The following is a 144,179-nucleotide window of genomic DNA, read 5'->3' as shown; positions in this document are numbered from 1 at the left end:
TGCAGTGAAGTTTGAAATCAGGAAATGATAAATACCTATATTAAGGTCTTCCTTCATTGTAAAGACCTGATTTCACATAGTGGAGTGGCCTACAAAATAAGGTATGGTTTAAAGTTAAGAGGCGCTGTTATCTCTACTTTGATTCTTCGTAACTTAATCCATAGCACTGTCCTTTCAAAATTCCTGTATTAAGCCAGGGCAATTCAAAAGATTCAGAATCCTTATAAAATACCAGATAGGTCTCATCTCTTACTCAACATTATTCCTTGTGTTATGTACCAATAGCTAACTATTGCCCTGTTCAGGGACTTCGATCTTATTTCCAGTTAGCTTCAGCTTCCAGCCATCTGAACATGTTAGGTCTTTAATCATTAGGCAAACGATACAATACTTTTTATGCAGGTACTTATAGACCATTATCTAGCCACCTCTTATCCTTCTTTAGACCGTCCTTAGGAGTTATCTGCTCAGTTTGTCACTATAAAACATTTTCCATTCCTCAGATCGTTTTATAGCTTGCAGTGAGACAGCTGGACTAAACGCCTGGATGGAGTATGGTACTTGAAATGAACATAGACAGTGAACACAGTTTAAACAAACTTCTGGGTCTGCTGAAGTTGCATCTCTTTTCAATAAACTCGATTCAGATGTGGTACAATGAGATTTTTCTCCTATAGTGTCATAGTAACAGAGTAAATAAATATGCAGAAATACTCTATTATTTCTGGAAACTTCTTTCATTTCATATTATTTTAGATGTTACTTGAAATGATAGTGGGAGATGCAGCTAGGAATTTTATGTAGGAATTATATTTTGAAGATGTCTTTTGAGATACAAAATATCAGTATTCCTTCCCTGGAGATATTCAAAACCCGTCTGGATGCGATCCTGGGAAATATGCTCTAGAGGACCCTGCTTGAGCAGGGGGGTTGGACTAGATGATCTCCAGAGGTCCCTTCCAACCTCAACCATTCTGTTCCGTGATTCTGTATTTCAGTAGTAAAAGGTTTTATATCTAATTAAAGATTTTGGTTCCACTTCAGTTTTATTTTTGTCAGACTGATGGATGAATAATTGGGGTTCTGGGAGCCATACCTCTCTGTTCTGGAGTGGATCACTCAGCCTTTTGTTGTGTTTTTGTAGAAGGAGAAGGAGATGCACAAAGAAATCCAAGTGAGCAAACTGGGGAAACCCAAGGGGAGGCGGCAAAGCAAGAAAGCTGACATCCGACTTTGACCGACTGGAACAGCTGCTGGATGTTTTCAGAGTACAAGAGCATGCTGGAACAAATTTGTTTCCATGAGCAAGCCTGTGGAAAAGAAAGTGTATGTGTCTTCACTGCTGGAACCCACTCAACACAATGTTAGAAATGGGGGTACAAGCTGTGGCAGAAGACAGAATTTTCTCTACCTCTGTCATTAGCAATGGTTGAACGTGTATTGATTTTTGGGATAGCCTCATCAGATGGATCCCTTCGCAATGACTACTTGATGGGAACGCTTTTAGAAAGTAGAACAAGCAGATAAATCTTGTAGCAAATGGCCTTTGAAGCGTCAGAGGATCAGATTGCGTATCTTAAGCAAAGGCTTGTGTGATCCTCAGAGTTTAAAATTCTTTGGCCAAAGTGTTCACCCATTAAGAGAACTGTAAAGAAAGCACTGTTTTTAGAACTCTGCGTCTGTGTTTTACAGCTCTGTTATTTACAATGGTTTTTGTATTGTACAAGTTAGATGCTCCACACTGCCCCTTCTCAACTGCTTATGAAGAATATTTCTGTTACTGTGAATTTTTCTACCACTCGTTTTGAAAGGGCTGTTTTTTTGCATAATGTGGTGATGTGCTCATGATAGATTTAAAATGTCAACAGCTAAACTAATTACGCCTAAACATAAATGACTCAGCAAAACTCTAATTTGTTACTAGATGAACCTTCAAAACGATTCATTAATGTGAATATTTTGGTGTGTTTTGTGTCCTTGGTACAGTTTTGCCACTTGCCTGTAGTTTGTTGCATATCAAAGAATTAAACTGAATCTTTTACATTATTCTTCCCCATTTTTTCTAATTTTACTCCCAATTTATTAATCTTTCTCCAAACTATTTTTTTAAAATGGTAGTCCAATTATTTTATTATAATGGTAATTTTAAGAATACATTTATAACCTTATGTGGTTTAAAATTCAAACAAATTCCATGGTGCTGGAGATTTTTCTGGTTCACATTGTTAAAGATGGGCCTTGTTTACACATGAGAAAATAACCAGCATAGTTATTGCCAAACATCTATTCTAGAATGATTTGTAGATTGCACGGTAGTTCAACTAGCGGATCATGGCCTGTATCCAGCCAGTGGGACTCTTTGCTCTGTTCCTTGCCTTTACCTCTGTTGATCAGACTTCTGGGGCACAGCCAGCAGCTGGTTACTGATGCACCATGCACAACCAGGTGCCAAGTGCTAGAAGCTGCCACAGCAACCTTGTGGCCAGGATGGGACAGAGAAGTGAGAGACTTGGCATCTAGCACCCAAAAGACTGAGTTTTTCCCATTTCAGCTGTACTGAAATGACAGTCCAAACTGGACACTCATTAAAGTCCCGGGAGGGCTTGTCTATCCAGAGGATTACCTAAAATACCTATAAACTAATAAACTATTCTGCAGTAGCTGTGCTGGTTGACTTCCCCTCTCCTCCTCCTGTGTAGACGAGGCCCAACATGAGGCTGAATACTGCAAAATGGGGCAGGTGTGCCTCTCCATGACTAAGGTGAGTATAGAGTGGCTAACAGATAAACCATGGCAATCACATAAGCACCAACTGGAGTCAGAAGATTTTCTTTTTCTTGTTATTAACAGGAGGTGATGTCACCTTCTTTATATATATTATATATATTATATATATTTTTCTGTTGGTGGTGGTTTCAAATGTTATGCACTTTTTAATGTTTGTAAACTTTTACTAATTAATAGTGTGGTTGCTTCTTGAATAGATTAATCATCAGTTAACAAAACATCTTTATGGCCACAGCTGTTTCTACCATATGTATCATAGTACTTGTCTCTTGGAATTCTTTTGTGAGATGTGTTTAAAAGAAAAACAAACAAACCTCTGATCAGTATTATGAGCTCATTTATTAGTGTTAATAAATAACAGACCAGCAGTATGCTTGTGGTTCATTAGTGTAATGTTAACTCTTTCACCTTTTATTGTTTGGAAATTAAATGCCTTGCTGTCATGCTAGCTGACAAATGCCCCCTCTTCTTTGTGACAGAAGTAGTCCATTTGCTTTGAAAATACTATTGCCCTTAAACTAATTAGTTGTTCATTTGTTTCTCTTGGTGTTCCTCTCAAAGTTAACATTTTTTTTTTCCATTGCTCCTTTATCAGTCCTTCGACTTAAGCAAAAACTGTTTTCCCCTTTGTATTGGACTAGTTAATTTCATTCTAGCACTAACAGCAGAAAGAAATAAGATTGTGAGGCCTTTTATATAGTGTTACTGTATTGACAATCCACAAAACACCATCACTAAAATATAGCAGTAAAAAGTAATAGTGGAATAAGTAATTACAGTACATTGAAGTGTTGGTTTCCTTGTTTTCCTTCAATGCTTTTATTTCAATACCTTTTCTTTCTTCCTAAATATTCTGTTGTGAAATAAAATACTTTTCAACCTTTCACCTCTATTTCATAGTTGTTTCTTCCCTCCATTTCTCTTCTTGCTTTCTTTTGTTTTTAAAGCAAACTTGGAGCCTTTTTGGCTTTTGAAGTATGTCTCCTTGATGGGAAATAGCACTATTAATTTTAGTTCAGTAAAAGGCTATTTATCTTTCCCAAAAGTATATGAATGTTGATTTCATCATTTGGACTCTGCTCACTTTCTTTATCTAGGGTATTTCTGTAGCAGCTATAAGCAGGCTTAGCTTTATTTTAACCAGTTCTAATAAAAACTACGTACAAACAGCAATGTGGAGAGATGTATGGCCATCATAGCTATATACTTTTGCACAGTTCTAGGGAATGTTCTTAGCCACTAGAACTCATTTGTTTATACCCCTGAAGTATTAGCATGCTCTCTGGCATGTGTTTGGCTCATGCTAGCTGAAATTTTCAGGGCTAGGGACCATTCATAAGCTCCATAAGGTTCTCAGACGGCAGCTAGCATATGTGATCATGCAGTTTTGGAGATGGATTTTGATTATATAGATACGAATTTTTTTTTGGTATCTGTTCTCAGTGCTAGAGAACAAATCCGAGGCATTTCATTTACTAGTATAGACACAGGCTGGATATCCTTCAAAGCCTGTGAGTATTAAACATGTGGTTAGTCTGCACCAAATCATACTACTGCATCTTCACTGCTATTATTGTCCAGGCATTTATAAAAGAGCTAGTTCAAGCATAGACGCACCTTCACTGTAGTGTAGTTGCACCATCTTTTCCTATATAACAGCAACACTGATGGCAGAATCATGCCTTAATTGCTTTTTTTTTCCTTTTGCGGGTTATCTTTTCAGTAAGCCTGATGCTCTGGCTTCTATTCCTGTATTTTCTCCATATTTTATTGTTCTCATGGTAGGTAAAATGTTAAAATGTTTAATTAATCCAGGATTATTTTAAAGCAATCACTCCAAAATCTAAAACTCAACTGAAAATTATGTCTGGACTGTCAGCTTGGTAGAATACTTTCTGCAGATTTTTCTCCCCTTTTAGCTATCTCTTTAGGGATATCATTTTAGTGCTTCCTCCCCCTGCCACCCACATCGCGCCAAAAAGAGTCTCTGTAACCCTATTCTTATTGCCCATTGCAAGTTTTATGACTGATTGCAAATACTGCACTTGTAGGGTTGTATTCTCCATCCACATCCACAAACAAGAAGAACATAGAACTAGAATTCTATGATATTGGCATTTCTCACTTTCACTTATTGCCATTAATGTTGTTGGTGTGCTTCACAAAACTTCGATTTTTAAAAGGCATCAGCAAGCATCTATATACATATATTTCATCAAGCTCATTTGAATCCAAAATTTCACCATAACTTTCCATACAATGATTAGGAAACCAACATCAAAAAGGCAGCAGAGCTGCTACTTGTGCCATTTGCAGCTATTGCTCTTGTCATTTTTTTCTGAGATTCTAAAGTTTCAGGTGGAAGAAGGACATCTTGGTATGAGTCATAGGTTCCAAGGTGTTAGATTTCGTGCAAAGGGCAAATGAAATTATCCCATGCCTGGGGAAGGGGGCAGCTACCAAAAGTGGTTACGCTGGAACTCCTACAGTAGCAACTCCTTCCTGAGCTACACATAATGAAGAATTCCAGGTGTGCTTAATATTTATGTTTTAGAGATATCAAGGACATTTTACAAAGGGAAATACTGAAAGCTGCTGAGAGTGAGCTCAGTAACCTCACCTTTGTCAAGGTTTAATGCCTTACCTCAGCAGTACTCCCATGTTAAATGTTTGCCCTGACATGTTCCTTTGTTTTGCTCTGCTTCTCCTCCTGGCTGGTTTCTTTTCTGTACTGTGTTTTACATATGTCTCTGTAAAATAATGCTCCAAAAATATATGGAGTACCTTAGCGGATTTGCTGCATATTTAACTGATGGAATTCTTGTAGTGGAAAGGGTGTTTCCCTTCATCCTTTTGGTCACTGCAGAGGGGGACCTTCTTCAAAACTCTAAACAGTTGAAGAAGCAAAAGAGCCAGGAGGGGAACATGAAGTCAACAAGATAGGCCAGCAATATCAGGAGGCTATCTCATCTTAATGGTAAGGCATTCGGAGCCAAATGCAGAAAATAAGCTTCCTGTGTGGAATGATGGACAGTCAGGATGGGCTGCTTTTAGCTGAAGAGAAATTACACAACTTGGGTGTGTGTTGATTTCAGAACCAACTCCAGATTTTCAGCTGTGTCCTAGAGCAGAAGCAGATACAGTTTGGTGCCCTAAACATTGATACATCACAAACAAATGAAAATCATCAGATGCTAGTCAGAAAAGAAAGGAATTTCTAGATCATTTAGAATATGGGGTATCTTTGAAAGGCAGAAACGTTTAACAGCTAGGAAAATGACAGAAATCTAGGTTGTAGCAGGAACCTTCTCACTGTTCCCTGAAGGCTTACAGGCTGAACTCTGTTCTTTATTACTTTTTCATCATAATCCAGGTTTCTGTACTCGAAGAGAAAAGAAAAATTAAGTACAGGAATGGTCAATATGGATGTTTAGTGCATTTCCACTAACACTTTATTTACCTTATGTACTGCAAAAATCTGGCTGTAAGATACGTAAGATCTGGCAGAGCAAATAATGGTCAAACAGAATAGTCTGGAAAAATAAGATGATATGATAGTTCATATTGTTGTATGTGACTAGTAAGTCTAACTCTGAGTTAACAAAATATGAACAAATGCTAAAACAAAGAATAAAGCTAAACATAAATACAGTGCAGTGTACTCATTGTGCTTCTGAGAAGCATGCTGCTCTTCTGAAAGCAGCAGGCTTCATGTTTTACCCTTACATTACTCTTACATTATGGGTTGGAGCTGCTAATTTTCAGGGATGGAAAGCGGGTAACATTTTTTCACCTCATTACATGTGTGCATATGCAAATACTCTCTTGGTGTTTTCAGGCAACACATTTATGCTTCAGTACCCTGAGACCAAGTATATATAAAAGACCTATGCTAATGACATCTAGCTCATGAGCTCTTATGTAAGCTTTGTCAATTAGCTGTCAGTATACTTTTTCAATCCCATTTGCCATTAAGAAATTGTCTGATGTTGATCCATGAGTATACTGTAAGAGATGATAGCCTGATACATTCTTGACCAAGGTAGTTCCTTTTGAGTGCTACGAAAATGCTTGAGATAAAAATGCCTAAAAAAATCCACACTATCTTCTTGCATTTGCAATGACAGATGATGTTGCTTTGCATCTGTTAAATAATAAATCGACTGTATCATAGTTCATCAGTTAATGCTTGAATGGAATTCATTATGAGAAGTGCAAAATCTATTCCCATGAAAAAACAAACTTACCAAAAAATCAATCATTTTTAACAAAAAGAAAGGAGAGAGGTAAAATAAAAAAGTAAATCAGTATTATTTTATAGCAGGTAATGTCATATAATCTGAAAGATGGAAGGGAGATTGCTGTAGGGAGATCAAATCTTTGACAGCCCAGCAAATCAGTATCAGGGCATCAAATCTACCTGCCATTCAGTTAGTAATTCGTGTGGTCAGAGTAATGTGTGTATTAGCTGGTGAGCATTCTGCATCTGTGGAGTTGCTTTTGCATGTAAATTAACTCTCATTGCATCCATCAAATATGGATATTGCAAACAGATTCACAGAACCAGTTTTTAAGCATGAACAGATAAATAGTGGGTTCCAAGGCAACAAGGGAGAAAACAAGAATTTTCACCATCTAGCATACTGACAGATGTTTCATTACTAGTATCCTGCCATTCTTACGTGAGTTGTTCCACTGAAAAAAAAAAATAGGTATGATTGCATGGGAGTCTGTTTTATGATTCATTTTCTGTGGGATTTCAGCGTGTTTTCTACTAGTTCAGTTAGCTCACTTGCCTGTAAGATGATTTCTGCTGTCTACGTTCTTTTCTGTTTCAGTTCTTTAATTTGCTGGGTACTGAAGTGAGAACATGTGCTCTGGAAGTTAACAGCTCACATACAGTAATGTTATCTATCTGCTGCTTAAATGCATATGGATAGAACAGGACATATCTAAGTCATTGGGGTCAGGAACTACTCAAAAACATTCTGGGACCACCATCTCTAGCAGACATCCAATAACCATTCCTGGATGAAGCCATTCAAAGCTGTTGGGTGAAGAATGTTGAAGCTACAGAGAAATAGGGAAGACCAAGAATATGGGAAAAGTGTGGGGAGGGGCACCAGGGGAAGGAGTATTAAGTGTAATTTAAAAGACAGTCAAGTCCAGCTTGCAGTTTTATACAGGTAGCCTGAAAACAATAACCTCAGTGAAATGTGACTACTAAATTAGATTTGACTAGCTCATAAAACCTCTTACATTTTAAGAAGTTTGACCAAAACCCATACAGCATACCACAACATATATTTGGAAATCTTTCTCAACCTAATGATGTCTCCTTAACAAGAATGGCATACACTTGGTCAAAATACATGTTGATTGAAAAGTGCAATAGAAAGCAGCAGTAGCCAATCTGACTGCGCAGCCATGAAAAAAAGTGCCACTCCTACACGTCTGCCTCATATGCAGCATCTCCAGGTAGCACTTATAGCTGTAGTAACACAATGAATATTAACCTCTTGTTAGAACAGGAATTTTCAAGGGAGTCTGTCAAATAGATCTGAACCTCTGGCAATACATATTATGTCATCGCGCAGGACTGATCATATTTTATCATTAACTAGTTATTTCTTCCTATGTGATGTTCAAAGGGCATAGTCACTTACTATTCACTCTAAAATATGCTTTTGAATGTCCATGTGTTAATAAATATCACCACTGCTTTAGACAGGCTGTAGTGTAATAGGATGTTTTGTAGTTGTAATATCCCATAGATCTGTACAAATTTTATGTCTATATTTAAATTGAAAATACACTAGATATTTTCCAGCTCAACATCACAGACCAAATGAGGTACACAATGCCTCAATATATATGGTCAATAATAATGTGATACGTAGCTTTTCACACTCATCTCTTTTTATTGATCCTGGAAGTTACAAGTGCAAATAAGACACAACTTACGTGTTTCAATAAGATCTCTATTTCCACAGCCTCATCTTTGATCCTGCAATGCAGTCAAAATGTAGGTGTGTAACATCTCATTATAGTCATCATTTCCCTAGCAACAGACTGATATTCTCGATATATTATAAAGTATACTTCAAAGAACAGTGCATGCTGTAAGAAAAAAGGATGGATCAGATGACTTAATAGGTCTTTTTCATGTACAATTCGTCTCATCCAAGAAAAGAATTCTGAACTCTCTCTAGACCCGGACACGTTTGTCTGGAAGTGCAAACACCGGTGTTATATAGTAACAGTGATCCTACAGAAACCACTACCAGTGTGTCTTTGTTATGGAGCAAGCAAAAATGCAAACGCCTCAGGAACTAACTGATAAATAGCACACCGGCACCTCCTGGTGGCTATGAGTAGTATTTTAAAGAGGAGGAGGATTAGAAGCAAAAACAAACCTCGAGAAACAGAGGACAAAACAGCCATGTTGGATTGGGGGAGATTAATGTGCCGAGAAAATTCTTTGCAAATCATGCGAGAAAAGTATCATAACGTCATCTTTTACAGGATTGAATTACAGACTTGGTTTTTGTCCTGAATACCTTAAACCATATGTTCTGTTTCAGAGTTTTCCCAGCATCTGCAGCCATATCCCACACGGAAAATCTCCATAACTCCTAAAAATAACACTGCATTTTAAAGTAGGTCTTGCAACTACTTCTAGTAGATGAACTGAAATCAGAAATACGTCGTTCTCTTGTCTTCACACAAACTCTGAGTACCAAAAGGACAAACCACAGAATCCAATCCTGGATTCACAAAACTGACAACACACTCAGAACGGTATCAGTAGGAGTCCTTTCCTGCTTCTCAGCTCTTTGTTGTTTACCTTCCTGATGACCGTTACTGTAAAGAAATTATCAATCTGAATATTTCAAATAGGCTTTAAATTAAAATAATTCATCAGAGTAATAACAAGGAATACTTTTCTGACATTTGTGGTAAGTTTGTACTTATTGGAATTCCTGAAAAAAGACAGAAACGTCATCAAGGCACATGCAGAAGAATAAGAAGGGATGTTTCAAAGCATGGCTGGTCGCTTATGATAGCGCTCTCTTTTCTGGTGCTAATCCAGATCAGGATCAGGACCAAGAAACTAGACAGTAAAGAGGTCAATAATGAGTGGCTACAGTGGCTATTACCATATGTAGCCCAAGATTTTTCACAGAGAAAAGGAACACGAGAGCAGCTTTTTGGTGCAGAAAAGTCGAAAAGCTCATATGGAAAGGTAGAGTGAGAAGCCATTTCATTCTAATAATCTTTTAAAAAAGGCTGCCATTTCCTCACAAAGAAGCTTAGTGTTAGAGGATATTAAAAGACACAACGTGCTACTAAACTATGCCATTTATTCCAGGCATGATACCATGAAAGACTAGTAGTACATACTCACTTGTTGCTGTGCTATATCAATGCAGAAGTCTCAGAAAGCTTCTTTTCTCAAGATTAACTAACAATATAATACAGCAATTAGCTTAAACAGGGTCTTACCACCTTTTCCATCTCACCTGCCAAATTGTATTGTTACTAACAGATAGTCCGACATCTATATTTCTGTTTTGTCTTTCTACAGAGAAGAAGATATAATTTTTAACATGTTTTTACAAAAGACTTGAAGAGCCCTGAGACAGGATGTCAATCTCAAATGCCTAGAACAGACCAGCCACTTAAAAAGTTTCAGAGAGAAGCTTTTTCGCTCCATCAGCCCTGGCGCATGTTTACACACATACAGCTGAGAAGAAGGAAACCCTCTGCTGGCTCCAGCCCAGAATGGTTCTCTAGGGGATGATCCTTCAACCATGATATTCTGTTACTGCTTCTCTCCTTGTTTCAGTGTTAATTCCATCATATTTCAGTAAAATGTTGGCAGGTGTTAGCAGCTCTGGAAAAGTCCACTATCTAAAATAATTACCTCTGTAGATAATTTGCCAGTGAAAGGAGTGTCCAGTCCCCTCAATCATGTATTTTTTGCTTATGATAATGTTACCAATATTGCCACAATTCTGGTGGGTAAACCGGGTTGCTACCCTCTTTTCTGATGCCCCAAAAATGCCAAAGTACTGCAGTGGGTCCTACGTTAGTGTTAGTGTAAGCAATTCCATTTTATATCAATACATTTTTCATTATACTATCCATAACATGGTCCTTTTTCAAAATCAACTTTTTAGGCCACTATATTTTTAGGATTATGAAATATTTCTGCATGAGACAAAACCACACTAATCATACAGAAATTATATCCCCTTCAAAGCAGCCTATGTATGCTTTCACATTCATGATCCCCAGAACATTGTAATATTATCAGTTATGCTAGTGATGGCAAGTTCTTTTACAATGGTACTCCCAAACACAGCAAAATACTATGCTTGCATCACTTAAAAAAATAGAAATCCCTATTTAACTAGTCCCAAAACAGATTCCAGTTCTTCCATGTGCACAGCTTTATACAATGGAGTTATATATACCCAAATGTATGTAGCCACCTGTAAGCCTTACCAGTTGTGGATCCTGATTCTTTTGTCTGGGAACACATTCTTCCCTAAAACTTTCTTGTTTTTGAAAGCCGAAAACAATTAACCTGCATGGTGAAAACCATATATCTTCCTGATGTACATATAAGAATATTCAAGGACTGGAAAAAATAGACAGTCATGCTGCCCTTCAGCTGTGTTTGACACACATTACCCTCCTGCGAGAGCCAAAGAAAAACAAGCTGCACTAATTACTAAAGAAAAATCCCTTCCCTTTAGTAAACAGCTACCTTCTACCAAATTTTGGCCATAAAATACCTGGCATAAATGTCTGCTGCTTGTGTTGACTCAGCTACCACTGCATTTCAGAGTTACTGTCATTTCAGAAGACAAATGCCTTATTTATTCTTCCATAGCGGTTTTACCATCAATTATGTTGATGCAAAGCTTGTGTACAGGTACATCCCAACATGCTATTTCTATCTGTGTTTGACCTGCAGGAGACCTGCTTTCCTGTCAGCCACCCTCAAGGGCAGTCAGCATCTTCCTAAGAGCTCATCACCTCTTTCAGTCCCTCCCTGCTGTCTCCCATGAAATATTCAGGCACTGCTCTCTGAAGCATTATTCTGTTTCTCTGAAATACTTCAGTGCTTGTAATTCAAGTGTTGTCAAATCAGGAAATGTTTAAAACTCACTAATTTCATCTCCCATGTTAAAGCTGATCACTGAGGGGTTTTTTTTTCCTTTTTTTTTTTTTTAAATTGCTTTAGGGTAACTGAGGTGATTAAATAGATATTCCAGTTTGCTAAAACACATTCACAGAAGCATTGGACATAAGTGAATGAAAAGAACCGACCAGTTAATTTCAAGCTGGAAAAGAGATGAATAACTTCTTTAGGGTTTACACAGGACTGCAAATACATAAATAATACGAAGACTATGCTCAATACATCCTACAAAAATAATGCAATTAAAAAAGGGGGATCTGATTTATACAGATCTTAGAACAATTTCATAAAAAATCCCTTCACTGAGGACAATAGACTTACACTAATATAAAACTCATGTGGGATGGGGAAGAACACTGTGACTACCAGAAGCAGATTCAGCTGACACATCTTTGGTGCGGAGGGTTTCAATCACAAGAAGAGTTAACGGAGCTAATTTTTTCCCCTGAGATTTCATTAAACAAAATTGCCCTGATTTAAAGCCAATGATTCCTACCCCTCTGCTGCACTCATCTAACCAGGGCAGGTGCACAGTCAATATAGAGACAACCTTCTCCAGAGGACTATCAAAAAACAGAGCCTAATTTAGGTTCTCTGAATTGCCCTCTGCAGAAAGCGTTTAGGGGAACTAACCTGGCTCGGCTACCCAGCCAATTAATTCCCCTTCAGTTGTTGGCATGAATATTCCCTCACACCTACACAGTGGAGAATTAGGACTCACAGACTCCCATTTCCAACTCAGTTTTGTATATTAGTCCTTTTCACGCAATAGGATAGCAAGGGCTCATCTAAAGTGGATCAGCTAAGCCAGTAGTGATGTCTGGGACTTAATTTGGTGTTCAGTATGAGGGTACAATATAATCATATATAATATACTATTACCATTTGTCAATCCATGTTTTATACATATTAATAAACTAATTTTCTTTTTTACTGGTTGTCTACCATTTCTCTCTGCTGTCCCCAAGGTATTAAAAAAGGTGCCTTGATCTGTTCCTGCTATGGTTTATACAGAAACCTATAACAAACATGGGATATATAAATGGTTCTCTGTGCTGTACATTGACCTGTATTGTCAATTACAATTTTTTTGTCATTGTTCCTATTTGTTTGTCATTGTGCCACCTGTACTTCTATCCCTGATGTGATCCTCCCAAATGACTAAATGTTCTTACTCAATGTAAATGATTTTCTGCCATTTTTCTGCTATTATTTTCTCTTTTCCCAAATCATGAAACAGAAAGTAGAACACCCCTTTTCTCACTACAGACATTGCAGTGACTTTATTTTTAACCTCATTATGTTCAGTACCAACTATGTGATACGGCGCTTGTTATGATGTATAGTTTGGCCACAGACAGTTTCTGTGTTCAGAAGAAATTGAAAGGGAACTTCTGGCAAGACAGAAATATTTTAGCACAAGCTAGGATTTAGTCTTTAGTTTACTTCATTATACAGTACTAGTTTCAAGGTTCCTTGAAAACCTTGCTTATGTCTCATATAGTATTACTTTGTTTGGTAGATTGTGATTTTTGTGTTGATGCTCCTAGCGCAGCCTGGTAGGTTGCAATAAAATGTTTTCCTTGTTTTTTTCGAATAGTGCATCTCTCTTCAGACATCTGATTTCTGAAACAGTTCATCTTTACTCGAAAACTGCAGATCTTTTCCCAGTACCTTCTTCGGTGAAGATTTACACACACACACACACACACACACACACACACACACACACAAATCATACCATTCCTTTATAAGGTCTTTAATTTTTCTTTAAAACTCAGAAGTTCATGAATAATTTAAAGACCTCCCCTTTTTTTATTACAGTTCAAATTCAATTGCAATCTATATTCTAGATTCATTTTAATTACTATATGTCCTTTTATTTAAAAGATTTCTGTTGGGCTCAAAGATCTGCTCAGTTAAGTCTCTTAAATAAGGGAAGGGGAAGTTGTAGTTTTCCTTCTTGAACTTCTTAAAGGGAAATTTTGGCCTTTTGACTTTGTTTTGCATCTTTCTGAAGATGGAATACATTGCTTGTTTGAGTCAAAACCATCTATTTTTAATACGTTGAAGTTTTAACTTCAATACTTTAATACTTTTGAAGCTTAGTTTAATACTTTTAAAGCTTAGCATATTTTAGCTTCCAGTTAAAACAAAAAAATAAAAGCTTTTCCAAACATTCTCTTTACATAACAAAAAAACATAGCGTCGAATTCAAAGCCATTTGCGCTCACAGCTTTGAGATGAGAGTTCACGTTTTGTTACCCTGGCTGTTGTTTCAATCTACTAAACTGAGAACGCTTAGGAAGGATTTCAGAAAGATCCTGGTGACTTTTTTTCACAATGTGGAAGCTTACCTACTACAAAAATCAACCTCTTCCACTTCCCAGCCAGAAGTAATAGATTTTGCCCAGTCAAGATGCAGATAAGGTCAGACCAGTGAAAGGCTCCCTTTCTTGCTGCTGGTTTCTTAAACCGTGCAGTCTATCAAGAAAATAGCTCTTTCTATATATTATATACTACTTGTCTCTGTAATGGGTAGAGCAGTACAGTTTGTCCAACTAGAAAAATTGACTGACTTACCAACTAAAATCACATGGTAATTCAATTATTATTTCTTCAGTTTCAGCAATAGGAAAAAGAAAGCTCATTTCTGCTGACCATTACAGTGCTTAACTGGTCCAGGTGGGCTGAGACTGCTTTTGTCTTCATTGAAATAAGTGAAGTATTTAATTCAAAGGTGCATGCTTGTACATTATGGAGATGTAATGGTATTGTTAATATTGTACAGTAGAGAAATTATACCAAGCCTATTGCAGATATATTACAGGAAAGCAAGCAGTTTTGTCTTAAAAGCTTTCATGCTGTAATTTGACAGCTTGGACTAAGGACTCTGCAATTTCTATGAACCATTCTGTCAGGCTGCACCACTAGGAAATAAAAATGCTTTGTACATGAAGTGAAGATATAGCATATAACCCTGAAGCTTCACACGTAAAACAGGAGGTTAATCCTTTCAGTCATCACCCTTTTTTTGCCATCCTCACTCATCATTGCCAGAAATTTGAAAAGAAAAAGCAGGAGACAATCTCTTCTCCCAATAGATTGCTTTTGGTTAAGCTCATTTAGTAGCTCTGAGTATCAGAACCACGGAGTATGAAACTACTGAGGCAAGAACTACATCTAAAACCTTAATTCTTCCAAAACGTTGTGTTCCTTCCCTCTTAGACATCAGTTATTGATGACAAAAATCACTCTTGCCAACTATCTTTTAAAGTCAAAAGAGAAAGCCTTAAATAAAGGAACTAAGTAAAACTAAAGGTCTAGATTCTGTGTCCCATTGAGGTTAAGGTGAAATATCTTTCCAGAAGGTTGAAAGCCACCGAGGCCTTGGGGCACTTTAGTCTTCGAAGAATGTACCTCAAGCGTACTTGCAGTAAAACAAGGAAGCGTACTTGCAGTAAAACAAGGACCAAATGATTATGATAGTATGCAGCGTCTTTGTCCAACATTCAGTAGTACTGGTCTTCATAGAACACCATTTTATCAAAGGAAACAGCAGTTGTGCCTGTTTCCCCATTCCTTTCCCTTAAAGCTTCAACCTGTGACATCAAAGACTCAGAATAAATCCCATTCTTTGCCTGAGGATTTGAATCTCCATCATCTACCTTCTAGACAAGAAAGTATTCTGGTGCAGAGACTCTCAAGCCTTCCTTTTGAAGTTTTTCCGCATTATATAAAAAGAAATGAAAGTCCTTACCTTTTCCCAGGTGAAAGCCCTAACCATTAGACTACTTGATAATGGGTCCAAAACTACACTGATTGTTTTCTTCAAAAAAAAGAATAGGAACAACAAGCCCGTCTTCAAAGGGAAGTATTCAAAGAGATTTACCTGCTTAATAAAAGCAGTAAAGCTAGAGAAAGGCAGCCCCAGTCCCAGAGGGAGAGATTTACATCCCTGACAAGCAGGTTTAAATAACACCTTGTACTACTCTCTACAAGCTTATGTAGCTCTGTCCTCAGCATGTGACTTTTGTAAATCCCATTTCTATGCATATATAAATAGGGTTAGTCCAGGCATCATCAGAGGACAAAGAATGGTAATAGTCGCGTCCTTCTGGTCAAAACAGTCCATCATTTATTCTCATCAGCTCTCAAAGGAGAGATCAGAACAAACCTCTGCTGATCTGAAATGTAGATATAACAAACGTTTTTCTTCCAGTAACAACAATAATAAAATTCCCTTGAAGTACAACTATTCAACCAATCCCAAAAGCAGGAGCAGTTTTCATGCTGGTATCAATATTCCAGGCTGGTTTTAGGAGAGGCTAATAAAGAACAGCAGTTGGTGAAGCTGTCCGTTAACCGTTGCTTCCCCAACCTATGGTCTCTGGCTTTTAAACTCTACCATTCCTTTCTATGTACCATGTTCCTAGTTCATAATAAGCACAAAGCATTCTTTATCAAGAGAAACACATACACCTGGATGAATATAAAGGTGAGAAAGAAAAAAAAAAAATAGAGGAAAAAAATCTGCAAAATAATTGGAGTTAATCCTTTCCTGGACTGGGGAGTTGCTTTTTAGTATTCTGAACATATATTTTGCCAAGATTTTTTTGTTCAAACAAAGATCTATTCTTCACTAAGAAAATATACCTCAAAGAAAGGGAAAAAAACAATAGAGCTTATGCAGTTGACCATGTTTAACAGAAAGGTATATCTGTTATGCTAGGAATAGGACTGCAAATGATAGAAAGGCATACTGTAAAGCTATGATTATTGGTCGAGAAATTGATGATCTCAGACGTTAAATTTGAAGGGAATTTCACATGAGAGTTTTCCCTCATCTCCACCTCTCCATAGTACATTGTCCCTGAGTAGATAGGAGAACTGCTGGGGCAAATTCAGCTTTCAGTTCCTACTATGTAAATCCAGAGTAACAGTGCTGAATATTATACTTATTTGTAGGCTTTGAGAGCAGGGTTCAGCTGTACCCTGTAATTTCTGCATTAAGCTCTTTACCTATGCTGTAAATCAGCTTCATATTTTAGCAAGATTTAAATCGGTGTATAGATACAGATGTATTTATTCCTAGGAAGTGTTTGTTGCATAGCTGCTACTTCAGGTCCACCAGGGGGGTTCAAACATTGGACTAGAGTTACTGTTAGGCGAAATGTCTTTATTTTAAAAAATTATCCTTAATAGAACCCTGAAAAGATATTTCAGAGCTCAGTTCTTTTGCTGAACTTATGAATACAATATTGTTACTGGTTTCAATGTGAGAACTGTACAGCAGTATCTGAAAATTGTATACTGTTCCTAAAGTTCAGAAGACCAAACAATAAATTGGAAACAAAAATGAAAAACAACCCTTCAGTCAAAATCCAGACTATATTTGTATTCCCCTCACATTTCTTTGCTATGCAGGCTTTAGACATTATTTGAGGAGTCATGAGAAAGGAATAAAATCACTGTTATAATAGTAAAATACTGAGTTCCTTTTTTTTGTCATAGCCTGGCTCTGCAAGATTTCTCACAAAACAGTCACTTAAACAGAGCCACTGTAAAAATTAAAATCACTGTAGGTGTATATTTAATGTATAATGGTACACACCAGCAAGAGACATCTTATACATGCCTCCAAGTTCTATCCTTAGTATATAGCCAGCCTGGTGGTTCTCAGTGGATATAGATGGGCTGACATACCCATGAACCAGGATAATGCCTCCTTTCCATTTCATCTTCACTTATTTTTATTGGGAATGGAAAAAGGGAAGGTCTCATACGCCAAATCCTCTTTATCTGAAACATGGCACTTCTTGGAACTTACTGCCTACATACCTCAGATCAAGTACTGTCTGCAGGACACCTGATTTCCTTATTGCCCAGAATAGAGGCCTTTTAGCCCTTTGTAGGCCAGCAGATGCAATTTTCTTCTATTGGAAAGCACTGTGCAGCAAGGTGAGTAAGAGCAGTGAGATAGCGTACACACAATTTTTCGCTCCCTGTGATGCTGAGGGACACAAAGGGCACAAATCTGGGTCCTCCAATTTAGACATAGATGTGTGGTGCTGTGATCTATGAGTTTGTCCCACATTTCCTAGACCCTACAGAGCAGATTCATTCTAAGAAATATTATCTGGAGCATTGCGAAACATTTTTTCTTCACTCAAAGTCTGTAAAGTGGAAGGCAGCCTTGCCAATCGCTTCTCAATTACATATGGCTACAGTAGTTTGTGTGAGATGTGTTGGAGAAATTCTTTGTGGTTTGAATGCTCATATCAGGGAGATGACAGAGGGCATTTAGAAATTAAGATGTACAAGGCCAGAGAAAGTAGCAGACAGTAAGAGAGCATGCACAGCTTGTGGAAAACTTGATGCACGCCGTGCTTCTGCTTCAACTTCAGGCTTACAGCTGTATTTTTAGAGTAGAGTAGAGCAGTCAGATTTTTTTGTAAGGACATAATCAGCAGGGATAAGGTACTTTCACAAAGCAATGAGAAGAACTGTCTCCTTTATGGGCTTCCTCCCCATACAGGCGGCACTATAGAAAAATGGGTGTTAAGTGTTATCAGGATAATGGCTTTATTACATTGCTATAATCTGTAGTTAACCAGTCAGGTGTTTGCTGAAGATATGTGCGTTTGTGATAACACTGTAAAGTCATTTACCTGAATGTTATTTATTCTCATCAGGGACATGCTTGAAAATAATATCTGGCTTTCAGAACATAGGGTTCCTACATATTGCTGGCAGTAGTTTGCTACCCTGCAAGAGCTGGTAAACATATTTATTGCAGAGGTTGTTGTTCCTCTGTCCTTCAGGAACACCAAAGTAGAAAACAGGGACATAATCCTTTACTGATGTATGGTTTTGAGGAAATCTGAAGTATTCAGAAGAAATCAGGTACTCCAATTCTTGGAGAAAGCTGGAAAAGTATTTCCTCTGAACAGTATGATCAGAAATACAGTGCATGTGTCCCTCAGAAATTTGAAGAGTATGTTTTTCTTTCCCTTCACGTACACAGACCAGACAGGCCACACCAGAACTGAGTATCTATTTTCAGCAGTCACAGAAAGGTGGTGAGCTGTGCTTGGAAGGTGTGAAGCAAAGCATCACTGCTTTCAAAGTACACAGGACCCTCTCTGCCAAACCCCAAGGGAGTGTGCCCTTCACAGCGTTGCAGCCCAGCAGCTCCTCCTCTTGAAGATGATGGTGCTGTGGCACTGTGCAGAGGGAAGCTGGAAGAAAAATGCCTGGCAAAGAAGCACTGTATGAAAAAATTAGAGTAGCAATGGTGTGAGTGCTGGATACACCTCAGAGTGCTCTGAATAAGGTCAGGTCTTTGAGAGACACCCAAACATGGTGTTGGCCTAGGAAGTCTGAATGCTCAATCTTGTTCACCACTTCTGTGAACACCTTTCCTCAGAATTCCCAGCTTGGTTCTTCTTGTTGAAAAGCATCTCTGGTTAGCAAGCCCAGCTCTAGAAATCTTGAGTTTTATCTCTGATGGTGTTCTTCCCCTTCCTATAGCAGGTCAAGGAATGTGTTATCTCTCTACTCCCCCTGGGACCAGACCTCACCAACAGCACACAGGCGTTTGGCTTTCTGTTGCAGCACCTTGATAGGTATGAAGCAACCAGATATACCAGCTTGACGTATCTGTCAAGAATTATACAAATAGTCAAGTTGAAATTCTCTTTTCCTGAAAAATCATAAATGAATTCCCCCTCTTGTACACTTCACCTAATCCCATTTCATATTTTAAGTCCTGCAAGGCTAAGTTAAGAGTAAGGTACTTTTATAACATTTTTAGAAAGCCATTTTTAGTCATCTTTTAAACTGAGACATAGCAGATAGATACTTACTAAGGCAACCACAGATCACATCACAATACTCTCTTCCTCCTACTCTTATTTTAAAAAAAAAAAAAAAACAAGTATGTATTTTCAAGGCTTATAGCTGTAATATGAATATGAAGCATTTTGCTTGACTATATTGCACTAAGGATAAAATATTTGCCTCTGCATATATTACAGGTTCTGCTGTAAGCCAGCGCTCTATATCTTCTTTCAAACTGCCCAAAATGACAGAGACCTAAACCTTCAGGGATCTGTGAGCAGAAAGGAGAGGTAGCATTGCTGGTCAGGAAGAACGTGCTTTCAAAGCATAGGAGTTTCAGAAATCAGAAGACTTCACAGGCGCTATGGTGGCACAGGCATTACTGTTCTCACTTTTGTAAGTTTTCATTTGGAAGCAGCTACTCCTGTGTGAGGTCTGTTCTCTTAACATTTCCTGATCAATTAGCAGGCTAGCGAATTTGGAAGGATTGACCAAGCCTCTTTAAAAACCTATAATAAATAATTACAGCTATGAGATTATTTATAAGTGGTGATATACGCTTTTCAGCACCTTTTAGTGAGGTTTAGTGAGGTTTTCATGCAGAACGATAAACCTTACTAACTAATTAAACCTTACTAATTAATTAAACCACTTGGAAACAGGACAAGACTATGTAGTAATCCCTTCATGCACTACTAAAAACCTATGGGAGCAAATGCCTTTGTTGTTTAATATAATATTATAATAGCTCTCACAAGAAGGAAAAGGAGTACTTTATCAGGGTCAGGCTAGAAGTTTAGGAGAGTTGTTAGGTAGCCAGCATTACTATTTTGGAAGGGGCAGTTGACTAGAGCACTGTGGTTTGTTCTCTACTCCTACTTTTGAGTTTCCTACCTGAACTGAACCTTCAAATCTTTAGGAATTCATCTTTGATTAAAGCGTAGCAGCATTCCTGCACAATTCCTTTGGGTAAAATCTTTGAGATGAAGGAGAGGTTTGCATAGTAAATACAAGAAGAAAGAATAAGGTAAGAAATTGTAAGAATATGAGGTCAAATCTTAGGCTGAAGGTTTTGGAAGCATATACTGAACCCAGGAAGGGATAAAAGAGAGTTTTAGCATTTAATTCTGCCAATAAAAAAGGATGACTTTTTTATATCAGCTATGTGGGTGTGACCTCCATTAGCCAGAAAGTCAAGTACTGAGGTCAACACCTTTTAAAAACAAATTACCACTCTTTCTGTTATTACTAAGCAAAAAATCACATCTTGCACGATGAAAGGCATATATGTATTTAGGTATAAATATATTTGGTTCTTTTGTATAGAGCTAACACAAGACCATTAAAACAAAGAGCTAACTGTAGGGAAAAAAAGGATCTCAGTCTATGATTTTCTATCTGCCTTGTAACCAAAAAATCAAAAGAGGAAGATCAAAACATATAAAACTGATACCTCTCACCTACTCTGAAGCCTTGAAAAAAAAAAAAACCCACATACTCTTAGTACTAATATTCCTGAAATTACAGTGTTGCTGTGAGAAAAAGGCATAACAAACTCATTTTATTGTTCTGATATTCAGTAGCAGTGCGTGCCCATATTGAATCACCTAGTGTTGTTTCATGGTTGGACAGTACTTTGCAGTCTTTATTATTTAGCATCCAGCTGGACCAGGACGTTTATTACACCTTTAAATATGTGCTCCCATTTGCAAGAGGACTTTTTGATTTTCCAATGTTCATTTAGAAGAATTGTAGCTAAAAATGAGTACTAGAAAAGGAAGAATCCGTCTTTCTGAAAAGGAAGCCAAAATACTGTCCTTGCCAAATCCGACAATCAGATCCTCTGGCAAGGTGTCTTATACCTGTAGAAAGTCTTGTTTCTGACAATATCACTCCCCAAAGAATTACTGATACCAGGATAAGGACATTAGTCATCTGTACCACTGCAGAGCAGTTGTTCAGCCTCTCTACTGTTTTCACAGTGCTTTAATGATCCATAGGAGTAATGTGGATGTTTCATAACTAAACAGTGTTTTCTATTAAAGTGATGTTTCCTCAAACTGGGGACAGCTGGAGTTCTGAAGCTGCAAACGCAAGGCTTGGTGAGGGGAGCTGTAAAGAAATACATTCTCTTAAGCAAACAAAAAGCAGAAGAATTCTGCCTTGAAGAGTATGCATATGCCATTGCAGTAAATACAGGTGCCCAAAGTCACAATGTGAATAGGAACAACGCAAAGCTCCTGAAAATTACTGTATAAAATAGAATACTGCATGCTGACCTGCCAGGATCCATACTCCCACAGACATGAGACAGGAACTTCAGTCCTTCCACTAGAACTGAGAAATCCATGCTTTATATAAAAATGGTTACACAGTAATTGTACATTAAATAGCAAGTAAAATCCAATTACCTCAAAGAATATCAGTGGCAGTATCCGGTCCTAATTTTTGTTTCTGCTTTAGCCCCCTCCCCCAAAATTGTTAGTAATTACCAGATGTTTATTCAGAAAGCATATCTATCCATTCTGAATTACAAATTAAAGCAGTATTTTCATCTGCACCTCAGTGTAACTGAACTGGCATACAAACAACCAGAGGACAAAATACACAAAAGATGACTGATTAAGATAATGGATGATTAAACGCATCAGCTGATGGAAAGGACATTGGGGTGTCCATGGAGGGAAGCACAGGACAGGGAAGAGCTAAGATGTTGGACTATAACTGGAATAGACTTGGGATCTGAATGCAGACAAACTGGATGACTTGAGAAAAATCTATTCAACCGTAATGCATTGCTGTTGTAATATTGAAAGTATTAGTGCAAGGGCATGTTCAGACTCTTTGCCAGACACTGCAATGGACTTGTCTATTTGGAATGAATGCACCAGCCCTTGAGCTAACTTGATATTGCATGGCTGGTCAGCAGGGAGGCTATGTCTACATTCAAGTATGGGCCAAAGGCTAGCTTCAGCAGGTATGCAGACTGACGACTTGTAAGAACACAAACCGGGCCTAGTTCAGAGTGAGTCAGCCACTATGCCCTAAGCAAAACTCTGCATATATGTCTGCATATGCATTTTAAAGCCCATTTAGTCACATATTTATCTGAAGTGCAAATAGTACTAGTTCACAGAGGCTGGCTGAACAGCATCCATGTATCCCAATTGCATATGGTGACTTTATGTGTCTGATACTGGACAGAAATGACACCTTGAGATACTTTCTGAAGTGCCCTGAATCTCCTTTTACAAGGTCAAATCACATTGCCAGGCAGTTTGAGGTATGAGTTAGCTAGCAGGACAAAGTGGGTACAGGCAGTTAGGTGGCCAACCTCTCCCAGATTTTGCTTATGATGTATAAAATATACACAAGGGACAATGTAGACGTAGTCTAAGCCATCTAAGAAAGATCAGAGATGCAAATAAGGACTTGTGTCGTTTGGTTCTGCTTGAAATACAGTAATCAGTGATGGGAATGATAGACAGAGAGAAGTGATAACCAGGAAGAGAAAGGGAGATGGAAGGAGCAAGTCTTTATGTGAGCAAAGGCTTGGAAAGAAAAACTTGAACACCTGGACAGAGGGCACAGGAAGTAGCATGATCTGAAAGATTCAGAGAAAATCAAGTCAAGAAAGAAGCACATGACAGACTGCTTTCAAGATATTCAAAGGAATCGTAGAATTCAGTGGTGTTTCTAGCAGAACAGCAGGTTGCAAGATATTGTTCAGCAGTGCTTTTCTATTGATCGTGAATTTAGTTCCACATAAAGCAAGAATTTCACACTGGTGGCAAGTGGACCAAGTGGTCCCTAGAACCAGAGAGACAGTCAGATCTGCATGAAAGAGAATCTTGTATTTTGATTTTTTTAGAAGCTGTATCAGGTCAGTATCCTAGAGCTGTAAAAATTCTGGGTTGGCTTAGTGGCAGTTACATGTATACAAAAACTGTATTCAAAGACGCAAATTTGGAGCTGAAGGTCGGTATCATTTCCTTGTTTCTGCTCTTACATTTTAAATAGACCTTTCAAAGAATCAGTTCTGCAAAATATAAGTCTGTAAGGAAAAATCAAAGGAAAAAATCAATGAGGGTGGGGGGGGAAAGCAGCAGACTGCCAGCAAAACACCAATTTTTCCTCTCATTTCTGATGAGAACTGACCTCTGAGTAACTCATCAGCATTTTTAGTGATGGTACTTGGCACCATCTCGTATGTTTTAGATAAACGGCCTTCGGAAATGGACATAAAAATCTAGCTGAACAGAGTACTTAAAACATGCGGGTGGGTTTGAGACTAACAAAAGGCATATGAAAGAGATATGAACGTACATACAGGAAAAACAATATATGTTTATTAGAGGGATTTTGCCCTGCTTCTTTTACTATGTCCTCATTTTATATATTATCTTTTGAAAAAATAAAATTGAAGCCTATTTAACATTAACAGTGTCCCTAAGATGAACATAGTATAAGGGGAAAAAAAAGTCCCATACTGCAATCACAAAGAGCATTACAATCAACATGTAAGATCATCTTCTCAAATGTCCTTTGGTACTTTGTATTAAATGAATTACCAGAAATCAAATGTTTAAAATTTTTATTTCATGCCAATTGTTTAGCTTTCTTCATGCAAAAAGGATGATGATGTCAGTACACAGACTGTGTCAGGAGTCAGGGTATATGATTTCAGCCCTTGATTCTGTTTGGATTTTTTGTGTGATTACATTTGTCTCCATGTCTTATACCACCAGCTTCAGTAATAGAGATCAAAAGTTCTCCTTAGTTGCCAGCCATTATTTTTCTACGTAAAAGCTTCTGTATCCAGACACTTTTTAGACTGAATATATTACAGCACAAAACAGTTAATCTTCAAGTTCTGAGTTCAAAGGGTGGTTTATGACAAAGGATAAAAACAGAGTGTAAGCAATGTGTAGATATGTAAGAATGCTCCTGATTCTTCAATCCTGAAACCTCAGCTTTTCAGTACTGGGTTTATGGATGCCACAAACATATCTTAGATGGCAGAAGAAGAAAGCTGTTATCCTAATTGGAGGACACTGACACAATATTCTGAATTGTACTTGTGGACACTAAGGATTTGGTCTTGCTCTCTGCTGGAGCTCTGATTTGCCCACTCTGCTCCAGGAAGTAGAGGGTACTCTAAGGAGTGGAAAAAGGCTGAGAGGAGAATGCATCTGGCAGAAGTGTAATTAACTTGGGAAACCTACTTCTCCAGAAGTTTTTACAGTTCTAACAATTTAGCACTTTCCACAGCTGTTATTTGGCCTCCGTCTCCAACTATCCATCTGTCCAGGGGAGCAAAATGCCAAGATTTATTGAAAACACAAGAAAGAAGAAAAGGTAATCCACAACAATTCACATTTAAGCCAGACTGAGATGCAAGAAGCAAGAGCTTATTTAAAAAAAAAAAAAATAGAACACCTATGAGACTTTTATAATGGACTTAGAACAGCATGACCCAATTCAATCCAGTATACATAATGCTGTATTTTAAGTACTGGGGTTTTTGTGCTTCTGGATCAGAAAAAGATGAGGCGTCTTAATAGGGAAGTTTGTTTTTTTTTTTGAAAAGTAAAATCAAAAATCAGGAAGGATATTTAACATGAGAGGAAGACCTTGTAGTCTTTTTCCAAATCCTCAGGTCTACCACTGGAGAGAAGCCTCCATATTTTGTCACTGTTTCCAACAGACAGAGCTGAAGTAACTCAACATTTATTTTTTTCTTTAAACCAACATAAACTGTCACTGCCACACCAGCATCAGTTCTGTGCTCCCCACAGACTCTGGCTACCTATTCTGGTTATCAGGCACATGCTCTTCCTTGTGCCAGCACAGCTCTCCACATAGCCACGCAGAGAAATGTAGGCAGAGAAATGTACATGGATTTTTAATGGGGTAAGTCCCCAAGCCACCTCAACACATGAACATTTGGGCCAGCACAAGCAGATCAGAATGAACAGTTGAGAAGTCATGGCCATCAGAGAAGGACAACCTTCTGGTGGTAGTACTGTTTTACTCATCACAACGGTATGCCACTATGCCAGCAGTAGAGTGTCTGATGGAAAAATAATAGTTTTTCTTTTGTTGTTTGTCATCCAACTGAAGAATAACAGCTTCAAATAAAGTCGCAGTCCCTGGCATCCACCCATTATTGGCTACTTGGCCTGACAAAATATATCTAACATCATGGCATCCTGGAGTTTGAACTATTTTTTATTTCTGTTTTGGGCATTATTGCTTCTCAGTTGCTCTAATACTTCCAGTTTAGACTCTGCTTTATAATCATGTTCACAGAGAGCAAAAACTCTTCACTCTAGCGATGCTGCCAATTTTCATTGAGCTTCCTGGTCTACTGTCCTGTTTGGGAGTCTCAAAGAAAACAAAACTATAGAAGCGTATTGAGAAAAAAATGAGATTGAGAGAGAGATTGATAAAGAGGTTGATAGCAAAATCACAATACTCCAATCCTGAATATAAATCAAGACTATAACCCACAAAAGAAGAACAAAAGGCACTCTTGTAGTAATTTGATGGAAGAACTATTTTAGTAGGAGAGTAATCATTCTTGTCTGTAGTCCTCAATTAGCGTTAATTGTAAGAAAAAGCTTATTATGAATATTTAAATTGTAAAGTCCCCCTGCACCAGCATATCCACATTCCCAGAAGCTAGCTTTATTGCAAAATGTATTAATTAAAATGCCACTTTGGGAAACCCTTCCTTATCCAATGTTCATTATTAACATAAAAGACAGTGAATAGGGTTCGATTTTTTTAATAAAGATTTTAGTCATTGTGACAAGGATCCAAAGGGTGAAGAAGAGCATTTGAAATGTTAATGAAATTCTGATCATTTTTACAGGACTTAGTTCTTTTATGACACGTATGCCCCAAATGAAGGATTTGCACAGATTTGCAAAGATCTAAGACAATGTATTGTCAATCACTGGATTCCAGGGGTTACACATTTTAAAGTGACTAATGAGTTTGAGTGCTTCAGTTTGGAGGTTTCTATACTGAGATATAAAGTAGGCTGCATTTATTCCACAGCTCATACTGGCCTGTCTGAACTCTTCGTAAGACTTGTAGCCTACTTCCTTCAGCCTTCCTTTCCTGAGATGACTGTAGGCCATATGAACTGGTTTAAGGGCTGAAATCCTATTCTCATTGCACATTATTAAGCATATCCTGTGATCAGTCATTTCAGATGATCAAAATCCAGGTATCTCTACCACAAGAGATTAAATAGGGCTTTGCACATAGGAACTGACTAGAGTTCCTTGTGAGACCAATCATGTACTGCTCCATGAGCATCATCTCCAGGGAAAGAGACATCATGTATCAGTAACATACCTGGAACCTCTGCAGATGGTCCTCTATGTCTTCTACAAGAGGCCTTGACACACACTGGCAGAAAAATTTGGTATTACTGCTTCCCTGCACTTTGAAATTCAGGGCCCTCTCAAACCATAGACCAAAATTTCAAATCTCTTGTAATTTTTGAAAATGGTGGCATATGCAGCCAAAGATTCAAACTAAGGTGTAATTTCTATCTATGTCCATAAAAGGAAGGGAAGACGGGACTTCACAATTATCACAAACTATATGCCCACTCATAACTTATCCTTGTGGACAGGCCCCTCTTTTCTACCAACAGCAATTAAGAAAGTGTCTCATTACAAGTCTGCTGAAAGAAATCTGAGTCTTTCTGGAAACTCAGTCTGAATCTAACGTGGCACTGCTACACTCCTGCTTCATAAGTGAGCTTACTGCAAAAAATAAACATTTTCACCTCTCTTTTTGGAAGAAAGGAATTTGGTCATGGATAGTTGTATCTATTTTGGCGTTTACACTTATATTTCCTTTCTTCAATTAGGTGTGAGTGAGGAAGATGTGGCTTTCGCCTTTAGGGCCATATTTACCAGATCCTTCCTAGAAGCCTCTGAACAGAGGGTGTGCAGAATGTATTATTCTTCAGAGGTCAAAATTCCTATTATGTTGCCTATTCAAAGTAATTCATATGGAAAAGGAGCTAAACACATACAGGGTGCCTACATAGCAAACGCAACCTAAGATCCATAAGTAGATATGTTCCCAGCAGAGGTGAAGAACTCCAAGTGATACAGTAAGATCTCCTCTCTTGGAGAGTTTAGAATTCTGATCACATATGAGATAGGAACTAATGTGGAATGCGTGCAGATGAAGGGTACCATGATGATTATGGAAATGGTGAGAATAGTTTATGAGGGTAGTCTGAAAGAGCTTTAATTAGTTTAGGCTGGCAAACCAAGCACTAAAACAGCATGTATGCTAATTGTCAAAAATAGATCAATAGATTGTCAAAGAGATAAACACAGAGGGAAAATATTTAAGTCAGAAATCAGTGTTGGCATAAGAATAAATGGTGCAAACCAGCAATTTATAAATATAGCACAAAATTTGGTAAAAAATCCTAAATATTATAGGAATATGGTTGTAGAACACACTTACATTTACCCCAGTGGGTCCGAAGCAAAATAATACAGGCTTTGGGTTTTTCCAGTATGGAGCTAAGATAAATCCTGGCTAAACTAACACATAAAAAAGAAGCATACAAGAGGTGGAAGAGGAGACAGGTGACCCAGGAGGAAGATAGAGGCATGGTCTGATTATGCAGGGATGGGGTTAGAAATGCCAAAGCCCACCTGGAGCCCATCTGGTGAGAGAGGTAAGCGGCAACAAGAAAGGCATCTCTAAGTATGCAAGCAGCAAAAGGAAGGCGAGGGGGAATGTGGGTCCGCAGCTAAAAGGGGAAGGGGCCCTGGTGAAGGACGTGAAAAAGACCAAGGTACCAATGCTTTCTACACTTTAGTCTTTACTGGTAAGATTGGTCTTCAGGAATCCCAACTCCCTGAGAGCAGAGGGGTAGTCTGGAGCAATGAATGCTTACCCTTGGTAGAGGAGGAGCAGGTTAGGGAACATTTACACAAACTGGACATGTCCCTGGGACCTGATGGAATGCGCCCATGAGTGCTGAGGGAGCTTGCCAATGTCATTGATAGGTCACTCTCAATTATCCTTGAAAGGTCATGTTGATTGTCAGAGGTTCTTGAGAACTGGAAAGAAACATATGTCACTCAATCTTCAAGAAGAGCAAGGAGGATCCTAGAAACTACAGGCCAGTAAGCCTCACCTCAGTCCCTAGGAAGGTGATGAAGCAACTAATGCCATTTCCAAATACACAAAGGACAAGAAGGTGATTGGGAGTAATCAGCATGAATTTAAAAAGGGGAAATCATGCTTACTCAACCTGATAGCCTTCCAAGATAAGATGACTGGCTTGGTGAGTGAGGAGACAGCAGTGGATGTTGATTACCTTGAATTTAGTAGGACTTTTGACACTATCTCCCATAACATCCTCATTGACAAGCTGATGAAGTACAGGCTAGATAGATAGGTGATCAGTGAGGTGGACTGGAAACTAGCTGAACTGCCAAGGTCAGAGGGTTGTGATCAGTGGCACAAAGTCCAACTGGAGGCCGGTCACCAGTGGTATCCTCCCGGGGTTGTTGCTGGGTCCAGTACTGTTTAATATCTTCATTAATGGCCTGGATGATGGGACAAATGTACCCTCAGCAAGTCTGCAAATAATGCAAAACCAGGAGGAGTGGCTGATACACCAGATGGTTGCACCATCAGAGAGACCTCAACAGCTTCTCAATCTCAACCTCTGAAGAGATGGGCAGAGAGGAACCTCATGAAGTTCAGCAAAGGGAAGTGTGAAAGCCTGCACCTGGGAAGGAATAACCCCACGTACCAGGACAGGCTGTGGGCCAATCAGGTGGAGAGCAACTTTGCAGACAAGGACCTGGGGTCCGTGTGAACAACACGTTGAACGTGCACCAGCACAGTGCCCTTGCAGCAAAGGCTATGGTATCTTGGGGTACATTAGGAAGAGCGTTGTTAGCAGGTTGAGGGAGGTGATCCTTCCCCTCCACTCAGCCCTGGGGAGGCCGCATCTGGAGTACTGGGTCCAGTTCTGGGCTCCCCAGTTCAAGAGAGACATGGAGCTTCTGGAGCAAGTTCAGAGAAGGGCTACTAGGATGATTAAGGAACTGGAGCATCTCTCATACAAGAAAAAGCTGAGGGAGCTGGGCCTGTTCAACCTGGAGAAGAGAAGACTGAGAGGTGATCTGATCAATGTGTATAAGTATCTGAAGGGAAGGTGTCAAGAGGATGGGGCCAGACTCTTCTCAGTGGTGCCTAGTGATAGAACAAGTGTCATGGAAGGTTTAGTCTAGGGGAAAAGTTAGGAAAATGCGTTTTATAGACAATTGGCATAAGGTGTCAATCACCCTATCCTTTCTGTGACCTCAGTTAGCCCACGGAAATCTTCCCCTGCCATAATTTAAAATCATTGGTAGAGGGCTAACACGGGCTTTAAAAGTCCACATCTGTCACTCAAGCAGGAATCCCATATCTGTCACTCAAGCAGGAATGTTTCAGAAGGAAGGTGGGTCTGCACAGTAGGCTGCACACAGATCCGCATTATACTTAGGGATTGAAAACAGACCAATAAGAGCAGAGGTCCAGACAAATTCCACCAACTGTCAAACAATAGTTGCCTGCAGGCCCAAAGTAGGATGTGTATACAAGGGGAACATGCCTGAACAGCAGGGGCTTCTCTGTGATGGCGATGGCTGGGGAGAGCAGAAAAACAGCTGAATCCACCGAAGTCCAGTGACTCAAGCAGAAGAAGCCTCGGCAACCTTTGTGAAGGCTTGGAGACGCCAGGTAGCCTTTCTCAAGGCCTTCCCCTGGGGAAGATCTCCTCTCCAGCAGGCTGCAGGACAGACAGCACCGCTGTGCCGCCTGACCTGGGACGCTGGGTCAGGCAGCTAGGGATCCCCCCCACCACCACTACCATCAGGCGGACGCATGAGTATACCCGCCCCAAGAGTGCGAAGGGGTGCATACTAGTGTGCGCCCTGCCTATTAGTAATGGAGGTGGCACACCGGCTCGAGTGTGGCCTGCTGTCCTCGGGGGCACGCAGGGCGGCGGCACACCATGCCCGGTGCAGCATGCCTAGGAACCCTCAGGCTTGAAGCAGTGCCCCTCGCTCCGGGCGCGACCTGCTTGTCCCTTCCCCTCCCCACACCTCCCAGCATAACCACCAGGCACCTTTCCCTTACATCATCAGTCGGCAACATCATACCCGGGAGTGAACCAGTTGGAGCTCGTGTATACACATATATGTACTTGCAAATATCGTAACCAGTTCTGTTGCATGTTACATGTGGAGTTTGAATGTATAGTTGTTGATTAATTAACTGTATATTATTATTATTGTTGTTGTTATTGCTAGTTCTCAACTGCTATTACTACTGGTGACACATATTAAACTTTGTTATTTGTTCTGAGCTGTTATTTGTGAACCCATTCACAAGTGACAGGGACACCTATACTGCCACCCCAAACTTTTCCTGTAGCATGGAGGGCTGTGGGGACCAAAGTGTCAAGATGCTCCGTGGTTGGCTCAGCTGCCAACCGTGACAGCAAGAGGCAATAGGCACAAACTGAAACACAGGAAAATGAACACGTGAAAAAAATGTTTTACTGTGAGGGTGACTGAGCACTGGAACAGGCTGCCTAGAGAAGTTGTGGAGTCTTCATCCTTGGAAGAACTCAAAACCCAACTGGGCACGATCCTGGGCAATGTGCTTTAGGTGACCCTGCTTGAGCAGGGGGTTGGACTAAATAATTTCCAGAGGCCCCTCTCAAATATTCCGTGATTCTGTGAAAAAATTGTGAAGGCACTCATGGAGCATGGTGGCTATGATAACAGAGGATCTGAAGCTGATCTAGCAGGTTCTTTCCAGGCGTCTGTTCTCTGCAGGACACAGCAATAAAAGACAGCTACTTTCCAGCATCAGGAATCTTTTAAGATATGCTGTCCATTTGCATGGTTACACAATGAATGTTCATACACCTAACCACGAGAGCCTGAAGAATCTTTTATCTTTGCAGTAGAATGACCGCTTGCCCATTATTTTTATGAGCCAGCTTTTAATTCTTTCACTACTCAGATGAATAATTGGATGGCTAAGTCAAATCAATGACATCTTTGCTGAGCAATGTATCTGTTCCCAGTACATGATTCAGTCTGCAGAAATCTAGGGTAGGATTCGGCTAATCTAATGAAGGTGTCTACTATTTAGTTGCCAACATCTGAGCAAGTTACCTCACACTAATGAAGATTCACTTTGTCATTAGTGGAGAATTAGTCAATAAGTTAGGCAGAGCTTAGATTGTGATTCATCTGAAACAGGCCTTGCGTTTGATTAGATGAATTGTGCCTTGCATTCTATGGACTATATTAACTACAGAGACAGATCTCTTGGCTATAATGGGAGCCTAGATGGCTAGCTCAGATGTAAACTGGGTTTATCTCTTGCCTTAGTTCTTAAATAAAAATAAACACAAAGTTCAAAGAAAAGCGACCAACCAAACCAAACAAGACAGTCCTCTAATATTGTCCAAACCCTCCACTAAATTGCAAACATGAAATAAAAATTATGTTTGTGTCTCATTATAGAGAATTTGTCTCCTGCAACATGAAATTATCCTAGGCTGCTGTTTGTGCATTTGCAGTCAGGTAAGGCAGTATCCTGCAAGGAAGTGAACTTCTGATATGCTGCCCTAATGATTAAGTAAACAGCAAATGCTTGCAAGCTATGGGTTCGTTTAAATTTTAGGACAAAGACTTACTGGATAATCTGCAAAGGCTAGGACTCTGAGACATGGTGCCAAGCTAGTTCCTTCTGACACAGCCTGTAATTTTATAGGCAGAAGCTTTGTAGATCAAAGGCAAATTTCACATGTATTTTCACAGTAGTTCAAAATACGTAGAAGAATTGTGGCTAGACTTATCCTGTATGTTCAAACTTTCGGTCTCAAAGGATGACTTTAAGCATATATTATAATACATTACCATGGCTTAAATGCCGGTTGTTTGTCATGCAGTATCTTGCATCTATTTATCCAGTGGTAAGAGAATGCAGAGAAAACAAGACAACGTGCTCATAATCTCATATTGCATTTAGGTTTTTATGGATTTTGCTTTGTTTGAGTTACGTTTTCCTAGATGCACTGTAATTGTGATAATAACTGTGCCTTTATGGACATGTAAACCTATGTCATCCAGTTTTTCTAGAATAAGCAGAGAAATTATTTGCATTTTTTTGGAAAGATAGTAGTAATTTCTTTAAGATTGACTGTAGCTTATACAGAAGAATTTTCGGTAGTTGCTCGTGACAGATTGTCACAGGAAAGACAAAGGATGTCAAAACCAATTCCGCAATCAGATCTTTAAAGATCTTTAAATGTTTTCCCTCTACTACTTCAGATTGTTTAGCTATAACTTCTAATTTTTTTGAGGATGATGAAGCTGTACTGTTGAAAAGTATTTTCACTGGCTGAATGGTATTTAATTTTTCTTCTAAATGCAAAAAATTGATGGTATGGTTTTAAAATAAAAACTGTGATCGTGTGTGAGCTGACATGACTGAAAGCACTAATTAGAAGTTTCAGTCAGAAACTCATGGCAAATTTTCTCATCAGAAATACAATTCTAAACCAAAAATGTGGCAACGCTGAAAAAAAGCAGAAAGGGAAAACACTCCATGGTGATATAGAAGTATGTGACTTTGCATATGGCTTGGTTCTTTTTTAACAAAAAGAAAAGTTGGTCTCTGGAAATCAGATGCATTAATAAAAGCTTTACTTAAAGGCTGGAGTAGCCTATCATATTAGGAATATTTTGCTGTAGAATTGGGTAGTTTTCATGTGCATACTGGAAGGCCTTTTGCATCAAGAAATGCTCTCATACTCTATTTTCAAATTAATTCTCTTAATTGGTACAAAGCTGTACAATGTATTATATCCACTCCTACCGCAAACATAGCTTTGGAAGTAATATTTGCTTGTAAAAGAAGCTTGGACACGTTTCAGAAATGCTGAGGCTCAAGTTAATGCAGCATGCCTCATACATATGAAGACATGTATGAATTAAAGAACAAAAATATACTGAAATGTATTATAACTGGAAATAAGTACCACTTTCAATAGCAAACGGAAGTATACAATAACCTTTGGAGGCGGTAGACATGCATTCGACTGATGAACAGTATCATGCTGGGTAAAGAGCATTTGCAAAAATGTCCTTTAGACTTTTTTTTTCCTTGATTTTTCATGGTCCTTGGTTTTCATGCAAGCAAGGGGCTTGCATCCCAAGGCCGTGCTTCACTCCCTGCCGCGCTTCTTTTTGCCTGACCTAGGCAGCGTACTTCCGGCACCATCTCAGCTCTGCCCACCAGGGAATGACTGCTTCGGTGCTATTTCCACAGTGCAGCTTTTTCTTCCCCACTTTTTATTTTATTCCTTTTTCATTTACAAGTGCTGTTCTTAGAAGAAAAAGACGGTGACTGTAGCAAAATCGCAACGTATGGACTATGTATCATACGCAAGAATAGACTAGAATTTGGGCTAAGAATGGCCTTGCTTTCTTGGCCTCTATTTTCAGGCTTGACACTTCCCAAACGCCGTCTTCCATGAGTAGAAACCATATACGCCCCAACCTCCGAGGCTGTGTAGCCTTCCCTGCTCCCCGGAGGGCCCCGATCCCCCCGTGACTGCAACCCGCCGGCGGGGCAGGCGGCCAGGGCCGCAGCAGCACCTGCGGTCCCCTCTACTTGGCCTCTCCAGCAGGGCTTGAAATGGCCTCTTAGTGCCCCCTCTCCGCCGGCCTTCGGCGAAGGCGCCCGCAACGGGCGGCACCCACCCACGGGGGGCCGAGGTGGGGCGGGGGACAGCAGCCGGGCCAGCAGCGCAGGGCGGCCCGGGAGGGGAGCGGCAGAGGTGAGACGGAGACGCTGCCGGCAACGGCGGGAAAAGCGAGAGCGGCGGCGAGGAGCCGCCTGCAGGGTGCCCGCGGCGGGGTGGGGGGGGGAAGGCCCGGCGCGCCTGAGGGGCGGGCGGGCTCGGGAGGGGAGCGGTGGCGGCGGCGGGGGGCGGTGGCCGGGCCCGCGCCGCCCCGCCCCGCCCGCGCCACCCAAGCCAATGGGAGCGGCGGATGTTAGCGGGCCGGGAGGTGGTGGCGTTGCCACAGCAGCGGCGGGGCAGGAGCGGCGGCTGCGGTCGGGGTGCGCCATGGAGGGGCTGGAAGGTGAGGGGCAGCGGCGGCTCGCCGAGGGGGGGCCCTTCCCTTCCCTCCCCGCCTTGCCAGGGGGAGCCGGTGCGGCGGGGGGCGAGCGACAGGGACGAGCCGAGCCGCGCCGGGCCTTTGTGTTGCGCCGGGCCGGGGCGTGTTTCGGGGCGGCAGCGGGGAGGAGGGTGTCTGGCGGGGAGCCGGGACGTGGCGCCTAGAGGTGCGGCCCGGGCGCCCCCTGTCCTTCTCGGGGCCCCCTCGGCTGCCCGCGCAGCCTGGCTTCGCTCCCCGGCTGGGAGCGCGGGGCTGAGGGGGCCCGCGGCGGCCACCAGCGGAGCGAGGCGGGTGTGCGCGGAGCGCGGGGGAGGCAGCGCCGTGCGCGGGCGGCCGGCCCGGCCCGGCGGGGCTTTGTCTCGTCTGCCGCTCGCACAGAAAAAGCTGTCGGGCTGATAGCGGTTCAAGCCGTGGTGCCCGTGCTCCGGGGTGTGCTGCCCGCAGTGCGGGGTGGCTTTGCCTAGTCTCTCTCTCTCTCTCTCTCTCTTTTTTTTTTTTTTTTTTGGAAACCAGAGGATTAAGCTCGATTCTGTGATACGCTTGTAATTCCAGGGAAATGCCGAAGACTAGGTATTTGTTTACTGATAGATTTTTTTTTGCAAGTTTAACCTGTGCTAGTTGGAATAAGGAAGATCTTGCCCTCCAAGGTATCTGTCATGGCATGGATACTGATTTGGAATATGTGAAACCATTGTTTGCTATCTGAACATCCCAGTCGGCCTGTCGTTACTGTATTTCACAAGTTACTTTAACAGTATTACTAAGGAAACAATACAAACCTGTTTTGAGTAACTATTACTACTAGATGGTCATCAAGTCTTACATGTTCTGCCTCACTGTAGATAACTGAGTCCTTAAATAGGCATGAGGGTTAGCTAGCCTTTGTTCTTTATCCCCTCTAGCACAGCCTTAGAGAACAGAAGTAATTCTCATTAAATACTTGTGTTTTATCTTTAATAGATTTTTACAGTCATCAGACTCTGTTCTTCTTATGCCTCATGTGCATCAACACTCTGTAAATATGGAGAACATGATTGGGCATTAAAATGCCCAAGAGCGTCTCTATTATTTGAGTTACCTAAGCTGCCACTGAATTATAATGTCTTTTAAATTTGAAAGATAGCATCCAGTGGTTTATCAGTTAATGCTTTTTGGCACTTTGTCATGGCAGTGCTGTGACAATCCTGTGTCCCCTATCCAGATGCTTGCTGTAATTTTGAGTCAGCTATGTGGCTGTCTGCAACTAGGACTGCATATCATATGCAGTTCATCTGTCAGTTGATTTGGCTGTGAGCTAACATAGTGAGGCCAGCTTTGCCAGGTGTGTCATACAGGCTCTAATATCTTCATAACAGAGGGTGGGCAGATCCACAGATTTCAGCAGAAGCCTGAAAAACTCTTATTCTTGCAGTAGATTTTGTCCAACTTTGCTGGTGTGCAAGTCTTCTGGAGATGGTTTACGTTCTGTTTATGTCATAGTAGGTATTGGGAGTGAGAGGATGAACTACCAAATTATAGAGTCAAATCTCATGTTTACTGTATGAGCCTTTTTTGGACAGTACTTTCAAAAGCTAGAGTTTACTAAAGCTTTTTTATTTTCCATGACGTGGGATTTTTCTTTATAAACAGTCAAAATTCATTTGAAAACAGCACAGATAGTAAGCCATTTTCAAAAACTTGATATATCCTTTTCTTTGGGACATGCTTTATTACACATTGATGTCTGACATTCTTCAACGTTACAGTTCTTGAAACTGAAGAATGTGTCATTTGGCTTGTTCAGGGGTCATTTCATGCTGTGTGTATTTTTTTTTTAAACTTTAAACAAATTGCCATCATACAACATGTTTTTTGTTTCAAAGTATATATACCAGTGTTGCTTGAGCTACTGCATAGGTAGGTAAACAGGGCTTTTATTTACAGCTTTAAGCTGTCTCTTTTGACATGCATTAGATTAGGTTCAGATGAGATATGCATAGAAAGGTGGCCCCAGGAGGAGGAAAAGGCAGGCAAAAACAACAACAGTAATGAATTACTTCATTAGGTGTCATGCTTTTTCCAGCTGTTGCTGCACTGACAACTCAAAAGAATGTTGCTGGTTGCCATTTTAGATCAAATGGAGAACTGCAGGCACAACTGCACAGTCATTCCCATGCAACCCAAAAGCATGGGCTACTGTGTCCTCCCCGCCTCCTCCCTCTCTTGGCTTAGCTTTTAGCAAAATCAATTCCCAGAGCTGATATATACAGCTAGTCATGGCAGGAGCATGCACGAGGGTTATGGTTAGGATAGAGGACAGGACTTCATCGTTTGGCAGCAGCCTGCTGGTGTGCTAATGTGGCTGTGGAAGTGTCTCTCTGGCTCAGGACTCCTGACCTGGACTCTCCACCTTTGGAAGATGTTGCTTCACTTTTCTGAAGCTTAGCATCACTGATGCAAGATTGGTTTTATTCCTATTTACTTAAGCATAATTTTAGTAAGAAATAGCTGTACCCAGTTTATCATGATTCTTTTCACAGTGTGGAGAGTTGTATGTGTATTGGCTGGTTCTTGGAGCTGCATTAGTGACGTTGGAATAGAGTTTCTTGTGTTGTAATTTTCTCTCTCACTATGTGCAGGTTTAAAGGTTCAGTGAACTGGTGAAGTAGGTCTGTGTTGCTTCTTAAATTAACTTTTTTTTTTTCCTGGAAGTCTGTTGCTTCCTTCTACTAGTATATCAATATTGCTATCTTGATACTGAAAGGCAAATTTAGAACTCCTTCCTTTAAAAGGAATCAGTGTACACATGTTATTACAAGTGAAAAATTTGATATGTATTTTAAAAAATAAACCTGAAGTTGCTAGCCCAGCATTTGTTACTTTGCAGCCTGTACAGTGTTTAGTTCTCTTTCAATTTTCATTTAATCTGCAGGTGAAAATACTTGCAATAAAGGCCTATCTGTGTTTTTAAATGAGCTATTGACTTTGAATGTGCTAATCCTTAAGGTGAGTTTAGAACCTCTTCCTGAACAGTCCGTGTCATAAATCCGTGGACTATTTTTGATGTATTATGTGCTTGTCTCTTTCACTGCTGGATGGCAAGAAAAAAGCTGTCACATTCGCCTATTTGTTGCTGTTTTTCTTGAAGGAGATGGAGGAGGGGATCCAAGCACTGAATTCCTGACTTCGTTTAAGGCACAACAGTCCAATGGCGATCTGTGATCAGCTTCTCTCCAGTCTGGTGCTTTTTATGGGAGGATGCCTGGCAACAGCTGTTTAAGCTGACCGAATGCGTCTTGTCACGCTTGTCCTCAGCCCATCCCACAGGCCCGGTCTGCTGCTGCCGCCTCCAGAGTAAAGGGGAAAGTGGCAGCTGCACCCTCGGATGAAAACCCAGCTCTCTGGGGCAGGCAGAGGCAGCACTTACCCAACCCTGTGGTTCTGCCTCAGCCTGCGCCCTTTGTGCTAGCAGCTGGGGCAGGCTGGCTGTTGTTGGGAAGGGATAGGTTGCTGCTTGCTCAGGAAAGAGCCTGCAGCGCAGTCTCAAACCCAGAGCTTTCGCTTGCAGTTGCCAAGGAGGGACTGCTGTGATTAAGCATATAGACTCTGAGCAGTGTGGGTGTGCCCTTGAGGTCTCTTAGGAGTAAGACGTGCTGTGTAGCATCTTCTCTGTAGAGAGAGCTGCACTGTCATGGTGTTTGTTTCTGGACTCTGCCCTGACCCTGAATGTGTGAGACACTCTGCTCCCCCCACCTCCCCAAAAAAGGTGCAAACTTTCTAGTTTGGGACTTTTATGTTAGTAGTGTGTGACTGGTGCATGCAAGTACACGTGCTGGCTTTACACAGAATTTTGAATGAGCCATTGCATTCTCTCTCTCTCTCTCTCTCTAGTATGAGAAATTATTTCTGTTTTCAAAAAAAAAAAAATTAATGTAAGCCTTTTCCTTTGATGTTCATCTTTGTTTTGCCTGACTGGATGTGTGCAGCAGCTTCCCTAGTTCCTAGTTTGGCAGCCATTTTCTTAAGTCCTGTTTAGGAGAGCCCCAGCCCTTTAATAACATTTCAGTTTTTTATCTAATCCATCCAACAGCAGGAAGGATTAACTTTGCAGTACTGCTTTTAAATCAACATGTTGGAAGCTATTAAAGATAATATTAACTTTGCATTCCTAATGTTTTCTTTTTAAGAACTTGTTTCTTTCTGATAGCTGTTAAAATAGTGAGAAATACAGCCTTTCATCAAAATGTTTGTTTTGCTGGGCATACTTGCAGCTCTGTTAAGTAGTCTAATTTTTACATCTTAATACATTGAATTATAGTGAGCGATGTATTTATCTTTTCCAATGCAATTATATTTTTATTTGTGATTAATGTTGATGTTTTGGGGGAAGAAATTAAAATTAAATGTTTTACTTGAAAAATTCTGACAACTGAATTCAGGCTGGTATGTCAGGGGGAAGTACAGTTTCAGAATATATTTCATTTTTAAAGGAAAAGAAGTAATAATACATTTAGACAGGAATTCAAATGTTTCAGGTTATTGTTTCTTCATCTTAGAACGAACAGATTTTATCCCTTCTGAATTTTTTTTAACAGAATTTTACAGCCTTTTTAAATTGAACTGCAGGAACTAGATCAATGTAGTCACTGAATTCCATTGGTTAAATTGGAAAAAGTGGAAAGAAGAACGTATCTTACCTGCACACGTGTATGATGTGGCTATTATCAAAAGCTGTTGTGGCATTTCAGTAAAATCCGCTGCAAGGAGTGCGTCCAACAGTTTGTTGACTTGATTTTTTTTTTTTTTCTTAAGACAGTGTTATAAAAATGTTAAGGAATCAGTGTATTATAAATTAAATTTATTAGCAAAATTATTTTTAATGCATTATTTTACTTTATCGTTAGCCAGGTAAACTTCTGATAGGTGGACAGACTTAAGAGTGAGAGTGCTCTATCCAATTATATTTGAATAGTAGAGTGTTTAAGTCCAGGAACTGTTTTGGGGGTAGCTGGTGCAAAGCTGTCTTGGAACAAGATTAATGTAAAAAAGTGGTCTTCATTTGACTACCTACCTACAGTCATCCTGGTGCTTATAGCCTAATACAGGCAAATAGCTTATGAGGTCAAAATAGAATTCTGTAGCTGTACATAGATTTTGCAGATCCCATCCTTTCTGCTGGCTGTTGATCTTAAAACTCATTAATAAAAGCCCAAATAATGTATCTGAAAGTCAGGTGGGTCAAAAATGCTGCTGCTTATTTGTGTTCAGCTTTGTTGCATTTCCCTGTGCATTACAGGGGGAGCTGTCATATTTTTTTCTAGGAAAACATCACAACTGGCTGTGTCTCTGAAGTGCCTGGACGCTAACATATGCAGCTTGGGGAGCAAATAGGAGGAATTAGAGGTCTGTGTGCAGTTGCAGGGCTATGAACTCATTGAGATCACAGAGAGATGGTGAGATAGTTCACGTGACTGCAGTGCTGCAGTAGATGGGTACAGGCTTTTTAGGAAGGACAGGCTGGGAGGGCAAGCGAGGGGAGTGGCCCTGTATGCGAGAGTGCAGCATGAGTGTATGGAGCTCTGCCTGGGAGTGGGTGAGGAGCCAGGTGATGGCTTATGGGTCAGGATTAGCAGGCAGACCAACGTGGGTGGGTGATGTTATGGTGGGTGTCTGCTCCAGGCCACCTGATCAGGAAGAAGTAGGTGAAACCACCTTCAGGCATCTGGAAGAAGCCTCATATTCAGAGGCCCTGGGCCTCAGAGGGGGCTCTAACCACCCAGAAACCTGCAGGAAGGGCAACACAGCAGGCACAAGCAATCCGGGAGGTTTCTGGAGTGCATTTGTGACAAGTTCCCTACAGAGATGATGGAGGGGCCAAAGAGGGGAAGCTCTGTGCTGTACCTCATACTTGCAACCAAGGAAGGACTGGTCAGGGATATGAAGGCTGAGGGCAGCCTTAGCTGCACTTAGCATGAGATGGAGTTCAGGATCCTGAAAGGAAGGAGCAAGGCAAATAGCAGGATCACAGCCCTGGACTTAAGGAGAGCAAGCTTTGGCTTCTTCAGGGATCTGCTGGAAGCAATCCTTTGAGATACGGTCCCAGAGAGAAGAGGGGCCCTGGAGATGTGGTTCTTTTTTTTTTTTTTTTTTTTTTTTTTTTTTTTTTTTTAAGGGTAGGTAGTGTGACATTGATATGTTTTAATACAAAAAGTTATGCTTTGTGTGAGGAAAGACAGACAGTTAAAGGGGAGTACAAGATGATGCAAATTGTGCATGTGCTGCAGGTGCGGCCATTCTTGACTAAATGCAATTTATTTCTCAGACACAAAAAACCTTATTCGCAGGATCTTCTTCCAGGGTGTCCCTTCTCAACTGGTGAGGCTTTCCCTTGATACATTATTTTCTTGAAAATAATACAGAACTCAAGTTCATCAGATTCATATTCAATACTATAACAATGAATTTGACAAATGTAATGCACTTGCATTGTCAGTCTGAGGAGTTGATATGAAAACATACAGAGGTTCTATGAAAGTCTAGCTTAAGCATTTCAGCTTGAAGGAATTGAAGGTATGCTGCTTTTTGTTATCTTTTGGAAGCAGAATTGACAGCTTTATACAAGATTAGACTGCATTGTCAATACAGAAGTAGAAAAGAATTCATAAATCTTTGCTTTAAAACTAGGGGTGGATAGATAAAAGTAGATTTGTTTGCTATTTGTTATACAATTGTGAATAATCTAATTGCATAACAGTTTTGAAGCATGTGGAAGGTTGAATGCTAAGAGAAAGAGAGCTTACTACTTGATTCTCTCTTGCTTTCTCTAACTCTTCTGCAACCTAGTGCGTGGCATATCCAGACTAGAAAGGATTGCTGTGGTGAGGTAAATCATGTACATCATGCAGTTATCAAACAGACTCTAGCAAAGTGTTGACAGTATTTTCTGTTGTTAGTATGATATATTTGTCTGACTTTCATTTGCATTTCAGTATTTATGGTAGCAAAATAATGAAAACTTGCAAAGCTAGCAACCCTGTTTTTTCTGTCATCATTGATATCCTTTTTTCATACTCTTGTATTTTCATAATTTTTGTTATTTAATGCTCTTTCAAATTGATGTACTAAACTTTTCAAATAAATATTATTTGTCATCAGTCTTTTCAGTGGTGAATGTTATTAGTTATGGTGTTGACTTAAAAAATATATATATATATAACCCAGTCAGCTCTGATTGGTGGGCATATGTTGGAGAATGACAGTTCCCAAGAGACTATGGTGCTGTGACTTGATGGTATAAATACCAACTAAGGTGAGGAGTATGGGGACTAAAATGTTTTTTTCCGTAAGTGAAGCATATGGAACTCTTAATGAGTGAAAAATCATTTGCTTTTTTTTTTGGAGATGGGAGGGGAATTACGCTGAAAGCAGTAAATAGCAATTTGCAGGAGAACAGTCTGGCAAATGCTCTCCAGCTAATACTTTCAAGGGTTGTAGTTTACCTGTTGGTTTCAAGTAGGTAATTTCAAAACTGGAAGTCACGGGAGAGTGTTTCTGTAAGCTTGAATGTGTTAAGGCTTAATGATTCTTATTATCGCAGTTGTCTGGCCAAAGTCATTTAGTACTGTCATTGCTGCTGATAAACAAAAGGTTTTGAAGGGCAGTCAAACAAATGTCACAATGTGACAAACTGCTGTTATTAAGATTTAATACTGCTTTTATTTTTGAGGTGCTGTGCTGCTTTGAAGCATTTTCTACCTTATATCTAGATTCATATGCATGCTGGTGTACGCAAAGTCCTCCAAAAGAGAAAACTGTAACACAATTTCAAGTAACAGCAGTTCAGGAATACCACTTTTACTCCCTCTGGGTGTGCAGTCTATTTGTACAACTGTTTGATTTGTAAACATAGCAGCAAGAACTAGCAGCATGCCTTCTGGCTCTGTCAAATCAAACACGGATGTGTTGATGAGTCTGCACATTGTACCATGAAAGATAATTCTGAGAATTGACACCTCACACTTTCCACTATGAATTAGTTGATCTATTTGAATGTGAGGGAGAGAATTCCCCTAGCTATTTAAGGCTCAAAGGCATCTAAACCCATCTATAATGAGGTTTTTACATCTCTCAGATGTAGCACCTATGCTGTCAGACTTTGAGGTCCGCTCAAACTTTACATCAAACCTGCAACTTCAAGAACAGAAAGAAAGCATGGGTAATTGGTTTGTGACCGTACGCGAAAGGAATGTGTGCAGTAACTTAGCCACATGTAGGTAGAAAATAAAATCGGAAGATTGTTGTAATCTGAAAGTATCTGGAAGAGGCAAAGACAGACTAGAAAAACAGATGATGAAAGAGTCTGTTGCTATTTTTGCCTGAGAATATCCTAACTGGGAATTTTATTAGCCAGCAGTAAAACAATCTAATTGTTTAATTCAGACAACCAGCATCTTACTAGGTTGAAGTCGGTTTATTTTCACTTAAGACTTAGTATGAGCCAGACAGTAGGAGAAAAGGGCGCAGAGCTGCTCTGTGTTATAGATGTGGCATTGCTTCAGCTGAAATATTTCTACTACCTTTGGTATTCGCATACGCAATTTGAACGAACTTTCCTGCTCTTCTCCCTGGGTGTATATAGATTAAATAACAGTAATTATGTCCTTTTCTAAGATAACTAAATTAATTCATGTTTAATATAGGCATGTAAGCTGCTGGTGACTAGTGATGTTAAAGATGGTAAAAAGAAAAAGAAATGTAGCAGTTGGATATTGAGTTTTCTGTGGTTGTATAACCAAAATAGTGCGATCTCTGCTAGGCTTGAAGAAAGCTGAAGTAAAATTTAGGAACTGATTTGACACGGTCTTACTACCAACTTCTATTATCAGACTTGCTTGCCAGGCAAATTCCTTCTCGTATTTGTTGGTATGAATCTTCCCTGTTTTTTTTCTTCCCCATCACCACCCTTACAGCCTAATAAAGGCTATTCCCCATCTTCCTATTGCATATTTCTCCTTTCCTTACACTATGTTATTCTTTTCCCCTTCACTTCTTACTCTGTCTTTTTCTTGTGGTTGCGTTTGAGTTCTGATTTCCCTCGTGCTTTCCTCTCATCAACCTGAAGTGAAGGTCAACAGTGAAGGTCAACAAGGCCATTGTGGAGTGTCTTTTCTTGCGCTGATGGGTGTTTTTTCCCCTCTGTGATGGAGAGTAGCAGTGACAGGAGAGATCTCCAACTTATGGCAGTGAAGCTGACTGGAGAAATCCCTAGCTGATCTGCAGCATTGTATTGTGTGCTCTGGTCAACCCAGAGGAAGTATGAAGCCCTGGAGGAGTTACCTAGCACGTCTTAACAAACTTTGGTGGCTTGTGTAAATTATTATTTTTTAAGGCTTTGTCCACATCATCTGCTAAGTTTTGAGTTGGTGCTTTAGAGATAAACCTTGCTGAAGTTCTTTAAGTCAATACAACCTATTTCTGTTAATTTTTGATCAGGAACAAAATAAGTCAGTCTGTGCTGGCTTCTTACTAAGATATCTCCAAATTTCTAACTGCAAGGTCTTACTTTTGTTTGCTTTTCTTTAACTTTGTCAGACTAAAATCACTTGGAATAATATTTGTCCCTTCTGATTGATTTTTCTAGTATTTTTATGGAGTACTATGCCAAAAATGATTCAGTAATTTCTAAGGAAAAAGTTGTCCTTTTTATTGCTGTAATTAAACTAGGTTTTGACGTTACTACCAAGAATGTGGAAAAAGTATTCCCTCCCCCCCCCCCCTTTTTTTGTGTATGCATTTGTGTCCCTGGTTATTTATATAGCTTTTGCATAACAGGTATGCTGACAGACTACGTTATTTAAAAAGGCATTTGTGTATTGTAACTTTTCTTGTTCCCTTTTCACTCTCACAGTTTTATTCCCACTTTTTATTTTAAAATTGCCAGATTTCATGTTGATGATGTTGTTAACCCTGCTCTGTGGGAAGGCTGTTGGGTTGTTGAACAGAAAAGTTACTGTTTGATGGATTTTTTTTTCTTCTTTAAAGGAAGAATAAATTCGGAGGAACGACTTAAGAAATTGAAGGGACTAGCGTGCACATCTAAGCGTGCACTGTAGATCTCCTGGTTTTAATGAAACCAGGAACTATAATTTTTTTAAAAATGTATTTTGAGGTTTTTTTTTTTTTTTTGAGGTAGTGATTTGTGTTATGGGGGAGGGAGTATTGGCAGCAGACATAGCTCTTGGCAAATGTGATTGAGTGCCTGCCAGCAACCGAGGAGGGTTAGGAATGCTGGAAGGAAATCCAGCTCTGTAACTATAGCTGCAGTGAGTGCTAGTTGGCATTCGTTGTACATTGGTATGTTGTATGTAAATACTTGTAGGTCAGTTGAGCATCTGTCAAATCTACTGTTTTGCTTTGTTTTTTAATGGTGAATTTAAGCACCAGTTTGAGTACAGTGAATAGAATAATATGGTGGAAAACAGCTATTCTTAATTTACTAATGCAAATATTGGAGAGAGTTATAAGATCAAAGCTTTCATTGAGAGAATACTATGCATCTGATCTTTGACGATTGTTAATTATAATTTATTTCAGCTAACGTCTTAGAAAAGGGATGGGGAGGAAGACATAAGTGGTTTTATTTCCATGAAATGCTACTCTCACTTTTTGGCAACTTCTGCAAAGCTGAGAATTGTGCTAGAATAATGTGATAGAATAAAGTTGAGCTCTTTAACAGGAGTGAGTTTTTTTACGATGTGTGTTAGAATTATTAAGAGTCAAGAATTCTGAATCACAGAATGGCTGAGGTTGGAAGGGACCTCTGGAGATCATCTAGTCCAACCCCCCTGCTCAGGTAGGGTCCTCTAGAGCGTATTTCCCAGGATCACATCCAGACGGGTTTTGAATATCTCCAGCGAAGGAGACTCCACAACCTCACTGGGCAACCTGTTGCAGTGCTCTGTCACCCTCACAGCAAAGAAGTTTTTCCTCAGGTTCAGATGGAACTGCCTGTGGTTCAGTTTGTGCCTGTTGCCTTTGTCCTGTCACTGGGCACCACAGAGAAGAGACTGGCCTCATCTTCTTGATGCCTCCCCCCCCCCCCTTCAGACACTTGCACACATTGATGAGATCGCCTCTCAGCCTTCTCTTCTCCATGCTAAACAGGCCCGGCTTCCTCAGCCTTTCCTCATAGGAGAGATGCTCCAGTCCCCTCATCATCTTTGTAGCCCTCCTTTGTAGCCCTCTGCTGGACTCTCTCCAGTAGTGCCATGTCTCTCTTGGACTGGGGAGCCCAAAATTGGACACAGTACTGCAGCTGTGGCCTCCCCAGGGCTGAGTGGAGGGGGAAGATCACCTCCCTCCACCTGCTGGCAACACTCTGCCTAATACACCCCAGTATCCCATTGGCCTTCTTGGCCACAAAGGCACACTGGTGGCTCATGGTCAACTTGTTGTCCACCAGGACTCCCAGGTCCTTCTCTGCAGAGCCGCTTTCCAGCAGGTCAACCCCCAACCTGTCCTGGTGCATGGGGTTATTCCTGCCTAGGTGCAGGACCCTGCCCTTGCCTTTGTGGAACTTCAGGAGGTTCCTCTCTGCCCATCTCTCCAGCCTGTCCAGGTTCCTCTGAATGGCAGCACAGTCTTCTGGTGTGTCAGCCTCTCCCCCCAGTTTAGTATCATCAGCAAACTTGCTGAGGGTGCACTCTGTGCCTTCCTCCAGGTCATTGATGAATATATTGAACAAGACTGGACCCAGGACTGACCCCTGGGGGAGCCCGCTAGCTACAGGCCTCCAACAAGACTGTGCCATTCACCACAACCCTCTGAGCTCTGCCATCCAGCCAGTTCTCAATCCACCTCACTGTCCACTCGTCTAGCCCACACTTCCTGAGCTTACCTAGGAGGATGTGGTAGAAGAGAGTGTCAAAAGCCTTGCTGAAGCCTTGCTGAAGAATTAAGGAAAGAAACAAAAAATGAGTCTGTGCATACCTTATGTTTCTGAGGAGAGAACAGAGCAAAGCCTTTACAGGCTTAGCTGCCTCATGTTCTGAAAAATGGTGAGGGCAGGTTCCAGACATGTAAAGTCTATTTGACCAGACCGTCGTTGCTAATGAGTACAGTTATGCTCAGGCTTGAGAATTTTTTTTTTTTTTTAAAAAGGGGGGGGATTTTTTTTTTCAGAAATGATTGCTTAAAATAGAGATTGAAAAAAATACCATTAATAATAAAAAGTAAGTTCCTGGTAAGTGTTGGTCTAAACACAAATTTTGTTTTTTCTTATGTTCTTGCATGTGAATTATCTGCAATATTTTCTGTCTTACCTCCTTTTTGCTTACTTGTAAGTGCATATAAACACGTTTAGATTCCAAAGAGGCTTAATCATCACATAAGTGTTATAACTCAAGATTACTGCCAGTACAGTCCTGTTATGCTATGAGAAGGCTGTATTTATGTTTATATGAAAATAATATAAATTAATGAAAAAATGGTACTTAAAGAGGCTGGATTTTAAAGTGCAGAATGCTTTTTGTATGCTTTGTGATTTTTAAAATAGGTTGTGCTCTATTAGTATATTAATACATTACTTATAAATATTTACATGCTGCTGATATATTTCATTTAATTGAAAAAGGCTGAAATTGATTTCCGTATAGTTGTGCTAGAAATCTTACTTGATTTTAATCTTACTGTTGGTAAAGAACATATGCAGCTGGAACCATGACTGCTTGAATCTCCATTTGTTTGCCTTGAAACACTTTGTTTAAATTTTCCATATTCTTTAGGGTTAGTCCTGCTGCTAATGGACAAGTATGTATATTTAGGTAAAAAAAATTATTTTCTGCTGAAAAACTGGGAACAAAAACTGATGAATATTATTGTAGAACTCTTCCTGTGTTCAGAACTTCTTTAATTTCAGCCACTAGTGTGCAAAAAGTACAAGTTGATTCAAAATAGTTGCTCTAACACCACAGAGGGGGAGCTGTATTGTCTGCAAATGTCAGACTGAGTACAGAGGAAGAAACTCAAAAGTCTCAAACTTGCTGCAAACTTGCTGCCTCTTTACTCAGGTGTATAACTACATACAAATATTCCTGTAGCTCTAGTACGGTAATAAATGCAATAGATGACTGTTAGTGGGAAACCTTGTGTTGATCCATGCCTTGAGTCCATTGCATAATGCACATTATATGAATATACGTTGTTTGCATGGACTTAGATGCTTTGATTTGTTAGTCTCTTATCTAGTTTTATGAATCTGTTGTTTGCAGGGGTATACTATTGTATATACATTTATGATTACCAATGCCTGAATAGCAACAGCAGAGATGCTTGTGTAAACTGACAGGGCTAATATGTATAAAATAGTTTAAAAATTACGAATTTTTCTTTCTAAGATAAACTGGAGTAACTCAACTTAATAGAGTTAAATAAGTCACATCCCATCACTTATTTTTTACTATAATGAGGAATTTTCTTCCAGACACCTGAACATCCAAGAAACATGAGTACTCTTTGTGCTTGTTTGGCTGTCAGTATAACTTAAAATGAATCTGTCATTTGCACATTGACAAGCAGACATGCATTCCCAGATGCAGTTTCATTTTGTAAGTAGCAGAATTTGTGCTGAGTTGTCGCTGGGCCTGACTGTTTACCAAAACTACAGGAGGGTTGGTTTTGCTTTGTGAATCCCTAGTCTCTGTATAGTTCAAAGAGGGTCCCTATAGTGTATTAACAGCTTTCATTGTAAAAGCATGTTGCTAAGTATATGAGGTCAGCAATCTAGCAAGACTTTTTTTATTACAACTATAAACAAGTTTACATATAGAATTATGCATATTTTTTTAAAGGTGAAGTTACAGTGCAAACTGGAGATCTGTTGCCATGTAGGATCTGTGGAAGGACTTTCTTTCCAGCAGCACTGGTGAGTGATATGAACGCTTTTTATCTGTTGACTAGTAGATCTTTTAAATTGGTGTGAGAGTTAGGCAATGGTCAGTATAGCTAAATAAAATGGATCTAGGTATCTGTTTTTTGCAACTAATTAATGAATCCAGTTGTCTCATTTTAGAAGTACTTTTAAAGGAGATTTTTTTTTTTTTTTCACGGCCCCATAATTTTCTGAAAACACAGGTCCCTCTAAAAGCATCTTCTTTTGGGCACAGAGCCGTTCCCTTGCCTCTGAAAGTGTAAGCCCTAGCATCATCTAGTCCCATCTGGTAAATGAAATGTTTTGTTAGCTGTCTTTGAAATGCCTTGTTCTCCATTCTTCATGGAAATTGATCTATTCTCAAATATAAATATGAATTTCAGGTGCTTCTGACTTTTATTGTTACTCAGTGCAAGTTCTGACTACCTACCATGAGTCTGTATTTGCAAGGAGCAAACATAGATGCCTTCTTTTTTTCCTCAGCTCTCAAGTCTTTGTGATCATATATATGTTTGAATTCCTGTATTTCTGTTCAAAAAGTAATAGTTGGTGTAAGTACTTGAGTGAAAGCATTCCTATCTTGTTCATCAGGAGCTAGGCCTCATTTGCTGATTGGCATTTCTAGAAAGGGGGAAATAGCATGTTAATAATTTGTGTTCAAAACAACATTCTGTGTTGTGCTTTGTTTTTTCTTCTGCTTGTAGAAAAAGCATGGACCCATTTGTCAAAAAACTTCTGCCAAGAAAAGGAAGACATTTGATTCCAGCCGACAGAGAGCAGAGGGGACTGACATTCCCACAGTGAAACCTCTTAAGCCACGAGTAGGTTATAATTTACTCTGAATATAAACATTTTAGGCAAAAGACATAAATTATAGTAAGGTTTATTTTTGCTGGTAATTCGTGATAATCAGATCAGCTAGGACCTAGAAGATATCTAACTATAATATTGCGTATTAAAATAAGACATGTTATTTATTGCGAAGTAAGAGCTCCAAACACATGAAGCTCTTTTTTGACTTCTTAGCCGGAGCCCCCCAAAAAGCCATCCAATTGGAGACGAAAGCACGAGGAATTTATAGCAACTATACGAGCAGCGAAAGGACTTAATCTTAAAGACGGTGGAAAGCTTCCTCCACCACCTCCACCATCATATGATCCTGGTATGTAAAACAGTTAAGTTCTTTAGAGGTCTTTGTAATATGAACAACTTGTAAAAATTTGCTTTTGTAAAAAAGGAACTTGTTGAAATACACTGTTCACAGGTTCTTAAAGATTACTGTCTGATTATCTGCTAATTTGTGACTGTGGGTCTGACTGACGGCACCCTGTTTAGTTTTCAATGCCTGTGACTTTAACACATCAAAAGATAGTTGTGGCCATCTTTCAGCTTGTTCCCTCAATATAATCTGTAGGCTGGATAAACTATTTCAACACCTTATTTCTGTTGGCAACTGTGGATCTGCTCAGGAAGAGCAGACTAATTTTTTAACTGGCTGCCAATTTTGGGCAGCCGTTACGTCATAGGGATGGACGTCTACTGTGTTCTTCAAATTGCAGTCGTTCCCATTTCTTTCTGAATGCACGTTTTGTTCTCTGCATGCACTGCATGCAGTTAACTGCTCCAGTGTGCATGTGTTCCTTCCTCACGTGGTGGGGATACTTGTGTTTTGGGTGTGTGAGGGACCTGGTATTTATATTAACAAGAGAGTAATAGTCCTTGAATGCCTTCGTAATGGAGGTTGGGTAAAGCGTTGAAGCAGTCTTAGGTGATTGAGGAGAAAAGGAAATAAACTTTTCAGTGAACTTCTGTGATGCGATGTTAGCTTAGAGAACATATTTCTTCTTGCTAGAAGAGCTAATGTTTTGATCAGCGCAGTGGTTATATTCAGAAAGATTGTGAACTTTACATCTGTTTTCCCTTCTACCTGTCTGTGGTCAAGTGAAGATGCAAGTGTTCCCCTCCTTGCTTCTCCACAGGAAACGCATTAGTCTCAGTAGTTCATATTAAGAAGTGAAGTATCTTATTATTCTGCATTCAGTACTCCATCTTGAGATGCTGTATGCCTTTTAAAGTAAAATAAATCCAATAACTAATGCAATGGATAAGAAACCTATGGCTTAATCATAAGTTTATGTTAATTATCTAATTATAGGATTAATTACAGGATTCTAACAATAATCCAGTAGTATAGTTTCTGAATTACAAGCAGAAGAGCCCAGAACTAAATCATGCCTGCAAAAACTACTAAAATGGTTCTCCTTTAGTTGTAATCTACAAGAGACTGCAAATTAGTTTGATGGGAAGAAAGACAGTAACTGCTCTATTCAGCCTACCTGAAAGAGGATAGGAGGTGAAGGGAGAAGAAAGGTATTGCCCCACTGTTTCTCTTCCTTCCCTTTTTTACTTTTCCAGTCTGACTCTTACTGTCTGTGTTGTCCTCTGGGTTCATCCTGCCGCAGCAAGGTAAGCAAGTCTTAACTCAAGCAAGACTTAGAGCAGGAAACTAGGAATGAAAGGAAGATGCACTAATTGATCAGTGAACATCCCTCCCTTCCCCCAGATAGAACAGCAGAAAGAAATAAAGCAGGGGTAGCTACAGTTGGTCCTTTTCTACTTGTACGTGTAAAGGAAAAGGAGAATTGTACTGGATGCTGTGAAGTACACGCGTTCTCTCTCCTGCTCAGCTCTGTTTTTGGCATGCCTACTTCTAACTTGTTGCTCCTCTCTTTTTTTTTTTTTTTTTTTTTTAGTTCCTCCCTTTTAAAAACTAGTTAGTGTTTTCTATATAAATATTCCCTACTTAAGTGCTTGCTTTGAGTTTGCAAATGAGCAGTATTTTCCTTTTGAAATAGCGGAGAATAGCCTGACTATATTGAGAATGATCTTAAGTCACGCATATTTGCATCAAACTTGGCTGTGTATGTCTATACTGCTGGTTTATTTGGTTAGTTTCTATTGCAGAAAACTTGCATGCAGTCCTACCTAACAGGTCCACTGGACAATACGAACAGTATTTCCAGATAATCGAGTGTCTGACTGGTGCTAAACGTTTTACAAAAGGGTAAAGGTATAATCCCTGATACTTAAAGAGCATGTGCTAATCTTTTACAGTTTGATACGTTTACTTTAGTGGGCTTTGGAAGTCTTCTGTGGGAGTTGAGCTGTGCCCTAGTTGAAGAAATGGTCTTTCTTGTATCTCAGTGCTTCCATAGTTGTGTAATTCATATGTTTTGGTCCCCTTCTTCTCTCGCATATGGGTCTGTCTTGGGACCTAAGCTGCTATTACTGCAGAAAAATTACAATTCTTTTGCTTATGAGCTTCTGTCCCTTAGGGTGTAGTTTATGTACAAATATTCTCACAGTATTGGAGTCAATGTAAAAAATAATTCATTGTTACTGTCACCCGAAATTCGCATGCTGTCACTCCTGTGAAGGATTCTTGTGTTCTTCCTATGCTCTCTGTTCCTACTGCTCGTGTCATTAATCATTGTTTGGAAACCATTAAGTCATTTGACTTATTTTAAAATTTTTGTTTATTTTAAAGCGTAACTGCTTAAACCAGATCTGCTGCCTTTGGAGTAGTAACATGTAATCCTAATCTTCTTTTAATAATCTTCTGTATAATATATTAATTGTAATCTTAAAGGCAATGACTGTCGTATCTCTTTCTTTTAATATGCCTAGAAACATACTAATTTAACCTGCTATGCCAATGTTCATCTCCTCTGAAGTTGATGTTTGAAAACTATCTGGGAATTTGAAATCCATATCTCTAGATGCTAAAATATCTATCTGAAAGTGCAGCCCAAACACTTTTATTTTCCAAGAAGAGTATATTTTACAGGGTGTATTTCCAGCATAGAGATCAGGGATGTTTAGTATTTTAAATATTAACATAGTCTGTGTGGTTTATTTATTTATTATGTTAATAGTAAGAGCATTTCCTACAAGTAGGGCTGTTTGCAATGTGACTAAATTCATCGTGAAAAAACATGGTCACAATTTATACTGTTTTGCATCTTTCTACAGATATATCCTAATTTGGGCTGAGTTTCCTCTAATTCAGACTTTTCTTGTTCCACTTCTGATTTTATGGATTTGATTTTTGGATTATCACTTCCAGTGAAGTGGTATGTCCATTTGCAGTGGCTGTTTCTCAGTTCCTTCAGAACTGTCAGAGCAAAATGAATTTGTAGTCTTTTGTTATTTGAGTGGGAAAGGTTTTAAAGCACTTCTCATACCTTGAACAAGCTGAACTGCATTTGTGATTTTTTGATTAGTCTTTTCTCTCTCCCGCTTCCTGCCTGTTGAATTCCTTGCCCCACTGACCTAACTTTTTGGCTGCTTTCCCTGCTGAGTAGCATCTCTCAAGCTGCTTCTGATATCACTTAGGTTATCTCTGATCCTCAGCCATTCTTTTTGTTCTTACCCAGCAGATGAGAAGCATGGCTTGTGTGCTGCGTGTGGGCACTAAGCTTTTCTCCACCAATCTGTATTTCATTTTCAGGTTTAAGAGACATAATTTTCTCTGGCATGTGTGTGCTCTCTAAAAGGTTGCTCTCATACTTTATTAATGTTGGGCTTTTATGTTTTTAAGATTACATTCAATGTCCATATTGCCAGAGGAGATTTAATGAAAATGCAGCTGACAGACACATCAATTTCTGTAAGGAACAAGCAGCACGTATTACTAATAAGGGGAAACTGGCTGCTGATACCAAAGGGAAGCTTCCTACTCGAACGCAGGTGAAATATCGTACTTTTCTTAACTTGTAACTTACACTGGTAAGATCAAGCCTTTTAGGTATTTTGTGTTGTCTTTAAATAGACTTAAATAATAATATTACCAAATAAAATAGTTACGGTAGACTGAAATTAGACATCATAAGCATGGAAGAAGTTTTTGCTTTCTAAGAGAATTGAGAGGGGAGGTCCATAAATTGAATGGCAGCAGTTGGAAAGAAGACAGTGTAGTCATAAATGTAATTCAGATTTGTGAAAATGACAGATACGGATAGTGTAGCAGCAGGAAGAAGAGATGGAGTATTTGTAAACAAAGTTGACTTTCTGTTGTGCAAGTCTTAAACAGTCTTAAAGTGGATTCTGAAGTGAACAAAGAAAGGTGCATGGCTATATGACAGCTGACAGCAATATTTTGGCTAATTAGAGGTTTAGATGAACTGAAGTATATTAAAGTAAGAGTTGCAGCAAAGTTATAGTGGAAGACTTCAGATGGAAAAAAGGTTATGGTCAAGGAGGAGGCACGTTTTACACTATGGAAAGCAAATGAGTGATTAAAGTGTGTGTGGGTTTTTTTTTTTTTTGTGGTGGTGTATTGTGGGTTTCTTGGAAGCTCTGAAGAGTAATGCAGATGCAAGCACTTATGTTTCTTGCATTATGTTCTTGATCGGTGCTGGAACTGGTTCAGTGCTCACAGGTAAAAGCAGAATTTGAAAGAATTAATGGGTTTGTTCTTGAGCATTCTTTTAAAAGTTACTGATAATAAGGTGGTAATGTTAACCTAAGAGACATTTACTGAAAAACATGGGAATAGCGGTAGAAAAGTGGAAAATGCACAACAAAATAACTTAAATGAAAAAACAAAGCTGCCAAGTTGGATAATCTTTCTTACTACAATCTCTTTACATGTATGAGAAAGCAAACTAGCAGAAACCATTTATGTGACCTCTGTATCAGAAACAAGTTAGCTAGTAACTAATTGTATTCTGTTTTCCTATTTAGTGCCCGAGATAGTTATCTCTGCTACTATGTAGACAGTTTGATTAAACTGCTTAAATGTTTAGGCTGTATTTTGTTACAGTACAAACCTGCTGCAGTTAAGAAGATGCCTTCTGCAGGATCAGCATCATCATCATCACGCTTACCACAGCCAAGCAGTGTTAGCAAAACTGTTGTAGGTAAGAAAAGGATGTTCTTTCTAAATATTAGAATTCAAGCTATATAACAAAGACAGTATAATTTTAATAGCTGGAAGGATTTCTACAGATTTGCCCAGTGATTCAAACTGAAGAAATACAAGTTTCACAGGAGGAGCTCAGTGTTACATGAGTAGATGACTTCTGTTTTTCATGATATGCTAATTTTTTATTGAATTTGTCTGTAATCTGAACAACAATCTGTAATTCTTCTGACTACTTATATGATGACCGTATCTTTTATTATTGAAATTGATGCTCTTATTTGCAAAAAATAATGCTGGAGAGGACACAGATTGGCCCCTATTCAGCAAGACTCTTAAGCACATATAAAGCACAAGACGGTCCTATCATATCAGGTTGATTTTTAGGGTTTTTCTGAATAGAAACTGCAAAATCATTCTGCAGTGTAATGCATAATTATATCTAATTCTGTTCTTTCACATCAGATTTTTCTGTTGTTTAGTTTTGTAACTAATTTGTGTGCAGAATACGATAGTGAATTGGTAAAAATTTGTAGAGAAAAAATGTATATTAAAATTATGCACTGATCTTACTTTAATTGCAGAGATCAGTAAGATTCTGTACACACCTTAAACGTCTTTCCTTTTTCTTGCTTAAGAAATGATGTCCAATATTTTTCATCAGAATAGAACATCTCAGTTGAATGTTTTCTGTAGATTTTGAGAATCATACTTGTCTTTTCCTAATATCTTCGTGTTTGAGAAATGTCAAGATATTAGCAAACCGTTGTTTTGAATTCTGCGATAATTGTTTATTTAATGAATTGTATAATTCCAGGAGCAGAGTCTTGTGTTTTCTTATGTTTGTATACTTTTAATTGTAAGGTGCCTCTTCAAGTAAAACGCTGTCTTCATCTGGGTCCAGTGGGAGCAAAATTCAAACGCTATCACCAGCTCATAAAAATTCATTGGGAATGGTGAACCCACAAGCAGGGTAAGTCCCCACTTAATGTTGACATTCATGCTTTATTTCGCATTTATGTTGTGCTAGTTCTAAAAGAAGTATCTATCGGCTGTTTCGCTTGTGTGATTTGTCTACGAGCTTTAAAAGTGCGGTAGTTCGATTTCAGCCTTTATTTATATAAGCAATGAATTTAGCAAGGCTGAGTTTAAGGAATATTGGGATAGGCAGAGATGTATATGTTTTCTTTTCAATGTTAAAATAACAACAAAAGAAAATCCTGACCTACCTGTGTAGCCACATATCTCTGCAATTACTTCCCTTTTTGTGTAGTCTGCTTTCTCCCTCCCATTTGCCCACCACAGCCCCCTGGCAGTAGGGAAGCAGAAGTAGGGAGGGAAGTAAAGTGGTAAAATTGTATGCAAAAATAGATTAAAAATAAAGTATACAGAAGTGGTTGGAACTCTGTGTGTGTGTCTGGTAAAAGTGAAGACTTAAAGGAGAAAACATTTGGCATAATTTCTTACTTTTAATCTCATTTTATTTCCACTGAATGTAAGGTGCCTCTCCCACTGACCAGAGAACAATTGTGTTAGGAATTTCCTTGCTAGCACAAAAAGTTGGACACTTCCTTCCCCCTACTCCCCACCCTGCTCCCTCCTTCCTATCCCAGGTTTAAAATACAGAAGACATAATGCATGAATGAACACATGTAAGGCAGTAGAAAGCTGCACATTAGTAATCTACCTCTTTCTCTTGCTGTTGTAGTGTTCAGTCAGGGTGCTAGTATGCTTAAGACCATTATTGATTTTCAGGGGAGTATTTGGTAGGCACTATCTCAGAGAAGAAATTTAAGGAAGGAATTGAGACAAATAATGTATCTTTACAGAAGTTTGAGGAGCAACAAGGAGCACTGAGAGGAAAACAAAATATAATGAGAACATGATTGCAGTTATCATTGTTGGTGATTGAAGTTGTTTTTCTTCATTTTATACAGCCTTGTTCCAATCTGCTTATAATCTGCTACTTATTTTTACAGGAAGAAATGAACTTAATGATTGTGAGGGGAAAAGGGACATGCTGAAGGAACTCATAGGGATGGGCAGCTTTATTAATTGCACAAAGTTACTGAGTTTCAGTTTATCACTCTTAAGTCTTTTTAATTAAACACCAGTACGAATTGTAGCTCTTTCGCCCTTCCTTCATAACACCATGTAGAATTAGGGTGAAGTTCTGTCCTTCCTCACTCTACCTTTTCACACCAGATCTTTCAGATACATGCCTGAGGGAGAGTCTGGCAGGTTGTCCAAGAAGTTTCTCTACTCTTCTAGGCATCTACACTCCTACCATCAGAGGATCATACTCTCTGCTCACTGACTGTGGGGTGTGGTGGGTTTATGTTGTTGTTGTTGTTGTTGTTGTCTGTTTTTTTTAAATCTCATTCTCCTTCCCCACCCCCTCCTGTTTCTGAACCTTCCTTTTCATAACCTTTGTACCACCCATTCTCCACTGCACTCTCCTTCCATATAAGCAACCCCTACCTCTAATTATATTTTCCTCATTGGTCTCAGCTTTGCTAAGTGTGTACCTGAATTTGCCAAGTCTTTAGTCTTATATGGTGTGATTGCTACAGTTACAGATGGCCTTACAAGGTTCTAGTCCCCAAAAGATCACCCAAACTCATTTTCAGTTACCTAGTTCACACTAGTTACATACTGCTTACCTTACGTGCTCTCTAAGTTGAATCATTTTACCTAAGCCTTTATATCTCTACCTAGTGCCAATTAAGCAAGCACTTTCCTATAAACAAACAGTCCGTGTATCAGAGCAACGTGGTTTTTTTCGCACTGTGCTCTTGTGTTCACACAGCATCCTGCTTTCCCTTAGCTGTTTAATTACAAATTGTTGCCCTCGACACGTTCTCTAGACAGTCTCCTGGCTTCCTGCCGAGACGCTATCTGTATGTGCCTAGTGGGATCTCTTGCTCATGCAGGGATTAAGGGTTTTCTAAGATGGCAGAGGATATAGTATTTCTGTAGTCTGAAGGGACTGAGTTGGAAAAGTCTGTCTGAGGGGAAACGCAAGGATTGGGAAGAGAGCGGAGGAAGTAAAAACTGTAATGTGAAGTTGGTGAAACAGCTAGAAGTTGAAGACAAAATGAGCCCTTCTGTCTCTGGTGTTAGAGAAGATCGTTCAAGGAGTAGGAAGGTGAGAGAGCACAAAGGTCATCTTTCTCTTGGGAAAAGCAAGGTCCCTATGGAGGGAAAGAAGGTAATGTCTTAGAAGCCAGCAAAATATAGCTTGGTAGTGGAGCTCTGTTAAACAAGCGTTAGAATTATATACTTGAGAGATGACAGAACAAAAAGAGAAAAAATGCTTGTAGGCTAAATTTGATTATAGAATTTCTGGTAAATAAATACTCTCTGCAGCTTAAGAGCAAAAATTAGAGGAAGCATATTCTAAAGGAGATACTTTTGTGCTAAGAGCCGTCATGGCACGACAAAACAATATGTATAGAGGAAAGAAAGGATGATGAGAACCAGTAAAACTGAATGATGGAAGGGAGCCAATTAGAAGTTGCCAGTGCTACTGTCATGTAATTGTACATGGGGGACAGTAGTGGAGTCTTAACCCTTTCATTCATATTGTAATATGGTTTAGTAAAAGGCAAGCTTAAGTAAGGGTGAACTTTCTAATGCTACGAGTTCCCAACATAGAAAGCCTTGGGGCATGGTGAAGACTAAATAAACAGAAACTACGTGATCATTGGAACTGTGGAAAATGAATGGGAGAAGTCCAGAGGCCAGGATGAAAGCCTGTGAAATTGGAAAGGATTGCTAATCTCAGTGTTAGGCAAAGAAACAAACTGTACCTGGAAATGGGAAAGGAAAAGACTTGCTATGTTGCCTTGTATGGTGAAGACCTTCACTTTTCTTTGTCTTGCATCAGACTGCTTCAGTTGTGTTCCTCCTGCTTTCTTTTCCTGTGTCTTCTCTGCCGAATTGTAAAATCAGGTGAAAGGGATCTAGATCGCTGTAGGAGGCAAGAGCTGCCTGCCATACCTAGAGGGAATTACGAAGTTCAGGATACGTTACAGATGGTTGTGATGTAATCAGAGACCACATTAATATTCCAGGAACAATAAATGTGATGGAGTGCGAGAATAAAGGAAAGGGGAATTCCTGTGGGTCAGGAAAATGCTATAAATTGAATGTGGGTGAAAGGAAAGTATTTTTACTTCTCAGAAGCAGGTGGGAGAGGGCTGGATAAGCCTAGCATTGTTACAGCTGAATGTTACCATAGGCGGAGAGGTGGAAAGTATGTGAAACCTTGATCAGTGCGGGAGGGAAATGGTGGTATAGGGAAAAAAGAATAGGTGGAAATGCTGGTTACACAAGAGTGTCAAGAGTAACAAGAGTGGGGGAAAGGAGATAATCACATTCAAAGCAATCGAGAGAAGGAAGAAGATAGCTGAGATGCAGAGGTTGAAATAACACCTACTCATGAGTGGCAAACAAGCATGTCTGCAAACTACAGTAAAACAAGTTAGCTGAGATTGTTTAAAGGCATATTTCAGACTCCAGCAAGGAATCCGAGCTATCTGGGAAAGGCTTTTTCTTACTGATAGAGATTCTAATCACAGTTTGTACAGACTTGTGAGGGGGCACACGTTTTGGTCTTAACAAGGAAGTTTTTGAATTTTTGCCAGTCAATTTGCTCTCTGGACTGCCTTGCATTCTGCCATCCTCCACTTCCTCTTTTGAATCTTGGAGGAGGAATTCTGAGGTAAAGTCAAGAAAAAAAGCCTTGGTATCTGGAGAGATGTTTGCACAGGTTCTTTCTGCTCACACATGCTTAACTGCAAATAGATGACTTCTGCTTAGCATAGTTCTCAGCTAATGATCTCTGGAGAGGGGCAGTGAATGTTAGCTTTGCTCATAACCTCATTTAATTGCCTGCACAACTCCAGTTTTCTAAGAGGATGGAGAGAGTGAATGAGACTCTGCCTGCAGTCTTCTCACTCCTCCATCCTGAAAAACTTGTGTTCTCTTCTTGTCTTTGCCAAACAGTCCTTTTGATTTCTTGCTGATCATACAGTAAACGGCCTTCTGGGGAAGACTGGTTAGTATCTCGTTGCTAAGCATTCAACCTGAGACCTTGCAGCTCTTTATTTTTCTTACTACTTTGCACTTGTTCCTGAGAACGAGTTATGCGAAAGTGAAATTGGAGCAAAGAGATGTAAGAGCGCTTACCACATTGAAAAGTTAGGTACCTCAAATTGGTCACTAGTAACAGTTTTGGCCTTAATCCTCTCGGTCTCAGTACTGAGGAAAAACGGAGGGTTCTATTGAAACACCTACAGAATTATGTCAGGAATTGAGAGGCATTTTTTTGCATGATGCCAAAGCTAGGAGGATTAAGTGGTTAATGAACTGATTTACTGAGCACAGTGTTGCACATGTGTTGCTTTAACAGAAATCTTTCAAATGCCATCAAGAGATGGCATGACATTTCCTTGAGGAAGGAGGGGGGTAATTATTTAAGAGACTACGCACTTATTTTGGCCTGGTTAAAATCCAGGTTGACTGCCGTATTTACTGTAAGAAACAAGCTCTTGCAGTGTTATTCATTCCTTAAGACAAACTGTGATTTCATGTTAATATAGGTGAAACTTTCCGTTTTCGCCTGGATGATGTGATCCCAGTTTTCTCACAGAGAGACTGAGGCCTAATAGAATATAGTTATAATATGCCATTTTAAGGATGAATTATATGGATATTGGTGAGGGAGGTAATTTAACCAGACACTGCTTCTTTCTATAGAATCGTAGTTCCTGTTCTCTGTGGTGTGTATGCTAAGTAGCAAGAAAAGTGTGCATCTTCACTGGCTATTGCAACAGCCAGAAGTGATTAAAATACATAGGAATGCAATTCTCCTGTTGCTCTTTAGGTGGCACTCTTGAACTGTTGCCTGAAGCTGTTGTGAGACTAAGTGCTGACTAATGAAGCTATTGGAGTGTCTGTTTTAAAGGTGAATGCTGAAACGGACAGGGTCTTTGAGCTGTTGAATCTCCATAAAGGAAATTTCTGTAACTTCATTTTATATTATGCTTGAATGTCATCTGATAATAAAAAAATGTATTTTATAAGAACAGAAATGCGGTCAAGTAAATTCCTTTATTTTGTGAATCACTCTTACTAGGGAGCGAGATAAGAGAAACAGTAGAGCAAAAATACTACTGAGACAGTACACTACAGTATCAGCAACGTAACCTAAGTTAGCAGTAGTGAGACTTATTCTATACATGCAGATCAGGATCTGTCAGCTGAACTCTACTATAAGATTTTTCTTTTTCTGCCTGAACAAAATAAGAGCACCTCCAATTAAACAGAATTATGAACAGAAGGCTGAATAGAAGTATGGTATGATGGCATCATTCCTGAGTGCTAGAAAAGCAGGTGAGGATGCAGGGGTAGACTCTGACTTTGTATTGTAGCCTGTTGATGTAGAGGAATGGTAGAAGGGAAAATAATTCTGCATAAATTGTAGCCAGGCTTACATTTTGGTAGTGAGTCATGTTAAGATACTAAGTTTGATGAAATCCTTTGTAGGAACACTACGTTTAGCACTGTATCCTCTATTTATTATATGAGAGATGAGGGGTTCCAAGAAGCTGCCAGAGCTAATCTCCTTTTCAGGAGGGAAAAAAAAAAGAGTAGGTTCTCGCTATCCTAAGGCTAAGCAAACGGGCAGATTCCATCCCCAAACTATGGTTTCAATAGCAGAACTTAATACCACTGTTTCTAGCCAACCAGAGATCTCTTGCATGTACAGACTGATTTCTTATCTCTGCTTATTTCATATATAAAATAATTTTTGAAACCCCAAGAAAAAATGTCATGTTTCCCAGTGTGGCAGGTGAACCCTTAGTAATTACTTTGTCATTTTTATTCTTCAGATAATCTGTACTATTTAATGTTAAACTGGTCAAAGGTATGCCTTCTGAGAATCATGTCTATTACTGACACACCCAGTAGCATGTCATATAGCTGAAGTGCAACATGACTGCACACCTAACTAGTACCAGTAAGTTTTAAATTCCAGTTACGTATTTCTCAAACAGCATAAGTAGCCTTTAAAAATATTATATCTTTGAAAACGTTTTCTTCCTTTCATTAAGACTATAACTTATATAGCCTTTGTTCAATGAAAACAAAGTAAATAAGAAGTCGTCTTGGTCTGTTTTGCACTTCAAAGCATTCTTATGATTGTGGTTATATTTCTTAATACAGGAAAGAGCTGAGTCATATTGAATTTTTTCTGAGTGTGGAATAATACCTAAGTTCTTTATTTTGGCAGTATCGTGACTGCTGCTAGGCTATTATCTTCAATATTCTGTGCTCTCAATGCCCAGAGTTAAAGGATTATGTTGATAAATTGGTGAAGGCTCGGAAAGAGCTAAGAAAATCATGACAGGTTGGAATATGTGTCTTGCAGTGTCAAAGACCTCAGTTTTGCTTCTCAACCTTTGGGAAATATGTAGAGAGTATGTATTTGGCCAAATGGGAATTGATCAAACATTTTCGTGTTTATTAGTTTGAACTAGAACTAGAGGAGTGGGAGGAGGAAGTTGGGGGAGCTTGCCTTACAGTGTGCATTGTTTGGAGGCTAAATTGTCAGACTGAATTTTCATTGGTCCCTTCTGGCTTGATAATACATGAATATCACTTAGCATTGCTAAATTTTTGTTCATTATGTGGAGATTTCCTTTGATGCTGTACAGCTGTAATGAGAATTGCAAGGTTCATACTAGAAGCTTTCCAAAACCTAATGGTGTGGCAAACTGGATAGGTTCTGTGCCTTTTAAAATGATGCAATTGTAGAAAGAATATTGAAAGAAGTACGACATGGATTTTAAAGATGCACAAGAGTGTTTTAGTTTTTGTGTGAGATAATAAAAGCTATATCAAAGATAAGTGTGTCCTTGAAAGTAATAAGCTATTTGTTTAGTAATGTTCCTGGCATTGCAGTTTGTTAAGATTATATGACAAAAGAGTCAGAAAACTCCACAGTGATTTTAAGATTTTCTCTTAACTTATCGCTTCACGTGCCTGATAGGAAACTTACAGATAAGCAAATTAACAGTTCAGCAACCCAGGCATTTCCGTTAAACTTGTCAGTTTATGGTTCTTTAATTTCAGAAAGATCAGTAAAAATATTCTGAGGTTAGAAGTGCTACTACTTTGCAGTTAGGGCTTAAACCTTGCAAATTTTTTCTGAGAATAAAAAGAAATTTCTTTTTCATTCTTGACCAGGGAGTGGAAATAGAGTTGACTTTTTGCAAGTTTTGCTGTATTGTTGGAGTTGATCAAAATATGAAACTTTACTAAGAAGTCTTAATTTTTCTAGTAAGTTGTGACTTCTCAGTAGGTACAGTTTTCCTTATCACAGAGAGGTGGTAGAGGGAAGGCATTATTTTTTTTTTTTCTTAATATTCTACCAGGACTTTTTGGTTAGGAATTCTTATCTATTATATTAAAAGATGTGTACATAGTACTGTCTATTCTGAGTGGGGTTTTTTTGATATTGAAACAAAGTTATTTTTGTTTCAGGCTTTCCTCTATCTTTTTCTCATCTCCATAAGAGAACAGAGAATACAAGGCATGTTACTTTATATGGGCACTGTGTTTAGCCTTTAAAAAAAAAAAAAAAATTAGTGAAGAGGAAAAAAATTTCCTTCTTGCTAATTGTGAACTCAAGGTGGTTTGTACTTGCATCTTTATTACTTCATGGCATCTTAATAAAATTGATGTAACTAGTAAATATTAGCCTCCTTTTATAGATGTGATGAATTTAACATTATAAAAATGGTTCTTCAAACAAACAAAAAACAACCCAAACCTAAGTGCATTGCACGATTTCTGAAGATAACTAATGTTAGTTTGAGGGAAAAAAAAATGTATTGGAAGCCTAATCCAAATACAAGTCTATGAAATCCTCCCCTTCTGCAAGCAGAACACTTTTGTTTGCTGGAATATTAAAATCTGATACATGTGTTTTTGTTTGTTTGTTTTGGGGTTTTTTGTGTTTTTAGTAAATGAGATTTGGTAATGCAAATGTTAAATTGTGACTACTTGTTTAAATTTTTTTGCGATGACTTAAATAGCAATCTAGCAATCTCCTTATGAGTACCCCTTTATATATTTTAATAGTAAGATGGACAAGTTAGGCCCACCACTGCGAACTGGAAGAGATGTGCAAAGGTTGTATGACACTGATACAAAAACAGACAGTACCGTCAAAAGACCAAATGATTTGTTGCCTATTAAGAAGTAAGTATTACGAATCAGTGTGGTTTATCTGTTTTTCAGAAGTGTTCCTCAAAAGCATTGGTATAGTAAAAATGTGATCTTGTCACGTATCTGCTGCCCAGTATGTCTTCGATTATAAAACGTTGTGGGAGAAGAGAATGTAATATAAATAATATGAGTAGCTGTTTCATTTTAAATAAACTGCTTCTAATAGTAGGGTAGGAAACGTGGTGGAAACCATTTTCAGAATTGACTTCTTCTGTCACTGATTGGGTTAACAATAAAGAACTCCTAGCTTTTTAAACCTGAGATAAAACTGAAGTTTCATGATACAAAACTGAAGTAAGCATTCAAGAGTACAGAAATGCCTTACAGGCAATTCAGTACATTATATGCCAATGGCTTGGGACAAAGGTCTTGTAAATAGCCACTAGCCATTGTTACATTCAGCTTTGCAACACAGGTGACCACAAATCATGGCAAAAGTTCCTGGACCTGAGTTGGCAAGAACATGTTTGTGATTTGGCACAGTGACAAGTAGAAAAGGGCAAGCTTCTTTACGAATTTTTTTCAGTTTTTGATTGGAGAAGTGGTATGTTAGTTGGACAAGAATACAAGTCAAGCTGCTTCGGAAGAGAGGTCCCCTTCAGTCTTAGTTCTTTTGAAATTGAAAAAGTCTGAATGATGAAGTCAAGACATGCCTTTGAAGATGTTTGAGAATTAAAGGTACAGCCTCATCTGCTATCAGGCTTTATTCATATTTCACATTATACAACTTAGAACGGGGGTTTATGTATCTTTACAGGAAAATAGGACTGGATGAGTAGATGGAAGCAGCAGAGGCTGGGCAGGCTGGAGTAGATCAAGCTGTGGTGATGGAAGTGGAGATAATCAAGGATGTCTGGGCTTATTGGAAGACATCTCTCTCCAGAGATCGTTACAACTTGAGGATGCAATTTCACGATTTCTGTCATCAAATAGACGTGAAACATGATGCTAATCTTGAGTCTAGATCTGGGGTACATAAAGTTGTAGTGGCAGGCTGCTGCTTCTGTTGATTTGTTCATTGAAATGGCAGAAATAATTACAGTTAACTCTAAAACAGTAGCAGTAAGCTTTCATACCAGTCTGATAGTAGATGAGGGGTGTTTTTTCTGGATTTTCAAAAGCTAATTGAAAAATACCCACAGAAATTATGCACAAAACTACTTCAAAATTAAAGTATCCTTTTAAACTTTTAATGGATTATTTAACTGCTCACAGCTCTCCACTTCACTCAGACAGGGTGGACAGTGCACTTTCAATATGACTTTTCAATATTTTGTTTTTTCCAGGTTCAGTTTGTGGCCCATATGCCTCACCATTCAAACCATGTTCTTAAGACACTTTTTTTTTTTTTTTTGGGGGGGGGGGAGGCAGGGGTGCTGGGGGAATTTCTTTAGTATGCCTCTAATGCTAAAGCATCAAGTGACTTTTCAGAGTAGCCAGTGGAATGAGGGTATGTTATTACACATCTCACAAACAGTCAAAGTACAGAAAAGAATAGTGGACAGTTTTTAATGTTAATTTTTTTCAAATATCTGGTACTTTTTTTAAATGATACAGAACATTACATTCGAAATCTGCTAATTCAGTGTATGTGCTCTACAGATTTCACTTTAAGAAATTTAAAGAAGATACAAGTCAGTCTAAAGTTGAGAATCCAGAAAAAAGTGATTCATTAATGCACTTGAACAGTTTGGTTTAAATTGTTTGGAGTTGTCTAAATAGAAGTTAGGGCACGCTTGTTTGCATCACTGTTCAACAGTGTCTGATGCATGAGAACCACCGTTTCTATATCTACAGTTGTCTTAGCCTTTATGCGCTCTTCTAGCTTTCATAACAAGAAGCAGTCCAGTTACTTCTTCTAGGAGAACGGAAGGAGAGAGCTGGTGTCCTGACACATGTTCCAGAACCTTTAAGCCCTGGAGATATATCCAATCTACCTTTTGTAGGCAGGTGCCATTCCTGTTAAGCCTGAGTGCTGGAATTGTGCGTAATTTCACCTGATCTGATCTTAAATTTGGTTCCTGATTGCACTGTTTTGTGCTTAATCTTTAGATGACTTTTCCATTGAAGTGTTTTAAGTAACTGTTTCTAAATGGATGGCATAGAAAAGCCCTCTTTAGCCTTTGCTGGTAAAATGGAGAAAGATGTGCTTTATTTAACAGGTTGTGTAAAACTCAAAAGTTACTACATTATTCCTCTGTTTCAGTGTTGCATTTGAAGTTATTGAAGCTGAATGCATTTCCTTACATAGTTTTGAAAACCAAGACAACATTGTTCGTAATTGTGAAAAGAGCAGTTTGTTCATCTAGGTTTTTGTGTTCTTGTTTGGGCTCTTGGTGAATAAAACTTTTTAAACAGAATATTGATTTACCTTTTTTTATGTCTATGAGTCAATCTCACACTTAAGTTTCGTGTATACGTTAGTGTTTAAGAATGGGAACAGTAAAAAGATAGTGACGTGTCACACACATGATACTGAAGTCACTGAATTCTAGCAAAAGAAGAAATCTTGGTGTATGGTAGTTCTCTTGCACAGTGCAGAAAAGCTTTGTCTTTGGTCGCTGATAATAAAAGGATGTCCCTTCCCACTTCTCTTCCTGGTGCGGCTCAGGTTTTCACGGGATTCTGATGTTTCTGTACTCATCAGAGCAACCAGTGAGACTTCATGGGTGTTTAGGATGTGCTGTGGATTGCATACAACTTCTCATAAAGCCCATGATTCTTGACAGAATAGCTTTCACAACTCTGTGATCGTTGAATCCTTTATACTATTGAAACCATCTGTAAGAACATTGTGGCAGGCCCTTAATATTTATGCTTAGGAGAAAAAGGGGCTACCAAGCATCATCTGAGATGTATCCATGCTAAATAAAGTGTGTAGCTAAGAAGAAAATCATGTGACTCACTTCATAGTGGTCGCAGAATGTTGTGAACGTGGTATCCTTTCTAAATTATTTTTGCACTATCGAGGTCTGCAGGCAGCTGCTTTTTTTATTACTCTGTAAGCCCTGCCAGTGCTATAAAGTGACTTGTAGTCTATGAAGGAAGACATGCAAACATACTGAACAATAGTGTGGGGTCTACCTGTATCCTGGTGTGATAACAAATGAAATGCATGAACGGGAAGGGAAATGCTAAGCCTTTTAGCTTGTGTCGTTGTAAGATTTAAGTACTCATATTCAGTCCAAATTATATTAGTTCATGCCAAAACTCTTCTCTCTGTTATTGACAGGAAATAAGGCATAACGTTTGTATTGTGAATTGATGTGTAGATTATTGGAACTCATTTCTTTTAAATAATGTGTAAGTATATATTCTCCTCTCTGTATATTTAATTCACCAAATACCTATTCTGTTTTAGAGGCACAACGAAAACACGGACATCAACCCCGCCTAGTGTGGCAAGAGCCATGAGCACTGGTGCTTTAACAAACAAAAGAAAAACTAGTAATTCAGAAAGTTACTCAAGGTAACTTTTAATTTTTTTTTTTTATGAGCAATAAAAGCTTCATTTGAGGAGAGTAGTCTTACAGGAAAAGTTGGAGGAAAATATTGTTCTCTGCAGTTAATGGGTAACTTACAGTTCGTATTATTTGGCATATTTAAGATACTCAATGTATTTTGCATGTTTACTGTCCTAACATAAGATCACTGTCATCAGCCATCCCAGATATAATATGCACAGACAGCATTAGAAATGCCAAATGTTTCTTAGAAGTTCTTGGAAAAAATGGATGAATAGGTCTTTCAAATAGGAAGTGATTGGGATTTTTTTGGAGGGGGATTGGTTTATATTGGTTTGTTTTGTTGTTTAGGACAGTGATGAGAGAGAATGCTGAGTAGGTATAGTTCTGCAGTTATGGATCTTAAAGGAGTTACCCACGGGCCTAGCATTTTGGCTTTGCAAACATTGCTAGTCAAGTAAAAATTTGCATGCTCGGCACTGAAAATTGTCTGATGTCTGCCCTTTTAAAGGGTAGGGAAAAAAAAAATGAAATGCTGTGTAAGTAGCTTTATTATGCTGAGAAGCTAAGTTGTAAGTTTTGAAACTCTAATTAACCTAACTAGTGCCTCAAATATTTGATCCTGCTCCTGAAATTTTAGTGTTCTATTTGTTTTCTTACAGGGAAGGGGCGTATCTGGAGATAGGTAGGAGAATCAGGGAAGTCAGAATGTATACTACTGTAAATAAATAGGAAGTACAAGCATGAAACTGTAGAAAACAGTAATTATAATTAACTGCAAAGACTAATATAATTTTGCATAAAGTTATACTGAACTGAGTTACAGTTAATACTCTTTATCTGGTGATTTTCAGGTCTGATGGTAAAATTGGGTATGATAGTGGAGACTACCCATCCTCAGTCAATGGAGGAAGTTCAAAGAGCAGCGAAGGAAATTCACCTGTACACTTATCAAAATTCTGTCATGAATGTGGAACAAGGTATCCGGTGGAATGGGCAAAGTTTTGCTGTGAGTGTGGAATTCGAAGAATGGTTATGTGAACACATTCTGAAAAGCAAAAAGAAAGTGAGAACCCAAGAGTCTACTACATACCGCTGCATGGAAAGCTAGCGCACTCCTTCCAGTTACAGTTTGTGCTGCAAACATATTGAAACATCATACTGTAATTTTCTGAGTGCAATCTTCTGGTTACATGGTAATTTATATATAAATATATGTACTGTATATAAAAACAAGAGGTACCTAAAACTGTGCCATTCAAGGAAATACTCTTTAATCTCTGTTGGAAATATTTTAAATTAAGGTAGAAATATACTAGTTAACTTAGGTAGCAGAAATGGTTCAATTGTTTTTCTTATGTAATCCTACTAGATAAAACTATTTATAGCACCTATGTGGTGTCTCACCCATAGGAAACTAGCTATGAAGAAGTTGGTCATCGGAAGTGTTCCGGAGGAGGAATTTCCTTCATATGTAATGTTAACTTATGAAATAAGTGGCTAAATCCTAAGTAAAAACAACACGAGCAACACATTATAAATTCCTAATTAAAAGTGCCAAAAAGATTACATCTATCTAACTACTTTAACAGTAGCATCCTAATTGGACTTTCTAAATTTTCTCTGGGTTTTCTTAATGAATCAAATAAAGAGAGATTTTTTTTTAATGTAGCTTTCCACATTCTGTTTTTGAATAGGAACCAGTTAATATTTTTATGTATTTATAAGGACAAATATGGCGTTCTCATTTTAATAAGCCCCTTTTGTTCAGAAACACTTGTCTTCCTCCTCCTGCTTTGGATTGGTATATCCAGAATCTTGCTTTGTATCTTGAAAGGTTTTAAAGGTCCTGCTCTCTTTCTCTTCCCTCATTTCCTGAAGGAAAGAAAAAAATCTATACTTATCCTGTCTGTAATGTTCAACTCTTGTTTTTAAAACAGCCTTCCTGATTTATCCAGTACAAAGATTTCCATAAAAACATATGTTATTAGTACAGTAGAATTTGATATGAGTAGTCACTGTTTTTTATTTCTCCGCAAATAGCGCAGCTTATAATATGAGTTCATAATGGAGTCACTGTGCTCCATGGGTTTATATGTCAATACCTAACATGTTTTCTTGCAATCCTGTATAGTCTTGGGCTCCCGACTAGCAGCCGCTTGAATTCGGTAACAAACCTATCATTAGTTCATTGGGAAGAAGGATCAGGGCCTGTAAATTCTTGTTATTGTATTGATATGTTATGTCATTTATAAAACATTCATAAACTGAATCACTTAACTTGTATCTGAAGGTAGTAATTTATTTTTTGTGAATTTTTATTTCGAAGTAATAACACCATCTTAGTTGTGCGGAAGAATAATCTGAAAGAAGTTAATTGTGCCTTTTCCACAATAAATATACTTTTTGTCAGAAATGGTTACTTTCAGCTCACAAACACCACTAATATCAATTTATATAATTTTTTTATGAAACTGATACTTTGTAGCTTTTGCAATATGTACTGCAGTGTTGCATCATAGTAATGCGATTGTAGATAATCACAAATTCGGAAAATACAAGCAATGGGACAGAAAGCATGACTGAAGAAAAGCATCTCCAAAGCAGATGCCAGTCTTAGAGAATATGTTTCAACAGACTTGATGCTGTCACACTACAGGCCATAAACTATTGATGTTTTGGAATTAATTCAATGATTTGGAATTGTCTTGCACTTTTTATTGGAAGTTATTTCTGGAAAGTAATTGTCCTTCCATTCATTGTAGTCTTATTTTATCATAATTGTATAAACTGGCTACTGAGTGTGGCAAGATGGATAACTTGATGATAGATAGACCTGACAAATCATAGCCAACTTAGGTTCTAGGACCCATATTTTGGCATGTTCATATCTATACTTCCAAAATTGAAATTCTGCATCCTTTGCATAGATAAACCTGCTCTAGAAAATATGCTCTGGACCTGGGTCATGGAGGTCTGCAGAATGAAAATCATTGGAAGTTATGGGTGCCCATCACAAAAGGTACAAGTCCAGAAAAGGTTTGATCAATTAGTGAATCTATCAAGGAATCAATTCCTTTATCTGACCTAATGACCTTCCAGTTCTTGTTTCTGCTGGAAAAGTAGTGTTTACCATTTATAAAGAATGTGTGCTTCAAAGGGAGAGCTTAATAAGGAAATAAATATATTCCAGGTCTACAAGGTGTGTGTTTTTTTTTTTTTTTTTTGAATGAGGTGAATGGATTTGTTGGAAATACAGAAAGGGAAAAATATTCATAGTTTCTCCTTTGAATTGCAGATGACAGGTTTCCTAGTTTTATGGTTGTTACACATGAATTGATTGAACTTCTGCTTTTTGAGTTGTTTGCATGACTCTATGCTTCCCAGGCAGCATTTAGTAAATCACTTGAGTGACATATGGTTTACTTTGTTTACCTTTCTTCTATGATTTGTAGCAAAAATTAAACAATGGATGAACCTGAAATGAAAGAAGAGTTTTAAAAATATTTCTCGAACTTTTAAATTTAGCTTTACAAGGTCATCTATTGAAACAAAAATGACTGACAGAGTAATATTTAATATTGTGCATGTGTTTGAATCTACAATAAAGATAAGCAGACAATTAAATATAATTGACAATGCAGTTTATTACTGTATAGTGAGACTATCAGAGGCATAGTATATTTCCACTTTATCAACTGTTTTGTCACTAAAGTGACAAAAGGTTTCTAAACTACTTCATGTTATTGACATAGACTGTATTATACACGTTATCAGCTCGTACTGCTGTATTTCCATTGAAATGTTTATTAGCAAACAGTAGGGGGGGTTGTTTTTTTTTTTTTTCCAGAATGCTCTTGCAGAACTGCATATGAATAACAAACTTGTTTTAATATTTAAGGAAAAAATACGTCGGTAAGGAGGTTGAGTAGGGATTCTGAATTTTGAGTCTTTAGCTACATTGTACATGTCAGAAAATTCCAGAATGTAATTTATTAACAAGACCTTGGTACATCTATGCCCTCCTGTCCTACCCCTTCCTCCTGCCTTTATGCTTTGGTTTTCATGGGAGGAAAAAACCTGGATATATGTGCTGAAAAATGTTAGTGTTCCAAAATGTCCCAAGGAACCAAATTTTGATAACTGTGAAGATAAAAACCCCTGGATGGTACATATGCACCAGGATTCATCCAGGAGTTTTATCTTCACAGAGTCAATAACAGACAGGACCAGATGCTGCCGGAGGATTATGTAGCCCCAAACAGCTGACTAATATAGTCAATAAATACTTAAAATGTAATTTGTTGATGTGATTATTCAAATGTTATCTGTTTCAACGTCTGACCCTATGACAGACTTTCTTTTACTGTCTGCCATTATATTTTCCTAATGGACTTGCTATGGCTCTTTCATTCGGGGGGGGGGGGGGGGGGGGGGAAGGAGGGGGTGAGGGGCAATGGTGGAATCCTGTAAGAACAAGGAAGAGAAGGCTATTGCTGGGGTCCTGCATGAGGGTTTTTGTGTTCCTGGTTTGCTCTTGGGAATATCTTGCATATAAGGAGCATCTCTATGCACTAGAGAAGTGCAGCAGCAGCACTGGAACTGTACTGATGAAGTGCAATGTGATATTGAAATATACCAGCTTCAATCTTAAGAGCAACATAGCATAAAGCTGAATCTTTACATGACTTTTCTCTTGCACAGAATACTACTTACGCATGATACTCATTCCAGTTTCTGAAACTACCTGATGTATCTACAACACACAGCAAGAGTAGTTTTACCCTTAGTCTTACACACCACCAGGAAAGTGAGGATGGGGAGGTGCTTTACCACTGTTTCAGCTTGTAACTATCAAGGAAGTGTCTAGGAAGAACTTCTCAAATTTGCTAAAGGGACTTGGAGAGCCATTAAACTTCCCCAGGTGGATTGGAAAAGCTCAACCTGGCTGAGCTCTTGCCCATGAAAGAGATGTGCTGGTGGTGGGAGCTCTCCATGGTGCTTCGATAGAGAGCTTGCCCTTGCAGCACGGTGGCAACAGCTGCATGAGGTCTTCTGCACAAGTCGCACATATCAAGGAGCAGAGTAGCAACTTCAAAGCGTGTCTTAAAACCTGAGCCAGTATTTGAACATCGTGGAAGTCCGCAGTCACTTGAGTGAAACTTGTTCCTAATTCACCCCATTGCAACCAGGAGCAAGTGCCTGAAAGGCAATGTATGAAGAGAACTATTTCATGATGCGCGTGTATCAAATCACTGGAAGGAGGTATGACTGCAGTAGTTTAAATGCTAATGAGCAAGGCATGTAGCAGCACACATTGATGTAGGCTATGTAATTAGTCTGTTAACTGTAAAATGAAATGGCATTGTCCACATACTATAAAGCTCTCAAGAAGTGTTAGTTATCCGTCACGTTGATTCTGTATCTATACGATAAGAACAAATTGTTAAAAGTTTTATTAAAACTTGGCTGACAAAATTGTGTTTTTAAGAGCACTTTTTGCAACTATTTAACCTTTTCAGTTTTTCTAAACTAGAATAATTATGTGAGTTGTGTGAGAGGGTGGAATTTTCATTTGGTGACATTGTTTTAATCTTGAAACTAAAATAGTTTTCTTTCTTTTTTTTTTTTTTTTTTTTTTACCTTTAAAGAAATATAGCTTATTCCAATTTGTGATAGTTTTGTTTGGTTTTTTTTGAACCTGCTGAGTAAGGTGTGAGTATGAAGTCACCTATATCTGTTGTTGCAAGTATTGTTAGGTAGAAATTTCTTAGCTATGCTCAGCAGTTCTTTCTATTACATGAAATTTAAGGGATTACTCTTTCTTATTAATGTCTTTTTACATATGTTTTTTTCAAAATAATGCTTTTCTGGAGGATTCCACTTAGCTCCATTTCATGTTGCCAGAAAACAGCCTATTTAGATTTTAATTTAAATACTAATGTTTCTTCTTTATAAAAGTAATTAATGAACATCAGTTTGCTCCAGTGCAGACAGTAATTTTTGAGTCTACAAAACAAATATTCAGTTTGATACAACTGCATTATTAAGTTTAAAAAAAATGCTTGGTTTATCGTTATTTTATATTTGTATTTGTATTTCTGGCAAAAGTGTGGAGGAATTTGGGCTTGATTCTGTAAAGTGCTAAATATTCCACAACTCCTATTACTGCTCCTTAAATTACTGCTCAACTCTCTCACTGCTCATCCTCCATTTGATACTTAGTATGCATTTTCATAAGCAAAAACCATGATTTATTTATTGATGTTCCATGTTTTTATATGAATTGTTCATTTATGTATTTGAGGTGATTAAATCTGTCAGCACTATTTGTTGTTTGCTTTGCACTTCAGCCCGCTGAATATTTGTGTTTGTGACCATCCAGTATTTTTTTGGCAGAATGGCTGGGTTTGCTTGCATCTTATTGGATACTTATAGGTTTGTTTTAAAGTATCAGTTGTGTTTTAATTCATAAATGTAAATCATTACCTAATGCTAATTTGCCACTTATTAACAATAAAGAGAATATTACTATACAGCATTTTGCAGTGCACGCATCTTTGTAGCCAAACATGAATTTGTCTTAAGTTAAATACCCTAGGGACATGTAATACCATTCAACCTTAAAAATAACATGAAGTCCTTAATCTGAAGGAAACCAGACCTAACACAAGGACTATCCAGTGTTTTCCCCTAGTGGCTGGGAGACAACTGTTTAGTTACATTTTCAAAGGATAATTTTTGTTTGTTTGTTTGTTTCATAAATTTGAAAATGAGAATTAGATTTCTCAGTCACTTAGAAAAATGCTCTGTAACAAATTTTAAATTAGTATGATCTGCTCATATAAAGTTAACCTCTGTATTCTTCTTCCTGACTGTATGCGGAGTTTAGGTTATATCAAGCTTATCATTGTGATACCTGCAGTTAAATCATTTTTTAATAAGGCTGCTAAGATAGAATAGGTAACCTGAACTCGATTTGGATTTGTTCTGCTTCATGAGGTTAGAGCACTGTTTTGTTGGTGAAATGATTAACCACTAATGTGTTTGTGTCAGGAGAAAAGCAGAAGTTACATCTTTTTTCCTGTAAAATTCACTTACATGAGAGAAATCGTAATAAGGGGTTGGGTTGCTTTTTTTTTTTTGTTCTCCCTCCCCTTTTCCCTCCCCTTCTCCCCTGAGTTGAGATCAGTTCCTCTTTTCTTTCCTCTTTTTAGGAGAAAGTTCCTCATCACGGCTCTTTTGTTTACGCCACCACACCCTTTTCAGAGAAAAGAATATATGCATTTTCCCTTCATTCTGGATGAAATTCATCTGCCTGCAAAGGGGCTGCAAAATCTTGTCACCGCTGAAATACATCCCCCATGCTGGACTATTGCCATGCTGGCTTCCGCTTTATTCAAGTTCATCATGAACCAATCCCGTAGCTGTTGAATGAACCTTCTTGCTAGCTGCAGCCCAACTTTCCAAGCAAACATCTCTTTTGCTCCGCACAAAGCTGAAGATGTGGAACTGGAAAGAAATGTAAAACCAGCTAGGAGACATTATTTCTGCATCTTTTTATCTAAAGAACTGCAGCGGCAAAAAAACTTGCTTAGTGGCATAAAGTGAGACTAGGACCTTCTCTTCCACTTGACCTGCGTTGATCTAACTTCCTAAACACCAGAAATTTCCTTCTCGTTATAAACAGCAGAACACCAAACTCCCTCTTGCTGTTGGAAATTATTCAAAGTGCAACATTAACTTGCTTGCAGGGGTTAATCATCGCTTCTTGCTTAATTCTCACTGTCCCTTGCAACAACAGTGCTAAAATTCCTCTTACTAAATTAAATACCCTTCTTGTCTTCCCTTGCCACCTTCCTGTAAGTTTCATACATTTCTAAACCCTGGTTTTAACCTACTCATACTCCTTCTTTGTGCTATCCTAATGAAAAAATAAAAGTGCTCAACCCTAGAGATGCTGCTTTTTTTACCCCTTAACCTAGATTTTGTGAAAGGGAAGTAGGAGAGGTACCCTGCAAGGTTCTCATTCCTTAGCCCATTTCCCACAAAGTTTATTTTTTCCATGTTCGTAATTTCAGGAAGGCTGTAGAAGGTTCTCAAATGGAAGGGAAAAAATGGAAGAGCACAAGTCATTGTGTTTAGCAGTTAGCCTTTGCACCTGATTAGCTACTCAGGAATCTTGGCAGTAAGAATCAGGCAGGCAGGATATATGTTATGAGAAGTGATAAGAAAACACACAATTTAATAATCTCTCAAATTAAATTTCAGCTCTGGATATAAGCTTGTTTTTTTCCCAGGATAGGCCAGAAACTGCCTGATTTGAGTTGTGAGCTGCTGCGTAAGCCATCTCAATTGACTTAACTTTGTGATTTCACGTTTGTAGTAGTTAATATTGCACCTTGGTGTTTTTCTGTCAAACCCTGCTGATCTTTCCTTGCTGAGTAATAGTGGTCCTTAGGAATAGATCTTGCCTTTCAAGTGTTCCTGAATTTCCAAAAATATAGCAGCTGTTCTTCAGTGTCAGAGACAAATTTAGTCTGCAGAAATGTGAGACTTCTTTCAGTAGAACTAATTTCTAGAGAAGCCAGTACAATAGTGATTACAGTCTCTTAGCTGCAGTATGATATGGGGAAATCTGTTTCCTTTTCCTTCCCGTCCTCCCTTTGTCACTGTTTAGAGTTAAAGTTGGAATGACCTCTTATATCAGGAGATAAAGAGAAAATGTGACGGTCTCAATCAGTTTTACAAATACGCTACTCCTAGCCCAAGAGGTCTTCTCACCATAAATAGATGGTGAGGGGGAGGGTATTCCAGGAAAGCATCACAGTGTGTTTGTCTTCCTTTTGACCTTCTTCCTCAGCATCAGCAGGAGGGCACACTGGGTTAAATGGATTTAGTATAGCAGATGTTATTCCAGTCAGAGGAGATCCATGCAGTTCGTTGAAGCACATCCCATCATTACTATCAGGTTTTTATTCTGAATATCAACATTTTCTGACAGCAGTTTCACAGAAAATTTCTTTTAGCACAGATAAAACAGTACGTTTCCCTAACTCTGAACCATGAAACAACAGCTGCCTTAGTTGAAGATTTCCAAAAAACATTTAGCCCAAAGAAGACACCTGATATGGAAACGTCAGCCTAAATTGTTTGTCCAAGTTGAAAGCAATCATGAAATGGATCTTTTATAATTGGAAGTGCCAAGCAGCTGGAGGCTATATTACCAGCTCTGCTTTTAATAATGAGCTGTGCAAAAAGCTGAAAAGGGAGTAATGATGCCTAAAAATACAACAGTCAAATTCCATAGGAAGACAAATATTTTATTACCAAAGGAGTTATATCAAAGTAAGAAACTGCAAAAGAGTTATAAACAATTATAAAAATACCTCTATTTATCCAAAATTAAATATGAACATTTTATTAGTTAAATGCCAATATATTATTCTCTGAAAATATTCACAAATTTTAAGTCATGTTTGTCTAACATATTAAACACGTTGTATAAAATAATTGTGTACAAGAAACCACAATCTGAAGGTAAGCAATTCTAGCTACTCCTTCAGCTAACTAGAGGATACCGAAAGGCACAAAGCTGGTGCTGTTTCCAGTCAGCTGAACAAACTTACGTTCAGGCATCCTCTTTCCCTCCTTCTATAGGCCTCACCGTCTTGCCTCTACTTCAGTGAGTAAGTGTGCTACATCTCTCAAAAGCCAGTATTCCTTCCTAAGTTTTTTTAAAAGTTAACCTTTTCCCTATTTTTCCAAACCCAAATCAGTTTGCAAACCCATTAAATGAAACCTCACCTGTGCTTAAAACATTATTGCATCAGCAGAACAGGCTCAAGAGCTGCTGCTTATTTCGTAAATTGTTCATTTTGGTCCTTGAAATGTTCTACATAGGTATAAAGAAACTAGCTACTTTTTCATACTGTTTTCCTGGTCTGCAGTTTCTAAGATATTTTTTTTAATTGCGGTAGACACCTAAGTATGCTTTCATATTAATGTACTATAAAGTTACTCAAAAGATAAGAAAATTCAAAATAGTTTCCAGAGCATGAAGTGGAACACAGCCTTCTATATAGTTCTTTCCTTCAAACAGTGGTCTTTATTTCCACTTCTTGGACTTCAGCAGCTTCTTTTAGCCGTTTGTATTTATTCTACCTCCAGGAACAAGGTACAGTAGCTTTCCATCAGAATTCTGGCATAAAGTGTTTATGTAAGCGAACAGAGTTACTCAAAGAATGCATATAAAATGCAAAGATACCAAGTAATGCCACTTTGAAAGAAAAAAGCAGGATTCACCTGGAAATTATTTTTTCAAATTTATTCCAGCAGGATCGCAGGCTAGATACATTTTCTTTCAGTTCACAAAAATCTTGGTTACATTTCTTTTTTGAGTGTTCACTTGTTTCTGTGTCTTCTTTATTATGTGTATTTACCTCTGTGCAAATCTGAAAAAGAGTAGTTTATATTATTAATTGAAAAGTGTCTATTCTTTTTATACACACATATTGTGAAACAAACTACCTTGCATCTCAATAAATAATGCAGGTATCTTACTTGATAATTTAGCCAGAATGCTGGGCTACTCACAATATCTGCAGCAACAATATGTAACCTGCATCAGTTCTCACATCAGCATTGCTGATGTCCCTTCACACTAAACTGGGAGAATGCAGCTTCAACTCACAGGAAATAAGGACTTCTGCAACCAGTGTGCGCAACTGAGAATGTGTACGTCCTGTATCAGTGGTTTAAAAATTATCCTCAATTATCTGAAGAACTGGAAAAATAAAGCCAATTAGATTGTACGGTGATCTTTAAACAATGTATGGTTATATGTATGGTACCTTGAGATTTATGGAACAAAATAGCACCATGTCTAGAAGATGAGACTGTGGCCGAGCATTCAGGACTCTCCCAGAGACCAGGAGACCGTGGTTCTTCTCCCTGTTCCGACTGCTGTTTATGATTTTTACTGAATGACTTTAATGTAATTGGTCCTTAAGTAAATCCAGGCACCCACAGGGATAGGCAGGAGTTTCAAGGGTGACACTCTTTGACTTTCATGACTTAAATGGAATGCCTTTTATACTTAGGCAAAAGTTAAATTCCACTACAGGTGCCTAAGGAAAATATAAAACCAACATTACTTTGAGGATCTGGTCCTAGGCCATCCAAGTCATTTTAAGGAGAAAAAGAATAAATTAAATGAAACCTTCAATCAAACAATGTAAAGCCAGCCATGAAGAATTACATCCTTTGGTGCCTGTAGGAGGCTTTTCAATGGTGGTCAATATTTTTGAGTTCAATACATAATTGTGAACTACAAAGTATTTAAAGAATACTTTCCGTTGCTATAGTGGTCTGTAGATCACTGCACTAGAGCTGCATGACATACCAAAGAAATGACTCTGCCAGTGACTGAAAATTCAAATATTTTCATATCTAAGTATTGTTGCTGAGTTTGAGAAATTCTAATTAAAATAAAGATCAAGGATCAGTCAAAGGGATTATAGCAAGAGTAGAAACTTCCACTAATTATTTTTTGAAACAAACCAACTTAAGTATATAGAGCATTTTAAATATTAATTTAAGGTAGAACCCCAACGTAGAGTAACAACTATGACTTTATACAGTACAGAAGTTAGTTATCTGCATAAGTGTGGTCTTTTTTACTGGAGAATTAACTGAGGTGTTTCAGCTCTGAACCAGAGCACACCTCTTGACTACAGACTTCTAGATCATTGGCTTAATTAGTCTTTGCACTGGGCTTAGTATCTATTGCAAGAGATAACGCTAGAGAGCAAAATTTGTCATGCATATAACCTGTGCAAGACAGATGTACCTTAGGCAGATATGATACTCCATCTATGCTGAAGAGCTCTAAGGAATAAGCCATGTACTTCCAATAATCCTAGATCGTCCTTATCACTTACCTTTTCTTTTTTATTTCTTTCACATTTGCACTGTAGAATCTGTAATGTCCTACATGAGACTACTGTGGCTTTCCATCTAAACTCTTTGCTGATTTTTTGCTTATTAAAGAATTTAAGCATGTTGCACGCCATACTCTGTAGTGATTCTATTTCCTGCAACGAAAAATATGTCCTGAAAAGTCTGTGCATCATTAATTCTATGTACTGTTGGTTTATTTTATAATGAAAGCTCTATCAGTGACCATTAGGGTTTTTTTTCTGTCATTTTGCCAGTCTTTTCCAATAAATTATCTTATCAATCTGACCTACTTGCCATCTCTTTAAAATATTCAAAGTACCAGTTTGTAGTAGTAATAATAGTATCCTATTTCTGCCCAGGATACTGGGCAGAAATCATACCCTTTACGAAATCAGCTGATACAGTTAGGAAAACACTGAATCATTTTTGGAGTCAGTCCTTTTGTTAAGTTATGATTAAATCTGGAGCTACAGCTGACAATTGTGCCTTCTGTCACTTAAGATCTACCTCAAACTATTACTTTTGAAGTTTTGAAACCTGAAGTGAAAAGCTTAGCCAATATGAATTTCTGTAGAAAAATGAAAACTTATGCTGGGAAAACTTTGTATTTATTTTCATTGGCAAAATGAACAAGATAAGTTTCCTGTACTTTTTGGATTAAAATATTAAAGAATCTTTACAGTAGAAAAAAGATTTCTTGGATATGGAATTAATTACTATTTCAAATAAATTAATATTTCAGTTGAAAAAAATCATAATTTACTGAACAGAATGTGTGATTCCACATGCAGAAAAGAGTAAAAAGTACCATCCTGAACAACATAATTTGACTATTACAATGCAACACTAATCACTATCATAATCTGTTATTAAGGGATTAGACTGTGCAACACCCCCACCCCACACACACATACACACATTTGGGCTCATATTCTCTAACTTAAATTCTGGGAAATTAAATTTTACCTGAGTATCATTGCAGAAGAACACTTTGGCATTTTCATGTTTTTTATTCTTGCAGCACCTATCACGATACTCTGCAGACACATTTACCTGTAATAGATAAAATATATTTAATCAAGTACTTTTAATCAAGTGAGCCTGATTTTTCACTAACAACTGGTGACCTGAACAGTAAATTGTTCTTTAGGATCTCCTCAGCTGTAGCAAGGTCAGTATATGATTCTGAGCTTTTCCTTGGCAAGCAGGCAAAGAAAAGGCCAATCCAGCTACAATTTGTAAAGGTATTTATTTTAAACCTTCACATTCAATTGAATTACTTGGTCTTTAACCATTTAAAAGAAGTACAGTAATGCTTAAACCTTATGTGGACTGTTTGTTCTCCTCAATAAATACATGCCCCAGGCATCTCAAGAGATTTTAGCATTCACTTTGCACATGCATTAGCAGATGTATCTCTAGATATTCTAGGCCACAGTACTTGTTCCCTTTGCTTGACCATAATCTTTTATCAGTGGCTTATTCTCTGCTTTTCCTTCTTATTTTCATGTTTGTCATCCAGATGACAACTGAACCCAACTCAATAAAAATCCTTCCCCTTCTTCTTCAGCCTACATCCACATAAGCTATTCCTATCAGAAGGGCTAAAGAAACCCCAGAGAACTCATGTCAGTATTATATTAGCTTTCCTCACATAAGCATGTATATGAACACATTAGTTCATATCATTCTTAGGGTTTTTCTTCATGTTTTTGTTTAACTTTGCCTATATTTTAGAAGCTCACCCAAGCTGGATAGAAACTTTAAAAACAGAAATTGTTTTCAGAATCAATAAGAGTATAGGGAGTCAAATGTCCAACAACACACACAAAAAAGGAAGATAATACACATCTATGCGGGTATCACAAAAGATTGAAATTTTAGCTGCAGCAAGATTAAAAAAGTATCCTAAAACTTAGTTTAGGTATCTGTGGCTTCACTTGCTAACCACTAAGCAGTTTACCCATTCTCACGCTCTTCTCAGATCATCTTTAGTATAACATACAGTAACCACTTCTGAAGGCAGTTTATTGGCTGGGACTATACATCTTCATTACTGTCTCCAAACACCAGGTTGATTATCAAGGACTAAGAGTTAACGACTATGGCTATGCGACTGCAGGAAAGTTTATCGTGGACAGGTGCTATCACCCAAACAGCACCATCAGTAATATTTGTTGGCAAACTAGTGACAAGACTATGCGTTGACTCTACATAGAGGATAAATTAATTTCTCTTAGGCTGGACAAAATACAGATAGGAAAACTAAGAGAACTGCACAGTAGCTGCTTGTGTATGCCTACTTTAGGAAATAAAAACTTCAGTATAATATATTACTATTACCTTTCACAAACATTAATTCTCAAGCTTTTTTTTTTAATTAAAGAGCTAATAGTTTTAATTCTCATATAGTCTCCTAAAGAACTCTATCAGAAATAACATTTATTACAACCAAAAGATATAGACTTTTAAACTGAATCTGGAAGAAGTGGAGACTGCATTACTCCATCAAAATCCCTGAGCGCGCCCTGGGCATGGAGTGTAGCATGCTACACTGTTGCCTCAGGAGGCACCGTCATCTCCAGCAGTGATATATCTATATCTATCTATATCTATATCTATATCTATATCTTTACCTACATACACACACATATGTGAGATATATACGGGAACCATCCCCAGGCTTCCCTGACCTTCTGGCTCCAGAAGGTCTATGATTTGCCTCATGGCTCTTTGCCAGAGGAAGACTGTAGGACGTAGTTCCCAGAGGCAAGTTTGGTTAATCCTGTCATATTCCTTTGCCTTACAGGTCGACTATTCACTAACTACCCACACGGAGGGTTTATTTTTTTATCCAGGAAACACCTGTCTTTGTTAGAAATAAGATGATAAACTAAAGGGATCACTTATGTGTTTTAATGTGGCCATGATTATTTTCCCTGCTTTTGTGTCGTATTCAGGATAATGTCATTTTTCCCCCTAGGTAAGCAGCCTTTCTTTCTTCATAATCTCAACAAACAAGACGTGAATAGAACGTTTTTGAAGATTAAATGACCACTTCCTGACCCTAAAGATATTTATTTCCACAAGAGGGCTGATGTATATATTGGCAGAGACAGGCTGGAAACCACCGGCATAAAGCTCTGAAGGATAGTGGTGGATCATAAGCGTGAAGAAATACAAAAGCTCAGTCACTCCTAGTGACTTCATTTTTGGAAAAGCATCGTATGTCACTTGTATTTCATGTAAGCAGATCTTGATTTAGGACTGCAACAGAATGGTTAATTCTAGTTTACTGATACACTGTCAGAAAAATCTCATTTTCATACAAATGCTTCTGGTAATCCAACCTCGTAACATATTATTCTCCCATGAAAGTATTCTTGATAGATGAATTTAATTGTTAATAATTATTGATGAAGAATCAAAAGGTAGATTTGGGGAAGCCATCGTTAAATTATGATGATAGTTTTTTGTAAAGCTATAATTATCTCACTGACAAAGCCATAATGGAGGAGAGGACAATTTGCAATTAAGTTTTCCTCCACTGCCATCTAGAAAACTTGACTCTTGGTTAAATAATACACTAATATCTAAAACACAGAGAAATTGTTTTACTGCTATATAGATGAGGTTTATGCTAGTTAACGCAAGCATTAATTTATTGGTTAGTGTTAAGAAAGATGCCTTTATAATTCTAAATGATTATGATGAGACGGTTAAGAAAAGGCAGTGTTTCAGCATCCAGAAATCTCCATATTAATCTAAAATTTCAATTCTAGTTTTTTGTCTTTAAAATGGGCAGCTGAATAGGATCACTGTCTAGAATAAAAGGTAGAAATCAGTTTAAAAATTAGCGGTTTGAATTCTGCGCCTCTGTTCACTTGCATTCAACAGACAACATAAAACTTATCAAGACTCTATTAGCAGAGCAAATTATAGGTTTTGTAACGCTTTCTTCTTTTGACTGGAAAAATACACAAGCGCTCAGGGTAACTTAAGTGAACTTACTTCCCAAGTGAGTACTTCTTAATGTCATACTTTGTACAATTTAGGCCCAAATGGTACATGTATCTAACTACTTGCTGCATAGGCACAAATACCTATATCATATTATTTATATGTGCAAATACGTGACACACAAAAACAGATTTCAGAGCAACATTAGAGAATGGATTTTTGTACCTTCAAATAAAGACACCACTCAGTATAACGTGTGATTTTAAAATTGACTTTTATCATAAGTTAACATTAGGGGTATTTTTAGTTATTTGCTTTCATTACAAATAATTAACATTTTAGGAAGCCCAAGAACTATAGCACTCACCAGCTCATCGATGTCATGGCTTAGTATATTCTCATACTTCACACGGATTTCAGTTGTTCTATTTCCCATTGCACAACTAGATGAATTCACTGGTGACAGAACAAGGAACAGTGGCAGAACCCGAAAGATAGATCTAAAAAAGGCTGGATTACAACAAGAACAGTTAAGTACATTTTAAATGCCACAGAGTGTATGTTGTATTAACAAACATACACTGCAATCTGTTAAAATAGTTTAAAGGAGATCTTTGTACGCTTCTACCAAATGACTTGTACCTTAAGGGAAAGATTTCGCTCCAGACTGATACCATATGGGCACTAGGTGTCTAAACTCCATCACGCTCAAGGGTGATTTAACCAATGCAGTTAAAGAGCTTGCAGCTACTAAATTGACCAGCTGCTTGGTGTCCCCAGGCTGGGCTGGGTTACTCTCCAGGCTTTACTGAAAGCACTGACTAGCATCTCCATCGATGATAACAGGACCGTAAACACTTAGCACATATGTAGATGAATAAATTCAAGTGCCTGAATCTGGAGCTGAATCCCACCGTAATTTTGCTTACATTAAATTCTGCAAATGCCAATGACCATGCCTTTATGTCAAAGTGTGTTGAAACACATTTTCAGGCTGCCCAAATGCTCAAATCCCAGCTAGTGGGTGAACCTGAGATGAAGCAGCAATATAACCTTGTTTGCAAGTATTTTGCAATCTTTGGGAGCAAGTCTTACTGCTCCCCTCTTTGCATCTCCCCTCACAGGACCATCCTGTTTTGCTCAGACCCCTGTTCTTCTGTCCTTGGATGACATCCAGGAAACCAGGAGCTCTGTTAGGAAGGGCAAAGAGAGAAAGGACCAAGATACCACAAGAGCCTGAAGGAAATGATAGGGTAACTGGAGGATGCAGGTGACTGGCCTGATACTGGGAAGCTGTGGGTACAGGATGACACAGGGATTACAAAGTTAATAATTGGAGATGGGCCTACAGCTATGAGACTGAAGTAGGATGATACTGAAACAGAAGATAACAGAAATAAATAGGGAGAGAAATTTAGGTTGGTGGATGAGCAAAGATAGAAGCAGATTACTGGAGTAACACGAGAAACACTGATCCCACTCTCTTGCGTACTGTGTACCCTAACAGTTGCCCTTTTCTCTCTTCTCTAACGAACCAAAAGAAGAGTAGCCCCAATGTAGTACAACTGGGAGACATCGCAGCTCGCAGAAAAGGCAGAAGGGATGTCCTGATCCTACTGCTACTTTCCTTCCTCTCCAGCAAGGATGGGAGCTGATCCACTGAGCGCAGCCAGTTCAGCACTCAGAGATGCTCTTGGGCCTTACTGGTGAATTCCAGCTTCAGTGGGAAATCTTGAACTGCAGAATACTAGAGATTAAAGTACAATTCCTATCCCTAAATCCACTCTTAAAAAAACACATTCTGGTTGCGTATCTTCAAAAAAGAAAACTGTGAACTTGTCCATGATCTGTACTGAGCCACCTAACCTCTGTGATGCGATAACCACAGCCACGCTGTGCACAGGTCTGGCTTCCACTGAAACTCTATCCCTCACACTCCATCCCAGGTGACTCCTGCTGGAAGCTGTCTCTGCAAAGAAGAATGTATACTACTTTTCCTGACTACTAAATCCCTTTTTCCTTATAGATTATTGGTGAACACACTGTCATATAAACCTCTGTCCTAGAAACAGGAATAAAAATTTTCCTCTGTACAGGCTGAATTCCAAAATTCAGTTTGTAGGACTGCGATTTAAAGCTAAAAAAAAAAAAAAATTACAGAAAAATGCAAGAACTCAACAACTCCTTCCAGTATACCTCTATACCTCTTGATTCCAGTACAAAAAAGGAACTGTAATACTTGTTTCCACCTTAAATTGGATATGTTGCCTCTAAAATATACTTCCAAATACACAAATATCGATCTTCTAAATTTAAGTCAATGTAACAGATTCCATCACTTTTAAAACTCAGTTTCTCCAGTCACGTGTGGAGATAACAAATGAAAACTGCACAGGAAAAAGTCGAGTCACTTCTATTTCTTTAGTTTGCCTGTAATGTACAGATTGTGGTTTTTTTTTTTAAATAAACCGCAGAATCAGAGCAAATGTTGCACAGCCAGCAGGTCCCTCCGCCCATGGCAGAATCACTACAAAGAAACCTGTTTAGATGCACCTAAAGTAGTCCTCTGGAACCCATTACACTGATATCATAAAAAATGCCAAGAGCTTTGGACTACTGAGAAGTGCAAGAAGTTTTCTTAAAGTTAAGCAGCTCCAAAAGAAGCAGAACGGATCGTGCTCCGTACGCCTCACGCTTCTGAGGAAAGGAAACTGGTATTACTGGGAATTACTTCTGTCCTTTCAGCAAAACTCCCTCAAACTCCTAAGCTATATCTGGAAAGCCCCTACAAGTCCTCTGACAAAAGCCGGGAACAGTTGGCATTCCAGTATTTCCAAATCTAAAAAAGCCCCTTTTTTTTAAAAAAAAAAAGGCGACTTTTGTGCACGCAGCCTGGAAGTGGCACTCCCGACGTGCCCGCGCCTGTGCCGGCGAAGGAGCGCAAGCAGTTCCCCGACGGACCCTGCCGGCTCCAGCTGCAGCAACGTGCCTCGGGGGCTATTGGTTCCTCTCCCTCCCCTCCAAGGGTCCCGCATCTCCGAGGGCGACACACTCTGCCCTTCTCCCCCGGGCGCGCCGGCGCCGCTGCCAGCCCATGCAAGCCTCGACGGGGATTTTCTCCTTTTTTTAAAGGTGTTTTTTTCCCCCGCCTCCCTCAGTGACTCCGCACACGGATGCGGAGAGGCGCGCTAGGGTTCCGCGGGGTCGCTCCTGCAGGCACCGCGGCGAGCAGAAAGGCCCCGACAGCGGCCGGGAGAGAGAGGCGCCCCCGCCCCGCGCGGCACCTGCTCGGGGCGCGCCCGCGGGGCGGACCGCGGCCGCGCTGGGCAGGTGCGCAGAGCTCTGCCTCCGCCGGCTCCCCCGCCCCGCTCCCTCCGCCACTCCCGGCCCCGCTTTCCCGGCAGCGGCCGGGATGGGAACTGGGCGCTTTTAGTTTCATTCTAGGGAGACAGAGAAAAAAAAAGCAAAACTGGGAATTTCCCTGGTCGTCGCAGCGGGGATAAAAGGGCACCGGCAGGCGCCGCGCCACTACTGGAGCGGAGGCGAGGCAGCGCGGAGCGAGCGGAGCCGGTGAGGACGCAGCGCGGAGCGGGGCGCGGAGCGGCGCGGAGCGGCCAGGCGAGGCGAAGCCCAGCCCAGCCCAGCCCGGGCGCAGGTGGAGCGGGGCGCCCTGCGCGGCGCTGCCGCCGCCGCCTGCGGTGCAGCGCGGTGCGGCGCGGCGCGGTGCGGCGCGCTCCTTACCATGGAACATGGTCCGCGGGGGAGGTCGCAGGGAGCTGCGCCGGCGGCTCCGCGGTCATGGTGGCGGCGCGGTCTCGCCCATGGTGCCTGGAGCATGCGGAGCGCCGCGCAAGGGGGGCGAGAGGAGCCGCGGAGGCCGGGCCGGGCGGTGGGGCCGGGCTGTTCTCAGCGGCTGCCCGCCGGCCGCATGTCGGAGGGGGGCGCGGTGCTGTCAGACCCGAATCTGGCTCTGCCGGGCTTTGCTTTTCCCATGGGGCTTCCGCCGGCGGGAGGTACTTTCACTTTCTGCTCGGCCGCGGCCGCGGTGCTCCTCGCCGCGGCGCTGGGGCTGCGCGGCTTCAGCGCGGCGAGGCGGGCGCGGGCGGCTGGGCGGCCGCCAGCGGAGGACACATGCCTCGGGCGCCGCCGGGGAGGTCGGCAGCGCCCCGCGCCCGCGGAGGGCGCTCGACGGCGGCGGCGGGCCGGGCCGGGGCGGCGGGCGCCGTCGGGGCTCCCCGCGGGCGGCGCGGAGCGGCTGTGGCGGGGCCGCGCCGCGCCGGCGGGGGTTACATAGGGCCCCGGCTACACGCCCAGTGCCGTGCGCGGCCGGGGAGGGAAGGATGGACCTTGGCAGTGCGCGTGGAAAGAGCCGCTCATCCGCAGGGAGGAAATCCTTAAAAAAAAACAAAAACAAAACAAAAACAAAAACAAAAAACCACACACACAGGCGCGCGCGCGCGCGCAAATGGTGCTCCGGACTCCTCTTTTTGGAGGAAAGAGACTCAATCGCTGCGCTACTCCACAGTTTCCTGTCGCTAGCTCAGTTGTCGGTGCACGGGCCGTTTTCCTCTGTGGGAGGCGGGACTGCGAGGAGGGCTTTATCCCAGAGCGTGGGATACCCAGGCTGCCGGGCAGCAGGTCGAAAGTGCTGGGTGGATAAAGATCATCGTCGGACTTCCCCCCCCCCCCCCCTCCTTTTTTTTTTTTTTTGTAACCAACTAGCCCATCTTAAGAAAGTTGGAAAGATTAAGAAAACTACAGTGTATGCTTCAGGAAGGTGTTGTAGGGTAGTGTGAAGAAGCTCAACTTTTAAAAGACACAGCCTTAGCTAGATTTGGTGTCTAGTTAGTTTTTTTTTTTCCCTGGTTAGATTTTCCTAGTTAAATTTAGAATACAAAAATTGGTGCTTCACTGCATGTGAAAAGACTTAGAGCAGTAAATAAACAAAAGATAGGGTATGAAGTAGCTTTGTAGCATCCGCCTCCCACCTCCTTCCCCCCCACCTCCATCCCATACTTTTTGAATTTTGAGATCTACATCAGTCTTCCTACTCATCATCAGCATAGAAAGCTGCTTCCTTCCCTACCATGCCCTTCTGACAAGGGTATTTTTCTAAGAGGCTGTAGGTCCCGGGGCATGAGTCTCAAGTAGTAAGTACATGGACTTGGCTAGATTGTAGACCATTCAGGGTGGCATCCTCCCATTCTTTCCCAGGATTGCAGTCTGCTTTGGCTTGCGAATACTTTTCTCATTAGGGTTTCTTTGGAAAAAGTGATGAATGACTCTTAAAAGTATTCTAACAAGATTCAGCTCCAAGTGAATTGGGTTTAGTGATGATTCACATCACTAAAGTCCTATTTGGGCAAGGGACACTGGTTGATATCAGCAGATCTCCATTCAAAGGGCAAGCAGTCCCTGTCCTTGCTGGTTCCCTTAATGTGTGTCAGACTACATTTGATAAGTAGCTCAGATATTGAACGTGGACAAGGATTTTGCCTCACTAACAGCACGATCTAGTTCTTCAGTGCTTCTTAAGTTGTAATTCTTTATTTTCATTTATTAAGTCTTCTCTCCCTCCACTTGCAAATATTGTCTGAAAACATCCCTCCATGCACATAAGAAGTTGCTGGTGTGCTCAGGTCACAGCGAAAGCTGCAGGACTCTTCTTTCTTTTGGGGGAATAATGCTTGTAGCTGTAACACATGCAAATTTATGACTAGCTATTTTTGTGGTCTGAAACTTTCAGCACTAAGGTTTTGAAAAACCTGTACTGTAGAGCTCTAGCCTTGCAAAAAGGTATCCAGAAGATCAACTTTCCTTCTAGGCAAGTAGTCCTTCTGATTTCTTACGCTAAAACTATTGTGCTCACAAAATGAGGTATTTTATGCAGGTAAATTGTCAGGATGTAAAAATTGCAGGCATACTTCTTTAGCTGGTTATGATAGTTTCTGACTAAAATACCAGAAAGACTCATTAATTGTTTCAATTTTAAGAAAATCTCTGCGTAAATCATGGAAGCAGACAGCTTAGGAGCTTGAACTAGTAACGGGACATTGATCACAACTTTGAAAGGTGAGACGGGAGAATAATAGGAGTTTTGCTGTCGTCTGTGGTAGCGGCAAAGTCTTGTCCTGCTGCTTATTAAGAAAATGAAAAGCCCCTATGTTGAAACCATTTCATTTATACGGAAACATGAATATGAAACTTTTTCGTTAGTCAAAATGACAAATAGACAGTGTGGTCTGTGCTTTGTCCTTATTCATTTATTTAGATCCAAATCAGTCCACGACAATTCTATTATGTAACCTAACCCTGGATTGTGGCACACACTTCTTATATAGTCTTATGATATAAGTGATATTTAATGTATTTATGTGTGGCGGATGCTTAAATAGTCAAGTTTTGACTTTAGCTTTTATGTACTCTTTATATTTTGAATCATCATATACATTTTGCTTTCAGAATATATAATAATAATATATAATAATGATTTTTCTGAAATGGAGATTACTTACAACAAGGTTAAACAAATCTTCAGAAGAGTTTCTTCAGCAAACATAATTGTCTACGTTTTTAAGAACTGATGCACACCAACCGGTTGAAATATTTGAAAGAAGGAATTAAAGATTGATTGTATGTACATTATCTTAATAGCCTGTTTTAATCAGGAACTCCTGAAAGGAGTCTTGAAGGATTGATATATATTGATACTGGTTTGTCCATTTTTAGAAGTGCATTGGATGCATAAAAACCTGATCGAACTGTAAACAGAGTTACAAAACCCTCCTTCTGGATAGAACTGAGCTATGGCTCGACAGTTAAAAACTTCAGAGCTAGAGTGAAACTCAAATATTTCTGTAGAATTTCTCAGCTATCAAATGTTCCGCTTCTTTTTAATACCCTGACAACTTATAGAGCTGTCTATTTTAATTTAAGATATATTAGCTTTACTATATAAATAATTTGACCAAGTGAAAATTTGAGTAAATGACTTGCAGAAGGATGTAACTACTACTGGGCCGTTTTGTAAATGTGTATAGTTTTCTCTTTCACTCCGCTTTCAAAAATAGCTTTTAAAACAGTAAAAGAGGGTACCGCAAATTGCATAGCTAACAACTGAAAGGCATCAGTAATTTTATCTGTTCATGGATGATCATATTCCATGATTCTGTTCAGTACATTTTCTGAGGATAGGTCTAGTTTCTCTAAACAAAATAGTTTAAATTTCAAGTAGATCTCACTATCTCTTGACCTGGTAACATTTACATCTTGGAAAAGCAGTTATTTTGTCATTATACGTTAAATTCTATTGGCATATCAATATTTCTGAGCACCTACATGAATTACAAAGCATATGCTTCCATGTTTAGATTCAATCTTCAAAAGATTAAGTACTTCTGGGAATGCTGCTGTCTTTTTACAGCTGTTGTTTGTCAGCTTGAGACAATCTTTTGCTCATGACTTTAGATTTGACATTATCCTGTTTGCAGACTTACGCTACTATTAGTGAAGGATTGTATCATTAGCTAATATTCCTTACATAGAAAGTTCTGATTTTATTTTAGAGTAAAATGTGAATTGACACAAACTGATGGAACTCCTGAAATTGTGCCCACCGTTATTAATGCTCTTATTTTAAAGAGTAAATGTGTCTGGTACTTAAATTATTTTCTTCCAGCGGTGGGCAGCAGGGAGGAGAGGAAGAGACATGTATCTCCTCCTCCTCACCCCAGAGAAAGGATCCCAGCTTAAGGAGGATTCAGAGTTAAAGTTACTGTGGACCAAAAACTCCCACGGATGCTCAGGTTTGGGCAGTTCTAGTCTTGTTACACCAGAACACACATCTTGTTGACTTTTTCTGTGCGGATCGTTTGTCTTGTCTTCGGTGCGTGTGCTAACAAAACAAATGAACTGTCTAACATGCCTTTTTTTAAATGCAGGATTATGTCAACTATTACATTCAATCAAATGTAGCATAAATGTGCATCTCTTTTTGATGAGAATTCAGAAACAGCTTTCCCAATGAAAACTAGGAAAGAAAATAAAATATTCCTGGAAAACTATTAAGATAAGAATTAAGGAAACATGTGGAAAGGATTTCTTTTTTTAAATCATACTGTAGAAAACCTTATTTCTTCCATAGAAAGCAGCAATTACTGTATTTTCCTGTCTTACAGGACAGGAAGAAGCCAATAAAGATTTTAAGAATCAAGAGCAATGTGCCACATAAGGAAATCTTAATAAGCAAGCACCGGGAAGGGGGAATTTCCTAAACTCCAGTAATTGCCAAATGCCGAGGACAATGTGTGGCTGAAGGCACTTGTAGCAGGAATTAGGCTCCTAACTCATGGCTGGCAAGAGGCACTTCTATCTTCTTACATTCCCAGTCATAAATTGATTGTGGAGCCTGCATCTAAATCAGACTTTTATTGTCCCTGTTTGATGCAGTCAGGAGGGTTGGTACCCTTCCAGGTGTCCATCCTGTTAGCATACTCATGCAAGAGGCAAGAAATGACTTCAAATCCCATGGCGCTCTGCCTACAAGGATTTGAATCTACATCTTCGAACTCCTGCCAGATCCTCAACCCCAGGAATATCCTGGGCTCTTGCTGTCCGCGCTGTGAACATTTTTTTACTTCTTGTTGAATTACTAAAGTATTCGATTGCAGGTGGGAAGAGAGATGCTAGTTCAGTTCATCAAGAGGTGAACCAGCTTCAGAACCCTTATAGGCTTTAATATTGATTTTTAAATGAAGGGGAGCAGCCCTAAAACACTTTCTAAGAGCTACTGCTCCTAATCCGCTCTGTTGTGTAAAGGATTTCATACTAGTGTAGTGATTGCTAGGATATTAAGGTCAGTGTCCTTTCTCTGGCAGTATTGTAGAGAGGCTGGTTAGCTTAGACGTTCTCCCAGGCACCGGGACTGGGCTCTGCTGGGGAGAGGTGGGTGAGCGTCTGAGGCACAAGAACTGTTTCAGGACTCAATTTATTGGTGTTCTGGGTGTGCCCAGAAACAAGTGCTTGCCTTTGTCTGTGGGCCACAAGTACCTGGCTCAGCTGGCCGTGCCAAACTGTTCACGGTGAAAAGCTTTCATGGAGTTGTCCTGTTAGCTGCGTGGAAGTAGTCAAGCAGGATGTTGTCTATTTAGGTGCCTTGAATGAGATTGTCAGATGTGGTAGAAAACAATATTCCAATAGGGATGTAAATCCGGCTTCTATTTTAGTGAGCAACGGAGGAAAGAAGGGTAATGCATTTTCACTTGGTTTTTCTACTTAATAAAGTATAGATTTTGGTTGCTTGTTTGTTTATTTGTTTACTAGAATATGATTGCAGTTGGGGGTATTGGGAGTTCATTTGTTTGGTGTTTTGTAGTTTTAACAATTTTTCTCCAAAACTGTAATCACAATTTTTAGCATTTGTACCAGCTTGTGTTTTTTGTGATGACCCTTTTTCCCCCCCTTTTTCCCCCCCTTTTTCCCCCCCTTTTTCCCCTCCTTTTTCCCCCCCTTTTTCCCCCCCTTTTTTCCCTTTTCTTTTTTCTCTCCATATTTTCTTTTGTTTTCTATTTTTTCGTCTCTTTCCTCTCGTCTCTTTCCTCTCGTCTCTTTCCTCTCGTCTCTTTCCTCTCGTCTCTTTCCTCTCGTCTCTTTCCCTTCTCTTCAATGTTTATTACTTACCTTCTGAAAATGTGATTGAATAATATCTGTGATAAAATGACCCTGAAATATTACTCTTTTTCTTTCTCTCTCTTTTTCTTTCTCTCTCTTTTTCTTTCTCTCTCTCTCTTTTTCTTTCTCTCTCTCTCTTTTTCTTTCTCTCTCTCTCTTTTTCTTTCTCTCTCTCTCTTTTTCTTTCTCTCTCTTTTTAAATGCCAACCATGCATTTAAAAATTGTTGTGAAGCATGCTCTTTAACAGCAGAAAGCTGCCTTTATTTTATGGTAGTAAACTGTCTTGAAAAGGAAATCTATTCCTAAGGTTTTGGCAGATCAATAAAAAAAATATTTGAAACAAAGACCAGTTATTGTAAACATGGACTTTGTGGGCCAAATCCTGCAAATGCGCATGTTTAGCTCTGATTTCAGCATGGCTCACTTACATGATTACTTTTAAGCCAAAGATTAGTTTGCAGATTTGAAGCTCAACTGAAAACAGAGCATCTCCATTTTGAAGCTTTGGCTTATTTCTGAGAAATTTTGCTGGTATCTGGAGTCCCCCTGAAATAATTCCAAACATGTACCTACCTACCTTTGACAATTGTGATTACAAATACACCTCTCTTTGTTTGCAGTGAGTATGTGATACATGGGTGGCATAGAAGGGGATATTTAAGAACAAAGCAGAATTACAGAATTAGTCAAAATATAGTGTGGTAATACAATTTATCCTATAAACATTGCTTGGCAAATCAAAGCAGTTGGTACATGCTGAGGCTTGGATTTTTTTGGTACATATAAAGTACACTTAACTATTACCTGAAGACCTACCAAATGGTTTTCATAATAGGAATAGAGATCAGATACTGTAGCTTTTGTTTTAAGCATTTTAAAGGGCTAATTTTGCAGCAGTGGATGTGTCTTTCAGTATTTTTATATTCTCTCTTTGAGAAGAGGTAACAATATGGGGTGTCAAAGTTGTCAAAAATTAGAATAAGTTACCCGCAATTGAAATAAGCGAAAAACTATAAATTGTTCTAACCTACAAAAATAGATCAAATAATGATGTACACTCTAAGACTAAAAGGAAAAAAATGAGTGATCAGTAGTACCTTTTTTGATTTTACATGCTATTCAGAAGTTGTTCTCAAAACCAATATTCAACAGTTTTATCAACCATTTTTAAAAAAGAGGGTGAAAGACCAAAGCTTGACATGACTGTACAGGCTCCCTCCCCCTCACACTGCAATTATTATGATCTAATTAATCAATCTTTAATAAGCTGTTGTGATTTGGGAAACATGCTGTAGAAAGTACTGTCCTGCATGAAAGATTCAAGTCTCTTTCAAGGAAGATTCTTATAAAAAGGCATATAAATTTGAAGGAGCAGCAGCAATATCAGATGCAGCTAATGAAGTTTAGGAAATGTGTGGTAAAGGTTTCCTGAGTCCTCTGCTCTTAACCTCTTCCTCTCTGGATATATTGAAAAAATATCCCGTACATCTCTATTTCTTATCCTTTGCTTATTTGTTTGACTTCTGGGCTGTGCAGCTTTTGAAGGAATAATAACTTACCAGTAATTCACGGGCCACTTCAGGAGCTGTACAGGCCATTTCACAGGCAGAATTCTATTTTGCCACCTATTTTATTGATGTGTTTTTATATGGGCCGTGAGAAGCTGTGGCATTCTCAGTATGTGTCACACCCAATGTTGTCTCTTATCACGTCTGACCCAGATGATGCAGTTTAGTGCCTTTTTCTGTGTATGGTTAAGATTAGGGCATGGCTGTGAGCAAGCCAGCTAAAGATCTTTGTAGGTAAGACTGAGTTACTGTGACATTTAGGGAGATGAATGGTGGTTGCAGTAGGGGGAACATGGGACTCTGGGAGTTCTGGTCCATTGTTGGTAACTTGGGCTCCTAAATCAGGGGTGGTTTTAGAAGGTTGTCAAAGTGTCACATCTTCTTTAATGGACCCGGAGACTTGTAGACACAATGGCAGCATGTACACTGTCTTCAAGTGGTTCTGAGGAACACCCTAGAAAGGGTTCCCTGTGCCATAGTGTTTTCATATTTTTGTTAAGATCCTTTAAGGTGCTTCCAGTGCACCCATACAGAGGGTGGTCCTGGGCAAAACACCAATCTCAAATCCACGTGGCATCCTTCTTGCACTCATCCTTGCTCTCTCTAAGCTTAAATTTCCCTGTTCTACTTAAAGGGATCTTGTCTGAATGTAAACATAATCCATCAGTGCTTATAATACAGCATGTGAAGCTTAGCAAAAATCTTCCCCAGTTCTTATTGGCATAAATAGTGGCAGCTCAAAGCCTTAGGCATTTGCTTCCGTTAGTTTGGAGAAGGGCATTCAGGAGCTGTACAGACAGCTTTCTCTAGCCCCAAATGTTGACACACAAGTTATCACTGCTGTCCCCACCATCTCCCTTGGAGAAGAGCCTCTAGACTTTATTCAGAGCTCACAATTACTGTTAGTTTGGCAGGCAGAAGACATGGCAACTTGCTGGGTTTTTATGGTTTTAGGAAGGGAGTTCTGGAAATACAGTTGCAGGGGAGTGAGTCAGGAGACAAGATATACAAAAAGTAGCAAATATTCTAATTCTGGCAAAAGAAAAAAACATCATTACTGTTGCATAAATCAAGAAAGTTTGTTTCTTAGCACTTGGAAATGGTAAGCAGAGAATGTACCCATAGAAAATAGCACTCAAGGGTCTCAATCTTGTATAGAAAATTCCTTTGCCCTCCGCAGCAATGGGTGACCATGAACCCCTCAACTGCAGCATACCTCTCCTGCTGCCTCATCATAGTTGAGTAAAATGGAGGAATTCAATGCTTTGCATCCTGCTCAGATTGCAAAACCATTAAAAAGATAAGTCTGTTTCACAGAACAGTATTTTAATTCATACAGCATTGCATATGTGCTGGAAAGCTAACACTATAAAAGTTTGGACTGAAATTTTAGGACTATTTTCCCCTGAAACTGGATTACATAATGCACAATGTGAAGGTTTAATGGGCACCACAGTTGTCACCACCAGTCAGACTCCACCTCCCAAAGACTGATCTCCTTTTGTCTAGGTTTTCTGTGTGCTTTGGCGTATGGGGTATTAAGCGCATATAAGATACCAAAAGTTGTCTAGTACATGGGAAGTGCTAGCAAGTGTCAGCTTTTCCCATTTTGTTCAGTGAAAGATTATCAGCCTTTTGATAGTCTTTCCACTCTGCACCCGTTAGAGTCCATTTGCAGCACAGGGCTGTGTTTTCCATGTCACAAGTGTCCTCTGTTCATCTAAAAGCCACCCAAGGAAGCATCCTGGAACAATCCTAAACCTTGTGCTGGAATTAGGCTTGAGCTGCTGGCCCCTCGTTACCTGTCAGAAGATATTTTCTCAGCTGTTGCCCCACAAAGACAGAAGCCCTCTTTTGTCAGTAACTTTTGATAGATAAACTTCCTGGAATGTCACCAAAGAGATCTACATCCTACTGCGTGCTTTAGGGTCAACCTAAATCCAAGATGGAAACTGCTACCCAGGCATTCAAGAAATCGATGTGGTCAGAACAAGACAAGATGACCCCATGACGGACAAATGCATGGAGGGAAGAGGAAAAGGTGGTTTCCTTCCCTGTCCCTGCCTAGGAGATGCTTCCAATGTGAGCTTCCTGAGCTTTGAAAAGTGACAGAGACATTTTCCCCAAGGCACATCTGTAGGGAATTGAATGGGACACTTGCTTCCATCTCTTGGCTCTCTGAATTCATTGTGTTTCAAGCAAAAGGATACATACTCCTCAGGTCCTCATGGTGCCAGTGAAATCTATTCTTCTCCCTTTTCTAGAAGTGTTACTAAAAGCTTTAAGGTTCAGAAGAAGAGTGCTTTCTTCAGTATGAAAGCTTAATTGATAAGGAGCGTCAGGGTTGGAAGGGCTGGAGTCACTGGTACTAATCCCTGGAACATGGCTTTGATGAGTGTTTTAAGGCTCATGGCAGGTATTCAGAGATAGGACATGGCCAGACCTGCTGGTAAACAAGATTTTTAATTACTCAGGGATTCCTTCCCTCCCTTCTCAGCTCTGTACCCATGAAATGCTCACCCCAAGGTGCTAATTCTGAGAGTGCTGAAAAGGAACCTGTTCCACATGAATCATGAGCTGGCCAGTGTTCACGGGCATATGTGTGTGACATGACCTTCCTTGCCTGGTTCCGCTACATGGTATCTGGGCATGGGAGAGTAGAAGGCAACAGAATTTTGCTCTTCCCTCCAGAAATAGTTTGTGAGAGTACTTTGTCGTTACCTTCCCCCAAGCCCCCAAACAGGAATCAGAGTTCATAAAGATGACGGATTGATTTTTTTTTTTTTTTAAAGATGTTAAGAAAATGAATAGGGAGAAGGCAGAGCTGGCCTGATTTTCTCCATGCAACACTAGGAAAAAAATCAGAGATCCCCCTTTTTTTTTTTTTGGTGCATCTAGCCTGTTTCTTTTGCCACAGCTCGTTCTCCTCACTGTCACTAAGAAGCCTGCCACAACAAAAACCACGCAGTGGAAAAAACACCTCCTGAGAGGCGGACTGAGGCACAAGTGAGAGCCACATCACGACAGAAGGTGTGCTGATGGCTGGCTGGGAGAGGAGAGGTGGTGTAAGTTCACGAGTTGCCTGTGCTGACTTTGCTCCAGGATAGCAGCCAGCGTGAAGCTGTGCTCACCTCCCAGGCTAGTGCGTGTCTGTATGGGGACTACATCACCGTCAGGGCTCTCCAGCACCTGGCCCTCTTACAGTGTAGTGGCATCGCTGTGCTTAAGAATCAAATGACATAAACATGCATATGTGTGTGGTGCTAGCTGGCACCATGGGTTTTGGCACAGCCAGTTCCCACATGGGTTTTTGCTTGGTAAGTTCTCTCTCCACTTTGCCTGGCTGTGTTTGAAGAAGGGAATGAGACAAATGGGAGGTGGGTAGGCTGGCAGTCACCCTAGTCGTTCATCCAGGTAGCTCTCTGCATGGTGCTCTGGAGGCAAGACGGGCACTGGTTGTCCTACATGTGAGGTTGAGGTGCTGCGTGTGTCATGATAGGATTGTTGATACCGTAGAGTCAGCAGCCAAATAAAATCACAAGTCAGGTGTGAGATATCCCTGAAGGAGAGGCAGGCTGGGAAGGGGTTGCTGGCATGTATAACATGAGAAGGTGCTGCAGTATTCTGTGGATCATGTGGAGTTTTCTGGCACAAGACTATGGGCTAGACAGTCTGGAAATATTAGAAATGCAATCAAGAACTCAGGATGTTTTCTCTGTCTGGCACCAAGAGAACCAAATTGTCTATATGATGCCTTGATCTCTAGGCGAGATCTGGGTGCCGGTTTGTGCTCCCAGCAGTGTTCCCGTTTCTTTAAATTTGGAAGTACTCCCAGAAGTAAGGACTGGGATTCACACATATATATTTTGTTCTTCACAGAGATCTCTGTAAAAAGCAGTGAAGAAGAGTTAAAGGAAGTTAAACAAACATATACAATACAGGTATTGGAGGAGTGAATAAAGCATACTTCACTAAGTAAGAGGGCTCTAGCTTCTATTATTATTAGGAATATCCTGTAAAACATTCTCTACTATAAAATGTCTTTACAAAAAAAAAAGTTAAAAGGCTTTGTTTCCCTCTCAAGGCTATTTGGAGAGTAGGAAGATCGCTAGAGCAGATCTAGCTGCAAAAAGCCCCTAAGACAGGGGGAATTAATTATATGACACAGAATTAATTATATGCAAAACGGACGCTCTAGCAGTTTCTTGGCTGCTGCTTTATTCTTGTATCCCTTAACTTTTAAACTGAAGCAAGGCATGCCTGTTCCCAGACTGACGATATTAATTGATAAATTATTTTAGAAAAGTTAAGTAAAAAGAGGCTGATTGACTTCTGAAAGGATGACAAGTGCTGAAGAAAAATTATCTGTTAATTTGTTCATGTAATTTGTTCATTGTATCTGGCCACAAGTGACAGAAAATTTGGCATGGCTCCACAAAAAGCATTTTTAGTGTTCTAGTTACAACTTGATATGATCTGTCAGCTGTAGAAAATGTTTGTGCTGGCTTTTGCCGATATCTGTCAATGTTCGCTGGTTCTGCTTGTGTGTGCAGATGTTAAAGGATGTTTTCCCTGTGCTGTTTGAGGGTTCTGGCAGTAGGATGGCAAAGAAGGACCTCTGCCTCCAAAACACACAGAACGCACGTGGCAAAAGGCCATAAAAGGCTCTTGCTTGCTAAGAGCAAAAGGCTCTTAGAAAGCGTTTCATTTCTCCGTATACACAGGGCCAAAGTAAAAGGTGTTGCATATGATGAAAACATATACATGCTGTTTCTCATGTAGTTTAACATTTCATCTGTCCTTTATCAAAAAGCAAATGGATTTCCCTTCCTCTTTTTCCATAACCATTGAACATTTTGTTTGCTTTCCTCTTTCTATGCAGTCTGCGATATAATCGTTCCTCCCCCCACCCTCGAAGGGGAATGAATACTTGATCTGTTGATTTCAGAGGGGCATACTTCAAAAAAAGATGATATCAGTAGGAGTGCTAACACTGGAAGGCAGTTTGTTTGATTTGCAGGGACATCTCTGTTCAGTGCACATGCCTGTTAAACCCATAAGTGTAATGCTAACTACATCTAAGGGTATGTACCGCTGACTGTAACAGAGTTAACGACTTCAGCTAGTGCCACTGACACTCGGTGCTGGCCTTACAATTAATGTGGTGGCTATGTACTCAGAACTGCTACTACTACTAAGTGTCATACTGTCTTTTACTTCCCATGAAAAAGGCTCGTGCAGGTATAATTATTTTTAAGTAATAGGTAATTTGCCTCTTGTCCTGAAGAAAATGACCCATTAGGTAGAAGTAATGATCTACAGTTTTGTAAAGTAAAAGATAATTATGGGATATGACCTATGAGCAGCCAGAAGAACTATTTATGATCTTGCTATGTTATCTCTGGTGGAGCTCCTAGTCAAACAGATCTGTAAGCCAGAAGCTTCTGAACTCTGCCACTTATGCACTAAGTAATCCTCTTGGTCATAAAGCACTTGATCTTTTTCACACGCGTTGAATAATTGTGCCTCTCAAGATGCCATGTTATTTCAGGTTATTTTGTAGAACAAAAACTGTTCCAGCTCTGAATAAAAATGATTATTCAACAACTACGCTTTTGTCCCGCTGTCCCCCTTCTGGAGATGAACGTAGTTTTGATCTTACCTGGAATCACATTCAGGATGCCTTAAACACTTTTTCAATATTGCAGGAGCTCTGAGTAGGTCTCTAACAAAGAAAGTTGCCACTTGTAAAAATGAGACTATATCCTCAGTCTCATGTCTAAAGCCACAAATTCCTGACAGTTGTTCTGAGTCCTTATCTTCTATCTTTTAATTTAGGTAAGTGAAGCCCAGTTCAGTGTTTGGAAGAGACGTGTTACATAATGCTTGTTCAGTGTAACAGATTTCAGTCAACCCACTACTAGCTGAAACTTGGCAATCTAGGCAGGCTCTAAAGCTAAACTCTGCATAGACGTGTTTATCTTTTTGTTCGCTACAGTACACGTTCAGGGAATTGCATCAAATACTGATAAAAGGAGCCTTATTCCTGCACACGTTTGGAAAGTTGTCTGATGTTTTACACATTGAAGTTGAACCCGGAAGCGGGTATGATACTTTCCCCATAGCTGATCATTGGCTGAGGCTATATCCTCACCGGATGCCCAGTTTAATATGGTCAGATATGCTGTGTACTTTTATAGTTGCTGTTTATCTGAAATCATAACACTCTGACCTTGTATGGAGTTTCTTAATATATGGAGTTTCTCCAACTTTCATACAACTCCTTGTATGGAGTTTCTTAATCAGTCTGAATTTTTATCTGCTTCATGGCTGGGGTAGATAACTTTCCATAATATTTTACATTCTACTGATCCCTCCCAAATATATCCGACTTCCCTAATGCACCGTGCCTTACAGGTGTCTTCTTCTGGATCTAGATTCTTGGAAAGAATGTAACTAAAAAAGTAAAATAGCATGTGCAGAAGTGGGTCAGTTTCTGAAATACGTATTGTTCTTTTTTGAAGAAGTCTTCCTGATTCATGTTGAAGTTCTGGTCTACAAATCTATTTTAGTTTATTATTCTGAGAAGTGGTGCCTTAATGATATTTTGACTTTTTTTTTAAAGTTCTGGTATGTGAGGGTGTGAAGTGCTGACAGTGGAGGATGTAAAATATTTATTTTACAAGCTTTAATGATACAGACATTTATTAAATAATTCCTCTCTTTGTAGCACTAGATCATACAATAATGCAATAGTTACTGCACATAATTAGGCAAGCTTTTCTCGGATTTAGATCATAAACAATAGATACTAGCTGAATATCATAAAGATGAACTTCAGAGGCTTTTAAAAAACGCAGATTTTACTTTCTTATTTGCCAGCTTTCTTTTATGCCTTTTATATTTGTAGTATATTTTTAAATCATTCCACAGCTGATTTTAAACCAGTTACCACTATGCAACCAATACTGCCAGAGTACTAGCGATATTTTGTCTGCAGTCTCACACTATAAAACATTTATAAGATTTACTTTTTCCCTTGAAGTTTCTTCCCTTTTGGTAAGAGGATTATATGAGAAATCAAAAAAGCTCCCTTATCTACCCCTTTCTCTGCCACAAATACATGAGATATCAGTTCTAGTGCTCAGGAGAAAACATTTTAAAGGCTCAATAGAATAAAACAGTTTAGTTAAAAACAAAATTTCTAAAACTTGAAACTAAAATCAACTTAAACCAATTTTGGAAATGTTTAATGGTTGTCAGTACTTTCTTGAAGCCAGCTTATTTAGAGCCAGTTAGTACTTGGCTTATAAGCAAATATATTGTGCAAGGAGTCCTTCCCTACCCATTGTATCATCACTGCAGCTTTTTCCTGTTAGCCTAACACTCTAACATTTCAACAGTGCTCTAACTGGATTTGTACTTTCTTATCTCAAAATTTGGGTGGTTTCCTTGGCAGATTTTAGCAGCAAGTCTGCAGTCACAAAGACACTCAGTTTCTACCAGTCTTCTGAAAAGAGGCAGGTGTTTTGAAGAGACCCATGTTAATGTCTTGACTGAAGGAAACCCTTTAATGTAAGCTTGCACTTTGTGGTACACAAGGTAACCAACTTGAGAGATCTCGAGATTTATGAAGCCTTACATTGTGATCTGAGTTCACATCCAACCTGAAAGGCAAATCTAGAGGGAACCCAGAGTTGTTTGGCCCCAGTGCAGCAGAGTGGTTTGTTTCTAGGACGGCAGAGCTTTTAGTCAGACCTCCCAAAAGCAGAACGGTGCTGGATTCCTCTCTGCCAGCTCCAAGGAGATGGTACACCACTGTCTAGTGAGCTGTCCCACTGAAGCCCATGCATTCATGAGTGGGATTTCTCTGTATGTTGTCCTGGAAGGAATGCTGTACTGCCACCACACAGGACAATGGCTTTGTGGCATGTCTAAATAGTCTAAGAGAATTGTACGGTTCTTCATGATGATTTTTTCCCAATGAAGCAGAGCCAGAAATTGTTTGTCCTTTTCTCAGAAGGAAAAGTCAAAAGTGAATGACACTATAGCGCACTCATAGTTTTGTCTCCAGATTTGTGTTGCCCTGATAAATGTCATAGGATATATTACTGTAATACACATTCAAGTTTTGCGGAGTTTAAAAGGAGTCCTGTGTTGAAAGGGTGTTTGTTTTCTGGAGTCCTTTCTCAGCCTTTAGGTCTCCCTGAAGGTTATTATGTGGGTTTGAAAGATGTACTAAGATAATATCTTTGTAGACACAAATTCTCTAAATATTTGCTCATTGAAATGTTTTGGAATCGCTGGTCTGAAGAGCGCTAGTTGGTGGCCTTAAAACAGCTGACTGGTCATGTTGTGCAGGCTCTGCTCCTATTACATCTGTTGCAGACACAAAGTGCTTAGAAGATGCTATCTCATGCAGTTCAGTAGGATGGATACAGATGTTGTGTGACTACAGACGGAAGGAGTCAGCTCTACCTCTGTTGCAATACAGCCCTTGTGATAGAAGCGTTTGAGAACTTCCATTCCCAAATTAAATAAGGGTAACCCTCCTCTTCTCGAAAAAGCACAACCACTCAAAGCTCCCTCTTCAATAAAAAGAGCGACTAAACAAACCTTAACAAACATGTTTGTGTGCTTTTTATATGCTCTTTTGCATATCCACTCTGCTCTCAGTATTTTTTTTTAATTCATTAAAAATACATTAAACTTCTTTCAGTGTTTTCAGAAATATGTCATGTCATCATTGTTGTGTGATATATGAAACTACTTTTAAATGGATTTTTTTTCCTGACTAGTTAATGAGGAATATTTTAGACAGGTAAAATTCCAAGATCCTGAGTCCTTGTGTCTACTGTCATGATTTTGGGTACAGCCATGTCTGAATGACGTGGAGTGCTTAAAGAATTCTTCATGCTTGAAAACTGGTGGCATCATAATATAAGCCTGGAGTCCTATAGGACAGCCCTTTATTTCTAAACCTGTCACTGGAAAAAGAATGGGGAAGGAGGAACAGCAAGAGGTACAACAAAGGGCTCCAGGGAATGTATGAATCTTCCTGAGAGAAAGTCAAATGCTATTGTTATAGATAGATAACTAAAAAAAGTAGGGTAGCCTTGGGCAAGTTCTGTGTATTATATCTGCTCTGCAAAACAAGACTGCAGTTTAGGATACTTGGGCTGGTGAGGAGTGGAGCCTTGTCCTTCTGGCCTTGAGCTCTAATCGGCCAAGTTCACCTCAGACAGATGATGATTTGCATCATTCTCTGACAGGCTTCCTTTAAATAAAAAATACAGAATTGCACAGAGGAGAAAGAAGTGGAAACAAAAATGTACCAGAGCTGTTTATGGGGTTTAGCTTATTAAGCAGACAAGAGCAAAAACAGGTTCTTTCAGTCCTGGGTATACCCCAAGATCAGCTTTTTTCAGTATGAATTCTTGGGAGAAAGATGACAAGTCGTCATCACTGCATAAAAATTATATTCTTGCTCAAGAGATAAAGGAGTGAAAGGGGTGACACTGACTAGCTAAGACTTCCAGGAAAGAGAGTGTCAAGAAATGAATCAGCAAGCATGAAGAAAGAATACTTAAAATGTCAAAGACTAGACATCTGTTGCGAGATATGGATTTCTTTCTCGTCTTTGATTTCAGCCACGACTGTCCTTTCTCAGACTACTCTGAGGACTACATTTGCGGATGTAGTGATGAGAAGTGTTAGGGTATTCAAATACTTTCTTTCAGAATTGAGGAGAGAAAAAACAAAAATGTGCCATGAAATAAATTATATGACATCAATGTCTTTTTGATGATCTTCATTAGTGTAAACATAATGTTGTAATACATTAATCCTCTCTACTCTCCTCTCTCTTCCTTATTTCCATTTTTTTTAAGTAGGATATCTGATACACTCTTACATAAGGTATAAGCAAAGTTTTACTGATTCTTTTAACATATTCCTGTTAATTTTATAGCATAGGTAAAGTGCAAACTCCTGGACTTCTTACCAACAGTCTTAATTTGAACAAGGGATTGCTTTTTTGGTTCTATTCAGGCTCTGATTCTGAGCTATTTGGAAATAATCTTTGTAGGGAGACAAATCTCTAATTTTTGGTATTAAAAGCTATTGTCCTCCTATAGTAATACAATTTATAGCAGCAATGAGGAGACAGGAAGTTGCATTAGTCAACGTTTCAGGCACTCCCAAATTAAAACTGTTTGAGTCTCACAATCGGAGCCAGTTTTCCTTTGGAAGACAGGGAGAGTACTAAGAAACCAGAAGTAGTGCTTACCCTTAGGAAGGAAGAGGGGTAAGAGCAAGAGCAAGAGAAGTGGGAGGTGGGCAGTCTTAGACCAGTCAGCTAACTCCAGTTTCCAAATACATTCTGGAATAGAAATTCTGAGTGTCTTTAAGTATTTGAAAGATTACAAGGTAATGAACTATAATTAACAAGTCATGTCAAGCCAATATTTTTTCCTTTTTTGATAGGGTAGCAGTTTTTTTGGGCAGAGACATAAATTTAGTCTATCTTGGCAGTACGAGGGTTTTTAATACTGTTTCTTATGATGTGCACATGTAGTAAACAAGTTGGAGAAATATGGCCAAGGTAATGTTGAACTAGCTGTGTATAAGTTTGAATGCAGTTTTTAAACAAACTTGCCACTGAGAATACTTTCAAAAAAGTAGAATATGTATTAGATGGGGGCTTGCAAAGGTTTATTCCGGATTTGATTCTAATCTATATTTTAATTGACAGCCTGGGTGATGGAAAGGAGGGTATGTTATTGGATTTTCAGATGACATGGAACTGAAAGGGGCTTAAAGCATGCTGGAGTACAGAATCAATATTCCAAACAAACCTGACAAGCTAGAGTAGTTTGGGGGGCAGGGGCAGAGGAGCAATAAGTATTTCATAGGAAGATGTGCAAGATCTGCAGTTGGTAGGAGTAAGCTATTATAAAAAATACAGAGTGGGGGGCAACTGGAGAACTACATAGCCATGAAGGTATCTGTGGTTAACAGAGAACTCACTAGCTTAGTGTGATTTTGCAGCATCATCTTTGTGGGAGGTATACAGGGAAAGTCAACCATTGTATAAGCAGGATGATAGTCCGTAAAACGCACTAATAAGTTTTTCCAGTTTATTCAGTGTTATTAAGACCTTGCTGAAATCCCTGTCCAGGTCTGGACACGACGCTTCAATGAAGATATTGGACAAGAGGATAATCCAGAGACCAGCAAGAACAATCAGAAATGTAAATATCATAATCTGCCAGAAAAAGTGGAAATTGCTGGATTGTTTGAACTGGGAAGAGGAGACCTGAGAGGACAAGACTTTAAAACAGGTGAAACTGCCTCAGACAGGAATAGTTTGCTTTTCATGCCTGTGGTCAATAGATCAAGAAGCACTGGGTTTAAATGGCAGAAGTACCTTCAAAATGTTTTTGACAGCTAAGAATAGTTAAGTGCTGATATAGACCACTCAGGTGATTCTGAAGTCTCCATCATAAAAGCCTTATGGTGATTGACATATATAATTTTCAAAGATACAAGCACCAACTTGTGCTAAGGCTCAATGGGAATCATGAATGCTCAGCAGATCTGGGAAGCAGAATCCAAAGTTGGCATGCGTAATGACTAACAGTAGCAGCACTTTCAAACCCTCTTGAGTATGGCTGATTCTACCACACAAATGGGTATGGTGCTTCCTCAATGGAAAAGAGTGATATAGGTATCTGGGCTCTGAATTTCTCCCTCTCCAGATATCTACCAACTTTTCACAGTATGTGAAATATAGCTGCCTGTACTATGAAGATTAAATGGATGGCTAGCAGCAGGTTTCTAAACTTTTTCATGAGGCTTAAATAAGGCACCTGAGTTAGATGGACAGGACGCCATGGCTGAAGGCTTACACTTAAAAAAATAAAAAATAAAAAAAAAAGTGAGAGCAACAAAAAGCATATTCCCAAGTTTTCACTTTAGATATTTTTCATATTTTTAGAAAACATTTAAATATACTATAAGCCACAGTGGATAGGAACTCTCCTCTCAGTTGACTGACCATTGAATATATTTGTCTTCCTGGAAATACTTTGCTTGATACCGCTTGGGGAAAAAAAAAACAGCAAGTTAATAGGGGAATATACGTAATCTTTATTTAATGGCTTCCTATTAAACGTTAAAAGGGAGGTGTGCAAGGACCTACAGAACATTAACATCCAGAAGAAGCTGTCAGCAAGTTTATATACCTGCAAGGTATTCTTATATCAGGCTGTTCACATCTCCATTTCAGATGTAGGTGCATAGCTTTTTTTGTATCAGTAGTCACTGTACAAGGCAGTGATGTTCTCCTTTTGTCCTTCTTTGCTCCTAAGTACATGGCAGCCTTTGCTGTGCTGCTGCCTGGTGACAGGCACAGAGGTGGAGGCTGCGCTCTCCCAGAGCTCGGGGTTCAAGATACACTGGGTTGAACTTGCCTTTAACATCAAGCGTCGGGTGTGCCTAACAGCATGGGCTCTTGTGCAGAGTGAACTACATTGCATTCAGCTCAGGTCCGATTGTAAGTAATCAGAGTTAGCATGGCTTGAGAAGACCTAAATCTTTGGACTCTCCAGAGATGCCATCCCACCTATGTGTGTACGGTGCTATGCAGTTAGCTTTTTCTCTCTTTGGTATGTATGCAGAATGCAAAAGTGAATTTGGTTCTAAAGCAGACAGTGGATTAACATTGCTTTTTTCTGTACCATGTCTTCCTGTGGTTTTCTTCTTGCAATAGGTGTGGCTACGTGTAGTTAGAATGTTTTCTGTTATTTCATGTCCTTTGTCAGTTGGATCTGCTTTTGTGTCTTGATCAGCCTCATTCTGTCCTTCATGCTTCAAAATTTTTTTACTCCTCATTCATTTCCTGGTATATACTCTCTTCTTGAGTCAGATTATTGAGCACTCATAACTTTATCAAGCTGATCTCTTTGTAAATTTCCTCATTCTTTCTTTGAATAGTGCAATTGTTTTGATTTTTTTTTTTTTAAAGAACTGTGCTACTGATTTTCTGCCAGTGAGATACCATCAGTTCCTTGATTTGGTATCTTTTGTCTTGATATCCACTGTTGTTTTTCTTCCTCTTTTGTCCTAGGAATTTTATCACTTAATTGTACTGCTACTTGACTTGCCTTCTTGTGCACAGCTAGTTCTTCCAGAACCACTGCTGACCATTGGAGGCCTCCTGCTCCAGCTACTTTCCTCACCTTCTCTGTCAAAGTTGGCCCCAAATCATTAATGCAATTTGCTTTTCTTTCCCCACATGAGGAGACAGATTTCTGAACAACTGTATGGGTGGCTAATCTTCCACTAAAGTAACACCACCTCCTGTGACATTCACTGAAAAATCTCATTCAAAGGATGTCCCAGCACATTGGCCTATTATACTGCTAGCTTCTTACAATGTGCTGGGCCCTTTCAGCAGAGCATCTTATACTATCCTCCCACTATGGTGCAGAGTAGGTACGAGTGCGTCCATGGCCGAAAAAAGTAACAGCTCTCTTCCCCCAACCCTACTGTCTTCCTGAACTTTTTCAACTACTCTGCTATATACGCAAGTTACATGAATTACCCATCCATTCTCAGTTATGCTAATTGCTGTAGGCAATTGCAGTTCATACTTAACAGGTCCGGGTTTCCTATATTTCCTAATCTTTGGTTTCCTATATTTCTTTCACTGGTACGTATGTCTAAACTTCCTGCAGGTGGACTATTTGTTTCCTTGCCACCTCGTATGACTTGTTTGAAGGAATGATTGTGCCGGATATCTCTCTCACTTCCTCCGATGTCTCTCTTCCCTTGCCCAAACTCTGCCCAGGCTCACACAGTTGTATCATGTTTAGGTGTATGCTAGGGGCACTAGTTAATCATCTTCCTTATTTAAAGCAGCTTTTGTTGTGTTAGGATTAAAGAAAAAAGCAGATATAATTGTCAGGTCATCAGGAGAGGCATTTCCCATGAAAAGCAGAAATACTGGTGGTAAAGCACTGTTTAAACATGGATGTGGAAGAGGGCGACAGGAGCACGTGCATACTCAGGAAGAGTAAAAGCTGACAAGAACCAGCGCAGAGAAACTGGTATCAGGGAACGGAAAGCCTGTTGTGCAAAAGGAAGCAAAGAGTCTGATCTCCTTTGCTTAACAAAATAAAGACAGAAAATAGGGTTGTTATTCATAGGTAAATCTAGAGGCTAAGTACAATGGGAGCGAGCTGTATGAGCTAAAAGGTGGCTGACATCAGAACAAACGCATGTAAATAGGTTATGAATAACTTTAGGCTAGATATCTCAAGATGGCTGCTAACCAAGGGAGGAAACACATTTCTGGGACAGCCTTCCACTAGAAGAAATGTTCAGGCTACTTTGCGGCAGACATAAAAAGAAACAACAAAAAAAGTGTAATTAACAATATGAAAATACTCTTGCCAGGGGGATATAGGAAAAAGGGTGAAAGAGCCCCCAAAAGTTCCTTTAAGTCTTGTGCTTTTAAAAAAGTTTTGCAACACAAATATTTATATTTTTATGTCCCCTATTTAATTAGAAGCAGGGATAGATTTAGTGAAACCTCACAAATCTATGTGGCATAATTCTTTCAAACTGTGAGAGAAAAAAAATGGTTTTCTGGGGAGAGTAATTCTTTTGATGTGATGATTATGTAAAGGGCTAACTAGTAACTACTTGTTATGTTTTGTTTATTCTTTGTCTCCAAGAATTGGTCACTCGTCTTAAAATCAATGGCTGCCTAGTGACAAGCAGCTGTGTTATAATTTCTTTTCTTGAGTACAAATAGAATAATGTCTTGTCCCATAATGATGGTAGCAAGATGAAAGTTATGATTGTATCACAGTTTGAGGGATTTTAACAAGATATATACATCAATTTTTGGCATTTCTATAAGCCTCTTAACAAATTACTGTTAAAATTTGTGGAGCAGTTTGCATGGTGTAGTTTGTATTTATGCTCAAGGTTAGAATGAGGAGGCATGAGTTTCGTTTTGTTTTTGTAATACCATAGTTTAAAAAAATCTTTTGCCGGTGGTAGTGACATTGGGAGAATCATTTGTTGGCCACTTTTTCCAGTTCGTTTGAATAGGAGGGTAGATTCCTGGTTGTTTTAGATTCACTGCTTGTGAATTGCCTCAAGATATCGGAATAATACATTACAAAGGCAGGTCACAAGAAGAACTGTAATGGAAGTATATTGTATTTTATTCACTAAGCTTCGTTTGTGCTTCCTCGCACTTGTGTTATTGTAAGTTAGATTCTTTATATAAAAAGGGCAATTGCTTTTCTCAAAATTAAAAAGAAAATAAATAAGGTACACCACAAATGAAAGAGAAGATGTACTACCACTGTATCATCCTCAGTTTATGAGACGCATGAATTTTTAAAAGGTTTTTATTATTTCTGTCACATTTCACACATACAGACGTTTCAGATCAAAATTATTAAATTCTCTCGCGGCAGATTGTACTATCATTATCACTTTCTTTACTGCTGGCATGAATGTTTATACAGTGACTAAGATTAGGCTATCCAAACAGTTAAAGCAAGGATAATCAACAGCCTGCTGCAGATTGCATCTGGGCTGCCTGTACGTTTTCAAGGCTTGAGTACATGGGCGAGGTGTATGAGGTCTCCACTGTTTCTCTGGAGAGTTCGTATTACTTATTTTGGCTGCACTTTCCCAGGGAGTGGCTGTAGTGGCTGCTCAGTTTGCAGCAGCGGAGGCGAAATGCAGCACATGGCTGTGCTGGCACCGTTTCACGGCTTCAAGGAAAGCCACTGGTGGTGGTAGAAATGGCAAACAGCCCTCTGTGTGTAAAAACATCCAATTTTGTTATGACAGTCTTGCGGGTGATTTTTTTGCTTATCGATTGGAACATGTGTTACTAATATAAAGAAAAAAAATCACTTAAAATGATGTACAGACTACTTGTTTTAGTTTATTAATGAACAATAGCGCAAGTGAATGACATTTTAAGTGCTACAGAACATTACTGTTATGGAATTGCTTTTCCTTTTTTAATCTATAAGACCTTCCTTTTTAAAAATGTTCAGACGAAAAATTGACTTCTCTCTCGCATACAGTCTATGTTTTAGAGGTAGTGATGAACATGGTATTACGTGGTGGAATACTGAGCTTAACAAAACATGACTTATTTTGATATGCCATTTCAATTAATACCTAATATAATCAGCACAGAAAACTTAATGCAAGAATGAAACTGCAAGCCACTTACTCTGACATCGTTGAGATACAAAATTGTGGGAGCTTCTTGAAATGAAAATAAATTTAAGCCTAGATGATGTTTTTTCTGGTTCTTGTTTTTCTTTGCCTTTTCTTTTGTTCAAGGAAGGAAATAAGGGGCTTGGGATATGATGGACCATCAAATAAACATGAGCACTTAGTAAGACGATGTCATCTTCATATGTTATGCAGCCATGGAGAGCTGAACAGAAATATGAAGGAAGAACAGGGGAATGGTATTATTTCTATGTGTGGCATTAGTTATTTTCTTACTGGATTGCACTGTCACTTCCTTCTATTGCTGCTTTGAAAGAGGTGCTGCAAAAAGTTAGAAACAGCTCAGAAAACAACCCCAAGAATGACGAATAAATATTGTCTTCAAAAAGCTCTCAGTGGATCCTGTTTCTCCTAAGGAAAGTTGCCATTTGGCTTAATTCTGAGTACAGGGGGAAAGTTTTAACAAGAAAGGAATCTTTCGTCTCTCAGGTGAGGTGTAAATGGGAGCTAAAGGTGAAAAGGCAACTTCGATATAACACAGACAGAGCTAAGGGGAAAGGCACTGGAGAGATAAAAGAATCTCCTAGAAACTATTTTGAAATTTGCCTAGAGAAACTGAATATTATTCTGAAGAAAGGGATGTTTCAGGATAGGAATAGATGTCAGATAAAGTAACTTTTTTTTTTTTTTTTAGAAATTAGAACGTGAGGTCCTTTAATCTGTTTTACAAAAAAGGCTAGTTTATCTTAATGGTATCTAAACTTCAGGGCCAGGAATCCAGAAATGTGTGTTTAGTGTGTACTGTTTTTAGGGAAAACGTTTCCTAGGTTAATTCTCCACGAGAGGGAGCTAGAACTGTCTTTCAACTGTAACAATAAAGCCTGTCAAATAATGAATCCTAAACTCAACCTGCAGTGCTTACGTTACCTTCTAATAAAAGTCTATATTTTAGCTCAAACTCGGTATGCAATGAAATGGTTGTGTCTGCAATTTACTCTCACGTCTGTCAGAATAACAGGGATCTCCCTGGAGTGGGCTGCAGTACAACATGCCCTTTCCAGGTCAATTAATACAAAGAAACTGCTATTTGAAACAGCTAATCTACCAAAATTACAAGATGCTCCCCTGACCACCATCACCACCTTTGCTTTACATATATATATATATATATGTATGTATGTATGTATGTATGTATAAGGTGTACTATGTGAAGCAATTATTAAGGGTACAAAAAAATCTGCTATGGCAATACAAACACCCAAGGATAAGACTAGTGTTTCGCTGCGATTAGCTCTGCTCAAATAATTAGCAAAAGTACAATTCATTATCCGCAAGTGTAATTTACCATACTGCATGTCTTGGGCAACAGGTGCAGGAAGCAAACCAGGGGGAAAGCCGGAAATAAAATATGCAGAACCTCACTGCGCAAGAAAAAGTAAGAATACTCTTTGGATCACTGAGCGGGATCTGTAAAGCCTCCTGCTGACTTAAAGCACAAACAAAACAACAGAGCCATTAATTGGCACCTACTTCTAGGATTATACCCAGTCCATGGAAAACAGATTTATGAAAAAGCAGATTTATAAAATCTGTTCGTGGACGATAATGAATTTCAGAATGACTCGGCGTTTTGAGATCAAATGCAATTAAAAGGGCTGTAAATAGCTGTTCTGAAAGAAGATTCGGGAATGCTAGAAATACTACTGCTAAGATACAGTAGGCTCTACTTCCTTTTCAAAGGAAAAGTCCTTAAATAATGTCAACTGGAAGGGCTGGTTAAATAGGTGAGGCTTAAGCTGAATCCTACACTGGAAACGCGGAAGTAAACTGAGCAAGACTATGTGCTTAGGGAGGTCTGTAAAGGAGCCTTTCCAGGTAGATCTCTGGCTCAGAGAAGGATCCAAGATCGGATGCAGAGGTCTGGGAGCATGAAGACCTATAGGTAAGTTTAAAAAAAAAAAAAAAAAAGGAAGGAGAAAGAGAGAATTTTTAAATGGGCAAAATACAGAAATACTATCTTGTTTTCAAATCAGCAACATAAAGCAAGGGCAGTCTCATTTTTGTAGAAAAATATCAGTTACTGCATCATCTGAGCATCAGAGAAACATGTTACAAACCAAAAAGCACTCTACTCTGGGCATACAGTGGAAGGATTGCAGGATTTGTCATGTGAGAGAGAGAGAGAGAGAGAGTCAATACAACATGTACAGTTCATTCAAGAGGCCAAAATTACTTAAATTACTGTGTACAATAACTGACCAGTGACTGTTTAGGATATTGTGCAAGGGAAGCTGCCTTTGTCATTAGGCTCCACAGTAGTTTTGCATATGTGTAAGGTTGGTCTTGTTGGCTGATGAGCCCAAAAACCAGCATTAAGGGGCAGTAATGAGTGATTAAAAGAAGTGAATAAAAAATTGGCTTGGGGGGAGGCATATATATATATTTTTTATTTAGTTGAGGGGGTTATATATGTGCATATATAAACACTTTGGTGTATTATTTACCAAGGTAGAATTATCAGCCTGTCTTCCTGTTACTTGCACTGTGAGTAACAAGGTGGTATGAGGGGAAGGTGAAGCAATAGGCAGGTGTCTCATTTGTTCGACTCCAGAAAACTTCAATCGACCTGTAAAACCAACCAACTCATAACTACAGATTAAATTTGGGATTTTTGTTTTTGCTAAGGCCAGAAGGTTTTTGCTTCTCCTAATATACATCAGTACGGCTAACACCACCACTTTGCCCTTTGATCTGCTACAAGTAGCCAAATACTGAAACATGATACGCCTGAGGATTATGCAAACAAAGGGAATATTTGCATATAGAGAATAATATTGACATTGGTATTTACGCAGTGCCACATAGAATTACACTGAGGTAAGGTTGTAGTTCGGGCCGTTAGGTTTACATGCTGTATAAATTAAGAGCGAGTCTTAAAAATGCAGATTGCAACACTAGAGAGCTCAGGAACAGAGTAATACATGGCTAAACTGATAATCAAAGTCTAATATTAGCAGGTAATGCAAACAACTGGAATATTACATAGCACTAAGAGGCATTTAAAATATCCATCCAATGATTAGTGCCCAGCAATTGAAACTACACTAACATTTTTCTTTAATCAGCTTGTTTTATCGAGAGCATCCCTTCAGAGCAAGTACATTTATCCTCTTTTTGATGTTAGCAATCGTATGACAGAGCAGTTGTGTAGGAGGAAATATCTTAGAGGAAGCATCTTAGCAACTGTATTCATTATTCAGTAAAAATAACTGTCTGTCAATGGAGAAAAATTATCAGATACAAATATGATTTTTGAAGATTACTTTTATATAAAATATTATGAAATCATAAAACAAACTTATTTGCTGTGTGAAATATTTTTTCTTCATTTATTCTTTTATTTAAAAAAATCAAATGCAATATATTCAACACAGGTCTTTAAAGCAGAAGGGAGAAAAATCCCTAGGAATTCACAAGTGAGAAAATCTGATAAAGGTACTGACTACCTCATTGTTATTTTAAGTGAGAAAGGCAAAGCGGAGGCTGTACTAGCCGTTATGAAAGAACAAATCCATGAGGAAGGAATTCCCCGTGGTCGCAGATAGTCAGGGAGATATCAGCTGTCCTACTCAAGAGTTAAGGGTACTGAACAGGGATGTTTAACTCTCATGTTTTGCCAGTGAGTAAAGTGTATCCTCAGTGCTGGTGTTTGAAACTAAAGGTGTACTCACCTATAGCATCTCATTTACAGAAACTATAAAATATGCTTCTGAAATCAGTTTATGAACTTACCTAAGAGGAGAAAATCTTATTGAATAAGCTAGCTATCTGTTAGCATTTCAAAGTAGTCCTTTAGTTTTAAATATTTATTCTTTTTCTTTTAAGATTTATTTTTTTCACTCTATATGCAATCACCAATTTCATATGCCCCTTATTATTATGTCGCATGAATCTCCAAGTCTGCTCTGTATTGCAAGGCTCTGTTAATCATTATCTTGCATGTTCAAAATCTTAAGTAAGTTTTTTGTCTGCTGATGTGAGAAGCTGTTCTGGTTCCAATCTCGTCTCTGGGTACCAACAATAGATACATAGCAGATATTTTTAAGGTCTTTGTTAGGACAAAGAGTGAAAATTAGGACTCTGATGGATGTAAGTGAGTATAACCACAGCACAGACAATACTACTTGTAGCATCTTGCTGTGTAAATACTGATTGTAATGTATTTCACAGGTGGTTAACCTGTGAAATGTGGGAAGCCCAAATTCAGTGTGAAACAGATGTACATGGAGAAAAAGGAAATATATAGCATCTTATAAAAAGGCATCCTGACGTCGTATCATGAGAGAGAAAACGTACAGAGTAGTAGCTACCTGTTTCCACCTTATCTTGCTTCCTTGGTTTTCCTTACGTGTGAGTATAGATTTTCTCATTTGTTTGTCAAAGCTTCTCTCACAAAGCCAGCCAAAAGGGTTGCAAAAGGTTTCTTTAAAAATTTATTGATGAAGCGGCTGCTTCATTTGTGTTATGCAGGGCTCTCATTCAAAGGGATGCAAATGAAACTAATATAAAACCTACTGGGGAAGAAGAATGTTGCTGCATGAGAACCTGTGAAATCACAATAAAATTGCTGAATTAATATAAAAATGAAATTTCAGTGCCTAAATTTCCAGGTCAGTGGATAGTACTGCCAAAGGGAAACCATAGCAAACAGAGTGTGAAGTGGGGAAGTAGCTTATCTCACCCATGCTGAGTTTGAGATCTAACCAAACATTGCAATTAAGCTCCTCTGTGAAGCTAAAATGTATAGCTAAGAATAACTCCAGTTAAGCAATTTAAGTGTATGAGTACTGGTCATTCTGATTTCTATATAGCAGCCCGTGTGGCACTTGTCCAGTTGTTGGGAAACCACTATAATTTGCATGTTCTGAGTTTTCTGTTGCCACTGGGTTTGGGTTGGGGGTAGGTAAGAGGACACACTGTCCCTTCTACTGAAGCCAGGCCAAGTGAACAGGTACTTCCTACCACTCGTGTCTTCTGGTCATTCAAACATATCCAACATAAAGTTGCATGCTAACTTGCAAAGGTTGGTCTGCAACAAAAGCTTGTTTATCTGATTATCATCAATCAAAGTGTAGAAATAAAATCTAGCTCATAGAATAGAGAAATAATAAGGGGCAGCTCCATGGTTGTTATAAGACAAATAGGAGGCTTCAAGCTGCTAAGAAATACCTTATCTTTCTTTCCTGTGTGTAAGCCCCTCAGCCTAAGAGTTACCAGTTGCTCTCAGATTTGCCCGGTGTCTAATACAGTGAGATCTTTGCAGAATTGGAGCCTCCAGTCACTACCAGAGCGTATCTCACACTGAATATCAAATGTTTTGTGTTCCCTCCGTGGTGCTATGTATAAATAGAGTTGTGCAAACAGACATTCACTCTGTGTCTATATCATGGATCTGTACTTCATCCTAATTTGCAGGGCACGCCTGTGATTGCACTGGATCAAATGGCATCTAAAGTTGGGGCTGGGTGGCAATGAGATTTCCCATTCTGTCTCCGTTTGGGCTCGCAGACCAGCCTGACTCTCGTTCCCAAAGGTTTCAGAGCATCATCATCTGGTTAGATATCTGCTAAATTTACAAAAACAGACCTAGTAAACCTGGAGAATCTTTTTAATTACGCTGGACATAATGGACTCCTGCTAAGACTGTGGCAATGACCGGTAGCTAATACAAATCTGATGAAGTGTTAACTGTATAAGTCTTGCTCCAGATCAGGCTAACGGCATACATGAAAAAGTATCTGTTATTATGCTTAAACTAATATGATTTGACCTCTATTATCATATCTGCTGTAATATATTGTCATCTAGTGGAAAGCCAGTGTAACTGCAATGTAAATCGTGAGTAAACTCATCATAGTGTTATTGCGTGGAGCCTTACAGCACAGCCAACAGTGGTAAAGTATCCCGTTGCTGGAATGAGATGTGTTTCTGCACATACCCTATTGTGATACAAACTTGCAAAGACCATACTTGCTAGCATCTCTATATTTCCTAAAGAAAACAAATTTTTGCTGATGCAAATGGATTTCATAGCGGTGCTTGAGGAAGGTGAGAGTTCAATGCCTTTTAGCAACTAGAATTTAGGAATTAGCTGTTCAGAAACCCTGTCGTTAGTTTATCAGTGACCTGGATAACTGCGTACATTATTTGACAGGGAAAACATCATTACTGTATAAAAAGAGCTGAATTACAAAACGTTTATGTCAGTTTACCTTCTAGGGAAACAGAACCAGTAACAAACAGTTATGCTGCAGTACAGAGACATATGGCTATATGAAATAAGACAAATTTAGGATATGAAGATAAAAAATCTATCTACTTCTTTATATAATAGTAATAGCCTAATGCCAACAAATAGCCTGATGTAATATGTATAAACTTGTATATACATATATACATAAAATTAGATGTTAAATCACCTAACCACGGAAAGGCTGGAAGGGAGCTGAAGGGATTATCTCATCTGTACGCTGAAACTGTGGTGAACTGTGTTCAAAACCTCCCTTGGCCTACAATAGAAAAGCCTCTCTCTTTTCTTTGTGAATGAGAACAAAAGGATCTGGGTTCCTTCCAGTAATTTTCACAGGAACGTTATAATCTACTAACTGTTGGGCCAACAAACATGAGGCTTTAGTATGTGCCAATGTTGTTGATATAATCAAAAAATTCCCCAAATTAGTGGGGTTAGACTACATGGCATAGAGGTATATGAAAATATTAAAACCAAGTACAGGTGACCTGAAAACTTGAGGCAAATAGTTAAAGTAAATTTAAAACTAAAAAACTCACTGAACAGGAAAACGGTAAGGAAAAGAAGCTCTCAAAAGGAGATAAGGGAATACAAACTATTCTAGATTTTATAAACAATGACTCAGTAATTTATGAGATTGTTTTAATGTATTCAGAAATAAGAGAGCATTAATAGACAAAACTTTAAAAGGATAATGAATACTGAAGCTAATATTCTTTGTTAGTCTTCAATCTATTGATGTAGACATTAATAACTGTTATTGAAAAGTAAGATTTAAAAATAATTACCCAATAAACATTGCCTACAAAACTCTAAAAATATATTTACTCAGTAACATGTTGGGTGGCATAACATTTGTTAATGATTAGTGAAAGCAATCTTAAGCTAGAAAACCATTTTTACGAATGCGTATAACAAAAGGAAGATTGGTGGTAAAGATGTATAAAATTACTCTATAGGTTTGTTTGGAAATGTGTGTTTTTGTTTGAGGCTTTCTGCAAATTTAAAAAAAAAAGTAATAAAGAGAAAATAAATGATGGGCCAGCTGAATCCCTGTCATAAGGTTCTCTTGCGAGCTCTTGATTATAGGGTTGATACATATAGGCTGAAATTACTGTTGCAGAGTATTGAGGGTTGATTGAATTCCTGCTTTCCATATAAAACTCAGCTCAGGTTTAATTTTAGAGCTATGCTTAATGTCACCATAATACATATACATGCATTTGTCCTTGCAATTTTTTTTTAATGTAGTGTGTATTTTGTTTCAAGTGTGTGTATTTTGTTTCAAGTGAATGTTTGCTTAAGTCCAGTAAGGTAACAGGTACAGTAACATTCAAGTATGATATATGTTGGTTTCTCTGGCAGCATGAAGTTTATTTTATACTATGTTATTTTACATCTCTTGAATCATAGAAAGTTATAATAGGCCCTGGTATTTTCATATTTATGTTTTTAATTACTGACTTCACATTTTAATTAAATGCCGTGCATGAGATTTTTCCTAATCTTTTTTAGGAAGTATCTATTTTGAAATATAGTCTCATATTATTTCAGACTGTTTGTAAGCCCTGATATATTTGTGAAAAAGCAAATGATAAAAATCAATTTATAAAAAAGATTGAAATAGAAATGCAGAATAGTATACACACAGCATTTACAGTAATCATCTGTTCAAAGCCTTCTGTGATTGTCTGAGAAAGCTTTGCCTAACTACTGAAAAGCAGTCTTTTGAATCTGTGATCTTAATCTTGTAATTTTGTGTAATGAAAGTTAATAGACCATTTAACAGTTCTATCTAGCAACAAGTCCAGTTTAGTAGAATTTGCACAAATGTTTTTTCGTATTTCAGTCACATCAAGCAGATCAAGAATTATAGTTTCTCTTACTTTTCAAAAGATTATATCCACAACTATATGTTATTGACTTGGCATACCTTATAGCTCTTTTAAAATATTATAGAAACCCATTAACTAGAAAAAATTATGGAAATATCTAATTATATCCCTCAGGCCAAAGTCATGCTTCAGTGCCTTCTCCTTTCTGGTGCTTCTTTCTGCTAGAAATTGCAGTTCCTGGCAACACTGGATATTGACTCCTCCCTATGACAGAGAGGTATACATATTTTTGTATATATGTGTATACATACATATACAAATATATATACATACACATACATTTCAACCTTGGATCACAACTTCTGGCAGAAGCTAGGAAATGAAATGTAATCTTTTAGGGTTTCTTGTTTGCCTTACCCCCTGTGCATTAGAAAAGACCCTGGATCACTGTCCCAGTGGATTGTCCCAGTCCTTATCACACACCGAGACAGGAAGCAATTGCGTAGTGTAAGCCAGGCTCTTTACTCAATAGCAGATAACGAATGCTGCTGCTGCCTCTGTCCAATGGCATAGCTACACCCTTTGCTCCATGAAGCGACCTCCTGCTAGCTGTCCTCAGCAAAGCGTTCGAGAGTCTCCCAGCACTTGTCTCCAGATTTTAAGTGACTATACATTCCGTCACTTTTCCTTTCTGTCGTTTATTTTTGTTTTCTGTTTGGTTTTTTTTTTCAGCTGCGCACCTACGTGTAGGGACCGCTTTTTGAGCCCATGATGTCTGTACAAGCATAACAAGTATGTAATAAAATAGATTTGCTTACTCTAGAATATTTTCAAAGCGATTAAAGGCTTGATTTTGGGGTGGGGGGGAGTTGGGTTTATTTTCCAGATGTTCATTGTATAAATTGTCTCTTGTACTAGAGAACCATGTTTCAATGCTTCAGTGGTTCAGTAGTTTCAATGGTTTCTTTCACTAGAACTGTCTCTTGAACGGAATTGCCAAAGCGACAAGAACAGCTTTTTTTGAAGAGGGACACTGGCATTCAGCAGCATCCTCCAAAACTGCAAATGGCAGGTGATAGACTCATTTAAAAGACCTGACCTCTTTAGCTCTCTTGAAAATTCAGTAGTCTGGTGAGATTCTGAGTGGGAGAGAAAGCACAAATGTGCCCCCTTATAAACCTTTCAAAACATTAAAAATCCCAGCTTTCTCTAGGCTTTTGCTTTGTAAAACCCTGGGTTATTGGGTTTACTGTAGTATGTAATACTGGTTGCCAGGAGCATGCCTCCTTTGGCAACTCCTCTCCCTCTACAGTTAAAGTGAGTTTTTGGTCAGGAGAATGTTACACAGCTCAGTCAAAGTGAAGAAGTAGAAATCTTCTGAGGTTTCTTGTCCACAGATTGCTCTTAGTGCTTTTTTTTTTTTTTGGTTCTATAAAACAGGCTCCCAGTGGCAGTACTATTTAGCTACACAACTGTCTTTTTAAAGTAGTGCCAGATATCATGTCCTGTTCTACAGCGTTTGTTTTACTCAACTGAACTTCCATGACATTTTGAGATGTACTTTACAAGGTAAGATTTATCATTGCTGTACACTGTAGAAGAGGAAAGAAAATACTTTTTTGCGTGTTCATTTCAACAGCGTTCTGTTTGCATATGGCTTTAATTTGCACCAGCTAGCCTTTGCTGTAGTATTGTCTTACTAGTTGTAGCTTGCATGAAGGAAACGGCATGAAGGAAACACTGACTATAGGGAGATTGTAAAGCAGTGCCAGCAGCAGAGCCATTTCAGGAACTGTAACTATAGTTTGGGCGTATGTTGCCTTTTATACTTTCCAGCAGCTAATGCACCGTTTGTTCCCGGAGTCCTCTTGGGAAACGAACTGCCGAGTGACTTGTGTTGCCAATTTAGCTCAAGAAAAGCAACTTTTTTTCTTGTGCCACAGAAGTAAACTTTAACTAGAGGTATTTCAGAAGTACTATCCTAACTAGCACTTCTCTACCCTTGCTGAAGGTGCCCTTCTTCCCTGGGCGCCTGCCAGAAACAAGGAGCAATACTCTCCAGCCACAGGCCTGCTGAAACCCTGCAGCTATGTGAGAAACGTGCAGGTTCACTGTGTTACTGGCCACATAACTGTGCCTCTAATCAGCCCGGTTACACCTGTGTCAGCAGGTTGCTAGTGCCCTGGCTGGGCAGCGAGTGCTTTTTCACGGTTACCTGCTGGCCATGTTGCAGCATTATTAGTATTGAGGTGAAGCCCTTACCGATACAGGTGTCAGTGTCATCGCTCTCGACTTGTGCAGGGCACAGACCGGGTAGGACAACTGCATGCTTCTCAAGATGGAATCCCATCCGCGTTAGGACCGTCACATTTCAAGGGGCCATACTGGGGAGGTGGCTGGCAAACTGCAACTTCCCCGCTGGAGGGGTTTTTGGTTTTTTTTTTTTTAATCTTGTGTTAAATCATTTTCTCATAACTGCTGTCAAAAGAGCTGGTGATTTCATGAAAGGACTCATTTCTGTCTGTTCCTTATGCCCTCTCTATTGAAAAAAATAGACTAGCAGAATGGAAAACATATCCTGGCAAGGTTTCCAGCAGATCTGGGTTCGTGATTCAGCATTTCATAAATGGATAATCATGTAAGTCTGTTTTTCCTTTGTAGGTAGTAGTAGTATTTTACCAACAAAGTCTTAACTTATGTTTTCTTCCCTTGACATCTATATTGGGGCCAAGCGGTTGGCAGAAGCATTATTTTTATTGGTTCTCCTAGAAGCTTTTCTTATATGGACCAGAAGAAAGCACTATAAAAAAATCACAGAGCCAAAGGTGATTAAGATTTTTGTGCATGACATGATAAGTTTATCAGCAATTAATCTCTTAATAAAAGCCACTGTAGATAGGGGATCCCTTCTAAGATATGCTACTAGAAATCGCATGTGTGCTTGAATTTTTTGAGCACACATTTCTGTGTACAGAATTTTAATTACAGTGCATGTACCTGTGTCTCAGTAATTCAGTCTGAAACTACTAGTATTATTGGTATTGTTTTCTTCCTTTCACGTGTGCCCATGAAGCATTTTTCACAGCAATACCAGTAAGATGGTCACTCCACCAATATATCTGATTCTTCATGCTGCCTACGGGGAGAGTTATGGTGGCTTAATGGGAGAATCATTGGGACCAGATTGCTGTAGCATCTTTGGCCTTAGGGAGCAAGTAATTTGTGCCACTCACATGGTGCCTCTGATGAAGTCCTTTTTGCTCCTTTTAGGAAACCATTTGCTGCTCTGCAGTATTCTCTGATTCACACACGCTGCTGTGCAATTCCGTGTAATTCGTCTCTCGCACATCCTCAGCCTGTTACGTACTGTAGCATGGGAAAGCACACTCGTAACCCCACAGTGATCTATTAGGACCCAGAATTTCATGGACAGAGGCCAAGACAACTTCCGACTCTAGCAGCTTTAGTAATAGAATACTAAAGAAAACATTACCTAATTTTTCAGCTTCCAAACTGATCACAATTAGAAAAAAGCATGTTGTGACTAGTATAATCTTCAGTATCTTTTAGCACAAACAAGGTTAAATATTGAAGTACAAAGGACATACTTTTCATTTTCTATCATGGAAGTACAACTGGTAACTGGGATGACTGTATATCTCTGTAGGTGAAAAACGACCAACCTGTGATGAGCAAACACTGGCAGAAAACGTAAAAGCAGACACATAATTCACAGGCCAGACAGCAAGAGATAAGACACAGCATACGAATAAGCGTATGAGGGTGTGAAAGCAAGTGAGTGCTGGAGGAGGGGATTTAACTGCTTCACTGAAAGTGCAATTACACAAACAGCTGTTCTGACTGTATTTCATTTATAGTTACTACCCAGTGGCATAAAACTGTTTTAAAAAACCTATATGAAAATGGTAGGCTTGCTTCCAGGCAGAATAAATAACAATCAGTTAAAAGCACATATATAGCAACCGCCTTTTAAGTGATCAGCTTGGACTCTGCCTTCTTCAGAATGTGTATTTTTTGCTCAGATCTGCTCAGTTTTTATTATGTTTTCAACAGAGCTTTCAAACAAGAACGTGCATTCTATGTAACTATAGAAGTGTTAGCTTTTATATAGTCTATGTAACTAGAAGTGTTAGCTGGCTGAGTGTAACTTAAATTAGATATAGATAGAGCTTCTTCCATTAGTTTTTTCCTGTTAATTTCCCTTAAAAAATCCCTGAAAATTTGAGTACCAATAATTACTGATTTCTGTGAATATGCTGTGCTATAACAGAATATAAGCCTCCCTATTGCTTACTTAGGAAAAGATCTTTACAGTCGCTTCAGATATGACCTGAAATGAGCAGAACAAGGATTCATAAGGAACAAGGAATAAGGAGTTCCAGTTTCTGAAGACTATTTTGTGGCTGCAGCGAAAAAAGTAAGATTTTCTGTCCAGAGTTGAATGAGAAAGAGAACCAGGGCAGAAATGAAGTTAGGGGGAGTTTGTTCCACCAAGAGGCAACGTCAAAATTTTAAGTTGATTCAAACTTTTCTTTTCTTTTTTTCTTTCTCTCTCTCTCTCTTTTTTTTTTTTTTTTGGTAAAATTTTCATTTGGTTAAGCTGAACAGTCCATTTTTTCACCCAGTTCTAACTTCAGCCTTTCCAGTTGTTCTCTGTGGCTGATTCTGACTTTCCTGAATCAGCCTATAAAGGCTTTGGGGTGCCTCGGCTCTCTAAGAAGAAACTTGTTCATGCAGGATCAGCATCTAAAGCCTCAGCTAGCTCTAGACTCTCCAAGGATCCAGACTCGGGGAAGAGAAGTAGGAACTCCTATACCATTGAGCACTATGGAAATTCTATTTATTCCCAACTATGGCAGGTCCAAGCTTCAGACTTTTGTAACGGCAGGCATGAGTGCATTTTCAAAAGTGACAAGTTCAGCTTTTGCATGACCAGCTTCAAAGAAGTTCATATCCAAACAAAAGATAGTTTAGTTTTGACTCTGAAACCTCAGTTATAAAAAATACCCTCTCTCCCCCCAATTAATTGTTGTGTCTTGGATGGAACACCTGAAAAAAAGAATGACTAGTTAGGTCTGAAAAAATCTGCCCTGACTCTCACCCAGTCAGTATTTTTGCCATTGTTTTTAGTCTTGTATGTCCTTCCTCATTTTCCTCTATTTATTTCAGTAATGGACCCTAGTACCTTGCTTATTGTATTTATTTTTTTAAAGAACAGGTTTAAATATATATTTACTCTGTAGTAAGAATTTTTACTCTCCCAAAGTTACCTGCAAGCAAAACCCTTTTATTCTCTGCTCCATGCATCCTGTGAAGGACAATTTGTAAGTAAAATAGATAAATATTATTCATAGTTCAGACTGCTGAAGCTCTGGGCCACTTATACTAGCTTTGTGGAAATAGCTGATTGCACTTCAGATTTGTAAAGCTAGTCTGGATTTCCTGCTTATCTATTTAATTTAACTGCCTTTAATGATCCAGGACATACGTCCTGATTCGGTAATACTGGATTACAAGCCATCTAGTCTTTATGCTGGATAAAGATTCAATTACTGTGGCTGTTTCACCCAGCCATTATAGAATTTGGCTGGAATTGTCTTTGTGGTCTTTCAAAATAAATTCAGCCCCCCTCAGTGAAGGCTTTTCTGTGCTGTTGCAAATTTCGGAAGGATTCCGTATGAAAATTAAGTTCCACAGATTTCATTTGAGTATTTAAGCAAACATTAAGCAATTCAGATCAGCAAATACTCAGATATACTTTTCTGGAGTTCTTTTTTTTTAAATTATAGTAGAGTTTTCCAGCTGATGATACTTACATTGTCTGGGTCTGATTTAGCCAAATGACAAACAAGCACATTCTTAAGTGACTAGCTGTCCGTTGGGAAGTCTCATAGTTTGGTTTTCCAAATTAAGTGCCTGAACTACTCAATTTTTAGTACCATGACTAACATTAGATTTGACAAAGTATTTATAAAGCAAACAGAAGTGACTGAATAAAATATAATTTTAGTATATAAACATAGGAGTTCCCATCAGAATCTGCTATTCTAGCATTAAACTGCATTGCTAATAGTGACCTTAATTTGTAGAGGTTAAGCCATTCTGTAAGCAGGTAACACCTTGGGATACCTCTAGGCAAAATGCCTAGATGCCTCTTTGCTCACTAGCTCCCAGCCTACCATGTAGAAACGTAGGTATCAGCAAGGCCCTTTTGTAAGTTTTAGCCTTTGAGGTTTCATTCCCATTCCAGCACTTAAGTGCATTCCAGTCCCTGCATTTCGAACCAACTTTAACTACAATCTAGGGAACTGTACAACTGCACTTAAATTTAAATGCCATTAACTGACTGAATAATTTATCAGTGTATGCAGTAGAGGTTAATGGTAATGGTAGATGCTAATATGACTTCTTGAATTTCAGAATTCTTTGAATTTTAGAATTATTTAGTGTTTTCTGATGTTCCAATTATCTTTTGAAATGCCTTAGAATTTTCCCCCCAAATCAGCCTTTAGATACATAGAAACTTAATTTAATGTGTTACTTGCTTGCACCTCTCTCTTTTCAGAAGACAGCTCTGCCTTTGATATAGGAAATACATTTTTTTTCCTCCTGTGCTGACTTAGGACCAGAAGGAACAACCTGTTCAGTTGTTTGGGTTCAGGTTTGCAGCAGCTGATAACTATGTAACAGCCTAATCTAGAAAGTTTCACAAGCAGTCCCTGCAGCCACCAAGAACATTGAAGCTATTCAAGCCCTCATTGCAAAACCACATCAGAACTCCGATGTACCAAGGACAGCAGAGAAATGAAGGACATCTTCAAGAACATCTTCAACAGTTTATTGACTGAGAAATTGAACAAAAAGAGTGAGTCCACATATTTGCATGAAGCTCTATGGAAGTAATTCTCTCTGGACTTAATAAAATGCTCTCTTGCAAGCTGAGAGCGTGGAAATGACTGTATACCCACTCTACAAAATCCAGGCTGCATCTCTGTTGCGTTTCTCTCTGTCCAAGAGAGCCAATTAGTTCATATCTGGCATTACAAATGTAAGTGCTTCTGTCATTTGCTTTAGAGCTTCTTCCAGGTATGATTATCTCTTACTTTGAAGAGGGAAGAAGCAAAGCAGAGCGAAATGAAGTAACTCAACCAATATTGTATAGAAAGTCAGCAACAGAATTAAGACTGAAAATCTTCTGATACTCTGTCCAGTGTTTCTCCCATGGGTGCTGCCGACGGGGATGGGTAGTTATAAATACCCAGCTGTTTTAAACTACCTGTAGAAGTGTGTTCTGTGATATGCTTACAATGTTCAGATCTTACTGAGATATTGCACAAGCCTTTATAAAAAGTGATGCTTTCAGTAGTTTTGCTTTTATGGCTGCTATTAACCACTTTGCGCAGGCACAGCAAAACAGGGAATAGCTGCTAAATGTCAGTGATGGTAACCTTTTGGTCTCTTTGTAATGTTTCTTTTTTGTAAAACTAAGTGTTTGCTGATAGTTTGGGTGATAACTTCAAAAGTTGTCTTCAGTGCTTTGAGCTAAGTTTCTGGGAGAGCAATAGCTGCTATCCCAATAGGTTTTCCCTGCTTCTCAACAACTCAAAACACTGTATAAACACCCATTAGCTAGTCCTTAGAGTTGATTTGTGCTGCAGGAAACTTTCCTGTTTTGCTAGCGAGTAGAATGAGCCCAGACAGAGCATAGCAAAAAGTTTTAAAACCTTCAGGATATGCAAAAAGATCCAAAAATTTTTATCAAAATTCCCAACCCAAGAAAGTAATATTTAACGTGAAGTTAAATAAACCCAAGTTGAGAGGCCCAAAAGTGTAGACTTATGTAGTTATGGTCACCCCTTAAAAAGCCAGTTCTACATCCAGTCATATAAAAGTGTTTCACTTTGATTTTACTTCCCGTTCCAGTTACTTTGTCAACCTCTTTGATAATGAACGCTTGTTTAATGATGACTTCAGGGGTACCTGCACAGATCCTGCCTCTTTCCCTGTCCTAGCTGTGTAGTCACTTCAGGCTCTATAATTTGTTACACCTTGCAACTGCTGTGAAGGGTAATCTTATATAAAAGAGGAAATCTATAAGAATTGTCTGCCAAATCTACCCACAGGAATGTCAGTGGGTCTACTGAATGTATTAAATGAAACTGTAGATTATGAAAAAAAATTCTTCAGGTGCAATATCCTGTTATGAAATAGGTTTTTATGGTACTATCTGCACAGAAGTGTTTATTCTGTATTTGCTAGATTCTTTGCCAGGTTCCATCATAAGATTTCAGAGTTTTCAAAGGTTTAGAGATGATAGCAGATCTAATGAAAGATGCCTTTCAGAACAGGTAACAGTATAAATAGTTGCAAAGGAAGATCTTTAAAAGTGGTTGCTAATCTAAGCACTGTATGTTAAATGAAGTAGTGATATAGTATTGAGTCATTACAGACACACCAGTGAGCTAACATTCAGCCTTGTTTAAATAAAAAGAATAGGCTAGCTTTTATTGGCAGAGAAATAATAAGGAAAATAAGGATTTCCACACTGGCTATATATCCATCTTGCAAAATATTTTTGAAAGACATTCTTTTAAGAATAGAACAAAACCATGCTGATGTGAATGGTCTATATTATGTAAAAGTGAGACATGCTGAGGTCAACATAAATTCAAACTGTTTACATTCAGAAACCTAGGCACTTGGAAGAACTGATTCATATCAGAGTCTATCAGTGAAGATCTTTTAATATTGCATTAAAAAGACTTAAAGTACTGTTCATTTTACCACAGTTCAGCTGTCTGAAAGTTACACATCTAACCTAGACCAACTATCTAAAATCCACCTAATCAACGGAAAGAGAAAGCTCCCTTCTGAGGCTGATTCATCTTATCCTAAGAGAACCATATAAAATAGGCAGGGATAATTCACTCCTTTGAAAAGGTGTTTGGCTCTTTCTCCAGTGACTCTAGATGACTGGCTTAAATTATAGGACTAACTTCTGGGTATTTAAAATTAAGAGAGATAAATCCCCCTATTCTTTCTCTTCTCAGTGTAAGTATGAGAGGATATTTATCCAAAAGTATGTTAGATAAAAGATTAACGTTCAGAATTATGATTTCAAAGGTATGTAGGTACCTAAAGACGAAGTGCAGCGCAGAATGGGATGTTCAAAAGCTGGATATTTTGCCTTTGATTTCAAAGTCAGTCAGAATTTTGTGCTTCTGGACACATTAAGGGGGCAGGGTTTAAGTGAGCTCGTAAGATCCTGTTGAACTTGTACAGGAGATGATTAAGGCACATATGCTAAACATGCAAAAGGCAGGAGTTCCTGCCTTGTAAGTGCTTGACTGTCTTTTTTTCCCCTAGGAATTAATATTTTCTATGAGCGTTCCTTACACAAAAATTTGTAAAGTTTTTCAGGAGAGATTGTGTGATACTCTTTTGTACCCAAAGTGATAGGGCTTTGAGTTTGCAACAATTCTGCTTGAAAATGATTTCTGCACTAGATAAATCTAAGATAAACTAAATTTGCAAAACTAAGATTTTCATATAAATTATAAAAAGGCAATTAGGTAGATACTATATCGAAGTATGGGTTATTTAGAGAAAGAGAGAGTTAGTAGGGTGAAACAATATCATTTATCAAAGCAGCTCATAGAGAAGGGGAAGAATGAACAAAACGCATTGCTTTTTTCATGCCTATTCTCTGCAGTGTTAGTCTTTTTTTCTTCTAATATATTAGACTGATTACTTGTAAGTCATTGGTGCTACAGCCCTGATTCTTACGAAGACAGAGCATGAACATTTGACCTGTGGTAGCATTGACTGTATTTCTTTTCATCAGATGAAATTATTATAAAAATACTAAATCTTCGGGATTATCCTTCCTTATGAAACATGTTAGCTGCTGGAGATGCTGGATGAATACTTAAAAAGCATTAGGGGCATCTATACATAACAGATTATGAAACATTCATAAATAACTATTAAACAATAATAATCAGACTTCTATCCTGATTTATTCACCTCCATGTGATTAATTTGATATTCTACAGAATGCGCTTTTTTTCCATATTTTTTATAATCCGTTGAATTTCACTCGTATTTTCAAGACTGGGTTTGATAAAGTATCCTTAACATTTTGCTTTTGCAGCATATTTGCATGAACAATATGTAGTCTTTTAAAATAACAGAGCTGTCCTTCATATTGAGATCAAAAACATTGTGGGAAAATAGATTGGAAGTGTCCAAACAGCAGTGGTAAGCGACACTTACAACTGCATTTTCCTATGCTTCCACAGGCAACAAAAAAGTGGATAATTGTTTAAACAGGTTTAGGCCTATATGATTAGATGTAGGTAACTGCAGATGTAAATAGGAAGTGTACTTGAGGGTGGAATTGATTACACATTTGGACTCATCTTTCTGCTTGTGGAATATCCGGGCCATATGTGAGCAGGCAAGTTTTGCATCTGTAGGGCTGTTTGAGAATTTGAGTTAGAAAATAGAGCGGAAGTCAATACTGGTGCCAAAATATCAAGTTAGCAATACTGTATTCTCTGTCCTCAGGTTTTCTTCCTCAGCACTTGGTTTAATCTACCCAGAATAATTAAAGACTTCCTTGGAAAAGGTTATCAGCATCGTAATCGTAATTCTATCATGAAATTATGGTCTTCATCTTAAGAAACCTAAACAGTCTCTAATAAAAGACAACAAAAAAGAACTTTTGTTGATTTTGAAATTGAGAGGAAACAATACGATGAAATAAACAAAAGCTATCCAACTAATAACAAGCTGGAATATATTTTTGACAGTATGAAAATTACAAGTAATCAGTTCCAAATGTTAGAAATACAGTTAATGATTGGAATGGTAACAATCAAATTTTACTCACTATGCCAAGTTGAGTTTCATACCGTATAAATAACAGACAAACCTCATAAACAAGCTAAGTATTAGAGTAGATTAATCAGTTTTTATAAATATGCCGACACTGGGTCACTAACTCTAAATAATGAACATAGAAGACACAGAAGAATCAAAACTGAAAAGGCTCCATCTTATTCAATATGAATGAGGAGTGATCATTTTATTATTATTATTATTATTATTATTATTATTATAAGTAGGGTAAAATGGCCTTGTGCCGATCACTGTTCCGGAGGAGCTGCTTTGCAATTAACTCCCACAGTACTTACACACAGCCTGTGGCCAAAGTCATGAACTCTAATACATCATATGAAAAGATCCTAATGCTGCTTCTTCAGCTGGACACCGGCTTAGCAAGGATCTCCAGCATGCCTGCACGTCCTGTGGGCAGGGCTGCTTTATCACAGTGCACATGGGGATCATTCTGCTCCGTCTTCTCTCACAAGCAAAATTTGTTCCACATGAAATAAATCCAAAGAGAAAAACAGGTGCTTTTACCTGACTCAAATAATCCCAACCGTGAACTCTAGTCAGAGTGAAATTCCGGAAAAGAAGCGGTTAGAAATACTGCCTTTGCAAACTATTATTGCAATAAAATGGCATGGCCTTTTGAAACATCGCTTGAAATATTATCACATGAAATGTTAAATCTGCATATATTTATGGAAAGTGAATTAACAACAGTTTAGTCTTGCTTTCAAGTGTAAATTGCCACTATGGAGTCACTACTGGTGGGTCTGTGATAAACGTTTAATTGATATGAATCTTATTTTCACAAGCGAAAGAAGGTAGTCAAAAAGTACAGCTATCCCCCAAAATAATGATGTACACTTTTTCTCCAAAGATAATTTTTTTCAAATGGCCCATCATTAATGTGCAGTGTAGGCTATGGTTTTATTATGGTTATGGTTACACTGATTTTTATACTTAGGTTGTCTACAGTATTTCTGAAAATTCGCATTTATGTCTACGTATGTCTTTGATAAAGTATTTTTCTTTTTTCTTCCCATTGTTAGACTATTTCCATTTAGTAAGCAGAAACGCATAACGAGGGCTTACTGTGCTGGAACCTTGAAGGGTAAAGTACCATATTGTGGCAGGCAGACAATTATGGAGTTGGTGGAACAGATGCATGTGATGTTGTTTTCCAAATATACTTAAAAGGCTTTTTAACAAAACATGTTGTCATTGAACTGTCAAGTGGCCCTAGCTTTTCTGCCTGCTTGTTGTAGAATACCATTATAAACTTAAGATACCGTAATGCAAGTATTTCACTTTACAACAACAGGAAAGCTTCAAGCCAGCCAAACAAAAAAGCTCCGTAAAGACTGAATTTAATGTGAGCCCTTAAGTAAAATTCCAGTCACTCTGGCACATTTCTAATCCTCTTATTTCACCAGTTCTATTCCCAAACCTTGATCCCACCAGTCACCATATGTGAATTGCAATCCAAGGCATCTTCACCAAAATGCCATTTAATCATTTTAATCTATTAAATATGACTTTAATAAAGTGGCATACTCTCTACTACAGATCTCTACGTAAACAAAGTACAAATAAGTTGAGTGGGTGGAGGACAAAGGCAGCTAGCAAGACAAAGGAAGCAGACTTTATCTGCTTTCTGGTGCAGGGTCTGCCTGGAGTACTCTATATCTGAATTTACAGACCACTGGGATAAATGTAAGACCTGCCTTCTTCTAATAAACAATTGATTACAGTGTAGTCAAAAAGGCAAATCTGTATTTCATTATGAATGTTTTTTCTTCTTTGGAGTTCTCCATCTTGATAAATTTACCATTTGCATACAACATATTTCTTATATAATGCCTGGCCTTGAAATAATGTGTTCCGAAGTAACATAGAAACCCCAAGAGTTTGAGTAAACTCTCTGTATTTATTCCTTACTTTGTTCAGCTACAAAGTGGCATCACTGGGGAACAAGACAGCGACAATCTGAAGACGCTAACATAGGTTAATTTAACTTAATCTCTCATGTCAGCCTGTAGTGCTTGTCAGAAAAATATATTACTGTGGGATTTTGCTGTTCTCATTGTAGTCTTTGTCAGGGGAACAAGAGGTCTGAAACACGATAATTAAGGAATCCTCAGACATTTACTTCAGTTTTCTGATCTTTCTTCGTATTTTAGAGTTTGTCTGAAATAATTTCAGCATATCCTTTTGAAAAGGAGCTGAGAAACCAGTTACAGTAAATTGTTTGCCACATTTCTTCTGTTCTAGACTACCTGCCTCAATACCCTTTGTTGGGCTCTGTAGCTCTGGCTCTGGAACAGCGATTAACACTGCACTCTACTAAGGCTCCAGCATGATAGAGAATTTATAGAGCTATTTTACAAAGGGAATCACATATTGGGAAAGGAAAAAACCTGTCAGATTATCTCCTGTTTGGTCCTCCTACAAATGCACAGTCTACGATATACTAATATATACTGGATATTAGTATATCTACGATATACTAATTGCTTGCTCCATTCCTAACTACATCAAAAGCTCAGGCTGTGCATTTCTGAGAAGTCTCTGGAACAAAGCAAGACATTCATCTCCCACTCTTAGGACATTTCCCTACTTTAAAAATTCCATCTTTTTAGTTCTGCATGTTGGTATGCTGTTGCACTGTTCTGTCTTCTATCTCTGTTCTTCACAGTGAACAGTAGTCTTTCTACAAACTTCCCTCATTAGTAACTATTTTAAACTGTTTTTAGCTGTTATCTGTGTGTGAAGACAGTGAAAACGTGGACTGCATTTTCTACCTGTATTTGTTTTTTATCAGCCAAGCACAACTATACTTTTGTATAAACAGAAACGTCTGGAATATAATTTAAAACTAACATGAACCCAGCTTTTGAAAGAAATCTCACATGTGCCTTCCATTTTTTTTGTACACTGAAATGCTTGTTTATGCCAAACTGTTTTCTTTACACAATGAACTACTGCTGCTTTGATAGAGTAATTCATCCAGCTCTCCCTGGTTATTCTCAAGCGTTGATAAACGTATACTTGTGTCGTGAATGCTGTTCTTCAGGTACCTTATGTCTAGGTTGTCATGTGTTGGCAACAACAAGAATTTGACTGCTTCTGGAGGTTTAGATCAGGTTTTGCAATAATTTGCTATGATTTTGCCTTTTTAGGCAAATGGAAGCATGGAGAACATGTGGCTCTGCAAAGATTCTTTTTAATCAAATGTGGTGTTGACTGCTTCAGATTATGCCATTCATCCATTTGCAACTGTAGGTAGTTATAAGTATGCAGCTAGTCATTATAATGTAACTACAATGAAATCTGTGACAAAGATGGCATCTTTTAAAAATCTTGGTACAGTATTTTCTTTGAGACACATCGTACAAATAAAAGAGTGATGCACACAGCAGGAATTTAATCAAGCTTAATGAGCTATAACTCCTGTTTGTTTTCATTTTAAGAGATTAAAAAATCTAAAAAAAATTGATTTTATTGGTCTCATCGATAGTCTCTCTGTCATGTGCTTTGAAATACTGATGTGCAGCACTGGGGGAGTAACTATTACAAAGAGCACTCACTAAGCTTGATTTCCCAGAATGATAGGCAAGAGCCTTTCTTATTTGCACAGCTAGATCTCATGACCGTGTGCATAAATTCTGTCCTGAAGTGGCCACGGAGGTGAAGTTTGTGTTAGCAATCAGTACAGCACTACAGAAGTGTTTGTAGAGCAAACGAATTAGTGCGAAGGACCTGATGTCTACCCTATATGCGTTTCGGGGAGAGTTTATTTTACTGTAGCCAAAGTCTATTCCTACGGACTGAAAATTTTAGAGGCTGAAGGATCGTACTACTGGAGTGTATCTGCTGGTTTGGTGCCATCTGAAAGGAATTCAGGCTGTGCACTCAGAGCCTGCTCCCCCTGGGAACCAAACTGCTAAGTGAGGGTGATCAGAAGATTCATCCTCAAAAGTATATTGCTGAACATTCAGAATCTTGAATAGCAATAACAAAAAACAGTAATTCGGGACCCCCAGAGTTAGTTGACCAGCCAGCTGCCTCTTTTAGCATACTTATTGTTCTTAATTCAGGTGTGTAATTAATCACAGAAGAAAAATATGCTTACCTATTCCTTTTTCTTTACCGTATGTAGCATTCTGGTTTTATTTTTGGTTTGGTTTGGTTTAGTTTTCTAAACTCTTTTCTTTCCTAGAACAAAAGGAAAGCATCCTAAGGGACATACAATGCAATTCTGATCAAGCCCCTCTCAGTCAAGTTTCTTAGAAGACTACATTGGAAAATAGCACTCCTTTTCCTAAAACAGTGGAAATAATCCTGAGCAAAATTGTGCAATCCAACAATCCTGCGTAGGCTTACAGAGTGAAGTGAAGGTTAGAGAGAGTTAACAAACAGAAGAGGAGAATTCTAAATGGGCAATAAAAGCTATTAAATCCCTTTAGTTTTTACAATTCGAAATTTGCAATGTGTAAGATGTGACATTTAGTCCCATTTGCATTGCCAGAGTGCTTTCAGGGAATAATAGCCTGGTTATGGTACTGATTCTGCTCTGAGATACAAAAGAAAAGAGCATTGCTGTTCCTAATACAAGGCTGAACCAGATACAAGATTGCACTAAGGGTATTGTCAAATCAGCACCAACCTAACTGGACTTTTTCTAGTTTTAAAAACTTCCCAACTGAAATATTGTATTGGGAACCAGAAAGCAGAAGAAAGCAAGGGAGAACAATATACTTGTAGATATTTATATACGGATGTTTTAGAATAGATTAATACAGTGCAAATTAAGCTTATATTTTCATTTATGATTTATAGGAATAGGAAAATGCTAAATTCAGTCTTTCTTCATGTGTTCAGGTTTAGAGGGATCAGATTTTAATCCTTAAAGGTCAGGGTTTTGTCCCTCCATTCAATAAAATGAAAAGAACTATACTGTGAAAGTGGTTTTCTTGAATCCAACAAAAAGGTAAGTTACACTTTTACTCAGATTTGATGAAATGCCAATCAGTGAAGCATTCAAGCTTTGCCCCACTGAATATGTGCTTCAGTCATCCTGGATCAAGGCCAGCAGATTGTGGTGTTCAGGTTCGTCGTATACCATTGCACGTACTTCTTATGACAATAATAGACCTTTCCAATGAGCTTTTCTATCATAGCACTGAATATAGGAAGTTATTAATGTTAAAAATTGATATTAACAGCACTGAACTTTTAAAATTTCCTAGTATTTTTTTTTAAAACCAGACTTGTATCTGTTGCTGTAGTCATAATGAATCTGGGCTCAATCATGAGCTACCTTTTTAAGTGACACTATTGCATAGAACAGGGAGTATCCAAGGGAACTGTTCAGTTTCTCAGCTTTTCTGTGGTAGGTCCCCACAGCCGAAAATAGAAGTTTTTGAAAACAGAAGTTTTTGAAAATGTCCCTACTTTTCTTCCCTATGAATGTAAAAGTATAAAATGGAGATATGTATCTGAGCATGTGCATTTTGAATGTTTGGCAGAGAACAGTTGACTTGCGAAGTCTGCAGTGATTTGGCAACTGGAAAAGGAAAGAATCTATCTTTCCTATAAGGAAATGCAATAAAATCTGTAAAACCTCACTGCCATTATATTTGTCTCCTCTGATATATCCTGCTAATCAGGAAATACTAGGTTTTTCTTGAGGCCTGTCTCCTCTAAAAAACTCATTTTCTGTTAGTTCTGAGTCATTTGCATTTGCATCTATTTTATAGCATTTATTTCCGTTATAACACCTGTACTGAATTTTCTGAGCATTCAGCAGTGATGTCTCATCCCCAGATGAGAAATGCAGATTATAAATAGATAAAATTGCTTCTGGGGCTAAGTTTGCAGAGTATGTAAGACACTGAGATTTCAAAAGAAAATGTGATGATGATACCCTAAAGTCCTTTTTAGGGCTGTGCAACCCTTGATGACCTTATACTGCATGATTTGGCTTTAAGGCACTGTTGAAGTGATCCAGCTCTGCCTTGGACGTAGACTCACTGTGTCTTTTTCGAACTTTCTACAGTAAATTGTGTGGCAAGCAAACAGGCATGGAACCAGATCACTTCTACTCCCTCATCTCGCCCTCATATCGACAGAAGATATGAGTTGAATTTTTCATGACATTTTGTATAAAGTTAAGTTTTGTCTAGGAGCCTGTTATCAAAGAGTCTGCAGATCTTTATCATTCATCATTCATATTATCAATGTAATGCAGAATTCAGATTTTCTTGTGTGTATTCTGTAACTTGCTTCAGATGCTAACTTCTACAGTTAATTGCCTGTATCTGCAATTCTCTAACCATTTTCATTAACATTTCTAGAAATTATTTCTTAGATATAATTTAGAAATAATAAGCCTGATAATTTTGTGTCATGGCAATGCATGAACCTGCAATAAGAATCAGGACCCTTTTTTTTTTTCTCAAAGGTAACACTAAAATATAAAAGCAACGTGCATATATTTACACATATATGTATATATCTGTGTTTATATACGTATTGTGCATATACACACACACACTACCCTAGTATCTTTCTTTTTCTTGTTCTGTGTAAATCATGAAGATTTCTTCCTTTCGTATTCAGCTGCTTTCAGGAAGAAAGCCATTTTCTGTGACTATTTTGTCTTAACTGTTACAAATATTAGGAGCGGAGATGCATCTTACTTTAATAAAAGACATCATCATTGCTAGGTTGTGACTTGTAAATAAACTAGAATTTTGAGTGGAACAGAACAAATCACCGCAAAGGTTGTGTGGAGGAAATGTTACGTTCAGCCCTGCAGAGAAATGTGAGGTAGGTCAGAAACTGTTTTCTGAAGGCGATCTATGGCCTGGGCTGCAGTCTCATGTTTGAGGCGGGAATGGGAAGTCCAGGGATCCAAGACTGAATTTAGATTCCAGGGACACATCTCTACCAGCACACTTAGCAGGGCCTGTGCTTGGGCTCTAGTACTGCCCGTTATCATTTTTTCTCTTTAATTGTTAACATACTCCAAGGCGCTGTTTTGGTCTATGTGCAAAAGCTCTCTGCTTAGGCATGGCCAGGGAATAGCATAGGCCAGCGGAGGAAAAGAGATCAGTCATTTGGATGTAAGCCGTGGGGTTGCCTACAATCGGCAAGAGAACAAGCAGTGCTCCGTTTTATCTACTGGTATATATGTAGTCTCCGACTTGATGTTCAGCCCTCTCAGTATTGTCTGTTCCTGAAGAAGGGGCTGGCTGGTTGACAGACATCATGGCTTTCAACGGTAGGTTTGACTGGGAGGCAGCTACAACAAACAAGATACCAGGTTTATAACAAGCAAGTTGTAAGTTCCATGAATTAGTGCTAGTTACACTAAGAACTGCCCTGTGACTTTAATATTTCATGAAATATATAGCAGAGTGTCCTAGGGAATGGAAACACTTTCGCTTTTGGACATGGGACCAGAGGGTCATAATTGCAGAGGACAGACATACCGATGTTTTTCCATAGTAGTACTAGCCCTTTAGATGAGTGACTTGGCAAGCTCCACCTGGACAGAGCTAGACTACCTTTTTCTTCAGACCAATTGATTTGTCTACCTTATCTATAAAGTTGTGAATATGAAATTGCTCCTGTGGAAAAGGGCAAAAGAGAAATACTTCACTGTACATTACAAGACTGTGGGGTAGCTTGATGTTGTTGACATACAAGCTTTAACAAGATGCTTTGTGCTAATTGGTAATTAACAAAGTGCACGTGCTGCTTTTGTCAATTCCCAGAAAATGCATGACTGATTTTACCTGGTTTACTTCTCTAATATAAATAATGTACAATAAACAAACACACATTCAAAGAATATTAATGATGCACATAGGTTTCATCAAACTATTAACAGAGCTCTCTTTGATTTGCATTTTTGATGATGACAAAGAGCATGATCTTCCCTTTCAAATTTCAAGATCCCAAATAGTATTAAAGTCTTGAGTATTAAAGTATTATAGTCTTTTCAAATGAGGCTGAACAACAGAGATTTCTTCCTCAGTCTCATTATCAGAAATGACTGAAATATTCAGCAAGAAGCATTAGGAAATAAAAATAAAAGATGTGCTTCAGTTGATAGACAGAATAGAAAACTTCCATCTAAAACTGTTAACATTTGCCCATGTTTTAAAGCAATGGGAAATAAGGCCTTTTCACACAAAGCAGAGTTCTGTTAAAGTTCAATGCCACTGACAGCTTTTCCTATTGTTAGTGGCAAATATGGCCTTTGTACTTTTGAAAATATGTCATGAAATACAGCTGACTTCTGTGAATATATTTAAATTACAGAATGTTTCCTGAATGATTTGGATGAATAATTCCCACCTGCAGATTTTTCGTGACCTGCCTCCTTCTATTTGTTCTCCTGGAGTATGCAATTAGTTTTATCACGCATTACTCATAACAAAGACAAGCAAGCCCCAAGTGAGGATCAGGGTGTTATAAATGTGCCCAGGTACACATACTCTTTGCCCCTAGCAACTTGTATTCTAATATAAAACAGGTCCCAACAAGTAATGAGAACAATAGTTGACAGTGGAGAAAACATTGCGTGTATCACGGAGTATACCAGTGGTAAGAATATGCTTTCATGTAGGCCAGGTTCTGTTCCTTTTCCGTAATGCAAGGCCAGGATAAATTAGAAGTGCTAAATCTTTATTTTTTATTATTATTATTATTTTAAGCCACATTAATAAGAGCTTGTGTGTTCAGAATAGACACAAATGCATATGAGTATCTCGCAGTCTCTTCCTCACTATCCCATTTGGCATTGCAATCTGGGTCTTGTTTTGACAGAGTGACCATGGCAGTTCTGGCAAGAGATTAGGCAGCAGCCGGATCTCTGTAACTGCAAGCAGAAGAGGATGAGGAAGGAAATATTCTGCTATCAGCAGTTTCTGGGGTTTGGACATAACTCAGTTACAGAGATTTGTTTGTATTTAAGAATGTACGGAATGTCTGAAGTTGCTAAAGATTTGCAGACTGTCTTGCAAGTAGCTGTTGTCACAATGGGTGCAAATAAAAATGATCCTACAGATAGCAGCCAGCCCTTTGTTCCTGAAAATGTTTGAATCTATGTATTCAGCTGCCCTAAAATTACTTTTATAATGAGTAAGCTATTAACTTTTATATGGAGAAATTAGTCAGCCGTATGTGTTCCTTTAGTGATGTTGCAAGCTAGTTGCCCTCTAATTAAGATTCAATATGACAGTGATAAATTATTAAAGGAAATCAATTTGCTGAGGAAAGACAGTAAGAATAAAATTGTTCTTTTGGCTCAGGACTCCAATGTTACAAACGAACTTCGTCCTTTTGGAAGGCTTACTCTTGCTCCAACAATACCCACACTGCTTGATCAAAGGTGATGTTCAAGTCCAGGGAAGAACATCTGCTGTGCTAACTCATAGTTTCACATGGTCATGCTTTGATAGAATCAGAATCCCTGAAAGAACTAGAAGTGATAGAGACGGGAAATGATGTGTATAAAATTCTCCAAATGAAGCAAGACTGGGGTGGGTTGGCATACTGAACAGAGTATCTTCAAAAGTTACTTACATAGTGTCAGTAGTGGAAGGCAGTAGTCATCCTGGCACGGTCTTGTTTTTGCTAACTCTCAGATATATTTGTAATTTTAAGCAATTGACAATGGTCCCATTGACTGACATAGGTAATTTCAAGATCAGACCTGAAGTTAGTATTGACCAGTAGTTTGGCTTAATGTTAGGGGGAATATTGCTGCTAGTCATTCTTTCCTAAATGAGAGGTAAAGTAAAGCCGCTTCTAGACAAGATCAGTGTCATAAATCAGACAACCTCAGCCCATGTCCAGTGAAACTGTGATATTTTGCTTTCCACAGATGCATTTTTCCCTGCCATGCCTACAAGGAAAGCAAAGCAGTGTCTTATTTATTTGCTTTTGTTGCCTGTGGACCAGCAAGTTAGGGGACAACCACCATAGGTACAGAGTATGTTTTAGAGACAGTTATCATAGCTATAGAGTATGTTTTATGGGGACAGGTATACCAAGCACTGGCGTCAAATACTTGGTCAGGCAGTAACATGATCTTGCCTTATTCCTGTGAGGCACCTCAATTATGTACCATACTCCCCATGTTCCACCCCAAAATATCATGCATTGTTGTCATGTCACATAACCAACTGCCACGTTTCAAATATACATGTCACCTTTTAATTTGGGTTTCTGAAGCATAAAAAGTGCTATAAAAGATTAATTGTTGTTGTAGCAGATGGCTCTGGGTCTGCCAGATCTGTTGAGAAACTGTGCTTCATTTGTTGTAATACTAGAAAGTTTAATTGAGCCACATAAGGAGATGAAAGATCAATGAGGGGAACTGACAAGCAAGCAATGGTGGAACAATGTTTAACCAAAATGAGCAAGGAGGAACAGGAATTAATCATAGGGACAGAGGAAGATAAAAGGCTCTGCTGGCTTATAGGCGAGAAAACCAAGTTCATACTCTAGAAAGTGCAGTGAATGTGCTATAGAAATTTTAATGGCAACTGTTCAGTGATTCTAGAAAACATTCCTGCTGCAGCTGCTGCTAAATCTCAATGGCTGCAATTCTGATTGTTAAAGATGAGCTACAACTGATTTTTAAGAATGCAAGTTTGAATGGTATCTGCATGTGAAATCCCACTTGGCTGCAGGTGACTGTACTTGAAAATCATTAGACTAGACTCTGGTTCAGCCTAAAAGGGAGTATGAATGGCTTAGTAAGTCACTGTTGTCTTCCATGAGCTTGTACAGGTTTGCAAAGCAATCTCCGCTACCCTGATACCCCTTCATTCCTCTTCTGGAGTTGATAGATGAGACATGGATCTACCCTAACAAATTACCAGGGAGAGTTGCTGGACCAGCAAATGGGATGCTAAGTCAGTGATTTTGGCAGAAGAAGTGCTTTACTCGAAGAAGCAAAATAGACACTGTGAGGAAACAGGTTCAGAGAGGTCAGTCATCTCTGAGCTGCATTATAATCTGGAACTATTCTTAAACTATTGCAGTTTTTATACTAATACCCTTACTGCCCTCTTGGACCTGTCTATAAATAAACCATGGGCAGAAGAAAGTAGACCTCAAGAAGTTGGTAAGATGTAAAACTGAATATCTGCATTTGTACTCTGCTTTTGAAAAGATCCAATCTTATCTCAAAAGATGTTAAGATCTACTGGCAGTGAGTTTTCTACAGCAAGAAAAATGATTTACAAGAGCATCTGATTTTTACTGATCCATGAATAAATCAGTTGCCGCTTTAGACCTGGTTTTAAAATTGTGATAGATTACTAGGGAACCCAGTGAGAAAATAATCTACTTTTAAAACACGTTAATATTTTAGATAACACTTTTAAAAGAGTAAACTATGGTTTCTTATTCGATTTATGCCAATTTTTGTATAACAAATTGTATGATAATTTGATGAACATATCCTACACTAGTTCTTCTACTGTCTTCTGTTAACAGAAGCACTTATCTTGCATCTGGAAAATCCATCAATCTGGGACACTCTGTTGACTATGATCCCCCCAGGCACACGGTGGTTGAAGGCATCACTGCCTGGCCACTGTGCAAGAAACTGTCAGTGTTGATCCTGTGTGTTGGCAGGGACCCCTTTGCTTTCTCTGTGTCATTTACTGAGGGATGGTCTTGCACTTGTTTTCTTGAGAGGTGAGAGCAATTCTACCTTCTCATCCTCCATTTCCTCTCTGTCCCCATTGGTAGATCAGTTCCTTGAGGAGAACAAGCAGATGAACCTGGGTCTTGTTCGTGAGAGTATTTTTGTAATTCAGATTGCAGTTGCTTCATCAGCATATATATCTAGTGAAAACATCCATAGGACTGTTTGCCTTTATTATTTAAAAGAACAGAGGTTTGGGAGTCAGGAACAGTTCGCCCCTCTTCTCATTATATACCAATGCTACCAGAAGAAAACAGTATTCTGAGTTAAGTCAGCAGCCACATAGCAGAGACAAAAAAAAAAAAAAAAAGTAGACTTTAAAAAAACTGAGGAACCCACTTTTAGAGATGCTCTGCACAGAGTATGTGAAAGTTAAGTGTCTATTTGCCTTTAAGAGGTTTGCACAGTGGTAAAAGATGCTCCGGAACAGGCAGATGGAGATGATGTAGTGGGGGAGAGAATTAATACTTTACCAGAGACAGGCATGGCTCCCTTTCCCTTTCTCACGACCTTTGCTAGCTGTTGCTGTGTTACTCATCAGGGTTCCCAGTTCTGACTCAGACATCTTGTTGAGAGGCCTCAGAGAATATTGCATCTCAAACATGAGCTACATCTCTCATTCATATGATATGTTTTAACCTGCTCCACAACTTTTTCCTATAAAGGGGTTTGTTCCTTTGTCACAGAAATTGTTGGTTTCCCTAGTTTTCAGGAGAATAAAAAATTCTAGAGTTATCCATCTCCAACCCTTATCCTTTCTGGCTTGGTTGTATCAATTTTCTGCTTGAGAAGGAGAACAGATTTTGTGAAGGGATTCCTTTCTCTCACCTCAGTAAGAGCTTGTAAATGAAAAAACCTTGCATCCATCTTCTTCTCAAAGTGTGTGGTGGAAAAGTCATTTGCAGCTGGTGCAGCTGACTCATTTCCCTTGGCTACTCGGCGTTGTTCTTGACACATCTGTTCGTCAAACACAAGAAACATGATTTGATGTCACAACTGTCTACAGAATGCTTTGCAAATATTAAGTTACCAAACTCGTAGGACTGTCATGAGGCACTTGGTACTCTTAGACATAGTTTAGAAAATCTGGGGGATTTGGACCCAAGTGAATATGGTGGTCACTTGGTCAAAATCACCAAGACAGGCAGTGATGAAAGCACAGTCAGAACACAGGCTGGTCTGGACCTTAAATTCATCCTCAAGTCTCTAGGTCCCTCCAAGAAACACACAAGGAATTAATTTGTGTTCATATTTTTCTAGTGAACTTTTGTTATGACTAATAACATGTTTTTGCAACCATTAATGATCACTGCATTGATCTGCTTTACAGATAATTACAAATACTAGATTTCAGCTATCTCTTTCTCAGGTTAAAAAGAAATGTCATGTGGGTAAGAGCCTAGATAAACAATAGAGAATTTACAGGTCTCTGCAAGGGAAAATATCGTATTACAATGAAAAACTGAAAATAAATCCCCAACAGTATTCAGCCTGGAGCACAGAAGAATTAGAGAGCGCTAGACTGAGACCCTGAAAGTGGTGAAGGACCCACAGAAAACTGCCTATTTTTTATTTTTGCCTTGCCATATCTTGGTGAAACTCAGCAATATATTAAATTAAAGGACAGCAAATTGAAGATCAGTAAGAGGAGTTTTATAAACCATATGTGGGTGCGGTTGTGGGTGGGTGTTTGTGTGCAGGCATAGAGAAAGAGACATAAAACCTGTGACCTTTTGTACCACACAAAAACATAAACAAACAGTTGTGGCTGGATTACGGACTAGAAAACTTTATGAACATGTACTATTTTCTGACATGTTTCTTCCTTTTTTCTAACAATATTATTTGGTTTCTAGCCATCCCAGTTTATCAAATTGCATGGTATGATGGCAGTCATGTAGCCATGTAGTACAGAAATGCAAGATATCTTGAGAATCCCTTCTTTATAAACACTGGCGCTCATTATTAGTTTATAATGTAACCCAGGTCAGCTTGACACACCAGAGTAAATAAGGGGAGAAACAACTGACTTCACTTTAATACACATTAATAATCTGCTTCATGACAGTTATAACTATGTAACTGCTAATCTGGCATCTAGCCATAGAGAAGGAAAAGTCTTCACAGCCAAACATTTTACTTTGTTTTCTTCTGCAAACAGAAGATGAGAAGAAACACTTGGACTGCTAAGAAAAACTACTTTGGTTGAACTGTTCATTACTTAAAAATTTGGTCTCAGATCTTCAAAGAACATAG

The 144,179-nt window shown here is 38.8% G+C and overlaps 2 protein-coding genes and 1 long non-coding RNA gene across 12 annotated transcripts; 2 read left to right on the top strand and 1 right to left on the bottom strand.

Annotated features, from left to right (window-relative positions):
• Positions 1 to 34,951: 34,951 nt before the first annotated feature.
• Positions 34,952 to 71,988, top strand: ZC2HC1A (zinc finger C2HC-type containing 1A). 2 transcript variants are annotated; one of them, XM_068932466.1, is made up of 10 exons: positions 34,956 to 35,061; positions 48,924 to 48,997; positions 49,708 to 49,824; positions 50,030 to 50,165; positions 53,604 to 53,752; positions 54,828 to 54,924; positions 55,791 to 55,899; positions 64,080 to 64,199; positions 67,588 to 67,695; positions 68,545 to 71,988. In XM_068932466.1, the coding sequence occupies exons 1-10, from the start codon at positions 34,956 to 34,958 to the stop codon at positions 68,729 to 68,731; spliced, it is 1,203 nt and encodes a 400-aa protein (XP_068788567.1). In that variant the 3' UTR covers positions 68,732 to 71,988. The 2 variants fall into 2 exon arrangements, with proteins under 2 accessions (XP_068788568.1, XP_068788567.1); XM_068932467.1 differs by lacking the exon at positions 64,080 to 64,199 and having other exon boundaries at positions 34,952 to 35,061.
• A 5,140-nt stretch (positions 71,989 to 77,128) lies between these two features.
• Positions 77,129 to 87,708, bottom strand: IL7 (interleukin 7). 3 transcript variants are annotated; one of them, XR_011139171.1, is made up of 6 exons: positions 87,353 to 87,708; positions 83,979 to 84,121; positions 80,618 to 80,704; positions 79,633 to 79,785; positions 78,384 to 78,819; positions 78,098 to 78,144 (listed from the first exon to the last, which is right to left on the bottom strand). XR_011139171.1 is itself a non-coding variant. In XM_068932463.1 (5 exons), the coding sequence occupies exons 1-5, from the start codon at positions 87,360 to 87,362 to the stop codon at positions 77,992 to 77,994; spliced, it is 546 nt and encodes a 181-aa protein (XP_068788564.1). In that variant the 5' UTR covers positions 87,363 to 87,708; the 3' UTR covers positions 77,129 to 77,991. The 3 variants fall into 3 exon arrangements, 2 of the variants coding, with proteins under 2 accessions (XP_068788564.1, XP_068788565.1); XM_068932463.1 differs by lacking the exon at positions 78,384 to 78,819 and having other exon boundaries at positions 77,129 to 78,144; XM_068932464.1 differs by having other exon boundaries at positions 78,010 to 78,819.
• LOC104153523 (uncharacterized) lies at positions 84,128 to 136,521 on the top strand. Of its 7 annotated transcripts, none has more exons than XR_011139176.1 (9): positions 84,128 to 87,181; positions 106,029 to 106,191; positions 120,005 to 120,064; positions 120,247 to 120,344; positions 120,713 to 120,841; positions 121,828 to 121,910; positions 122,940 to 123,067; positions 123,592 to 123,710; positions 125,859 to 136,521. It is a non-coding gene; the product is annotated as an uncharacterized lncRNA (long non-coding RNA). The 7 variants fall into 7 exon arrangements; XR_011139173.1 differs by lacking the exon at positions 122,940 to 123,067 and adding an exon at positions 119,447 to 119,549; XR_011139175.1 differs by lacking the exon at positions 122,940 to 123,067 and adding an exon at positions 115,358 to 115,537.
• Positions 136,522 to 144,179: the final 7,658 nt, after the last annotated feature.

This window comes from Struthio camelus, chromosome 2, assembly GCF_040807025.1.
Source record: "Struthio camelus isolate bStrCam1 chromosome 2, bStrCam1.hap1, whole genome shotgun sequence".
In the NCBI taxonomy this organism is placed as follows: Eukaryota; Metazoa; Chordata; class Aves; order Struthioniformes; family Struthionidae; genus Struthio; species Struthio camelus.
The sequence above is the reverse complement of the archived record's forward strand: the minus strand, read 5'-3'. Positions and strand labels throughout refer to the sequence as shown.

Coding starts and splice junctions, on each gene's coding strand:
- ZC2HC1A (XM_068932466.1), top strand. CDS start 34,956: ATGGGAGCGGCGGATGTTAGCGGGCCGGGAGGTGGTGGCGTTGCCACA. Junction 49,825..50,029: donor TGAAACCTCTTAAGCCACGA/GTAGGTTATAAT, acceptor TTGACTTCTTAG/CCGGAGCCCCCCAAAAAGCC. Junction 55,900..64,079: donor ATGGTGAACCCACAAGCAGG/GTAAGTCCCCAC, acceptor ATATTTTAATAG/TAAGATGGACAAGTTAGGCC.
- IL7 (XM_068932463.1), bottom strand. Junction 79,786..80,617: donor TCTTCTGCAATGATACTCAG/GTAAAATTTAAT, acceptor TTTTCGTTGCAG/GAAATAGAATCACTACAGAG. Junction 78,145..79,632: donor AAAGAAATAAAAAAGAAAAG/GTAAGTGATAAG, acceptor ACTCTTTTTCAG/ATTTGCACAGAGGTAAATAC.